The following is a 144,179-nucleotide window of genomic DNA, read 5'->3' as shown; positions in this document are numbered from 1 at the left end:
TGGAGCCGGTAAATAAAGAAACCAGCACAGCCAGTTAGCAGGCTTCTCAGAGTGGTTTCACAGATCACTTTGAGAAACACTGCATTAAAGCCCTGCAGGGGACTATGATCCCTCGGGCCCTGTTACCATACCAGCACGCACTTACTTATTTACCATACTTACTTCTGCACTGCTGCTTGTGACCATGCTGCCCTCTCAGCTAGGTATCATGCCAGCAGCTGCCTTGAGAGATGGGTAGCTGTAGAGCAGCTGCTGCTAACCGGGGAGTTCATGTTGTTTGCAGCTCAGGAGCATAATATTTTTAATCCCACTTCTGTCCCACCCCACAATACCTGCTCCTAACCACTCCTGCATTGTTTGTTGAATTTTATCCCACTCCTGTGAATAATGGGAAATGGCCCTCCATGAAACTACAGGTTGCAGACATGGGCCCCATATGTTTACTCAATCCCTGCTGAAATCTGTGGGTATTTGCCTGCAGGCAGTATCAGTAAAAACTGACTGAGGACCTCAGAGTTTGGTCTAGGGGCTGGTCCAAACATATCTATGGTCACCTATTCAAATAGAATTCCTATTATGTAATTAGTTCTCCCAAATACAACTGACACCACTCATCCCAGGAGGCATACCTGGGTGGTTGACAAACGCCTTTGATGTCGACACCCGCGCGCTGTTTGTCGGCTCAGCGCGGCAGCCATGTAAATTTAAATTTAAATCGCCGCTTCATTTTCCTATGTCTGGTAGCCTAATCTACATGCCTCTGGCGACAGAGGCATGTAGTCTAGACGTGCCCTTAGGATAAAGCTGTACTGCACAGGACAAATCCTCAGATGTTATAAATGTTCTAACATTTTTTACTTGTCTATGAGAGAAACATGTTATTACTGTGTTTAGGAACCAGACTTGAACAGTGGGATTTGAACTTGTTATAACATGTTTTTGTATTTCTGGTCTTACAAGGTTAAAAAAACATTATAACATGGTCATAAACAGCAAAGAGCTACAGAAAGGCAGACATCTGCCTAAGTCTGGTTGAGGGCTCTCCACTCCAAGCTGGGAGCTTCTGCCACCAAATGTTCTGTGACCTCACAGCATGAGTCCTGCTGGCCCCAAAAAGGAGTCACACTGTGAGGTACACAGGTATTTTTTAAATACAGGAGTTCAACATAAAGTGCTGAATGTAATCTTACAATAGAAGTTATAGTGCTCCCACTGTGTTTTTAACTAAATAGTAATTTATGAGCCTCTTACTTTCATACCACAGGCTCAGAGCATGGAGCATGATCACCATTGTATTTCTGATTTACTTTTCAAGCTTAAGGTTATATAGATATAAATTTTCCCTCTATTTACACACGGGCTTCCTAGTTTTAGTCATGAATTATATAGTGCAACTATCAAATTGTCAGTTAATATAAATATATATCACAAGTGTGATGTTTGATTCTCTGTGCCCACCTCCTCTGTCATCAGACATGGCTTTCATAGTGCTTCCACTACAGCCATGTGGCTTTTAATACTCCTGAGAGAGCACTGGAGCGCTGGTGGCTTGGATCTGCACAAAGTCTTTCTGTAGCTAATGCTACAGGTTTTCACTTTCACAGATACCAACTTTTTAAGTTTTCACAGGGGTACATCTACACTGCACCCGTACCTTGAAATAAGCTGTTGCATAGCTTATTTTTAGTCAATTTTGAAATAACCCGCTATTCCAAAATGTCCCTTACTCCTTGTAGAATGAGGTTTAAAGGGACATTGGAATAATGAGCCTGTGATATTTAAAAATAATGTGCTTGCTGTTAAGATGTGGGATAGCTAGTTTGAGATACCTCCGAAATAGCACTGCAGTGTAGACATAGCCAGAGAGGCCTTAAGTTTTCAAGTCCTTACAGAGTGTACAATTGGGTTGTCAGGGGGCTGGCTGAGAGGGCCGACAGAGCCACCTAATGATGATACTCCCAGATATAATGCCTAACAGTGAGAGTCCAAAGGCTGCTCTGCCTGGAAGCTACAGTTCAGGGGTAGAGTCACCTAGTGGTGAGAGTCCCAAGGCTGCTCCTCCTAGTGGCTACACTTTGGGGTTACATCGGCTGCTGGTGAGAGTGAGAAGGATAGTTGGACCTGGGCCCATGCTACTTCACTGGGTTCTGACCGAGGGTCCTTCAAAACAATGGACCATGACACAGGATTCAGGTCCCAATACCTCTAAAAACATTCCCAGTGTCTCTTCCTACTCTTGTTCCAGTCCCTCTTGCATTATCTCTGAGATTGGATGTGGGGTCCCTCTTGTGTTCCTGCTGCTTTATCTCTTGGGGCTCCACTACTAGCAACAGCAAATTGACCCTTTCAGAGCTAATAGTCAGCTGGCTGCCCACTGTGCAGCTAGGAGACTCAACCTCCGACACTTCCACCAGAGGCTTCCTATCAGGAAGCTGCTCACACAACTGCTCTCCTCCTCAGTCCACTCAGACTGAGCTGAGCTGCTCCCTTTCAAATGTTCCCCCCAATGGGAGCATGCTCAACATGTGCATGGGGGCGTGGCCTTATGTGCCCTATTGGGTTCTGGGGAAGGACCTTTCCTCAGGCTTTGGGGAGGATCCACTGAGTCCAAAAACTCAAATGATTATAGGGAATGGCTGAGAATATAACAAGGGTTGTTGTGCAGATTAATAGATTAAAACAAGGGAACCTGAAGAGGACAGATCCCATTGTTCCTCAAAGGTGTCAAGGGAGCTGCCAGTTCACAGGGCCATGAATGAACAGGACTATGGATTCGCGTCCACACAGTCGATTAGGGATAGTTTGTTTTATTAGTCTCACTATGTCACTGCTACTACAGAGTTAATCTTACTGAATTGTTGTTATAGAGCTATTACAGAGGGCACATCAGCAAGCGCTACAGAGCAATGCATATAACAGTAAAAGGAATTTGGAATGCGTATGTCCCTTCTATTGCAGGGAGTCCTGTCCCTGATCCTCACTTCAAGGGCCGTGGTCAACATGGCTCCAGCTGGGGGAATACAGGGCACTTTCTGAGGTCTAGGTCCCTGGTGAAACTCACCATGCACAGGACTCCCCACACTAGTTATATCACAGTTGTTTACCGTGTGTGCATGTACCAGCCCCATGCCATTTTTTAGCATTTTCATGAAGTTGAAATCAAGGTCATCGTGATTTATTCCTCACTACATTCCCAGCTCAACTGTACGGGCTGTAGCTGATAAGGGTCATCTCATGTTTGCATTTGCAGGGTTCAATGCTGTACTAGGCTGTGTACTTCAAGGATGGAAACTTCCATCCCGACCCTCTGGGCTGCAGGCCCTGTATATGGCTTCTTCTATGACAGGAACCCAGCAGACACTATCTAGAGGCACTCTGCCCAGTTATGTGAATGAAGGGAAGATTGGAAACAGTTGCAGGAGACCCTCTTCAGCCAACATCCTCTCCTGGGTGTTATAGATGGCCACTTTGGCCATCACTAGGAGGAGGTTCACAAGGAGGACCTGAAACTTTGTGGGGCTATGGAGAGTATGTACTTACGAAAAGGTAGGGGTGCAGCTAAAAATGTAAAAGGAGATCCAAGAGGAGTTTGAACAGGGGCAGCAACCTGGCACATTCAAGGTAGACATGTGCAGGAGTTTCCCTCAAGTTGCAAAAGGGACAGGATATGGGGATGCAGGGTGAACCACACCAAGCAATGCCCATGCATGCTCATGGCTCTGTGAAGAAGCTGCCAACCAATGTCTGCAGCAGTCCATTGTAGCACATTGGAATAGAGGAGGGGTTATCAGAGTTCCTTGACCTGAACAGGTGACAAAAGGTCCGACCACTTAGCATTGGGGTGGGACATGAGGGTGAGGAAATGTAGAGTATGGAGCACTAGCATGTACAGATGTGTCCTGGGTGGGTTCGAAAATGAAGTGGCTGCAGGTTTTGCAGCTGGCTCAGGATGTGTGGTAGGGTGAACAAGGGGAGAGGCCTCATAGTGCAGGGGCTCTATGGAAAGATCCAGATGGCCTGAATATGGAGTATGCAGGGGGTACCCTCCTGCAGGACTTGCTTGAGATAAGCCCAAGAAGTGGGAGATGAGGCTGCCCTCACTGCCTGAAGTACACACCAGGGAGTACAAAAAGTTGAAATTTACATGCACAGAGCGAGCTTCAGAGGATCCATCCAGTTTCCCCAGTCATAGGCCAGGAGACAGAGCTGTCCCGTCATAGGACAGCCCCATCCTAGATCCCATGCTTTGGGGGGCCTTGCAGCGGCCATCCCAACCATCCTATGGATGGAATGGTCTCCCAAATTGAGGTTAGCCCATGGGACCAGGGTGGCCTTGGGGATTACCTGAGGGACTTGGTCCACCAGCAGCAGGGGTCAGGCCCCATCAGACTCACCATGGTGGTGGGAACTGTGGGAAGCAGAGCCTGCTCCATTCCTCTGCCATCCCTCAGCTGGGTCACTCCACGTCACCATGGTGGCAGAAAGCAGAGTTCCCAGCCCCCTCCCCAACCCCTTCCAAAAGTGTGTGTGGGGCATGGGGGGCAACCCCCACTGCCACTCTGTGTCAGGCCCCCTGGTAATCCTTTGGGTCACATTTGTCAGAAGAGGGGACTTCAGGGAAGGGGGTGCAATGGGACAGGAGGGGGCAGAAGAGGGGCGGGAAGAGGCAGGTTGGGGGCAGGGCTGGGGGAGAGGGGAGGTTACCCTGAGCCCTGCACTGCTCAAGGGACAGCCCTGCCAGGAGGTCTCTGATTCTTGTGACTTCTGTCTGGTGCACCAAAGGGGACTCCGCCACCTGCACACGAAATTGGGGATTATGTAGCAGGGCTTCCACAAGGAGAGCTGCCCCCTCAGTGGCCACCGCATATCTGTTTGCTGAAATCAACTTCCAAGTCTGGCAGAGGTCCTGGTAGAGGACTGGCAGCCTGGGGAGGTCTCGCCCCAGATGGAGCTATAAGAGCTGCCAGTCATATTGGAGCCCGCAGAAGCAGTGGAAGAAGGCATGTGCCTAGGGGACCCAACAACCTCCACTGGCCCTGGGCAAGGTATGGAAGAGCTAGGTTCTGCACTCCCAGAAGGGATGTGGTTTAAGGCAGAAGGGTTGGGACTGGGGGCAACCAGCTCAGAGCACGGGGTGCTCCCCCAGTTCTCAGTGCCACCCAGAGCACACTGTGCTCTAACAATTGAAAGGGACTAGGGTTCCATCCACTTTTGCTGCCACAATAGCAGCAGCGGTGGCTGGGAGTGTTGGGCCCCTTTGAATCACTGGGCCCTGAGGTAACTGGCTCCTCTGCCCCCGTCAGTGGGCTTGCGTGCACCAATGTGCTCTGCGCCAGATTACCTGCACCATAAATGAGTGTCTGCAGGGCTTGGAGGCAGAAGACATGGACCTGGACCTATAGCAATTCATTAATCTCATCTTGCCAATGTGGGGTTGGTACACCCAATCACAAAGACACTCAGGACTGTTGTAGTACAGAAGACTTGCACTTGGCGGCTATGCATGAGTGTTAGAAAGTTTAACCAGTGGGGACCTTATCCAAAGCCCACTGGAATTAGCAGAAAGCCTGCTACTGACATCACTTCACTTCAGTCGTCATCTACACTGAGCAATAATAAATCTCAGTTGTTCTACATGCTGTGTCCATACACAAAATGCCCCTGCCTGCACTGTGGAAACTCTAAAGGCACTAGTCAGATTTACCTTCTTCTGCATTCAGCTACCTTTTGGGTGTGTCAAAAGTGCACATGCACATTTTATAAATAGAGCGGAGCCAGTCAATTTTGAAAATGTAGCCCTTTAGGTTTTCTCTTTCCTTATGTTGCCATTAGCACTGGGCTGCACGTTTTGATGTATAGATCCATTAGTTAATACTGTACCATGTTGTGGAGATGGAAAGAAGTATGCAAGTGCTAAGTATTATTAAACCTTAAATAATATTGATGGTTTAATTTAGCCAGTTAGAAATGTAGAACATCAAGAGCAGTGAAAAAACTCAGTGACCAAGCATATAATCCTAACTCAGGATTGACAGCCTCAGTATAACAAGATTGGTCTTAGTTTATAAAAAACCTAGAGATGAATTGTAGTTAGCTTTTAATCAATATAGATGTTTTATGAAACACATCAATTTCAATTTTGTAGCATGATGAGATAAAAACATGATATGTGATGGCTCTGTAAATAAATGAATCTAACGTTGCTACATAGAAACAATCTTAGAATTGTAAATACACTCGAGCCTCTGTGATCTGGATTTCTATGATCCGGGAACAACTGTAGTTCAGACCCTGGCAAGGGAGGAGGAAGTAGAGCTGTGTGTTGCCGCTCTCCCTCCCCCACAGCCGGGGCCAGCCTGAGCCACTTTGGTGCCCGGGGCGCACGACACATGCGCTGCCCGGCCCGGCCATGCCACTGGCACGCAGCGAGGGGGAGGTCACGCCTGGCCGTGCAGGGCACCGCGGTCATGGGGAGAAGGGTGCTGCAAGCCGGCGCCACGGGGATTGGTGGGGGGTCTGGTGCTGTGGGAGCCGGGCACGTGACGCCTGATGGCAGCTATAAGGGACACTGCGCGCTCCTTTCAGCTGTCATCAGGCACCCCCCATAGGTTGGTGCACTGGGCAGCTGCCCAGCTCGCCCACCCCTTAGTCCGACCCTGCCCACAGCTGGGGGGAAGGTCAGTGCAGTGAAGTGCTGTCTGGAAGGCCTCCTAGTCATTGTCCCTTTTGTATCCCTATATCTGATTTGTCTCTTTCTTAGGAAAAAACACAGTCATGGTTGTATATTAACTAGTACCTTATGGACACCGCTACAATATATATAAAATATGTACGTGAAGCCCTACTTTAATTGTGGGATGATTGTCAAATAATTGTGGCTGTTGTGGACAAGCCATAGAAAATCATGGAAAAGTGATAATGGAACTTTATTAATTGCAGTAATCTGGACAAGCCAGAGAAGACCAATTTGTTTAAGGAAAATTTGCTGGAACAATATAAATGCTGAAGTATTACATTATGTATGCTGATTTTTTTTGATAACCAGGCATTTTATTGCATCTATATTATAGGATTTAATGCACAAGGCTGACAGTCCCAGCTGCAGACGCTGTCAGTGCTGATGAATATGGTTCTGCTGTACTGATGGAGAACAAAGGGTGTGTTGCAAACCTAAAAATGCATGCAAAATTTTGGACTATGCAAAACAGGCTAATTGAAAAAAAAATGCAGTCAAAACCTAATATTGTGGGAAGCGCAGTTTCAGCAATATTGCAAATTAAGTAGGAACTTAAATAATAATAATAATTAATAATAATGATAACATGGGCAGGACCTATTCTTTTGTGACTTGTATGCATCATATTCAAAACTACCAATATATAAAACCTTCTCATATGGATGGGAGAGTAGGGATTGTTATTTTTTTTTCCAAACAACACTTCTGTCATTGTGACACTTTTTTATTTTTAAAACTACCTACCTTATGAACCTAGTCATAGTTCTGGCAGTGACTGCAGTGATTTGATTCAAGTCTCATTAGCAACAATGTTTTGCCACTAATCCTCACTTGCCTTTTTCTCTCCCTATCTTCCACCAAAGGAATGAGCTGTGGGATATTTTCAAAATGTCAGTGCAGTGGGTTGTTGATTTTGAGAACAACAGTAAAATTCATCTTTCTTCAATACAGATAGGGTCCTGTGATGGGGGGAACAGGGAAGGGTTAACCCTACATGGTGGGCTGAGGAAGGCATGCCCCTTTTCCCTACTGGGAATGCTCCAGGTGTACCAGTATAAAAGAGATCAACTCAGCTCAGTTGGGGCAGACTGCTGTGGAGAAAGGATGTGGACAGCCTGCTTCAGCCAAGGCTCATCAGATGGGGCAGTAAGAGATGCTGCAGCCCAAGCAAATGCCAAGGCAAGCATGGAGGCTTCACAGGGTTTGGAGGTGCCAGTGAAAGGACAGACTGGGGAAACTACATGTAATGGGGACACCAAGACCATAGAAGCAGGGGTGAAGGCAGGAAGCAGTTCAGGGGATGAGACAGCAAACCAGTGAGTGAGCTGAAGCTTTGAGTCAGCTTTTTTTGGATGGTGCCTTTCCCTACTGGCTCAGTGGCCTGAGTAATGGACACTCACAAAGCCATGGGCTGTGTTCTGGTGGAGAGGAAGGGCTTCCTGCCTCCCTGCCACTGAGGGTAAAACCCACCACCCTTTTTTGTACTTGATTCTGGTCATTGGGCCTTACTGCCCTGCGAGAAGGGACTTGTTTCCTGGCACTAGGCCTTACCACTCTGCAGCTAAGGGTGAACTTCCGATTCTGGTCTCTGGGCCAGAGTAGGGACTTGGACTGGGGGGGAATGTAGATAGAAGGCACATATGCCCCACTCCTATTCCCCAATGGAGACAGATGCACTGACTCCCACACAGAACTCTCCAATCCTGTCACAGATTCCCATTACTGATGTATCTGGGTGCCTAACAGTTCTTACTGCATTCATCTGCACCCCACCCCGTAAGGTAAGGAAATGCTATTTTCCACATTTTACAAATAGGGAATTGAGGCACATGGAGTCAAAGGCACAGTTTTTTAATGTCTTTAGGTGTTGCTCCGCTCAGCATTGCAATGTCTAACTGACTTAGGTTTAGAAGCTTCAGGGGTAGCCAAGTTACTCTGTACAGGATAAACTTAAAAAACAATAAATAGTCTGGTAGCACTTTATAGACTAACAAAACATGTAGATGGTATTGTGAGCACAACCCACTTCTTCAGATGACCAGAGCGTTGGATGTCCAGGACCAAAATAAATAGGGGAGAAGGCAGAGCTGGGGGGGAGGGGGGGAAGAGGAGGAGGAAAAATGGGAAGGGGAGGAGGCAAGAAGAGGCAGTGGATAAAAAATATAAAGGAGAAAGCTGAGCTGGAATTTAATAGGAAAAACAAATAGTCTATAAGTACCTAAGATTGGATAGTCAAAAGAGGCAGATAAAGACCATTAATCTTATTAATGGCTCAGGAGCCTGGGCCCTTTTGAATCAGCAGGTTTTCCTTTTGCAGCATATGCCCAGTTTCCTCCTCCACACCGCCCATCAGTGGGCCTGCATATGGTTGTCAATCAGTGCTTACAGCAAGAGAGTGTAAGTAGGGCAGAATACAATGTCACCAATATAATGCCACCAATTCATTCAGATTTCTCCTATGGACTATAGTATAAAATATTCTTTTATGGTCATCTCCCTGAAAATTTTTTGTCAAAATTATGTCATAACCGAGTCTCCATTCTAATCTACATAGCTGTACATTAACTGTTGTTTAGAAAAGCTTAGGCAAACTTATTATAATACTTTGCAAGCAGGCTTTCTACATCAGTCACATAACTGACCATAATAGGAAGATAGTTTTCAGCACCTCTGTGATAAGGTCAATTGATTTGGTGCCATGGTATTCTTGTAGTATCTAGATGCTCTTTGAGGAATGCTTGCAAGACCTGCCATCTTAGATAAATGCTCACTGACTATGTACTAGGTGTAAATTGAATGTCTGCTTTCAACACATGCCCTCTGGGCTCAGCAGAAATTCTAGAGTAGAAACTTTGCTGTGCAGAGATAATCTAAACTCTGCATAAGATATACTTGACCATGCACAAGCAAACACACAGATCCCTCTTCTGCAAACACTTAACTACATTGGATTCATGTGAACATTCCTATAGGCTTCCATCAGATTTGGAACAAGGCATTACCTTCTGGCCTTTCATTTTCTAAGTGATTTTTTTTAACAGCCCCAGCCATTACTCTCAACAGTAGTGGAATCCAAAAAAGTTGTCTTTATAGTAGTTGGAATTAAACACTGCAAAGACATTTAATTAACATCTGTCTGCTTCAATTTAAGAAGAGGAAATTGATTCATCAGAGGAAGTGCTGGCAACAGACATATAGAAGAGCTGAATTTGTCAGATTCAGAATCACAAAAAAATCACTGTTTTGCTCAAAGGAAAAAATTGTATCATTAGTAATGCCAAATGCAGCAGTCAGTGACAGAAATGGATACAAGAGAGCATTATCTTAGCCCAGTGTCTAGTTAGTCATGCCATAGGTTTGCAAACTTTCCCATCTCTAGCCTGATCCTGCAAAGGCTAGAAGACAGAGCTGTGTTCCAAATTCAATGGAAGCGTCTCTGGTTGCAGTGTACATTTGAGAACCTGGGCTATGTCTAGACTGCAGGCTTCTTTCGAAAGAGGCTCTTTCGAAAGCATCTTTCGAAAGAGCCTCTTTCGAAAGAGAGCGTCTAGACTGCACGGAGAAATTTCGAAAAAGCGGCTTGCTTTTTCGAAAGAAAGCATCCAGTGAGTCTGGATGCTCTCTTTCGAAGAAGCCCTATTTACATTGAAGAACGCCTTCTTTCGAAAGAGGAACTTTCGAAAGAAGGCGTTCTTCCTCGTAAATTGAGGTTTACCGCCATCGAAAGAAAAGCCGCGTTCTTTCGAATTAATTTCGAAAGAACGCGGCTTGAGTCTGGACGCAGGGGAAGTTTTTTCGAAAAAAGGCTACTTTTTTCAAAAAACCTCTGAGTCTGGACACAGCCCTGTTGTCTGAACTCTCTAGATTCTGAAACAGGAAATGTGAAGGTAGGTGTGCTAACAGGGAGCGAATGCCTGAACAATATCCTTAGCATAGGCAGTCAGAAATACAGGACTGTGTCAAACAGCTGGCTGAAATGTCAGCTCAAAGATACAAGATTGTGCTTAAAATATGTTTGTGGGTGATAGATAGCCAGTTTCATTCTAGAACTGTAAGAGCTGTAGGAGTTCTAATAGTGAAAGACCTCTGGACATACTGATTTTTAAGGAAACTTAGTATCTACAGGCTTCAAGCGCAATGATAAAGGTTATCCAATTACATCTGTCTTTATAATTGGTAAAGTACCAGGTGGTCTTTCCAAATCTTGATGGGAGGATTTGACGGTAGGAGACTTGGGCTGCTATTATCATTAGGGATCTACCAACTTCATGATTAATTTTGGTGAATTTCATGGTCATAGGATTTTAAAAATAATAAATTTCATAATCTCAGCTCTTTAAATCTGAAATTTAATGGTGTTGTATTTGTAGGCATCCTGACACAAAAAAGAAGTTGGGGGAGGGAGGAGGTTTGCAGGCTTATTGTTTGGGCATGTCATGGTATTGCTACCCATACTTCTACACTGCTGCTGGTGACGGCACTGCCTTCAGAGCTGGGCAGATGGAGAGTGATGATTGCAGGCCAGGAGTCCAGCTCTGATGGCAGTGCTATGACTAGCAGCAGAGCAGAAATCAGGAAGGCACGGTATGGTATTGTTACCTTAACTTCTGTGCTCTGCCTGCAGATTTCAGGCTTCAGTCAGCAGCCACCACTCTCCAGCTGCCCAGTTCTGAAAGCAGCAGCACAGGAGTAAGGGTGGCATGGTATGGTATTACCACCCATGCTTCTCTGTTGCTGGCAGCTGCTGTTCTTTGGCTACCCAGCTCTGAAGGCAGTGCAGAAGTAAGGGTGGCAATACCATAACTAGGGTTTCCAGGTGTCCAGTATTCACCCGGATAGTCCAGTATTTTCGGCTCCTGTCCGGTAAAAAAAAAATTCAGAGAATACCGGCCACCTAAAATGTCCTGTATTTTCTGAATTTTTCCCCGGCCAGAAGGCAAAAATGCCGGGCACCTGGCAACCCTACAAACACTCAGCGCCCAGCCTCTCCCCATTCCCGCCCACCAAGTTCCTCTCTGGCCCCCAACACCCCAGCCCCCTGACCTCAGCCTCCATGCTTACTTGGTTTCCCAAGGCTGCTGGCATAAAATGGCTGCTGGCCAAAAGACCTAGGTGAAGCAACCATTCCCCTGTTCCTAACCCTGCACTTAAAGGGGACAGAAGGTTTTAATGCAGTTTTAGTAAAAAAAAAAAAAATTTTTTTTGGCTTAAGTCCTTGAATTCCTTTTTTTTTTTTTTTTTGGCTCAACTTCTGGTCTCCCCCCCCCCCCTTTTTTTCCCCCTCTTCAACAATTTTTTTTCCTGGTAGTTTTTTTTTGGGGGTGGGGTGAGGGGGGAGGTGGCGTTCAGTATTTGTTTCAGAACATCTGGCAACCTTAACATAACTCACCTAAAATAACCTTGCAACTCCCCACCCCTGCAGTCCTCTTTTGAACAGGACCCCGAATTTGAGAAACACAGGTCTACCCTGTAAAATCTAACTAGTACAGGGTAAAAGCGCCCACAGAAGTCCAGATTTCATGGGAGAGACCAGATTTCACAGTCCATGAGGTGTTTTTCATGGCCATGAATTTGTTAGGGCCCTAATTATCATTAAAACCCCCTCAGATCAAAGTGTAAGAATTTATCTTGTTTAGCTTATGTTGCAAAGGTTCATTATGTATTTGCTTTAGTAAGTATGTAATCCCTGTATCCCATCTTACAGTGACTTAGCAAACAGTATTATACTCCATTGCTCGTATATTTAACGGAGTCTATTATGAGACAAAGCACAAATAAAAACTGTGGGTCTAAAATGCTTGCAGATGCATTTTTGGTTGTGATAATCTATGGATTGAGGAGTTTGGGGCTGGCTACATTTTATGTTAAAAGATAGAGTAGCTTCTGTTAATGAAGTTGGAAGAAGGACAGCTATCTATCAATGTACACCTTTACCACTGTGTACAAAGTCAGAGCAATCCTGGAGCCATGCTGGAAGACTTTTCTGGTGCATGTGTTTGTGCTAGCTATCTGCTGAGGAAAGAATTTCATCCTGTGTTTAGTGTGTGTTAAACATGTGAAAATACAGCTCAATATAATTTTAAGTAGACACAGAGGTGAACCTCTAACTGATACATTTCATTTGTTGTGAAATGTTCTCATACAAAATAGCTTTCACTCCCAACCAGTGTTGAGTGACATGATATCACAGTGTAGTGCGGTATAGAGTACTCTTCATAAAACGCAGTCACTTCCCTGTGTTTGCTGTAAAATTGTTACAATATAAAAACAGCTAGTAAAAACAGCTAGAAGTGGGCCTCATCCTCACTGACTGAATTGACCTCATTATCTCTAACCTTACTTTTGATTGGAACTCTTTTCTTATGCCTGTATATTTATACCTGGCTCTGGAATTTCCACTCCATGCATGTGACGAAGTGGGTCTTTGCCCACAAAAGCTTATGCTCAATAAATCTGTTAGTCTATAAAGGTGCCACAGGACTACTCGTTGTTCTTGCAGATTCAGACTAATATGGCTACGCCTCTGATATTTATAAAAACTTTAACATCAAAGTAGTTAGATCATCTTAAGAGCACCTCTCCACTAGCAACTATACATATGTCCATGCATGGGGGTTGTGCCATAATTTCCCTGTTGGCCAGACTTCAACCCTAGAAGTGCGTATCTGAAGCAAGCAGGGAGCAAATAACCTGTCATGGCCTAAGGGGGTATAGGTAAGCATAGGGATGTGATATTGTACACATTCAAATAGTTAACCGATGAGCTGGGCTCATTGGTTAGCCCCCACGGTTACATACAAGCCACCGCCTGCACCCCCTGATACAGAGGCAGCAGCATGGAGGGGAAGGGGAAATGGGAGCAGGTGCTGGTGTTCATGGGGAGTTGGCCTTTAAGCAGGGTCTTGAGTTTCAATGAACCCTTTTCTTACTGAACCTGACCCATTCTACTAGGGTCTGTCCCCCAGGTTTCACTGGTAGTGGTGTTACATGCTTATCAGTTTTCCACTGAATTCTTTCCAACAGTGAAAGTGACTTAATTTCATACAGGTATTGTCTTATTGCATCGCAGGTCACTGCCAGCTCTTTACATAGCTCCTGTTAGCTCTCGCTGGAGCTGTGCACTAGGGTGCACCCACTTACTTTTACCTCTGACTTTTTCCAGATCAATGGAAGTGAACATGGAACCTGCTCCCAAAGCAGTTGCCTGGGCTGCCAACCACAACCAGCTGCTGTTCAGGGTGTGGTCATGGTACACCATCCTCTAGACTTCTCCTGGAGCAGCAGAAACACACACTGGTACTGAGAGGCTGGCATAGGCAGACCTTCAGGGGGCTCTGGGTCAGAACCAGGAACACAAACACACTTGAGGCGCCTGTACAGGAGGGCAAAAGATTTGTAATAGTTGTTCTGTGAGGGCTCATTGTACATGCACCTTCTATGAAAAACTTGACCAGGTGTTGTGAATGGCTTCCAGTACAGAGCCTGAAGTGGCTTGTGACCCCCTCCTAACACAGCCAACCTCTTTGTCCCAGGGGATGCTGAGGAGCAGCAGGGGTAGAGGGGGATGCCCTTGAAGGCCCAGAGGAGGAGCAGCATGCTAATCTGCACCTCTGGCCAAAGGAGCCCATTGAGGAAGCCCCTGATGAACATGAGCCCTGGCAGGACCCAGAGTTACAATGGATGCACACTCCTCCCCTGCCCCCACCCCCAATAAACCCTCTTGTTCTGGTGCTACTGTTCTGATTTTAAGTTCAAGAAACATTTGAAACACTGAGCACAAACCTCTTCCTCTGTGGATAACAGGCCATGCATTGTTGTGTCTCTGATTCAAATTGCTGGTGCTGAAGCCATGGGCCTGTCACACTCCATTCTGTCACTGAACTCATCCAACTTCCCCCACTCCACTCCACCCCTATGGTTCCTAAGCAAGCCACTGTTGTAAATCACTGATCTGATTGTTTGCCGATGAACTCCTCTCACTCATTTGGTCTTAAAAACAGATTTTTAACAAATCAATCTGTGCCCCAGCATCTGTGCACATCTCAATCTCCGGTCAGGAGGCAGTACAAACCAGGGGAAAGAAAAGGGGCATCAGAAAGGGCCTGTTGGGGATGTGACAGTTAACTTTTGACAACAGCTGCCGTCTACCCCTTAGGCGACTGTACAGTTTCAGTGCTTCTCCCACCTCTGACCTTACAAATGAAAGGTATGTATGATGGGGAGGAGTATGTCCAGCATGTGAAGGAAACAGAACACAATTGTAGAACACTTTGTCACATGAGTGGAGTGTGAGCAGTTGTGCCCAACGGTCATAGCGGAGTCAGTAGTTAGAACAGGAGTTGGAGATCAAGGGCAGAGAACAAGATGCCAGAGCCAAGAATCATAGCCAAAGTCAGGAAACTAAGAACCTGGTTTCCTGGAGTGAGGCAAGGTGGGAGCAAGGCTGGGAATAAGCAGCCAGCCATAGGCAAATACTTTGAACAGACACTAAACTCCTCCTGGGTTTATAAACCAATCTGGTGTCTCGCCAAGCCAATCTTGTAGTGGAGACACTTAGGCAGCCTACCACAAGCCAGTCAGGTTGCCTGGAGATTGGGTCTGCTGCCGGCCCTGCTTTCTGACAGACTTTAGGGGCCTAAGGCGCAGTCACTGCAGTTCTCTCCCCCTTGGAAGATTACAACGTTTTCACCATCCCTGTCTGTAGCCAGACAGGAACCCCCCTTGTAACATCCATTTTTGCTTGCCTGGAGCATACAGGGCACACAGAGCAGAAGGCCCAGGCTGCTGTGACCATGAATGGCTGTAAACAGAGATACGCCAATTGCTGACCAAGAGGCTGCCAAGGAATGTCCTTGACTCAAACACATATTGATACGAACACACAGCCGTCCGTGGGGGGGGGGGGGGGGGAGGGGGGTGATCTCTCGCACAGTAAAAAAATGTCTAGTACTCACAATTTAGTTCTCTCTCTTGTAAGTGTAAATTAACTTGAAACTTGCTTGTAAGAACTGGTGCCACAAAACGGACCAGTACAATTCGGCATCTTAGATAAGAAAGAGGATACGGGCCACGAGGGCCATAAAGATGGGTCCAGCAGCACATTTTCTCTGAGTGTCAATCTACCATCTGCCTGCTGGTCGGGTTAGGTGTTTGATCTCCCGAGGTTCCAGAGGGGATGCCCACCTCGTATTCGTCTTTCCTAGGAATTGAGAGACCGGCCCTGGCCTGACACGCTGGAGTCGAGAGGCACAGAAAGGGGTAAAAATTGTACCTGAATGTGGTCCTTTGTTTAAGTATATATATACATAGTGTTAGAGCTCTTTAAAGTTTAAGCTGTCACTTGGTACCATTATTTCTATTTTCTATCTTTATTTTCCTGTAACCATTTTTAAGATCTATATATATTTGCTAACATTTAAGAAATAGAGCAATAGCCATTGTAACCATATGCTTTTATAAGTCTTTTAATAAACCTGTAACTGTTTAAGTTTTAACCTGACTCCTTCAGTTGCTGTAACAGAACCAAGCACAATTTAAAAGAACTTCAGCCGGTCATAAAGGGACAGGCATAGAAAGAGCTTGGGCATTTGGATCTGTGTCACTCCCAGGTGACAAGATACGTTGGGGCACCTTTTCAGCCTTTCCTAGGCTGCCCGCTGCGAAGGAACCCCTGTGTTCTAGCAGCTAAAATCTAAGGTGTAATAAGCTCTTCCTATATAATGGGGCGTCTGTTGGCCTGCTGGCCACCCTCTGCGATGGGACCCTGGTCCTAGCAGTAAAGACACGGACGTTAAACCTTTTTTCAGAAGCATACACACACACACTGCCCTGACCGTTCGGCTGACACTGTCCCTGGTCTCTCCCTGCCTGAGCTGTGCTGCAGGAGCCAGGTGTTGAGGGGTGGGAGAAGGATCAGGTCTGTCAGTTGGCCAAATGCTGAGGGGTGTCCCTTTGCTGCACAGAGGTGAGGGGCTTGTAGTGCTGAGCTGAAACTGCAGAGGACCAGTCAAGTTGTGGCATCTCCTTTCCCCAACAATATGATTGTTGTTTGGGGGGGGGCACAGAGGAGGATTTTCTGGTGATGCCATGGAGGAGAGGGGGTTGCGTTGATGGTTCACATCTCCCTTTGCATGGAAACCCCATATGCTACCTGGGAATATGATGATGATGATGATGATGATGTGTGATTACTCATTGTTGAGTATAGTCATCTTCAATAGGAGTTATGGACCCTCAAATGGCTGATGAGGCTGATCCTTAAACTGCAAGGTCTATTACAGTGAGGACAGATGTTTCCACATACAGCAGGAGGCTGTTGACCATGACTAGAAGCCAGTCTCCTCTTCCTCCTGTGCCTCTTCTCCTCCTCAGCATGTCGGCGAGCAAATCCAAAATGCAGGGAGCCATTGCGTAGGACTTCTCTCCATTTTGAGTGATCCTGGGTGAGTGTCTCCCAAGAGTTTTATCAATGTTGTACTTCAAGTTAAGCTTTTAGCAAGTCCTTATAACACTTTCGTTGTCATCCAACATTACGGTATCCTTTCAGCTGAGAAAACAGGACTTATTTTGGGAGGTAATGGTCTGGCATCTGAACAATGTGACCAGGCCACTGAAGTTGCTGACAGATGATTATTGTCTCAATACTGGTAGTCTTCCAGAACACTGATGTTAGTGCACCTGTCTTACCATTTGATCCTTAAGATCTTGCAGAGGCAGCATTGGTGATACCTCTCAAGGCCTTTCAAGTGATGTCTATAGGTTGTCCAGGTTTCAGACCCATAAAATAGTGTTGGGAGAATGATGGCTTGACAAACAAGAAGTTTGGTGTCTGTCTGAATATCGTGAACTTCAAAAACCACTGTGCTATAAACAAGCAAAGGCTGCCCTGGCACAGCTCAGACGATGCTGGATTTCTACATCAATATCTGCCTTGGATGAAAGACAACTTCCAAGTTTGAGAAAATGATCGACATTAACCAGTGCACCTCCATTGATTTTAATATATTCGGTGTATGGTCCCTCATATGGAGAGGGCTAATGGAGCACTTTGGTTTTCTTGATATTAAGGGTGAAACCAAGACATGCATAAATATCAGCAGACACATTCAAGATAGCCTGAATGGGCAAAAACTGCATTGTCACCAGCATACTGAATTCCACAATAGACATGGTGGAAATCTTACTTTTAGCATCCAGCCTGCTAAGCCTAAGCAGCTTTTCATCCATTCTGTAGATCATTTCAATACCAGCTGGAAGCTTCCCAGCAATTAGGTTGAAAATGACTGCAATAAAGACTGCAAACATGGTTGGGGCGATGATACAGCCCTGTTTGACTCCTGCTTGTACTTTGAAAGATTCACTCTGGAAGCCAGTGATGCTCAGAACAGTCTCTTTCATGTAATGAAGCAACTTTAGGACACTGATGTATTTATCAGGACATCTAGTCTTCAATAGTACAGTCCAAAGTGCATGGCGGTTCACCGATTCAAAGGCTTTAGTTAGATCAATACAAGCCATGTACAGTGGTCGCAACACATCTCTTGCGGCTACTCTGCAGTGAAGATCACATCCACAGTTTCATGACATGGTCAGAAGCCGCTTGGTGACTGGTAAAATTTCTTCTGACAGGGGCAGCAGGGATCCCTTTGGTTGTTCAGGAGCTCCAGCTGCTTGGCGGTCCTGCCCCAAAGGGCATACTTTGGTGGCCAAATCTGGCTGCACATATTTGGAAGGTCTCATCACTTGATGGAATGGCTTTAAGGACTGAGCTTCTACAAAAATGCACTTACTTGGAGTGAGCAATTTGCCTGCAGTTCATCCCCAATGGAAAATAAGGACCAGTGTATGTGTGTATAAGAGTTTTCATACACACACACACACACACACACACACACACAAAATCAGGCATGTTACATAAATGAACAATATTAAAAAAAAATCACCAGTTGTAATTCCATGAATCTAATTTTTAAAAGGATGAAGGGGTTTGTTTTAAAATGGCTAAAGAAAATAGCATACCAAATCAAATGACTCAGACAGCAAAAATAAAAAATTCATTAGTCTTAAAAATGAATAACTGTTATTGTATGGACCTCATACAAGTTGGGTCTCTTGTAGCTGAGTATCTTCATTGTTTCTTTCTTTAAGTTGGCTTTTTGCTGCTTTCAGCCAGTCTGGAGACTTTTTGACCTATTCATAATAATCAGTGCAAGACATTCTGTAGTTTAGCTGCACTTCTAACTCTGCTTGCTCAACACTTTCATTTAATCGGTTCCTTTCTTTACTCCAAAGCTGACTCATTAAGCTGAAAATCCTTTCACAGTACATGTTTGAGGCTGGAATTGAAAGTGTGAAAGATACAAGTTTAAAAATGTGGCTGTTTTTGCTTTGTTTGAAAACTTCCCCCCCCATTTGTCCTCCTTTTTGCTGTCAATTTGCTGCTATTATTATACAGATCATCAAAAATCAATCTCAAATCAAAGATCTTTAGCCAACTTCTCAATATCTAATCATACTACTTTCTTTTCCAGTATGAGAATGACTTTTGCCTGTAAACTGGTGCCTTGAAATCACAACAATGTCTCAAGGAATGCAATTTTAACAATGCATAGGCTGCTTCCTCTATCTGCTTCCTCCTCACATTTTCTACTAATACACAGAGAAAAGTTATGCAAAATAGCCTGAAATGACTGTCCTTTGTCTTTAGTTTAGAATGAAAACTCTCCATTACACAGTATAGTTCTGTGCCGTTGGCATCATTCTAATTTAGGTTTTTGAGTGCCTAATAAAATATTACCATGAGTTTATGGAAGAGACTCTGCGTCATCTTTACAGAACGTTTCCTATAGAACCTTGGCACATTCTTTCCCCCTTCTAGTCAAAATATGCCTTTCATGAGGGCTAAGGCTGCAAGACTCATTCCATTGCAGCAGATGGCACAGCCACTGTGGTACATGACATAGATGTTCTTTATTCTCACTTTCTACAAAGTCAAAGAAATGAACATAGAGATTCTTGCTCTTTAGTGGAGGAAGAGAACTGTCTATACACTCTCAAGACTCAAAGCTTTCATTCCTTTTTTAAGGGATGTAAATTACATGGCACTTTTATATTGAATCTGAATCATTCTTCTCATTCAATTGTTGCTGCTTCAGATAAATAATTTTGAAAAACACTAGGCAGTTTAAGGCATTATCCGCTACATAAGACAACACACAATTTATACTAAAGTTGCTTGCTTCTATAATGTTTGACATATGTGCAGCAATGGCATTCTCACTGTTACCATGGTAAAAATCAAGCCATTTTTAATTCCTTCAGTCTTTGAAAAATAATGAACTGTTACTGGAAAAACCTTATTTCCCATCTTTGAGGCATCTGTTCCCATTAAGAAAAAAAACACACACCCTAAGTCAAGATCTTTAGCTAGGAGCACTCATGGCTTCAGCACCAGAGCATTCTCAGCAATGCTAGTTGCTTTTGCACTTTTGCAAGACATTTTTGTTTGCAATTTGTAACTCCAGTAGACTCTTCATGACAGGTTAACTTGGTGCTGCTGCAATCGATGCAGTGGCATCAACTTAGCAAGCCTGGGAAAGACACAATAAGCCAATGGAAGCGTGCTCTCCTGTCAACTTCAGTACAAGAGGCAGAAACTATGTCAATGGAAGAACATCTCCTGTGAGCATAGCACAATGTAAACCCTGAGCTACATCGATGTAAATTACATTGACTTACATTACATACTATGGCAAAGCTAAGGCTGTGCCCATGGGTCCTGCACTTCTGGTGAATAGTGTTCAGCCTCAGAGGCTCGCTGCATCCCACCACACAGCCTCTTTCTTTTAATAGAAGCAGGTTCACAGCATACTGAGCCATACTCATCACAGGCTAGTCCATAATATGGGAGTGAAACCCCTCTGTAGTCCCGGTCTCCCTGTCCAGGGACAGACTCTGTAGTGATATGGGGAGGATTGGAGAAAACCCAGGCCTGCCCACTACTCCAGATCCAGCCCAGTGACCCTAAGACAGCAGCAACAGATGGGGTTTGTTCTACTCCCTCTCTGGCAACTGCTTCCCTAGGCCACTTCCCCAAACGACCCCTCCCAGTACCTTTCCTCTGGTACCTGATCCTACAATACTCTCTTCCTGCCTTGCAGCTCCCAGCTCTCACCAAACTCCTCTCAGGACAGACGTGCGGGTTCCTCATGTGCCACCTAACTAACAGAGGAGGAGTCCTTTTAAATCAGTTTAAAAAGGTAAAAATAGTATGGGACCAAATTCAATCCTGCCAAGAAATGGATTCAAGTTCCTGGAAAACTCCATGGTGATGAGTGACCTTAGAAAAATCTAGCTAGATATATGTAAGTGGTGCTTCCAAACCTGAATTCTACCCACTGTTTGTATCTTTTAGGTTCAGATTCATTTAAAATAACAGTAACCTGTCCATTCAAGAACAAGTTACACACATATTGAGTGCTGCAACAGCTGGACCACATATGAATTTTACTATAACTTGCCCAGAGAGTATTTATACTATATTTATTGCTCCTCAAATATATTTTTGTTTCTTCCCCAGTACAAAAGAGTAAGATTTGATTAACTGTCTGTCTTTCGTTGTGTTCTGTATCAACACACAGGCCAGCTTTTTCTCTCTTTGAAATGGAAAGCTGGATATTGAAATCCATAATTTGTCACCTAAAGTGGCCTATTTTTCAGAGGTGAAGTCAGGGGGAAGCTGTGGGTGCTCATTATTTTCAAAAGTAAAGGCTAAATGATCTTTTTCACCGAGTCACCTACTCAGCTCTCCCTCCCCGTTGGACCAATTATCAGGAGACCCTACCTGGTCAGAATGGCACCAATGGAACCGGGCTACTGTAGAACCAGAAGGGATCCTATAATGGAACAATCATAATATAAAGATACAGGGTTATGCAATCTTTATCTGAGGGTTATCCCCCAGATCTGGATTTGATGTGACCCCAGCAATCTTTTCCATGGTGAAGACAAACTCTCTTGTTGCAGAAGGAGGATGTGGAGAATCTCTGCAAGGACATGTCTTTGGGCCTTTGCTTCCTCGGAACCCCCTAGTTCCCATAGGCTTTCCCACAGAAGAGAATGATCTAGCTCTAAGAAGCAGATTAGGATAAGATGCACTGAGCATTGTATGGAGAATGGGATGACTTAGAGGTAATACTACTATGAATGCAGGTTTTGTGGGCATTGCAGCAGTGAGTCTCAAAAAGACAGGTAAAGAAGAGAGTGGTGGCAGAGCAAACTGGGACTGGTTAGGTATTCTGTGCAATTTGGCTTTCAGTTTATTTTTTGGGAAGTCAGAGGTAGTTGGGAGAGGTCGTGCTTTGGGCAGGGGGTCAGGACATGGGGGATTGCCCCACTTCAGTCTCAGAAAGGGATCTGGAGCTTTCCCTACTTCCCCTACCCACCCAGGGTGTGGGGGCTTTCCCCACTCTGCCCAGTGCTCCAGCTGGGCCTGGAGAGATGGGTAAGGGCCTACAAGCCCTGGCACCCCACTCCTGCTCCCCACCAAGAGCACTAGGTGGGTGTCACGGGGCAGGACCCTGACCCCATTCTCTGGCTGGAGCATCAAGTGACCGGGGGGGGGGGGGGCAGGGTAAGCCCCCAATCCCGATCTATGGCTGAAGCACTGGGGCAGGGCAACATGCCTTGCTCCAACCCTGCTTCCGGGTGGAAGCCCCAGGTGGGCAGAGTAGGGCAAGAGTGCGAATGGCAGCCTATGTCGACTTTCCTTTACTAGCTCTATTCTAGCATGTTTGCTAAAAATGGAAGTCAGGACGCTTCAGTGCAGGCTTCAGCATTAGCTCCACAAGCAAGAATGTGCACATGGGGGTCAGGCAGGATTGTGCAGCCTGTATTGAAGCTCACACCTCAGCATCTTCACTTTTATTTTTAGCAAGTAGCTGGAGTCCACAGATACAGCTACATGAACTGTTATCCGCACCCCCTCCTAAAGGGTAGGTGTATCCAAAATGCATTAAAACTGACCCTGATTGTCTTAAAATCTGCTGCGCCTTATGGGGTGCTGGGTAGTGATGGTGGTCCTTAGCCTTTCTATCTCTCCTCCCTAATCAGTATTTTATAAAACCAACAGTCTCTTGCAACTATTTTGGGCGTGGCTTTGGGACTCAGACCATGTCTCCAATCATCTCCTAACTGAGCTTGGTCAGCCATCATTTACCTCCACTAGTGTCTGGCACCCACTGCCCCTTTGGTGAAGCAATCGTGAAATGTTATTAAGGTAAGAAGCTTCAGAGGGGTAGCCAAGTTAGTCTGTTACTGGAGGGATTGTTGGGGAAGTGGCCCAGGGAAGTAGTTGCCAGACAGGGAGTAGAGCAAACCCCATTTGTTGCCACTGTCCCTTAGGGTCCCAAGAGGGTTGTGCCCACGAAAGCTCATGATACCACCTACATGTTTTGTTAGTCTCTAAGGGTATGTCTACACTACCCCGCTAGTTCGAACTAGCGGGGTAATGTATGCATACCGAACTTGCTAATGAAGCCCGGGATTTGAATTTCCCAGGCTTCATTAGCATAAAGCCGGCTCCGCCATTTTTAAAAGCCGGCTAGTGCAAACCCCGTGCCGCGCGGCTACACGCAGCACGGGCTAGATAGTTCGAACTACGTAGTTATTCTGAACTATCTGTATGCCTTGTGGAACGAGGTGTACAGATAGATCGGAATGGCTATGTAGTTCGAACTATCTAGCCCGTGCCGCGTGTAGCCGCGTGGCACGGGGTTCACACTAGCCGGCTTTTAAAAATGGTGGAGCCGGCTTTATGCTAATGAAGCCCAGGAAATTCAAATCCCGGGCTTCATTAGCAAGTTCGGTATGCATACATTACCCCGCTAGTTCGAACTAGCGGGGTAGTGTAGACATACCTTAAGGGGCTGCAAGACTATTTGTTGTTATTAAAGGAAGAGTTTGCCGGTCTAGACAGGTATGTGCCAAAGCTCTCAGGCCAGAAAGATTGAGATGTGCATGTGAAGCAAGACTAAGCAAGAGGGTTTCCAGGTAGGCCACTTTCAGGGTGGCTGAAAGGGGACATTGAACGTGAGCTACATACATACACTGTAAATTCAAAACCTGTGCTTGGCAGGATGTTGAGAATGTGTATGCATTTTGGAATTAGCTGCTTTAAATAATTACTATGCAAGGTGTGAACTACCTCGGTAGGTGTCAGTAGGGTGTTACTCCAAAAGCCTAACAACTATTTAAATGCTAATGCTTTCATCTGTTTCACTGTAGGTGAAGGTGGGAGGAAGTATGAAAAAGGAGGTCTTTAATATGCAAATAGTCACATCTCCTGAGTGGCATATAATTGTACTGCCTTCTCTGGGTGGAGTATGAGTTATAGACAAAGCCTTTTAAGAGTAACACCACTTTTTCCAGTCTATCCCCTCCCCCAGCTAGTATAGGAGTGATAGAATCAAAATCTGCATTGAAGAAAGAATCAAATTCTTCCTGTGGCAACACAGAAGAAACACCGTATTTTCAAAAATCAGTTACAGGACATTAGTTCTAATCATGTGAATCATGAAGTTCCAGTGTGTCCAGCACATCTGTCAAATGCTGAGTGATACAGGAATAATTATGTAGACTTTGTCTATAACAGAGTGTTAGCTGGCGGCCGGGGTAATGAGTGGTCTGTGAGCCCTATCACACCTGATTCTTTAACTGCTAGGACAAAGTCCCTTTGCAGTGGGCAGCCAGGGAGGCTGACAGGCGCCCCAAAGATACACCCAAGTCTTTAACTGCTAGGACAAAGTCCCTTTGCAGCGGGCAGCCAGGGAGGCTGACAGGCGCCCCAAGAGTATGCCCCGTGGAGGCGGCACGACTCAACACTCAGCTCTTACTGCATTTACCCTTGACCGTGGCAAGATAGCCAAACCAGCTATGGTTCTTTTTGATTGTGTTTGGTTCTGTTACAGCAACAGGAGGAGTCAGGTTAAAGCAGTGGTCCCCAACCTATAGAGGCTCCTGGGCACCTGGGGGCGGGGCCACGCACGTGCCAGGCGCCCAGGGGGTGGGGCCACTCATGCGCCGGGCGCCCGGGGGCGGGGCCGCACGTCCTGGGGCATGCCAGGGGTGGGGATGCCCTTGCACCTGGCGCTGGCATGTGCCCCAGGGCTGGGGCTGCCCGAGCGCCTTGTCCGTGGGCCCGGGGCCGGTGCCGCCGCCCAAGCCGCACTCCTGGGGCTGGCACCGGTGCCACGCACCCGCATGTGCCCCGGGCTGGGGCCGCCCGAGCGCCGCACACCAGGCGCCGGTGCGTGTCATGTGCCTGGAGCCGGCGCCTCCTGTACGCCACGTGCCGGGGGCGGGGCTGGCCCAGGTTGTCGGCGGGTGCACACAAATGCCCCGGCGGGCGCCATGGTGCCCGCGGGCACCACGTTGGGGACCACTGGGTTAATGCTTAAACAGTTACTATTTTATTGTTACAAGGCATACTTAGCTGTTAAATGTTACTGCTGTGTTACAGATAACACAGTCACTACAAAGACAATACAATAACTGTCACTTAAAGGTACCATGGAACCCTTTTGGTTCCCTGAGCTCTTATTGGATGTGCACAAACAGACACCTAGCAGGTATATTCTCACCCCTGCGATCCTTACTCCGGCGAAGCCAGCGTTTCTCTCAATCCCAATGGGAAGCAGTCGATACAAGACGAAGGGATCCCTAAAGTCTCGGGGTTCCAAGACCGCCTGAACAGCAGGTATATGAGTGGCTCTCCAATTAGAGTGGGGCACAGGGCCCTACTTTATACCCCTGTGATCACGAAAATGCTTCTCTTGTCATTAAAATGCCAATTAAGTTGGAACGTCTTTGTGATGCACATTCCCACAGGGGGTCCAAAGCTTAATTTGCACCTGTGAGGTGGAGGTAACTAAATCATTAGGGCTGGACATTCTTTCTGATGGGACAGCAGATTCCTCTTCCGGGACGGTGTATGTAGGCGTATCAATTACTGGTACCAGCCAAAGGCAGCCCGAGGCCCCGATCGTCTGCTGGCCCAACTGCCGCTGTTATCTGGTTCCTGTCTAGCTTCCAGGGCCTTTGTTATTCCAGCACCTGTGGAGGCCCTGGAGCCTTTGAAGACAGAGTTTCGTTCTCAAGGATTCTCTCTTCCAACGATGTCGGCGGGGGTGGGGGGGAGCGGTTCTGTCTGGCTACACAGAGGGTGTAATGTCCATCTCAAGGAGCCGTACCTAAGCTATCTCTGACTGAGCAAAGATGCAAAAATAGAAGTGTAGCTGTGGCAACATGAATGGTGACAGTGACTCACATCACTGTAGCTATGCTTCCATTTTTAGTGTGTTACCCAAACTAGCTCGAGTTACGTCTCTCTAAGCTGGAAATTACACCCTCCACCTCAAAGTATTTGGGGTATATTTACCCCAAATAGCTTCTAAAGGGATAATGGCTGAATGAAACAGAAAGGAGGGAGTTAGCTGGAAATGGGCTGGGAGGAGGTGGCTTGCAGGGAGCAGAGAAGGAGAGTGACGTCATTTTCCTTTCATAAGCTTCAAGTTGTTGTAACCAACATGAAATAAAAAACTATCAAGATTTTTGGGCAATAGGCCATGTCTATGATTTTTCTCTCTGATCAGTCATAACTTTACCCTCCAAATAGTTCAGTGCACAACCATGATCATCATTGTTCTTTTAAAAAATATGCAGAAAGGAGGAGGAGCACTTAAGAATCACATAGCATCCTTTACCTTTAGCTAATGCTTTAGTGACAAACCTATGTGATAACTATAACTTTCTGAGTGAATACTAATTCCGACAAAAAGTGTTTCTCAATTTAAAACAAAAACACCTAAGAAATTTACTGACAAAAAACTTTGTTTCTTGTATCCTTACAGAATGTTGAGTTCATAAAAATTCAGACCTCCAAATATCATGAAATAATATTAATATTCAAATTTTTAAAGCATAAGAACATAAGAATGGTTGTACTGGGTCAGACCAAAGGTCCATCTAGCCCAGGAGCCTGTCTGCCGACAGCGGCCAACACGAGGTACCCCGGAGAGGATGGACCGAAGACAATGACCAAGCGATTTGTCTCGTGCCATCCATCTCCAGCCTTCCACAAACAGAGGCCAGGGACACCATTCCTATCCCCTGGCTAATAGCCTTTTATGGACCTAACCTCTATGAATTTATCTAGCTTCTCTTTAAACTCTGTTATAGTTCTAGCCTTCACAGCCTCCTCTGGCAAGGAGTTCCACAGGTTGACTATGTGCTGTGTGATATTTAGCAGCAGGAAATATAGAGCTGAAGTACAGGCCAAAACAACCTTAACTCTGCCTTGTTTGAGAAGAATGCCAAGACGTTCATGACACAGATAACTCACATTCAGCATTGGCAGATAGTCCACCTCTCTAAGGAAATAGGGCACATGATAGTTGTAAGTCATACTTTAATGCCCTCTGCTAAGACAAAACTTGCCTTTTGTTGCATTGGACAGGAGCGCCTACATCTGCTGCGCACTAAAACTCTGATACTATTCCACAAAACACCACACTTTCATTTATCAACAGCTCCACACCACTCTCATATCCCATCCACAGGGCAAGAAGGCTCCTAACTACCACCATTGACACATGCCACATAGCTCAACATTGAAATAAGGCAAGCTGCATCCCCAGGGTACACAAGTGCCTGTTTCTTTTCATCATACACACATGCTGAGGGCCAGGCAGAGGTACTCTGATCCTAGTACACCAAGGAACAGAATTCACCCAAGATTACTTCATATCATAGCCACAGCTCCACCAGACTTCCACAACTAATTCCTCCACTACTCCACACAGCCAGGTACACCTAACTCAGTTAAAAGCAGCTGGATTGCATTCTGTGCCTATTGCCAGCACTGGGAGACAGAATTAAGGTTGTATTGGTGTTTACCTTAACACTGTATTTCCTTGATTTGAGCTTTGATGAACTCAGCATTCTCAAAAGATATGAAATGCTATTGGACAGCCTTAACTATGTATTAAGAAAGTTTTTTTGTCGATGAACTTTATAGTTTGGAGGATCTTTGCTGGGCAAGCTTAATTAACAAGGTCAAAGCCTGTTTTGCCAAGTTATGGCATTCTAATTTGCATAAGCAACGTGCCTGCCCAGTACATTCTCTGTGAATTTTGAGAGTATTGTGTAAGAGGTAATTAAAGCAGTCTGTTTCTACAGCACGTTCTGTCTGTTTCTTCTTTTCATTATTAGATGTGATGACACATTTGCCTGTGTGGCTTCCCACAGATGGCACTGAAGTTTTGCTATCAAATGGTAAGAGTAAACCAACTGTCATCTCTGATCACAGCTTTTCATGTTGCTCCCCTGGTGTAAGAATCTTGTTTTAATAAAGGACTCTTTCTTTTTAAAGTGACACAGTACACAGGCAAGAATTGAATCTGAGAATAAAGTTTATAAATTTTAATGGCAGATTTAAAAACACTATTTTCTGACCAAAGGACAGATTTTATTTTTTAAAGGGCTTTACAAGAAGCAATTTCAACTGGAAATATTAACATGATTTCATGTTTTCTTTGAAGACAACAGGGCTTTCAAAATATACTTTCCCCTGAAATCCTAAAAAACTTATGATAGAGAGAGCTTATTGAAACTCTTTTGATACATACACAAGCTTTTGATTAAATAGAAATTTTTGTAAAAATTCTCATTTTTGTCAAAGTGCTTTCAAACAAACAACATAAAATTATGTGAAAAATGCTGACACAACCAAAAAGGTATCATTCTCACTTAATTGTTTTGTGGAAAATATTTTGAATCATCTCTGCTGAAGAATATTTTGCTAGAACATTTTTATCAGAAAGTAGGAATGCCCAAAAAGTGCACTGAATTTCACAAGTCTAATGTTCGTGGCCAACCTAAATAAAATGCAAAATAAATAATGTCAATAGCAAAAATGCTTTTAAAATTATTTCCTTTATAATGATCAAAAGTGGTGGCATTAGTAACCCAGATAAGGAAATTTAAAAATGAAATGTATGGCCTGATTCTGATCTCTGGTTTAAATCAGAAAACAGATATTAAAGTGAGATCAGATTTAGGCCAAATTCCATCCTGAAGTGAGTGGGCTCAATTTCACTGACTATATCAAACTAATATTGAAGTTTTGATCTAGTATCTATTGAACAATCTAAAATTCCTCAGTGCTAATTCAGGCAAAGAGCAGCACTGAGCAATCTACCCAGAGCAAACCATTTTTTTTTTTTTTGCAGATTAGTCATTTTTTTCTATTTTGAATTTGACATAGTTGTCTGATATTCAAAATTGTTCAGACACATTTGTGCCTATGTTTTCTTTGCAAATTGTCTAGTTACAATTGGTCACCTTAAGCATATTGGTTTTACTCCATGATCAGAAAGGAGCACATCTCACAAGAAAGGGGAAATCCAAGAAATATCAGAAGTCCTCTGGTGCCAACTTTTTTGACCATACACCTGTATGAATATCCACGAGACATTTGTTTTCTGATATGAATCTGATTTTTATTTCAGAAAATATTTGTCAATATTCCACCCACCACAGGATTCTCCAAGCTCTAGGATTGAGAACGCAAACTTATTTCACTAGAGCAACTGTCAAAAAACAACCAATGGAGGCTGTCTAAGGCTTGTAACCCAGTTTTAAAATGGAGAGTAGAAAGCCTTCAATACAATAATTCTGGTATATAATTCCATGCTGACACTCACTGCAGTGACCTGATACTCTTCTTTCTATCTAGAGGTCTCAAGAGACTGATTAAAAGGGGAGATCAATCCAGAGCTTCATAGTAATTTCACACTTAAATAGGATTCCTTCCACCCCTTCTCATAATTAGAATAACAGTGGCATTTTTTCATGTTAATAAGCTACTTTTATATCGTGGTGCAGGTTTCTTGGGGCATAACGAACTCCAGCATGAACTGGGTTGTTAATGTATGTTGCTCTTTCTGGTTGTATAGATGTAGATGGTCTCTGGATCACATTTGAAAGGCCAGCCTGACTAAGTATTTGGCATCGAGTTTCTCAAGTGCAAATGAAATATTTTAAAGGTCATAGGAATTTTAAATGTAAAGTCTGATGAACTTAGCAATTCAATACAGTATAAGTTTGGAATGTATGTATTAGCTCAAAGAAATCTAGTTACAAAATTGTTCTCTGGGATGGTGGTCTTAAAAACTTACCACTTTTATATTAGATGAAACTGATAGGACTAACTTCAAGTGTTTTTAAAGGCCACCGCCACAGCAGTCAGAAACTGTGGATATCAGTTACCCTACTGCTACAGCAGGAAGTGCAAGATTTTACTGACAGGACCATATGGTGCCCGGCAAAGCTGGTTCATAGTGTTAGGTACTGATTGCCTCTTACATGTAAGATCACTGAAGGAAAGGAGGGACCTACAAACATGCTCCCTAACCCAGACACCATTTTGGGCCAACAAGAATAGTGTTCTCTTGAATATCATGAAGGAATTCTGCTCTGCTCCTTGCCCAGAGAAGAGGTTATTTATACGTAGCATAATCCAACACAGCCAGGTAGAGGGCCCATCCAGTGCTTAAAAAATAAGCCTGTCTCAAAAACATGACACAATAATCTTGTTTCTACAACGCAGAAATAAACAGCTTGTTTAAAAAAATCAAATACACTTCCTCAGGGCCTTGTTAAATTGCTAGATGTAAATTGCAGTTGGAACTGACTGTTAAAGATCTTAGTCGGGTAGGTTAAACATCTGCTCGATATATTACAGTTTTATTTGTACTTCAGCTGTAACTGCTACAATTAAGCCAATCAGAGTAAGCGAATCAACTCTAATTTACAATCTAATGGACTAAAAAGGAATAAATAAACATAGCAGTACTGGATTAAAATGATTAAACATGTCTCTGAAGAGACTTTTTTTTTATTGCAGCCTAGAAAAATCATGGTGCTTATTCTATAATTAACCACTTAAGGGTGATGTGAACCAGTTTGAACATTCATTCATTTTTCACACGTTTTCTTAAAAATGCTAAGAAGAGTGTGTGAATTTAATAAATTAGATTTGCTCAGGACTGGAAAAGTTTGCTTATAAAAGTATTTATTTTATATCCAAATTTGTGATCAGATTAGTATGACAATAAGAAATATTAATAGAGATTCCATTTAAAACTAGAAGAAAGTTAATTATGTGAAATTTTCATTCCCCTGCTTTTTAACCAGATAAGTGAAGGTCGGCATTCTGTGATGATGTAAGTAGTTGTTTCAGATACACACATCACATTCAAGTTGATTAGAAAATGAGTTTAAGTGTGTGTAGAAGAGCAAGCAACATAACCAACAATAATTTGGCTTTCAATAAAAGTATACAACATGAAATTACATTGTATTATCACAAAGATAAAATTAGGGATCTCTCTACACTTTATTACCACCATGAGTCAAATCCTGTTCTCAGTTAGATTCATATAAAGCTCAAAAAACTCCTTTTTTGCACAGATCATGAAGAAATCCTTAGTGTGTAGGCTATTTACTCAAATATTGGAATGGAAGAGGATTTGGCCTAATTTAAAAACAAGCCCAAATCCCCTTTAAATCATTAATTAACTTAATACCCAGCATGACACAGTAATGCTATGCAGAAGCACCACATTTCCCACAGAATCACCGTTGTTGTGCCAGTATTATTATTCATCCTTTTTACTATTGGGACACTCTTTTGTGTGGAGTTTTTCCCAAAATGCCCTTTTGGAGGTGGGAACAGACAATTATGAGGAAGAGGAAACCAGCTATAGCCCCATTATTTTGTAATGGGCTACTCCTTGTTGCATCTCACTCTCTCTCTTTGGTCTCGTAGGTATTCATACTCAAGCTAGGTTTTACCTTTCTGGTTCTGAGGAAAATTATATGCTCTCTTATATAAGTAGACTTAAAATGACAGAGCATTCCAGGTGTATGTTTTTATCACCCATCAAGACCAGACCACAGCTTTCTGGGTTTCTTCTGCCAGAGCTGCCTTTTTCACAAATATCTCAAGCACAAATATTGTAAGAGCTGCTGGTCTAGGTGCTGATTTAGGGGCTTGGCAGGGTACTAAATCCCACAGAAGAGAAAAGAACCAATTTTTGGCCCAATCTGGGAAAATAGGAAGCGGTTTCTAAAAATCAGTTTAAAATTAAATTTCTTTATAATCTTTGCAGCTACCTGGCAAATGAGTTAGGGTTTTTAAAACTTTACTTGTATTTTTAAATGCAGTCTGCTTCACCTTGGAGCAATGCTCATATTATTTGGCTTGTGTTTACTTAGATTATAAACTCATGGAGCAAAGGGTGGTCTTTTGGCTCTGTGTTAGTACAGCACCTTCTGCAAATGGCTCCTGGTCCCTTCCGCAAAAGGCTCCTACCACAATACAAATAATACATGAGGATTGTGTTGCCTACAATACCAACACTAATTGCCTAGAGTAGAGAGTAAGTCATGTTTTTGTTGGTCTTTTGCATTCACAAAGTATTTTGTACCTGGAAGAGGGAATTATGCCTAAGACCCCTGTGGATTTTCTTTGAATTGATACCTTTAGTATCAGAGCACAGTAATGGGATTTTTCCATACTACATTAATATTAGCTTTATGTCTGAACTGCTTCTTGTAATCTACAGTCTGTTTTCTCCTGTTCCTAGTATATGTTGGTTCAAAAACCCCCTACTGAGATGTAAAAGTTTACATTGAACAGATGATAATAGTTAGGGAGGAGGAGAAAGAAGCATCAGAGGGTGTGGGCAGAGCAAAATGGAGCAGGGATTCAATCCCAAAACTTCTCTTAGCAATTATGGTTCAACATACTTGGTTTATTTCCCACAGAGTGTGGGAGGTCCTTTGTGTTTGCTTAGGACATTGTTGTGTTTGAAAGTCTGATGCGAACAGATTTCTAATAGAGTATTCTTACTCTATGCACACTGGCTATATCTACACTGTGCATTGTTGCACAATAAGATATGCAAATGAGGTGTGGCAATAAATATCGCGGAGCCTCATTTGCATACCTAATGAGCCGCCATTTTTGTGGAAGGGGCTTTTGCGCAAGAAGAAGCTGTCCACACTGCTCCTTCTTGAGCAAAAAACCCTTCTTGTGCAGGAGCCATTCTTCCTGAAAATAAGTGGCAGAACGGCTCCTGCGCAAGTGTAGACAGCTCCTTCTTGCGCAAAAGCCCCTTCCGCAAAATGGCGGCTCATTATGTATGCATATCTTCTTGCGCAACAATGCACAGTGTAGACGTAGCCCCCGTGTTTAAGAGGTGTGACTGATGACAAAAGCCTGTCTTTCCCAGGTAGGGGAGTTTTACTTCTGTCATAGCATTGCTTTATTTAAGCAATAATGTCAATTAACCGATTCCTGACATTCTCATTTAGTGAAAATACCTGTTATCTTCAGTGAGAGGCTTTCATGAACAAGGGTTTGTGAAGTCAATCCAAAGGGATTATACACTGACTTTGCTGCTGAAGGATAAATGGCAATGAGACATTAAGAGACTGGTTTGAAACTGACTCACACACACACACAAAATGAATTCTGCAGATAAGTATTTAAGCTTTAAATGCTGGAGCAGACCTTTAACAGCAACATTTGCCTACAGATTTTTGTTTCTTTGGTTTTATGAGACTTACAGCTGGGTGTTAAGCAATGCGCTTCAAGAAAACACATGTCAAGGCAAACCCAAAATGTTTATTTTCTAAGAAGCAGACCGATCTGAAGTCACGATGAATAATTCACTTAACACAATTACTAATTTATTTATCTTTTAAAAATGAGTGCAATTAACTCTGTGTTTTACCTAAAAGCATGGGTTTTTACAGACCAACTTTAAAATACCTTTGATAATCAGGCAGGATAGTAGCCATGTAACAACTGCTGGGATTGCAATGGACAGCAGCCGCCTGAGGCTCTGGCTTCCAGCTGTCAAGAAGTTATTTTTAATTTGTGACAAATGAATGGGGAATGAAGTTCTAAGGTATGTGTCACTGTGGTGTCTAAGTACTGCACAGCAAAACTGCAGTCAAGGCTCCATCTCAAGCCCCATTTTTAGTTTCCTCATAAGTTTGGTAAGGAAAAATGAGTCTGAATGGAAACAGGCAGGTTTCTTCAGAATAAAAATGACCATGGGAAGGTGCAAGACAAGATATTTTGTATATTGAGTTCTGTAAAGAGGAGAATGAAAGGGAAGGTAGGGTGGGTCTAAGAAATACACCGATGAGGTTGTGATATTTTTTGGTTTGTAGTGGTGTGAGCTGTTATGAAATGATGATCTTTGTGAAGAACATAAGGGTTTGTAGAATCAATCAAAATCTCTGCCAGGGCAAGGTTGGACAGATGTTACAATGCTGATTCGGTATAACGCACATCACTCATCTTCATAAAAGCTGTGAATTTCTCAGGTAGAAGCTAAGGTCTATTTACTAACCAGTAGGTATTTATCTGCTGTTTTGGCAAAATACAATGCCTGAATGTTTCACGCCATTTCTGGATAGTACAATCAATAGGAGAAGCAGTCATCACAGAGGTGAAGGATGAGCAAACATTGAGCAATCACAAGATATAAAGAGATAATAACTGAGTTGTATCATTAACACAGTTAGGTGTCCATATTGGGATAAAGAGGTCCCTTTTCCCTTTAGAGCAATGAAAGCTGGTGACCTGCTGTTATAGAATCAAAGAGATCTTTACCAAAGGCACATGGATATTGTTCTCTATGTTCCACTCGGTTACTTTGAAATATCCACAAATCCTGATAGTACTATCCTTTTCTAAACACTACAGCAATTAGTTGCCCATTCACAGTATACAACAGATGAAAGCATTTCTGCCATGGCTGCTTCCAAATCCACTTCACGCTTTGGCATATGGTAGTAATGTTGCCTTGAAAATTTGGGCTGACTGCCCAACTTCATGGCTATTTGTACAGTGATGTCTTTCATGCTATTCAACTTCCCCTTGAAAACAGAAGCGTGTTGCTGTAACTCTGCTGTTTAGACACGTGTCAGCTTTCACTAGCGTGAATTTCTGGCCAGTTCCCATAGAACTTTTCATGTCACACTCAGAGCAGCAGGGATTCTGTAGTCACTTCACTACAGACAGTGGCAATCTAGTTTCTTTTCCATGGAGCATCAATCTGTAAATCCACCGGCAGCAGCATGATCTCTGGGTCTCCTGTGAATAACTGCAGCACAATTTTGGTAGCAGCCAAGAAGAGGTGACTGTTTGCAGAGTTTCAAGTGGTACTGCAGCGACTTCATCCAAAGTGACTATCCTTCCCAGAATGGAATTATTCATAATCCAAGAGAATGTATGTAGTGAGGATTTACAAGTTTTTGTCCTGAGTACTCATCTCTGTGCCCTCTGTGGTCCTGCTGCAGGGAATTCAATTTATTTTTCTTGCCACACTCTGTTGGCCTCTTTTACCTCCCCATTTTTTTCACCCTTGTTCTTTTGTATGCATGTGTGTTTCATGTGCCATCTTTTATCATGGTACTGCCATAATAAGACATTACATCTATATACAAATGTCACATTGGTAACATTCTAGAGTACCTGACACTTTGCTTGAGAATTCAACTCTTATTCTCTTCTGTTCTGAAGATTCAGCTAAGACTTTTAACTACTTTCTATAGACAAAAGCAAAGGACTATTCAGTGGAATTAAAAGATAGCAATGAGGCAGTAAAAAGTCTGGGCACTCATTATGAATATTCTAGTGCCCCCAAAAGTAAACACTCTATACATGGATTAAACGTCTGAGGGACTATTCAAAGGGACCTTGAGGGAGGCTGCAATAGATAATGAGGAGGAAGACACATCTTCAGTGATTTAAGAGCTCAGGATAAGCTTCCTAATGTTTTCTTGACCGAGACAGCAAATCATTTCAGACAGCCCATCACTTATGATGGCACACTCCCATTTAACCTCTAGCTTTTCTATGCCTTTTTGATCTGGTTGCCACTTAGTATAGCTCAGAAAGGACTGAATGTACACACCTTAGTGAGTAATTTTAGAGACTGAATATTAATGGTTTAAAATATCCATTTTGATGATACAGAGGGGATAAATTTGGACTGCATATGGCTCCTTATGTAAAAGAGACATTCTTCTTCTTTTAGTAACACATTGTCTGCTGCATTTGCCTAGCACTCCCTACCATATGCTCCTTAAAACAAGCTGTTGCATTTTAAGAATTGTCCCTAGTAATTAGTATGAAAAGATTTTTTTCCAACTAAGCTAAATGACTTGGCATCCATATAGACTTATTTACTTCTGGAGAATTATTTCCATTACTCCTGTTCTCTTCTCCTCTCCTTCAGCTAGCCCCTTCCCTTTCAGCACAAAGTTATCTCCTATCATTTAAAAAACAACCTTCCTTCTCAGCCACTTTCTCGTCTCTCTTTTCTCATAATCTCTAAGCACCTTGAACATGTCATTTTCAAGCAATGCCTCAATTGATTCCCTCTGGGATCCCCTTCAGTTTGGATTTTTCTCTCTTGCTTCTCACATACACTTGCACTCTACAAAGTCTCCTGTTATTACAAAGTCTCTAACTATTTGTAGTTAAGTTTCAGAGCTTCTTTTCCATCCTCCTTGATCCTTTCCTGTGTCTGATACATGTAGCTTCTGATTGAGAGTGGACAACAGAGGATGGATCATTGGATGATTGCCTGTTCTACTGGTTCCCTCTGTAGCATCTGGCATTAGCCACTGTTGAAAGACAGGATACTGGGCCAACTGGACCATTGATCTGACCTGGTCTGGCCTTTGAATGTTCCTAAATTACTCTTTCCCTCCAAATTGTCATCTTCCCTTAGCTTCCACATGTGATGTTCACAGAAGTTAGATTAAAATATGTAAAAACTTCTGCTGGGAGTATGCTACCTATTTCTTAGAATTTAGAACAGTAACACAAAAACCTAAATATAGAAAGAGGAACATGGAACGAGGTGTACCGTTAGTTCGAATTAGAGACCCTAATTCGAACTACTACTCCGTGCCGTGTGTAGCCGCGGACACGGAGTTCGGACTAAGGAACATTTTTAAATGGTGGCGCCCGGGAAGATGCAAATGAAGCCCGGGATATTTAAATCCCAGGCTTCATTTGAAACTTTGAATGCCCACATTAGCCTCCTTAGTTCGATCTAGGGGGCTAGTGTAGACATACCCTGAGTGTCTTACATGTAAAACCAATAGCAACAGTGAAGGCCCCTAGCAGATGGCATGGAGTTTCTGGCATCTTCTGCCTTTTCAGAGTCAAAATTATATTTGGGGCAGGTTTTGTTTGAGGAGGGGGCATTCAGAGAGCCTTAAGAATAAAAGGGGCATTTAAATAATGAGTGTTTCTCATGGTGGAAAGATTTTCTTAAAAAGGAAGGTCTTGCAATATTTCTTAAAGATGCTCAGATTCTGAATTCCCCTCAACAGAGACTGTTGTGTCCTCAGCTCCCATATGGTTTATCTTGGGCTTTAAGAGCTACATTGTCCCTGAGGATCACAGATGGAGGGGCAGTTTATAGATTGAAATTTATCTTTGTAGCTGGAGGCTTGATGTATTCATTTCTTTGAAAACTGGGACCAAGACCTTAAACTGGCCTTGGAAGCTGGCTGGGAGCCAGTGGAATTCATAGAGAGGCCTGATGTGCTTGTGGTAATCTAAGCCATGGAGAAGATGAGCAATCACCTTGTGTACCAGCTAGAGCATATGGTTCATTTTCACAATCAGTGTTAGATATAGTAATCCAACCTGCAGCGCTAAATGACTGGCTCACTAAGGCCGGGTCCTCCTCAAGGAAGAAGGATGAAATTTGCTAGAAGCTGGAAGTGAAAGAAGGCATTTTTGGAAACTGATCCTACCTGGTCACCCACGTTTTGTGTAAAGCCAAACAGGACCCTGGAGCTTCACACCATTGTGACGAATGGAGGCTGCACGACTAGTGGAAAGAGGCTGTTAACATCCTGGCCAGATGTTTATAGAATTTCCCCTATCTTTTTAGCCTGAGTTATGGAGAAAAGTCCTAACCAGAGGGCAAATAAAAAGAATCCATAATGTAGCATTGGCATAAAAGTCACAAGATTTCAAATTAAATATGATTATGAATCTAAAAGCAACTCTAATATTTCAAAGCAATTTCAAAATCAGCTGGAGAATGAAGCTGTGGAACTTGGTTTTATTTACAAGTTTAATACCTGGAATCAAGGTTTGAACAAACACCTGACCTGGATAGGCTGTGACATTCCACACCCTAATGACTTAAAAAGCTAAGTGTCGGGTACTTATAGCCCACTCTATTAGCCTCTTTTAGCACAGACACTCTAATTGACAATTCTTTTCCTATTTTTTCCTTCTCTTTCCCTCCCCATTCTCTCTCTTTCTCTGCTATTTATTTGTACACTGGACCCCTTAGTCCATTCATCTGAAGAAGTGGGTTGTGCCCACAAAAGCTCATGATACAATCTACATCTTTTTGTTAGTCTCTAAGGTGCTGCAGGACCATTAGCTATTTTTAAGTTGTGTCATTTCATGATCATTTATACCCCTGGGGCCTTCAACTTTCAAATTCTCAACCAGTTCCTTCCTGTTTGTTAAAATAAAATCTAGAACAGCCTCCCTTCAGTAGCTCTTTCCATCTTCTGGAATAAAAAAATGTTTCCAATACATTCCAAGAGCTTGTTGATTAAACTATGTCCTGCTGTGTTATTTTCCTAGCAGATATCTGGATAGTAGAAATCCTCCATTACCACCAAGTCCTGTGCTTTGGATGAATTTGTTAGATATTCCAAAATAGCCTCATCCACCTCTTCTACCTTGTTAGGTGGTCTGTAGAAGATGCCTACAATGACATGACCCTTGTTTTTTTACTCCTTTTATCCTTATATTGTACCTCTCTCCCCATCTCTACTACAGTCCTTTGGATTTGTCCTAGGGCCAACTATGTCTCTTACAGTGTTTTTAGAACATGTAACATAATGGGATTTGGGATAGGGCACTGCTGCACTACAAATAATAAATAAAAGAGGAACAACCACTGATTTGCACAAAACCATAGAGTTTAATTGCTTCAGTTTAGACAATGGTTCATACACAGTAAGAAGGCACAAGCATTAAAATTGCACTGGAAGGCTGGCAACTGTTTGCTATTAATACTAATAGATTAATTAGATGATAAATTTGAGACATTGCTGCCTGGAAAATTTTGCTTCCTGAACCTACGCACTGAAACTCAACAGGATGAACGAAAGCCTGGTTGTCAATGGTTACACTGTAGATTTTTCAAGAAAGAAGTTACGGGGGGAAAAGATATTTAGATAGAAATATGTTAAATAGTAGTTAAATTCACATTGCAAGTGTTAATGGATTGAAGAGTTAACTGAATGCCTCTAATGTTTTAAAGCAGACCAGATGGATAAAGCTATTTTTGTATTGTAGCAATAAGTTATGGCATGAAGATCTGCTGGATTAAAATGTCCTTTTGGGCCTTTCTTGAGCTATACTACTTAAAATTAAGGATCTGGGGACTATTTAAGCCCTATGGATTTTTTTTCTTCTGAGATACCCATTTTGGCTAGAATAGTCAAATTCTGTGAACATATGAAAAGTTTGAACAACAATACTGATCTACAGAGAACTCACTATTGGAAAACGGACACAAGGCAGGCAAAGGAAACATCTAAACGCTTGGTAAAGGACTTTAAAGCTTCATAATATTGACTCAGTTCATGTGGGAACTTTAGATGCTGCTTAGGCTAATTGGCAACAGAGAATGATGGAGTGGAGTAGTTTGAAAATACTGTCAGTATGACTGCAAAACAAAGCACCAGCAATATCTACAAAGAGCAGTCATATTTCACTTATCAGAAGCAGTGGATCGTCTGTCCAATCAACGGCAGAGTGCGTCTGTTGCAAATTGGGCTTGATTGCCAGGAATGGATTCATAAACTGTAAATGTAAGATTTTCATTTCCGAGGGCCAATCCTGCTGCCACTGAATTCTCCAATGGGACTGAAATTCAAAAGGCACAGGACCCACTAACCCTCACATGGTTCTTTGCAAAATTAGGGCCTTGAATTGTAAGCTTATTGAAGCATGGACCATGCCTTCTTACCGGTCTGTAAAGCCCCTAGCATACTAGTACTTCTTGATACCACATTTTACCCAGTAAAAACAGTTATGGAGTTGGTTTAAACTAGAGTGAGCTTGTATTGAAAATACTAATGAAAAATCTTTATTCTTGAATAGTAAAGCATCCAAAAACTTCCCCTTTAGAACTGGGATGCCTGATGATCAGCTGCTTTCTCCAAATATTAAGCTGCTGCTTGGCTAATAAAATATTTGCCTGCCTATATCCTTTATTCAGCATTGCATTAAAAAAGAAACCAGATGAAGATGGAGAAATACCTATGCAAATATTTGAAGTATTGGTGAAAAGTTCAGAGTTTTGGCTCTGATTGCTAAATCATTAGTTTTTAATAACTCAAGGATAGCAGTAGAACAGATGAACAGGTAGGAAGAAATAAAATGTTTGAAGCTGCTTGTGTTTTTAAAAAAAACAAATATATTCTCTTTATGACTGCAGAAGTTACTTGCATATGTCTTAGCAAATTGTGCTAAAGCTGGAGGCAAGCCATTTAAATCTGATGTTTGGATGTTGTGCATAGGGAGGATTCTCATGGTTAAGGAGGGTCTCATGAGTAGGGCCCTTCCAAATTCACAGTCCATTTGAATCAGTTTCACGGTCATAGGATTTTAAAATATTTAAATAGGCATTTTCCCCAGTGTTGTAACTGGAGGGGTCCTGACCCAAAAAGAAGTGGTGGGTTGGGGGTCACAAGGTTTTTGTAGGGATGGTTGCAGTACTACTATCTTTACTTGTGTGCTGCTGCTGGTGATGATACTGCCTTCAGAGATGGGCAGATGGAGAGCAACGGCTGCTGGCCAGGAGCCCAGCTGTGAAGGCAGATCTGCTGCTAGCAGCAGTGCAGAAGTAAGGATGGCACGGTATGATATTGCCATCCTTATTTCTGCCTGCAGAGTTTGGCCCTCAGTCAGCAGTCACTGCTTTCTTGCCTCACAGCTCTGAAGGAAACAGTGCAGATATAAGGATGGCACGGTTTGGCATTGCCAGCTTTCTCTGTTGCTGCTGGCAGGGCACTGACTTTAGAGCTGGGCACCTAACCTACAGCTGCCACTTTCTGGCTGCCCAGCTCTGAATGCAGGCGCTTCTGTAAACAGGCTACATTAAAGGGCTGAGAAGAATTATGCTTGTTATTCCTCCATCCTGTCATGAAATGCCTTCTCACTGGTCCTTTCCAATTTAATTACATTTTACAAAAAACAAATGAAAAAGTGTGTGTGTGTGTGAATGAGTGTGAGAGAGACAGAGAGATCAGTTTTCCAAAATCTCTGTTCCCATTCCCAAACGTTACCTGTAAAGAACAGAGATCATAACACCAAAGTCCTTCATAATAGGTCCAAATGAGTTAAGTAAGAAGGAGGGAATCAGTGTCTAACATTAGGTTGGCAATATAATTGGGTACCCAGGCCAAAATTCCAAATCAGTTTGATGGGAGTAGGCTCAGGCTGTTAATGATGCTGCTTTTCAGGTTTGCATATAATATCTGTACTTTCAATTAGGAGCGCAAATGATTCTTTGTGGTGCAGTTACACTTGTGCTACTGTAATTGTATGACCAATTGTGGGGGAAGAGTGGGACTTTTCAGATATCTGACACTGGTGCAGTTTTTCTGCAGGTGGAGACTACTGATTTATCAACAGTAATCCTTTGCCCTCTGGATCTCCAAGTTCAGATTCTACTTAGCTCACACGTGGAAATCAATTTAATGTTCTTATCTTAATCCCTCTTGGACAATAGTCTACATTTTAAAACTCATGTTCAGTTTGATACTTTGTTTCTTGCCGATTCAACATTGGGAAAGCAGGTGAGATATAGATTACGGCTGAAGTTGGGGAGGGATATCTTCATACACTTGTCCTTTCCATGACTGACTCTAGTCCTTTGCTTTTATGATCACCAAATTCATACGCTTTAAAAAAAGAAGTTAACATAAGGTCCCTGTCAACCAATTGTAATGAGCGTTAGTATTTTGATACATGAAGCAGCTGGTATCTCTTACTAATATTTCGTTAATATGAATACCAATTATAAATATTATCTCTGTGCACTTTGTGAATTCACAACTGGAAGAGCAGATCTAAGAAAGCATTTTAAATGCTAGCATTTCCTGATATCTCATACTGTGCCTTTTGCTATGACAGTTAAGTGGGAAGCTCTATACATACTATGTGTATCTATTACAGGCTAGGCAGAGTGCACCATCTATCACAGAGCTTGCTAGATACTTCCCATTATAAGTCACTATTTTCAGTGGCTTATAATTTTATCAGACGTTAATGGTTTTGGCTGAAACTTTCCATATTGAGTGTTTGTCTCAAGCTAAATTTTTCTGGAAAATTTAAGTCAAAAGGGCACAACTATTTCCAAGATTGAGGCTAGGGAAAAATAAATTGTTTTAGTAATTCAGCTCCTCCTCATATCTGTCTCTCACACCTTTCCCTCCGGTCTCCCATGCTCACTGGTTTCCAGTCCCAATATTCTTCTTTGGGCTTCTCAGACTATCTCTGTTCCCTCCCTTCACAGCTCCTCGTCTCCGTTTTTCCCTCAGTCAGTACTAGTTCTTCCCTGTTAAAGTGTAGTGAACTTTTCTTTGGCCAAGTCATAAGCCTTTGAGTAATTGTAGTTTACACATGCTCAGTAGGGATGTCTTGGATTTTTAACACCTAAATTCCCCTCAAGAATTCCAGCCATACTGTACGTTCCAGCTTGGGGCTGAGCAGGACCTTACTTGCAATTGCAGCTCTGGGGTACTGCAGGCTGGGCCATGTATGGACTCCTGAGCTGAAATCAGGAAACTAGTCTCCCCTGTTCGCTCAGTGCTCCCTGCTGCTGTTGACCCAACAGCACCCTGGGCTTGTCTCTCCTATTCTCTCAGTGACCCCTCCTGGGCTCCAGAAGCATGGAGGATGAAACTGTCTGATTCAGATGCAGAGGGGACAAGAGTTTTTTATGGGGAGGAGTAGTGGGGCTAGAAATAATAGATTGAAATAAGGACCCCATGGGTGGTTAAGGATGGTTAAGGGCTGACACTGGAGGCAGGAAAGAGGGGGAGAGAATGGGAACTTGGTGGGGAGGGGAGATTGGGACTAGTTGGGCAAGGAGATTGCAAGCTGAGGAAGGAAATGGGAGGAGTCAGGGAGCAGCCAATAGATGTGTGTGGCGGGTGGGAGACAATTGGGCCGGGCAAGGAGACTGGGACTGAAGATGGGATTGGGGCACAGATTTGAAAAGGAGCCAGAGAACAGGGAAGAACTGGGGCTGACTGGGCAAAGAGATGGAGACAAGGAGCTGTGAGGGGAGGGAACTGAGAGAGTTTGAGAAGCCCAGAGAAGATTGTGTCTGGAAGCCAGAGAGGATGGAAAATATGGTGGAATGGGTGAGAGCAAGGACATTGATATGGGGATGAGAATCCTGAAGAGCTGGTCAGGTGAGGAGAATGGGACTGGGATGAGGAGCGAGGGATGGACAAGAGACAGGACTAGGATATGGACACTTTGTGGCAGAAAGGATCATGCTTGGGCACAGTGGATAGAAGAACATGTGTCACTAGAGCACATGCTCCTCCATAGCTTGACATGGAAACCTAGATTCCTGTGTCTGTCCATTCTTCTGCTATTGACATAGATGTATCAACTCCACTGACACAATGAATTTCATCCTTTCCTAGTGCCGGTCTACACTGAAGATGACAACCTTTCAGCTATTAGTTAATCTGTTAGCTCCAATGGCAGAGGTCTGTAGGGGGGAGTTGAAGATTCCAATACAGCAGAGGACCCTGGGTTTGAACCTACACAATGTTGTTGTTCCCCCTCTCCAGTTTGCTTTAAAAAACTAGTGTATACATACCATGGCCAGACACACACACACATCCACACACCCACACTCACTATATATATATATACATAAATCAACATTAAAAGGTCGTTATAAAGATTGCAAAGTCAAACATCTACAAGTTAGTAAGTGCCAGAAATAAGTTTGTCCTTGAAACCTTAATTTGCATCCCTTGTTCCTAATCATAATCATATTTTCCCCCACGTGATTCCTTCCTTATTCAGTGCAACCTTGATAATGTTTATTTAATGTGTTTTTGTGGGTAAAATTTGTATACAATGATAAAACATTGCTGTTACCCTTTGGTAGACCATGAAATTAGTGTTCTAATAGCACCTATGTTTCTCCTTTAAATTTTATTAACACAATTGTGCAGGCCTGCCGACGGGAGTGGGGATGAGGAGGGCAAATGGGGCAACTGCGCCGGGACTTGGCCATTCAAAAGGGCCTGTTACTTCCATCTGCTGCCACTGCTATTGCAGTGACACTCAGAGCCCTGGGCCCTTTAAATGACCGCTGGAGCACCATGCAACATGCTCTGGGTAGCTTTGAGGGAGGGGAAGGTGTGCGTTACAGTCTGGGTAGCACTGAGAGCAGGCTGTCCCTCCCTGTCCTGCGTCTTCCAGGAGCATGGAGCCAGGCCCCCTCTTCCACCTTGCCCAGGGGTCTGGTGAGGCTGTCAGCTCCCTTGCAGTTGTGTAAATATTTCATTTTCTTCTAAGAGAAGAACCAAACAGAAAAGATCCCTTTCTCCTTATTGTTGTTCTCAGCAGTGGGCCTCTGTTTAAAAGATCCGCATGTTCCCCTCTTCAATTTGCAATTTACTTACTGTAAAGGTGTATGCTTTTGTTTGTTGCCACTTGAAAAACAAATACAGAGGTGTTAGAAATATTGTCACTGTTGTCTAAAGAAGGCTATCTCAGCATTTCCAGAAGGAGATGGGAACAGCAGGAGTTCTTCAAATATAACTTTAATTACAATAGCCAAGTAACTCAGCATAAATAGAGCATAAGTTACTACTCCCTGTGTCTGATGCACCTGCCAAGAGGAATTTCAAACTTTTTTGGATATGTGTCTAATAACTGGTGTCATTCCCTAAAGGCCCAAGCCTTCTGCTCCATAGCTTCTTCCTCTTATTTACTCCTGGTTGGACTACTAACCAACATAACAAATGCTCTACAATTAAAAATGTATATAATGAAATAAGATTAATGAAACACTTTATAAAACCGCTTTCTCAGTGACAAGGCTAAGTGCTGCAGTTCACAAGTTTTGAACTTGGAAAGTCACAAAATAAATCATTTCTGTTTACTCATGCTGGGTGTATGTAGCTCACATAGTAACAATGATTTTCAACAGATAGGCAGATTCAGTGCAACTGGAACAAAGGAACTAGCAGATGGCATTGCCTGCGATTCTTTGTCAGTGTTAAATTTTTTTTTTATTTTGATTTGTATACGTTTTCAAGACTATTCATGACTATATCAAAAATGTGAAATTTATAAAAATATTTTACTGGAAATGCCTAGTTGCTTTGAACTCATGAGTAGCATACTTTGTAATTTTCAAGGCCAGTTTTAGCACAGCTATAAGCTTGAATGGAGTCTCACAATATGGAGTTTTCTCCCTCCTTCCCAGTCCATTTTCACTGATTGTTGAGGCTATTCCAGGAACATCTCCCAGGCACGGTATTGTAGAATTTCCTGTGGGCGTGTGATAGTCTTCCACTGCTCCTGTTATTTCTGTAGGAGTGTTGGGCAGCAGTTTCAGATCATTATGGTGGATAGTATGCCAGTCTGAAAATCAACTTCTAATCCCAGACACATGTTATCAATGGCACTGCTCTCCTGAGTAAGGATGGCAGAATTAGGTCCTAGCTATTGGGCATTGAATGTATGGTCTGAAGGTGTTAACATAACCCCGTCGCTATCCAACATTAAACAAAGGTAGAGATTTGATATACAGAGACTTCAGCCTGGTTAGTGCCATGGCAAACACACCAGGGAAAAAAAGCTTGTATTATAGATCAGAAAAGAAGGAAAAACAGTGAAAACAGTTGAAAAAGTATTAAATAAGGCGTTCATTTTAAACAGCTTCTCTTATTCATGGTCACTTTAGCTGGAGAGAGTTTTTAGAAGAAAAATGTCCAGTTCTTTGACAGTCTCTTACATGGTAACTGTCCTTCTGGGCAAAAGAAAAGTTAGTTCAGATGACTGGAATTGCTTCTGTTGTTGAAGTCCAATCATGTTACATCTCAAGAGCCGGCAGGGTGCTGAAGGTCTCCGGATCCCTCTTTCTGGCCTAATCTGCTCAAGTTATCTCTGGGATTGGAACAAAGATGATGTGGGAACCAATGAGATGGTGGCGGAGGTAGCCATCTTACTCTGTTCCTTCTATCTCTCCCTACTCTCTGGCAAAGTCACTCTTTGTTTAAGAACCCCAAAAGAGAGTATGAGTGGACTAACCAATCCCCTATTTTGTTCACTATTTGGGCCTAATATCTAACACACTAGTTATGGTTCATTAATTTATGGTACTACATCTTCTGTTGTTACCACACAGCCTGATTCCAAAGCAGTCCTTGAATCAAAGGAGTGTGGACTTTTTTGAGGAGACTAATTTAGTCCTCTGTCTCCTTTTCCCACCAATATTTGTTGTTATAGGTTATTATGACAACTGATGAACTCACAAATTCATAATTAAGGTGAATTTGTAGGTCAAATTATCACAACAGTGTTCATTGCCATATTTCTGGAGAAGCTTACAGTAGATACTATTAAAAAGTTGGCATTTACTAACTATTCCCCCTAGCCAGTTCGCAGCCACTGGAAACTCGTAGAAACTGCAAGGTAAGTGTTCTCAAAGGAACAACACACATACCAGCTTCTTTGGTTCAGCTGAGGATCAGCTCCAATATAACACCACAGCACTGAGGTACAGATATAGTGAAAACAATTACAAATGTACTATTAAAGGCTAAGGTCAGGGCCACACTATAGCCAAAGGTCAGCTTAAGGTTTACAATTCCAGCTATTTAAAAAAAACATAGCTAGAGTTGACATAGGCGCCATCCTCACAGTGGGAGGTCGATGGGAGAAATACTCCTTTCAACTTCCCTTACTCCTTGTGAGAAGTAGGAGTTCTGGCACTGATGTGGGCAGCCCCAGCATTCGATATAATGGATCTTTACTAGACCCACTAAATCAAACTCTGGAAGATCAACTGTTACAGCACGGATCTTCTGGGAAGCGAAGACGTGGCCGAAGATCCAGCAGAGAGTGAATAAGGACAATGAAGGAAACGGAAATGTTGTCTTCACATCCTCATGTTTTCATCATATGCACCCAGGCTTCCACTGTGTGGGCTTAGATATGAACCAAGGCAGAGAGCTTGCTGAATATACATCCTTTTGTCAAAATCTGCTTGTCAGTCCTGCTCTGATTGAGACTTTAAAAAGTATTTTCCAGTGTATTTGTGCATACTTCCTTGACTAGCACCTATACATACATCTTGCTGTGATTATGTGGACCAGTATGACCTAAGCTTTTACTAGATACTTCATATGACACTTTTTGGATACATTCTATTAAAGCAATGTGGTGGGCAAGGTGAGTTTGTCAGGCCTGTGTGGAGTTAGTGTTGCAGAACAGTGAGCTCTTTACTGGTGGCACTGAAGAGGTATTAGGCTCACAGCCTCTTGTTAGTAGTAATGAAAAACATGCATGGCGCTATGTCTTCTGTCTGAACTGTTTTGTCAGTCATCCTTGCTTCTTCATTCACTGCCTACCCACACCATATGCTCCCTTCTCCACATTTTTCAGGATTCAGGGAGAATAGGTTCATCAATGGCTATTAGTCACAATGAGAGAGGATGGTATCCTTAGCGTCTGTTTGCCAGAAGCTGGGAATGGGTGACAAGAGGGATCACTTGATGATTGCCTCTTCTGGACATTCTCTCTGAGGCACCTGGCACTGGCCACTGTTGGTAGACAGGATACTGGGCTGGATGGACCTTTGGTCTGACCATGGCCATTCTTATGTTTTGCAGGAAAACTGTAGCCCTTTTGCACAAGCCAGCTATTAGAAAGTCATGGGCATAAGGGCACATTGTTCTCCTCCTGAATTAAACTGTCAACGTTAGCCTGCTAGCAATAGTCACTTTGCAAAAGAAACCAGTGGTTTCATTTGGGGTAGGGTGGGGATCCAAATTTAAGTCTGGAAAACACCTTGCAACCTGACTTCATATTCAAATCCTGAACTTTAAACTGCAATCTTTAAAAGTTATCAACAATCTGTTCTAGAATGTCTATAACAGCGGCACCATCTGGTGGATCACAAGAGCTGTAAGGCTTATTCCTAGGGGGACCATATTTCTCTATGTTCAATATGGGACACCCTGGAGTGGGGGAAGAGAGGAGCCACTGGCTCTCGGGGTCCAGGGGCTGACCCTCCAATCCTCGGCAGCTCCTCGCCCACCCTGTACCACTGCAGGGATGACGTTCAGCCCCACAGCATGCAAAGAGGGAGGGAGAGGGGATCAACTGGTGCTCAGGGCTCCAGGCCCACAGTGAAAGGGGGGGAGAAATGGGACAGGGCGGGTGCTGAGTCCCATTGTGAGGACCTCCCGGAAATGGGGCATCAGCCCTGTGGGGGCAAAAAGGCTTCAGCCCCGCAGCAAGGGCCACGTGAGAATGGGGCTGTGGCCAGTGGTGGGGGAGCTAGAGAAAGGGGTTTCAGCCCTGGGGTGGGAACGCCGACAGTCGAGGCTTCAGCCCCATGTTCTGAAAAGGCTGGCAGACTTCCCCCCTTCTTTAGGGTGCACAGGAAGGGAAGATACTCCTACCTGGTTTCTTTCTATGTTTCTCCCTCTGCACCCTGCCAGACTCCAGACACCACGTGCAGGCCCTGCTTTACTGCCAGTCACAAACAGGAGGCTGCTGTGGCGGTGCTGAGTGGGAAACTCATGGACTAGCAGGGGACATGCAAATATGAGACATTTTGCCCCTTTTTAAAAAAAAAAAGTCAGGAAGCCTAGAAGACATCTTAAATACGGGGCAGTCCCAGTACAAACAGGTTGGATGGTCACCCTACTTATTCCTGCCCTAGCATGTGGGATGCTGACAAGGCAGAGGGAGTGTAAACCAGGGGTGGCAATAATTTCTGACCAGGGGTCACTTCAGAAATTTTTGAAGTGGGCTCAGGCCAGAAGGGGCAGGGCCTCAGGTGAAAGGGGCAGGGCCAAGACACTTCCATACTTCCCTGCCCATAGACCCTGATTGGTCTGTGGGTGGGGCAATGAGTGAAGTCTTTATCTTGCCCCACCCTCAGAGATAACCCCTGGGGCCCTTCTAGGTGTCTGTACCCCTTGTGGTAGAAGGAGACTTTGTGTGCTACCCCCCCAGGTCCATTAGGTCCTGGAGGTGAGGGGAGCACATGAAGTCTGGCTCTGCCTTCCAAGGGATCACCATGTTTAGAGTCGTCTGCCAGCTGAGCAGTGGAGAATTTGGAGAAGGTCCAAAGAAGAGCAACAAAAATAATTAAAGTTCTAGAAAACATGATCTGTGAGGGAAGGCGGAAGGAATTGGGCTTGTTTAGTTTAGAAATGGGAAGACTGGGAGGGGACATGATAGCAGCTTTCGAGTACCTAAAAGAGGTACAAGAAGGAAGGAGAAAATTTTTTCTCCTTGGCTTCTGAGGATAGGACAAGAAGCAATGGGCTCAAACTGCAGCAAGGGAGGTTTGGTTGGACATTAAGAAAAACTTCCTTTCAGGGTGGTAAAACACTGGAATAAGTTGTCTAGGGAGGTTGTGGAATCTCCATCACTGGAGATATTTAAGAGCAGGTTAGACAGACATCTATCAGGGATGGTCTAGACCGTGCTTGGTCCTGCCTTGCGGGCAGGGGACTAGACTTGATGATCTCTTGAGGTCCCTTCCAGTTCTAGTATTCTATGATTCTATGATTGGTGGGCCCTTTCACTCACCTCTGGTGTAAACGAGTCTCTTCATCCCCTTGAAAGGTCTTGACTTAGCAGAGGCTGTTTGGGGAGCACTGCTTGTATTGCCAGGCCAGGCCCTGCATTGACACTTTGAGATCAGTGTTCCTCTTTCCATGTTCTGCCAGAGAACAGAGCAAGGTATTAGGATTAGATGCTGTGTGTAGGGATGTCAGACCAGCTGAAAGATCACACAAACACAGTGACCAGTGTCAATTTGGGGTTCACAGCAGGAGATGCCATCTAACTTACAGCTTTCCTGGTTTTGTGTTGTTTACAGTAAGGAATCAGAGTAGGATGAGGAGGCTGAAGGGAGAAGCAGTGAGGAGATCAAGGAAGAGCAAGAATTAGTGAGAGACAAAGTGCGAGAAGAAAAGAAATAGGCAAGTGTGAGGAAGGGAGTCGAGGGACAAAAGCAAGGTCAGAAGGAAGTGGAGAATGGATGGGAGAGAGACTGAGAGGTAGGAGGGGGAGAAAGGCAAAGAGTTTAAGTCATGTGTGAGGAGACAGAACAATAATCAGGGAAGGGAGTAAGAAAGGAACAGTCTAAAATAATGGCTATTCCTCTAGAATGGGAACAACGATGATAGAGCCTCGTTGAGGGATTCTTGTAAGTGAGGGAAGATGAGTATAGAACGGTGGTTTTCAGCCTGTGGTCTGATGGCCCCTGGGGGTTCTCTGACAATGTCTAAGGTTTCCAAAGGGGTCTGCAACTCCATTTGAAATGTTTTAGCAGTCTACAAATGAAAAACAGATTGAAAACCACTGGGTTAGAATGAACTGTCGGGGGCTGGCTCCTGAGAGACGACAGTGCTGTGCTATGGAAGTTAGCACAGCCATGCGAGTGCTATCTACAAGGAAGAGCAGACAATGCTGAGAACTAGTCGGTTGCCTACCCATGGGCTTGATATAGCCTTTTGGAAAGTGGTACAGAAAAGACATGGCTTTAAAGCCTCCATTTTATAGATAAAACATGTTACCTGTTAATAAAGCTGGGTGTGAAACTGGAGCCCTTTTGTAAAAATCAACCGCTCCCACTCTGAGAAAGCAAAGTTACACTGGTTTTACTTTAAATTGGTTTAAATATAGATGTAGTTAACCAAGAGCAAAGGAGAGTACAAACACTTAATCCAATTTATACCAGCTTAAATTGATTTATATGAATATAAGAATGGTCATACTGAGTCAGACTAAAGATCCATCTAGCCCAGTATCCTGCCTGCCAACAGTGGCCAATACCAGATGCCCCAGAGGGAGGGAACACAAACAGGTAATCCTCACGTGATCCCTCCCCTGCCACCCACTTCCACAGAAACAGAGGCTAATAGCCATTGATGTACCTAACCTCCATCAATGGTTCTAGTTCTAATCTAGTTCTTTCTTGAACCCTGTTAAAGTTCTAGCCTTCACTGCATCCTCTGGCAAGGAGTTCCACGGGTTGACTGTGCACTGAGGGTGTGTCTAGACTACATGCCTCCATCGACGGAGGCATGTAGATTAGACAGATCGGCAGAGGGAAATGAAGCCGCGATTAAAATATTCGCAGCTTCATTTAAATTTAAATGGCTGCCCCGCTCTGCCGATCAGCTGTTTGTTGGCAGATCGGGGCAGTCTGGACGCGCCGCATTGACAAAGAAGCCTTTCTTGATCGGTGCAGGTATGCCTCGTGAAACCAGGTTTACCTGCGCTGATCAAGAAAAGCTTCTTTGTCGACGCGGCGCGTCCAGACTGCCCCGATCTGCCGACAAACAGCTGATCAGCAGAGCGGGGCAGCCATTTAAATTTAAATGAAGCCGCGATTATTTTAATCGCGGCTTCATTTCCCTCTGCCGATCTGTCTAATCTACATGCCTCCGTCGACGGAGGCATGTAGTTTAGACGTACCCTGAGTGAAGAAAAACTTCCTTTTGTTTGTTTTAAACCTGCTGCCTATTAATTTCATTTGGTGACCCCTAGTTCTTATATTGTGGAAGTAAGTAAATAACTTTTCCTTATTCACTTTTTCCATACCAGTCATGATTTTATAGACCTCGATCATATCCCCCCTTAGTCTCCTCTTTTCTAAGATGAAAAGTCCAAGTCTTTTTAATCTCTCTTCATATGGGACCCATTCCAAACCTCTAATAATTTTTGTTGCCTTTTCTGAACCTTTTCTAATGCCATAAAACTTTGCATAACCCATGGGTTATCTACGCTAAAACACAGTAGTTCTGCAATTTCCCATTTGAGTTTTCTCAGAACTCTTGGGTGAATGCCATCTGGTCCTGGTGTCTTGTTACTGTTAAGTTTATCAATTCGTTCCAAAACTTCTTCTAATGATACCTCAATCTGGGACAATTATTCAGATTTGTCACCTAAAAAGAATGGCTCAGGTTTGGGAATCTCCCCAATATCCTCAGCCGTGAAGACTGAAGCAAATAATTCATTTAGCTTCTCCGTTGTGACTTTATCATCTTTGAGGGCTCCTTAGGTATCTCAATTGTCCAAGGGTCCCACTGGTTGTTTAGCCGACTTCTTGCTTCCAATGTACTTAAAAACATTTTACTATTACTGTGACAGACCAGGCCAGGTCTGGGCACCATTGAGGGTGTCAGCTCAGGGCAAATTGCTCAAAACCAGGGCTGCTTACAGCCCTTGACTGGAGATCTTTCCCAAAATAGACCACAACCCAGTCGCACAGAGTGCTTCAGCTGCCAATCTGGCCAGCAGAAAGCCTCATGAGCACCCGCAGACACTCCAGCTCTCCCTGTGACACAATCTGCCCCAGGCCTTACACACAGGTGAGAGGTTGTAAAACCCAATCTCACCAACTCCGAACAAATCCTCCCGGTCCCAAAGAACCAGCCACAGTCCCCAGTCAATTTATACTTTAGATCTTACCCACAAGAGCATGCTGAACCAGTCCTTTAGAATCTAAAATCTAAAGGTTTATTAATAAAAGAAAGAAAAGGCTGAGAGTAAGATTGTTAAAGAGAATATGTTACATACATATATTATCACTTTAATAATTTGTCACTATTTATCTGTCTGCCATTTCCTGATGTGTTAGACTCTTTTTCATTTGATTGTGTCTCATTTGATCTGACCCATGCTTCCATCCTCTCCTCCTGAATAGAATATAGAGCATCTCTATTAATAGAACCTCCCCTAATAGATGTCCCTATCCGATCCATATGCTCCTCCGCACCTGTCAGCTTTCACCCAGTCCTTAGTTTAAAAACTATTCTACAACCTTTTTGATGTTAAGTGTCGGCAGTCTGGTTCAATTTGGTTTAGGTGGAGCCCATCCTTCCTGTATACTTACTTACTTACTGCCCGTTACGCCAATGGCGCATAGGGCAGCAACAAAGTCCTTCCACTTCTGTCGGTCACAGGCCAAAGCGCCTATTGTTCCCCAAGTGTGATGATGGTCTTTTAATTCTTGTATAGGCTCCCCCTATCCCAAATGTTTCCCCGGTTCCTAATAAATCTAAACCCCTCCTCTCTATACCATCATTTCATCCACACATTAGGACTCCAAAGCTCTACCTGCCTACCTAGCCCTGCGCATGGAACTGGAAGCATTTCAGAGAACGCTACCATAGAGGTCCTGGATTTCAATCTCTTTCCTAGCCGCCTAAATTTGGCCTCCAGAACCTCTCTCTTATCCTTCCCTATGTCACTGGTACCTACATGTACCATGACCACCGGCTCCTCCCCAGCACTTCACATTAGACTATCTAGATGTCTCGAGAGATCCACAACCTTTGCACCAGGCAGGCAAGTCACCATACAGTTCTGCCGATCATCACAAACCCAACTATCTATGTTTCTAATGATCGGTTCCCCCATTACTAATACCTGCCTTTTCCTAATGACTGGAGTTCCCTTCCCCAGAGATGTATTCTCAGTGTGAGAGGATACCATAACATCCTCTGGCAGGAGGATCCCAACTGTGGGATCATTTCCCTCTGCTCCAGTTGAATGTTCTCCTTCCTTTAGCCTTTCATCCTCTTTAACAGCAAAGGGGCTGTCTGACTGGAGGTGAGACAGTTCTACAGCATCCCAGAAAGCCTCATTTATGTACTTCTCCGCCTCCCTTAGCTCCTCCAATTCAGCCACCCTGGCCTCCAAAGCTCGTACGTGGTCTCTGAGGGCCAGGATCTCCTTGCACCGAATGCACACATACGCCACCTGTCCATAGGGCAGGTAATCATACATGCTACATTGAGTGAAATAAACAGGATAGCCCCCACTCTGCTGCTGGGCTTCTGCCTGCATTCTCCTCTTCAGATACTTAGGTTATTGATTTGAATTCAATTTCTTACCAAATTAAGCTAAATTGATATAACCATGGTTTCATCTTATTAAGTATCCACAGCTGTGTTTTTCACTGGTTTAACTGCATGTGTTTAAGAATCACACCTTTGATTAAACTGGTGCACCTCTGTACATAGATGAGGCCTGAATGCCTGAATGACAATGGAACAAGGGCTCCACTTTCCAATGAAACCAATGGCAGCAATGGTACTTGGGACTAACACTGCCCAAAACTTGGGAATCCCAGTTTGAAATTCCAGTATTTCAAAGCTTGGTTTTACTCTCAATTGGAACAAACATTTTTTCAAAAATCCTTGCAGACCAGAAATCCTGGGGGGAAAAAATCCCTTTTGGAAACATTGATAGGTGGTGATTCCAAGAATAAATTTGCTCCACAGAACCACCAGCAGCTGGGTGAAACTTTCCCTTAGCAGCTCCCAGGGACTGAAGTTTAGGGGAAGCCTCACTCTGCACCTAAGAACCTCAGGCTTTCCAGATTCCCAGTAAAAATGACTCCCCTGGTTGCTGGACTCTCAAGTGGGTGTCTGGAGGCCCCAGGGTCTCCAATCTTGGAGCAATCCACATAGTGGAGCTGTCCTGAAGATTTCAGTTTATGGAAGTCCATCCCAGAATCTCCAGGCTTCCTGCTGTGGTGCTGGGAACCCAGACACAGAGTCCCAGATAGAGAGAAGGCCCCCAGCCCCCAGATTCTCAGCACCAGGCAGGGAGCCTGAGGTCTTTCAGAGTTCTCAGGTCTTTCAAGCAAGGGCGGCATTTCGAGAAAGTGGGGGGAGGGATAGCAGCCATGCATACTGGGATGAAGCTTGTTTTTTTCTTGTTCCCCTGACAATAAAAGAGCAAAGGGAAAGTTCTTGGATTCTGTGATTTATTCCTCTGCCCTCTCCCTTCACCAGCCAGAAGTCAGAGGCATGCACAGAATCCAGGTACTTTCCTCTCGCTCCCTTGTCCTCAGGGGAATGGGAAGAAAAGCAATCCATGTCCCTGTGTGCATGGCTGCTGTCCCCTGCTGTCTCAAAACTCCATCCTTGCTTCCAAGCTCGCTGCTGTGGAACCAGGTAGGGTTGCCAACTTTCTAACTGCAAAAACCCAAACACTCTTACTCTGCCCCTCCTCCCCCACTGCTCGCTGCATTCCCCTCCCCCCCACACACACATTTTCACTGGACTGGGGCAGTGGGCTGGCATGCAGGAAGGGGTGAGGACTCCATCTGTAGTAGTGGACTCTGGGGTGGGGCTGGGGATGTGGAGTTTATGGTGCTCTGGCACTAAGGGGTCTGGAGTGTGGGAGCAGGTTTGGGTTGTAGGTAGAGATTCTGACCTGGGGCAGGGGTTGGGATGCAGGTGGGTATGCAGGATCTGGGAGGGGGTTCTGAGCTAGGGCAGGAAGTTTGGAGTGAAGGCTCTGGCTGGGCAGCACTTACCACAGGCATCTCTCAGTCAGCAGTTCAGCAGGGTTAAGGCAGGCTTTCTGCCTGCCCTGGCTCTATTCTGCTCCTGGAAGCAGCTGCCATGTCTGGCCCCTAGATGGAGGTGAAGCCAGGCTGCTCTGCATGGTACATGCTGCCTGCACTTTCAGGCACAACCCCCACAGCTCCCATTGACCATGGTTCCCAGCCAATGGAAGCTGTGGAGCCAGAGCCAGTGATGGGGGAAGTGTGCAGAGCTTCTCTGATCGCCCCTGGGCCTGGCAGCTACAGGAACATGGTGGCTGCTTCTGGAAGCTGTATGGAGCCAGGGCAAGGTTAGCCCCGCTGCACTGAAAACCAGACCTTTAATGGCCTGGCCAGATGTGCTGACCAGAGTCACCAAAGCCTCTTTTCAACCAGGCAACCCTAGAGCCAGGATCTAAGTCCCACTTCGTGTCATAGTTTTCAGACTCCCTGTAGGGTTGCCAGATGGTTTCTGAAAAAATACTGAACAACAACAAAAAAAAGGACCCTGAGAGTTAAGCAAATAAAGAAAGAATTAATAAAAAAAACCCAGAGTGGCCCCTTTAAGAAATGCTTTTGAGACTTTTTGAACCAAACAGGCTGTCAGCAGCTGCCCTCCATCTTGCCTCCCTGTGCCAGGCCGGACAGCTTCCCTGCAGAACCCAGTAAGCACCTGGGATTTTTGCCTCCTGGCCTGGAAAAAAATCAGAAAATACTGGACATTTTACGTGTCCGGTATTTTCTTAATTTTTTTTACGAGACAGGAGGTGAAGATACTGGCCTGTCCAGTTCAATACCGGACACTTGGTAACCCTAGTTCCCTGCCCTGAAGGTGGGAGCCTTGAAGTCCTGAGTCCCATCTTGATTCAGGTCTCCTAGCAATGAAGGGCTCCTGACTTCATAGCTTGGAAGCCCAGAAATCTGCACTGCCCTGAGCTGTGTGCTCTGGAAGCCTGGGTTTCCTCACCCTCAGGGCAGCCCCCATGACAGGGCTCCCCAGCAGCTCGCAGGTCAGCTGGCAGGGAATCGGAGAAGAGGAGGCCACACCAGAAACCCACCTATGACTTGGCAACACCTGACTCACTTTCCTGAGAAATGCCAAGTTCCACAAACCAGCATTTTCCAAGGGATTTTTCCCTGGAAAGTTTCCAGCCAGCTCCTTTGAAGTCTGTGAGGAACTATCACTAGGAAAGCTGTCATTGTAGCAAAGCCGAAGAGGGGAAATTCACTTGTGCTGCTGTAGGCCAATATAAGGCTCATGGAGGGGCTAAAAGTGGTTGTGCACTCTGGTGCCCTTTGGAAAGGTCTATGCACCAGTCCAATGGAAGTCATTGTGGCAGGCCTGGGAAGGAGCCATGAGTTCCATGGTTCCAGAAGTTATTGGAGCTAGTGCAGAAGGACTGCATCAACTAAGCCCATAAATTAGAATAGCAACTGAACAGCAGCTTTCTCCCTTCAGCTTGGAACCAAGGGGAAGATTTCAAATCCACAGCTGCTCCACACTCTCCCACCCGAAGGCAGAATACCTAGATACTTTGTAGGTGAATGAATTTCACCTTCACAAAATAATCTAGTACCAGCAATGGGCACTGTTTTACATCTCAAAGGGTGCGTCTAGACTGGCAAGATTTTGCACAAAAGTGGCTGCTTTTGCGCAAAAACTTGCCAGCTGTCTACACTGGCTGCTTGAATTTGCACAAGAGCACTGACGTTCTAATGTAAGAATTCGGTGCTTCTTCCGCAAATACTTTGACGCTCCTGCTCAGGGATAAGCCCTCTTGTGCAAGAATACTTGCGCAAGAGGGCCAGTGTAGACAGGCACACCTTAATTTTTTGTGCAAGAAAGCCCAATTGCTAAAATGGCTATCGGAGCTTTTTTTCCACAAAAGAGCTTTTATACTGGGCACGGATGCTTTTGCGCAAAAGCATCCGTGCCAATCTAGAAAACATTTCTGTTGAAAGTATTTCCGCAAAATCATGCCAGTCTAGACGCAGCCAAAATGTTCACTACCAAAATGCAAATGTACCCAAATGGAACCAATTTCTCCTTAGGCTGACAGTCATGTGTGTTCATTTGGGCTGGTCCACTGCTTCCTTCTACATGCAGATGTATTTCAATAGTAGCTGTTTCTAAATATAGACATGTTTGCCATAGTAAAATAGCAATAATGGAGACACATAGAAAATTGTCTGCTTGCTTTTCCTTTGAATTTTTTTCACACACACATTTTCAGTGACTATTTGTAAATGTCTGAGAAGAGCCAAACCCTGCTTATTAAAATGTGTATTTCTGGAGGGGCACACATTCCCGTATAACCTTCCTTGGGATGCTTCTAATTAACCAATATGCATCACAATAAAGAATCTAGCTGTCGCCAAAATCAACACTTTTCAGTTATTAATAGATTAAAGAAAGAATGTTAATTTTTTCAAGCTCCATTTGGTTTGGTCTCATTACTTCACAAGGCAGATGGTTACAGGGCTAGACCTGTCAACAGTTACTGTGAGGAAGACTACATTCAAGAAATGCCAAGTTGAAGCATGAACAACATCTGAGAAATGAATTTGGAGTTAGCTGTTTACAATCCCAGGGAAGCATACAGACTTATTCTGCAGAGAATAGGAGAAATTATGAATTGGTCTAATTTTAATTGATTTTCTCACCTCCTTCTCCTGCAGCTCCAGACCTTTTCCCCCAAATAACAGCAGCATATGCCTCCAGCTGTGAGAGGACTAACTCTCTGATCTTTCTAGATGGCCAGTTAATTACCTTTTTCCTCATGCACCTAGCCCTTGTTCTCTCTAGCATTTGCTGAGCTCATGCCAACTTGGAAGATGTGGTACACTGACGTGCGATTTTCTGGAGACTTCCTTGTTGCAGTTTTGTCAAATTCTGAATAAACTGCTTTATCTAGGTTTTGTCTCACATTTTGTCTAAGCGTGACATAATGCAAGCTTACTTCTTGGTAGGACTGGCTTTTAGGTCAAAATACAAAGCTATGGTGGTCTATAGACACTTTTCCCCCTTCTTTGGCTGTTGGAAATACACGCAGAAACAAGGGAAGATTGCAGAATTATAAGTATTTTCCATTAATATTTTCGAATGAAGTGGAAAATGTATATTTTTTCAAAAGTTTCCCAGAAATGTTTAACTTTGTGGTAAAACAAAATGAAAATTTTCAATGTGATTCAAAACTAAAATTTTTAGGTGGGGGGAAGACTAGAAATTTCTATTTAAAAATTAAATTGAATGTTTTTTATTTAAAAAATGTAAAACAAATGGAAAATTTTCACTCAGTAATCATATAGTGCAAAATTCAGTTTTGGTGTAAAACCCTTCTTAAATTTTTTTTTATAAAAAACTACTGTCTCGGTGGATTCCTCAGCCATATAAACTGACTGTTGTGTGTTTGGCAGACTTTGTTCTCACTGTTCTCTGGATAGTAGTAAGAACAGGAGACAAAGAGACACCAGACTATAAGAAACTCTTGAAATACACACAGTGGCTACATCTACACTGCAGGCTTCTTGCACAAGAACTGTTTTGCGCAAGAGTTCTTGTGCAAAAGGTCTTCCACAAGAGCTGCCATGTGCTTTTGTGCAAGACGTGCTTTTGCACAAGAGTGTCCATGGCAGTGTGGACGCTCTCTTGTGCAAGAAAGCTCTGATGGCCATTTTAGCCATAGGGGTTTCTTGCGCAAGAAAATCATGTTGCTTGTCTACACTGCCTTCTTGTGGAAGAGCTCTTGCACAAGAGGGCTTATTCCTCATGGGGAGAAGAGTAACTCTTCTGGAAGAAGCCCTGTTTTCCAATGCTGTACAGTAAATTTACTTGCACAAGAAATGAATTTGGAGAAGGCGTGTGCAGTGTAGACACCGGCAAGTTTTTGATTGCGCAAACAGCCTGGAGTGTAGATGTAGCCACAGGGTCTGCAAAATGAGAGGAGAGAAAAAATCCATTTTCTTGTTTTTCCTTTTACCCTCCATCATGTCAAAGTGCCATGAAAAACATTTCTAATAATAAGCTGAGAGTGGATTACAGAACTGGGAGGGGCAGTGTCAGAGAATTTTTTAAAAAAAGCCTTTAAAAATAAATATATCTCATTATATCTGCTGCCTGTTGTGACACTTGAATGTACAGAGTTCCTTCTCCTCCATCTTATCCTCTCCTCACTGTCCAGTGTACATCTGGATATTTACAGCACGATTGTCGATGCTGTTAGATAATCAGTGGTTGGAGTGTCATGTAAACATAATCACTAAACAGAAGTTGTATAAGGAGGCTTGTTGCAATGGATGACCGTATAGGTCACTCTCAAAACTGGTGAAAATAAGGACAAGGCCACATGAATAGTTACATATAGGAAAAACCAGGCAAAAGCCAATGCCAATGACGTAAGTCACTTAGATAACAATACAAGGGGAAGGATACACAACCAAGGCATGCTAAGAAAATGTCATCCAATCAGGAAAAGCATTGCATGTGATTTTAAAAAGGTAGCATGTATCTAGCATGAAATATACCAGGTGTGGCTAAGAGTGATGAATAATTGGTTGGATAACATACAGGAGAACAAGAGTGGTATATACAGGATGTAAGGCTTTGTCTATACTACAAGCTTTGCTGGAAGAGGCAATGCAAATGAAGTGTGGATTAGCATTTTCTCATGCTTCATTTGCATATCCTCTTCCGATCCGTTTTTGCGCAAAAACAAACATTGTGGACGTTTCCTTTTTGCGCAAACCCCCCTTTTTGCACAAGATCCTTATGTCTGTCCCTGGGAGGCATAAGGATCTTGCACAAAAAGGGGGTTTTGTGCAAAAAGGAAACATCCACACTTCTTGTTTTTGTGCAAAAACCCCTTGCACAAAAAAGGATCGGAAGAGAATATGCAAATGAAGCACGAGAAAGTGCTAATCCACAATTCATTTGCATTGCCTCTTATGGCAAAGCTTGTAGTTTAGCCATAGCCTAAGTGTAGAAGGGTATACAAAGAATGCTAATGACTGGCCACAATGAAGAAAAGGAGATATAGGCTCCCAAACAAGTATAGTCAGTCTTCATTGCGACAGAAACAGCCTACCTGTGCCTCAGGACTTCAGTAAATGCTGATGACCCTGCTCTCTCTGTTTTATTTGTGCTTGATGCTTGACTAAAGTGGTGATACGCTGTCTTTCAAATATCAGAGGGATAGCGGTGTTAGTCTGAATCTGCAAAAGTGACGAGGAGTCCTGTATATATTGTCACCAAATCTGAAATAGTTGTGTGTGAGGATAAAGTCACAGAGCTCAGCCACCAGTTGTGCTGTGGCATCATCAAGGATACTGCTCCTGACAGCTTGTATTCCATCTATCTGTGGGATGTTGGTGTAGAGAGCGTCTACATCCACGGTGGCTAGGATGGTGTTTTCTGGAAGATCACCAATGCATTGTAGTTTTCTCAGGAAATCAGTGGTGTCTAGAAAATAGCTGGGAGTGCTGGTGGCATAGGGTCATGAAGAACCACCATGACAGACTGTTAAAAAAAATGTATTTACTGCTAAAAATGTATGCTATGTATCCAGTCTGAGTTTGTCCCACTTTAAGTTTCAGCCATAATATCATATTATCCCTTTTTCTCCTAGATTGAAGAGCCCATTATTAAATATTCGTTCTCCACAGATATTCACAGACTATAACCAAGCCACCCCTTAACCTTCTCTTTGTTAAACTAAATAGATTGAGTTCCTTGAGTCTATCACTATAAGGCACGTTCTCCAATCCTTTAATCATTCTCATGGCTCTTTTTTGAACCCTCTCCAATTTATCAACCTCCTTCTTGAATTGTGGACGCCAGAACTGGACACCATATTCCAGCAGCAGTTGCACCCATGCCAAAAAATAATGGTACAATAACCTTTCTGGTCTGCCTCAAGATTCCTCTTGTTATGCATCACAGGGTCACATTAGCTCTCTTGGCCACAGCCTTACACTGGGAACTCACATTCAGCTGATTACCAACTCCCTCCCATCTTTTTCAGAGTCACTACTTCCTAAGTTAGAGTCTCTCCCCGTTTTGTAATTATGGTCTATTTTCATTGTTCTTGGATGTATACATTTACATTTAGTTGCATTAAAATGCATACTGTTTCTTTGTGCCCAGTTTACAAGTGATCCATATTGCTCTGCTTCAGAGACCTGTCCTTTTCATTATTTCCCACTCTCCCAGGTTTTTTGTTTGTTTGTTTCTTTGTTTGTTTCTTTGTTTGTTTTCTTCCAGATTGTGAATAAAAATACTAAATAGGGCCAGGCAAAACCCAATCCTGCAGTATCCCATTAGAAACATATCCACTCAATGAATTTTCCCTATTTACAATTACATTTTGAGAGTAATCCATTAGCCAGTGTTTAATCAATTTAATTTATGCCATGATAATTTTATATCCTAGTTTTTAATCAAATGTCATATGGCACCTTATAGAAATCTAAGTATTAACACTGATACCTTTAGCAACCAAACTTGTAATCTTATTAAAAAAAAGATGCCGTTAGTCAAGTTGGTTTGACAGGATTTATTTTCCATAAACTCATGTTGATTGGCATTAATTACATTATACTCCTTGAATTCTTTATTAATTGAGTCCCAGTGATTCCAGTATCTTACCTGGGATCAATGTCAGCTGGCAGGCCTATAATTACCCAAGTCATCCTGTTTGCCTTTTTCAAAATTAACACATCAGCTTTCTTCCCGTCTTCTGGAATTTCCTTAAAGCTTGAAGACTTATTGAAAATCAATATTAACAGTCCCACAGTGTCCACAGACAATTCCTTTAAAACTCTTGGGTGCAAGTTATCTGGACCTGCACATTTAAAAATGTCTGACGTTAGTAACCACAGTGTAGCGTTCTCCAGAGATACTAGTGAAATGGAGTTTGCAAATACAGAACAGAAATATTTATTGAACACTTCTGCTTTTTCTCCTTTGATATTGATGATTCTCCCATTTCCTAGCAATGAACCAATATCATTGTCAGGACTTATTTGTTCCTAACAATTATGGATAGAAGTGATAAAATGGTAGACTCAGCTAGTAACACTCACAAGGAGAAATTCCATTACAATGCCAGTCAAAAAAGAATTCCTCTGACACATTTAAGGCTTGAATCTATAAGTTTCTTTCCATAAGGTACATTTTCTCTGGATGTTCAGGAAAATAGAAGGTGTAGGGTTCAAGACCCAAATTGCTATCAGATAACGCAGAATGTCTAACATTTGTTAAAATTAACTTACTCTATTCAGTGTACATGGGACACTTGGTAGCAAGTGAACTGTTAGAGGAGTAAAGGCACCATACTGACTGTTAGACTGAACTGTTCTTGTCCTCAGTATTTGCCATGTGTGCTGCCAATTCTAACTTTTCCTATCGCCAGCCTCTGCTTGGTGGTGCTGTATTTCTGTATTTCCTAAATGTGTGACACATGGTAATTGGATGGATGGTTCAGATAAGGTACTAGGCACGGCCTCAGAAGATCTGGATTTTATTTTAAGCTCTACCACAGACTAACTTCCTCTCTTGAGGCAAGTCACTTGATATCTCTCTGACTCAATTCCCCACCTTTATAACAGGCATTCTTCTATGTACCCTCTCCATACAACCTGTAGCGAGGAAAAATCGATCACCACGTGTAGACTGCTCAGATACCATAATGATGAATGCTGTAGAAAAGGCAATGAATAATAGCTTTTTTGATTTGTCACCTACGTAAATGTCCAATTGCATTTATCTACTGGACTCTCTCTGCTTGTGTGCTGAGGGACAGAGAACTTCAACAGCAAACACTAGCAAAGGACAAACCGACAACCTTGTGGTGCAGTGGGGCAAGCACCCTCATTTTCCTGCTCTGTTGGGGTGCATCTACACTGCACCCATAGCTCAAAATAAGCTGCACAATTTGAACTACACAAATTGTGTAGCTTATTTTGAGTCAATTTCAAAATGCCTTATTTAAAAATTTGGCATGGTCTACACAGCACTTATTTTGAAATAAATCGCTAATCCCAAAACGTCCCTTATTCCTGTGGAATGAGGTTTACAGGGATGTCGGAATAGCGAGCCTGTTATATTTCAAAATAACGGGCATGCTCAAAAGACATGGAATAGCTATTTCGGGATACCTCTAGTATCCTTATATAGCTCCACAGTGTAGACGTAGCCTTAAGGGGTTTGCTGCCAGTTAGCCTTCCCCCAAAATAACAGGTGCCAAGAGAGGAGTGACATGTCCAGGCAGCCTGTAGAGTGTGCAGATGCATTATTCCTGTACAGCTCTGGTCACAGTTTCAGCAGGGAAGAAGACATATAAACAATATAGGCCCTAAATAATAATGGCTCAGTTAGGACTTTCTCTGACAAATACCAGGGACCTTTAAAAATAGACTTGAATTGATGAGTTCTGTTGCAGAAAAAGAAATGCTTTAAATCTGAGACTACTTCTTGTAACAGCCAAGTCATGGATGACAACAATAGATAACCCTGTTGCTAGAGGTTTCTTAATATAGTGAGTGGCTTTGGAATACACATCCCTCATCACTTAATTTAGTGCATTTTGTGTTCAGCCCCTGTGTGGAACATTGGTTTGTAATGTATAGCTAACAGGTGTTCTGTCCTTAAGATATCTGGTAGGTCTTACTGATGCAGAGTGGAAGAAAGGACTCATGGTAGGGGCGCCAGCCTGGGACTTGGCAGATCTGGATTCTGTTCTCTGCTCCTCCACACCTGGGGCAAGTCAGCTAGTCTCTTTGTGTCTCACTTCCCCATGTGTATAATGGGGTGAAGAAGGAATTGGAAAGATAAATAGAGCAATGACTTGGTGGTACCACATAAGCAGTTAAGACAAAAAATAATTTGGAGTGGAAGCATAAGAATCATACAACCCCATCTTACATGAGTTTTCTTGACTGTTTGCATAGTTTACCACTGGTTTACCATTAGGCAGAAAAATTCTTTGGCATTGAATCTCAGCTAATACAGGAACAAAAAAAACCTGGATAAAGTCCTGATCCAATCAAAATTAATGGAAGCTTCACCACAAGCTTCAGTGAGGTTGAAGGATTTCACTGGGAATTTACCAAAATGTACTTTTCAAAATTCAGATTATCCACGAAGAATCCCTAAACCTGCAACTGCTCTGATTCTGCCCAGACCTGGCCAAAATCCTCCATTAGCTCCATGCAATGTAAAAGCACTTGGGCCATGTCCATACAGACATCACTGCAGTGGCTCAGCTGTACCCACGCATTGGCAACACGTCTGGTGGGGATGCTGCGAGTGTCAAAAGCTATATTTGGTTGGAGAAGCTCTCCCACCGACCCGACATCACACTGTTCACACCAGTGCTGATGGCAGGTGTAATTTATATCACGTGGGAGGAGTGTGTTTGTCACATCTTTGAGCTACATAAATTATGCTGACATGGGCTGTAATGTAGAGACAGCCTTGATTTGAAGCTCCCTCAGAAAGAGACACTCCTCACAATACTTATCTGTTGGTTTAAAATAGAGGTTGGATGGGCTCTTGACCGTGGAAACGAAAGGTGCCACTGGTACTGCACTTTTGGCTTTATATGGTTAATAGCAGCACTATGTGCAGCTGACATGGGCTGCCACCCAGTGGACCTAGAGCTTTATAAGAGATGTGCAGTGCCTATCGGCAGAGCATCACAGAGAGTAAGCTTAGACAGCACGGCACAGATCCCTAGAGGGTCTGGTCACCTTCCTAAACAAATAGTCTCTTTCATTCCAGCTTCTGATTCTAACCGCATTCCCTCAGAGTCTCCCCGAATGCTAACTAGTGACTGACAAACATTAGTTCATTGAACTTGCAGCCCCTTCATCATCCTGCAGCAGCACAAACTCTTTCTGTAAATCTCCAACTGCGCTGAGCTGTTCCGTTCCTTCCTAATGGAGCCTGACCACGAATCTTAATAACTTGCCCCTGAGGAAAAGGACTCTCATCAGAAGAATCCAGGTACTTCTCTCCCCTACTAATGTCACAATGAGATTAATGCCATGTATGCTTTCAGTTGGGATGAATTTAAAATATGAACCAGACCAAACCAGCCCTATCTCCAAAAAGCACTTCCCCACCCAAATAAACACAAACCATTTTAAAGCTTTGGATAGATTTAGATATGGAGACACTTCCTTCCACCCCTCAACTGCCCCATCACACTCTAGGGCTGTGTCCAGACTCAGGGGTTTTTTTCGGGAAAAGTAGCCTTTTTCCGAAAAAACTTCACCTGCGTCTAGACTGCAGCCGCGTTCTTTCAAAATTAAATCGAAAGAACGCAGCTTTTCTTTCGACGGCGGTAAACCTCATTTCACGAGGAAGAACACCTTCTTTCAAAAGTGCTTCTTTCAAAAGAAGGCGTTCTTGAATGTAAATAGGGCTTCTTCGAAAGAGAGCATCCAGACTCACTGGGTGCTTTCTTTTGAAAAAGCGGCTTGCTCTTTCGAAAGTTCCGCGTGCAGTCTAGACGCTCTCTTTCGAAAGAGGCTCTTTTGAAAGTATCTTTCGAAAGAGCCTCTTTCGAAAGAGGCTTGCAGTCTAGACATAGCCTAGGCTACTTAAACCCCACACCCAACCTTTGGTGGGATTAGCACAGCCACTTTTTGCAGAGTTTTCAAAATGCAGGTACCTTTAAAAAATAAAGACTCTCATTGAGGAAAAGCTGAATGTAAGTCTGGTTGCAGGAGTTAATTTTGTCTCTTTTCTCACCTCCCTCTTCACCAATCCACAAAAATAAAAAGGAATTGTGTTTTTAATTTAGTTTGTGGCTGTGCCCAAAATATACACAGCCCTTTTCATATAGAGGAAGATATTACTCTCGCTATGAATAGGTTAAGAGTAGGAAGAAAGGGGTAACAACATGCAAGTAGAGGGATCAAGCAAACAATGGCACAAGGCATATTAATAACTGACAAGTTTGAAAAGTGTTGTCTTAAAGTTAATCACATTCAGCAACCACTAGACCTCTCCCTTCTTCCTGCATCTTCCTTCCCTACAGCAATTTTCTGCTTCAGTTCTGGGGTGTTTACACCTCTCCTTCTACATAAATGAGCAGTTATCTAATAATAAATTAGCAGAGGATGTAATGCATTTCTTTTATTGTGGGCATAAGTGAGTGTAGAGGGAAAAAGTTAGAGAGGAAATGCTGAATAGAACATGCAGGACAACTGCTTTGTTTACTGAAATGACAGATGCAAGAGCACCTCTGTCTTGTGTGACCCAGGGAGCCTGGAAGAGGGCAGCCCATAGCATAACTCACTGTTTCTGACATACTCGTTGCTCTTACTCACTGTTATCACACTCTGTGTCTAAAAGGTGTAATAGGTAAATGCATTACATGCTGGTTGTTATTGCATAACAGATGCATGGGTGGTGTCTAAGCCCAGCTAGTCCCAGACAAAGGAAAGCTTGCTGCAGGCTTGACTATGTCTCCAATATAAATTAAGCAAGATATGACCAAAGACAACGAGAAGCACATTTACATGAGTAACACTTTTACCAGGTGGTGCTAGCAACAGCCAGGGCCAGATTCAAAATCTAGAGAGGTTCCTCTCCATCCAGCCAACATAGAGCTGGCTTGAGACCCCACCCAGTAACCTGGGAAATTCACACACCACCTCGGCACACCGCTGGGAGGCAATGCTTCCCCACTACAAGCACAGAGTCTGTGTGTAGAAAAGAAACTTTTAATAAAAGGGGAGGGAAGTAGAGGAGCATTAATTTGGGGAAACACCACAAACAGAGTTCATAAGCAAAACCATGAGTAACAGTTCCACCCCAAGTAGGTTGGGCCATGTCCTTTTCCTCTCAGGTTCTTAAGTCCAGCAATCTGAATGTCCCTTTCACATGCCCAACACTTCTCTGCACCCCACTCACAGTTGCTGCCCTTGGTCAGGGCAGACTCCAGAGTTCAGAGATGCATCTGCGCAGTTCACCTCCCATCCCGAAAAGGGGGAAGGGGTAAAGAAGCATCGTACTCATTCTACTGGTCACTCACCATCCTCCTGCTCTTGACCATTGCCATGGTGAGCATTCATCTCACCTCTCTGCCACCACCCGGCTGGCTCTCAGTCTCGATCTGCAGCCATCTACTTCTTGAATGTGATATCAGCCCATCAGTCTGAAATGATTTCAGCTCCCACTGATTTCAACTCTCAGCAAGCAGGATAGAAGAGACACCTAATGATGCCTATTTAGCCCTTGTTCTTTAAACCAGACCAAGCAGGGGAAGCCATATTTAGTCTTTTGCCCAACATAACTTTTTCTCATCCTTACCTTTTCTTAGCTCTCTGAAAGCCAAGCCTCTGGATTTGCAAGATATTTTTCTGCTGTGAGCCCTTTCATTTGGAACAATGTAGCACAGTCCTACTTTTCTGTATTCCTGCAAAATTACAAACATTGATAGACATCTTTCAGCTATCCCTGCATTTAATATAAACATAGCTGGTGGTGGTCACAAATTAAGTTGATTACAATGAGCAAAATACCACTCCATCTGCTGAATATCTAACACACCAAAGCAAACCAGGAGCAAACTGCCTTTACATAGACAAACTCAGGATTTCTTTCCCATTCCAGCTAGCTGTAATAGAAGCATTCCTTCACATCCTGCTTATGTATGCATGATAAAAAAGGCATCAGGAGAGCAAGTGCAGGAAGATGACCACTTAACAGTCTTGACAGGGAATGAACACTGCACCCAAGGAAACCTTCCTGCCTTTTGACACAGGGACATTGAACTTGGGGAATATATAAGTGGAGGCAAAAGCCATTGCTGATAGTTTCAAGTAAAGAAGGCAACTGCTTAGGCAAAGATTGTAGCTTGCTAGAATTGTTTTAGTCACTAGAAAGAATGTTTTTGGACCCTTTCCTATCCCTTTTGCTCTTACTTAAAATCACTTAAATCTTTGCTCTTTAGTGTTAAACTTACTCTTGTTTTATCACAAAACCATCTGAGTGCTGTGTATTAAAACGAAGTGTGAGTCCTCAGCCAAGTGAGCAGTCTGATGCGTCCTGTCCTTTGGAAGCAGCAAGCTTCTGTGAGAGTCCTGTGCAAGGGATTTGATGCTTCAGGAAAAACAGTTGTGAGGTGATTCTAGACTGGAATGGCAGGTGGTGTCACCCTGCAAGAAGAAAGCAGGGGACCATTGTGCTATGAACAGGCTGCCGTGTCAGGGCTTTGAGCCAAAGCAGCTCAGCACAGAAGCACCCAAGGTTACAGGGCAGGTAGTGACACAGGGTTTCTCTCCACAGAGATTAAAATTAGCCTGTGCCAGCTGGAGCAGGCTCACAAAGCTGTAAAATGGGAGACTAAGCTAAGGGTATCTGTCTAGTTGGATTGTATTATTAGTTTCTTTGTTTCCCTTTTATACACTGTATCTAAATTACCAGTGCCAGTGAATAACACTGGACATAGCTGTTCTATTTCCAGATGTGCAAAATCCTGAATCGTCTGAATTATATCAGTTAGATATAGTGCTAATATTTCTAATCTAAAAGAGCAATTCCTTACCCCTTAACTACTATAAATCTTCATCTTCTAAATTATCTTTAACTTCACAAATACCCTAACAGGAAGATTCTACTTTTGAACATGTTATAACATGTTCCTCTGAAATTACCTTAGCTTGTGCACCTGTCTTTTGTATATGAAATAAATGCTTCATAAATAGAAAGTCTAACTGTTCAATCCTTGTAGCTCATAATGACTGGCTCAAAATACCAGAAACAAATTTTCTTCATCTGTAATATCAGCTCTGTATTTCTTATATTGTATCTTTTCTAAGTCTATTTGAACTATGAAACGAAGGCATATTTCTAAGTTTTCTAGATTTCTCTGTTTACAAACTTCATGAAATTATTCAGTTTCTTGCAGATATGACAAGTTTGTCCTTATGTTGGACATTATTTAGGGCAGTACTTCCTACCACAAGTTGAACATTCTTATGCCGATATGTTTGACTTCAGTACTTTCATTGTTTCCCTGTTTGTCTTTTTACTCTTTCTTAAGTCTATAGTCACATCAGTTTGTTTTCTTTCTAAAATGTACAGTCAGTTTGAATAAATTCATCAGTTTAACAAATTCTCACTCCTTTTTCTTGATTTATATCTGACTCTTCCAACAGTCTTTGGGAAGATATCTTCTATACCCATCTCTATTTGATTTCTTATCATTGACTCAGATCTTTCAAATGTTTGCTTTCTTTCTGTTAAACAATATTCCTCAATTTATTTAAAGGCAACCCCATTCAGCTCATTCTCTATCATAAAGTTGAAATAAATTCCATCATAGTTTCAGTACTTGCAATATTCAAAAAGATGTCAAAAAGATGTCCATCTTTGTTATCTTCCTTATGGGTAGATCATTATGCTTTTGAAAATTAATCAAATTCTTTTTAAAACCTTTTCCAGTTTTCTGCAGCGTTTCTCAACATTTTTAGAAATGTGGGAAATCTTAATTGAGCCATCTTCTTTCATTCAAATGTGGTTTTAGTTCTGAACAAACTTTACATCAGAGGCGTGGGTGTTTAACTTCTTTTTATCACTTCCTTCACTCTTGATACTATGTGTTATTTTACATTCAAGTAATACACTAGTAATAATTCGTTACTAGTAACTTAACAACTGGAAAAAATAACCAGGGGCATCTCCCCTTTATTATTAAGATGCCAGATTAATTTATTTATTGGGTAATTTAAGGGAACACACAGCATAACTTGTCTCATGAATGATAGCTCACAGCCAACCCGGCTGCAAATCACGTAAGGACTGGAAAAACTTAAAAAACATCAAATAGTTTAGCAGCACCTTAAAGACTAACAAAACATGTAGATGGTATCATAAGCTTTCATGGGTACAACCCACTTCTTCAGATGACTGGGTTGTACCCACAAAAGCTTATGATACCATTTACATGTTTTGCTAGACTATTCGTTGTTTTTTAAGTCTTTCCAGTTACGCACTAACTCGGCTACCCCTCTGAAGCACATAAAGATTGAGAGTGAACATTGATCTACAAGTCATAAAAGTATCTAGTTAAATAAATCTAGTTTTTAGAATATGTTAGGATTTTCCTTTATATACAACCATTTGTTTTCATTACTACTTCTTGCTATTACTAAAATCTTTATCTTTTGTTAAATAAGCTACCGTTGATTTCACTACAAACTTATCTAAGTGCTGTGTGTTAAGCTGTGTGGTGATTTAAAACAGTGGCTCTCAACTTTTCCAGACAACTGTACCCCTTTCAGAAGTCTGACTTCTCTTGAATACTCCAAATTAGACTTCACTTAAAATTGTTTGCTTGCAAAATCAGATGTAAAAATACAAAAGTATCACAGCACTCTGTTACTGGAAAATTGCTTATATTTTCACCACATACTCCAACGAATCAACTGGAATATAAATATTGCACTTACATTTCAGCATGTAATATATAGAACAATATAAACAAGTTATTGTCTAGATGAAATTTTAGTTTGCGCTGACTTTGCCAGGACTCTTTGAGTATTTCTAGACTACATGGCTCTGTCGCTAGAGCCATGTAGATTAGTTTACTAGACGTACCCAAATGAAGCAGTGATTTAAATAATCACCGCTTTATTTAAATTAAAATGGCTGCCGCGCTGAGCCCATCAGCTATTTGTTGGCTCAGCGCGCTAGTCTGGATGCTCCATGGTCAACAACAAAGGCATTTGTTGACCGCCCCAGTAAACCTTATCCCACGAGGCATAATGGGGCAGTCAACAAATGCCTTTGATGTTGACCGCAGAGCGTCCAGACTAGTGCGCTGAACTGACAAACAGCTGATCAGCTCAGCACGGCAGCCATTTTAATTTAAATGAAGCAGCGATTATTTAAATTGCCGCTTCATTTGGGTATGTCTAGTAAACTAATCTACATGGCTCTGGTGACAGAGCCATGTAGTCTAGACATAAGAACATAAGAACATAATAGACATACATAGACATACCCTTTATGTAGACTGCTGTAAAACTTAGCATATATCTAGATGAGCTGATGTATCCATTGGAAGACTTCTGCACACTTCCTGGGGTACACGTACCTCTGGTTGAGAACCACTGATCTAAAGTGTAACTGGTAAGTTGGGGTGTACTGTTCCTTTGGAAATAACAGATCGCTGAAATAGGGGGGCTGGACACTCCAGGGAGATGCTCACAGGGCGGGAGGGGGGGGGCAGAGTTGGAGTGTGTCTGCCACTAATCTGTAAAGGGGGACTAGGGCTTGTGGAGACCTGGAGGAGAGTACTTGTGTTCCCTGCAGCCAATGGAGTTGCAGAGCTGACCCCTAGCAGGCACAGAAAAGGCTTCTCATGCTGAGGGTAGATGATGCCTCCCAGTCTTGGGTACACTTGGTAGGCAATACAGATATTTGAATTTGAGAGGATGCTGGCATTGCCATCACTTCTAAAAGTGCCATGTTCAGCCTAGTCTCGCACCCCCCTCTCAGATAGGAACAGCCTGGTACCGCCACAAACTCCTACTTGATGCAGGCCCCTATTCTGTGGGATAGACTGACAGAGCCCATTATGCCCCTGGCCACCCTCATATGTTATTTTGTGTTTCTAAGCCTTGGAAACAAAGCATTTTTATGAGACACCAAACTAAAGCTGCTTGACTTCACAGACTATATCCCCTGTGAAATAACTCTACAGAAATCCTTTGTCTTTTCTCCTCACACCAGCCTGCTTCCTTTCTTCCTTAGCCACAGCTTCTGCCAAAATCTGTTCAGGAAATATAAGCTTTGGCACCTTGTGACCCCCTTTAGTTAACCACAAACTGAATCATGCTGTACAGTTCAGCTGAGTAATAAAATATAATCTGATTGGCGGAAGGTATTAGAGTGGGCCACATCATTACAGATCCTCTTTTAACCCAGTTTAACAAGTTGCTCCCGAGAAGTTATTTATTCTAGCTGTCAACGTACTGTTGTTGAGATGACAGCGATCAAATCTCTTTGAGATCCCAATCCTTTTCTTCTCAATCCTGCCTCATGTATTTGCGCCTTGGATAAGCAATCTGACTTTTTGTCAGCAAAGCAATTTGTCTGAGATTAATCACTTACTGAAAGACACAACAATGCAGTTTTTGTAATACCAACATCAGCCATTAACATGAAATAAATATAGAATCAATAGCAGGCACATGTGAATCATGGGGAGATGAAACACATGAATTGCTGCTGTGTTGGGCACCTTGCGACTCTTCATTTAAAACAAAACCATATTTCACAATTGTGAAAATCCACTGGCACATTTTGCCACAGCTGCAAATTAGAACACCAACACTCCTGATCTCATAGGGTACATCTACACTGCAACGCTATTTTAAGATACCGAAGTATCCCGAAATAGCTATCCCACATCTTCACAGCAAGCCCATTATTTTGGGCTTGTAAACTTCATTTTTACAGATGTCCCTGTAAACTTCATTCTACGAGGAGTAAGGGACATTTCAGAATAGCACTTTATTTCAAATTTGGTTCTGTGTAGAATAGCACCAAATGATGAAATAAGCTATTTTGAAATAGCACTGAAATAAGATATGAAATAAGATAAGTTCAAATTGCATATCTTATTTCAAGTTATGCCGGTTGCTGTTATTAAGTACAAAGAGTCCTTTTGTGGCGTCCTGTTGGTGTAGAGAGTAGTGAGGTTTAATAAGCACACAGAAAACTATGTGCTTTGGCCATTATCTTTGAAAACTCGTGGAGATCAGGAGAGATCCCGGATGATTGGAAAAAGGTAAATGTAGTGTCCATCTTTAAAAAAGGGAAGGACAATCCAGAGAACTACAGATCGGTCAGCCTTACCTCAGTCCCCAGAAAAATCATGGAGGGGATCCTCAAGGAATCCATTTTGAAGCACTTGGAAGAGGGGAAAGTGATTAAGAATAGTCAACATCGATTTACCAAGGGAAAGTCGTGTCTGACCAATCTGATTAGCTTCTATGATGAGGTAACTGGCTCTGTGGATATGGGAAAGTCAGTGGATGTGATATACCTTGACTTTAACAAAGCTTTGGATACCGTCTCCCACAATATTCTTGCCAGCAAGTTAAGGGAGTATGGATTGGATAAATGGTCTGTAAGATGGATATAAAGCTGGCTAGACTGTCAGGCCCAATGGGTAGTGATCAACGGCTCGATGTCAGGTTGGTGGTCAGTTTCTAGCAGAGTGCCCCAAGGATCATTTCTTGGACCAGTTTTGTTCAACATCTTTATTAATGACCTGGATGAGGGTTAGATTTCACCCTCAGCAAATTTGCAGATGACACTAAGCTGAGGGGAGAGTAGATACATTGGAAGGCAGGGATAGGGTCCAGAGTGACCTGGACAGATTAAAGGATTGGGCCAAAAGAAATCTGATGAGGTTCAACAAGGACAAGTGCAGAGTCCTGGCACTTGGGACAGAAGAATCCCAAGCATTGTTACAGGCTGGGGACTGAATGGCTAAGTAGCAGTTCTGAAGAAAAGGACCTGGGGATTACAGTGGATGAGAAGCTGGATATGAGTCAACAGTGTGTCCTTGTAGCCAAGAAGGCTAATGGCATTTTAGGGTGCATTAGGAGGAGCGTTGCCAGCAGATCCAGAGAAGTTATTATTCCCCTTTATTCAGCTCTGGGGAGGCCACATCTGGCATATTGTGTCCAGTCTGGGCCCCTCACTATAGAAAGGATGTGAACACATTGGAGAGGGTCCAGCGGAGGGTCGATCAAAATGATTAGGGGGCTGGAGCGCATAACCTATGAGGAGAGACTGAGGGATTTGGGTTTGTTTAGTCAGCTAACAGGAGAGTTTGGAGAGGGAGTTCTCCAGGTAAAAGAGGAGTAAAAATGGGACCCTTGTGGTAAGTGGCTGTCTGGAGTGTGTGTTTGTGTGTGAGGGAGTTATTTGCAGTGTGCTGAGCTTTTGTTTGTCTGTTTGGTTTGTTTGTTTGGTTGGTTTGTTTGTTTGAAGGAGCTTCTAAAAGGTTTGAAATCTAGAATCCTCTGTTAATTGGCTGAGCCTCAGTCAGGGGAAGGGGCTACCAGAGCTATATAAGCCTGTGACTCAGCGACCAGGGAGAGCGTGAACAGGAACAGCTAACAGGAGAGTTTGGAGAGGAAGTTTAGAGGGGGAGGTTAGAGGGCACTAGTGACTTCTGACCTTCTTTAAAACATAACTGTTAGAATAATCTATATTACAGAGGTTTAAAAAAATCCCAGTTTATACTTAAATTTATTCATTAGAAAAATGGAGACAGAAGCCCAGCAGCAGAGTGGGGGCTATCCTATTTATTGTGTCGAGTGTAACATGTATGATTACCTGCCCTGTGGGCGCGTGGCATATGTGTGCACCCGTTGCAAGGTACTCCTGACCCTCAGAGACCGAGTTCGGGATTTGGAGGCCAGGGTGGCTGAACTGGAGGAGCTAAGGGAGGTAGAGAGCTATGTTGATGAGACTTTCCGGGACACTGTAGTACTGTCCCACCTCCAGTTTGAGAGCCCCAGTGCTCTTAAGGAGGATGAAAGTCTCAAGGGAACAGAGCATTCAGTGGGAGCAGAGGGAAACCATCCCGTAGTTGGGACCCTCCTCCCAGAGGATGTTGCAGTATCCTCTTGCACTGAGGATACCTCTGAGGGGGAGGGAATGCCAGTTAGGAAGAGGCAGATGTTAGTAGTGGGTGATTCGATCATTAGAAACATAGATAGTTGGGTTTGTGATAACCAGGAGAACCGTATGGTGTGAAGGTTGCGGATCTCTCGAGGCATCTAGACAGACTTCTGTATAGTGCTGGGGAGGAGCCGGTGGTCATGGTACATGTAGGTACCAATGACATAGGGAAGGGTAGGAGAGATGTCCTGGAGGCCAAATTTAGGCTGCTAGGAAAGAGACTGAAATCCAGTACCTCTATGGTGGCATTCTCGGAAGTGCTTCCAGTTCCACGTGCAGGGCCAGGTAGGCAGGCAGAGCTTCAGAGTCTCAATGCATGGATGAGATGATGGTGTAGGGAAGAGGGGTTTAGATTTATTAGGAACTGGGGACACTTTTGGGAGAGGGGGCGCCTATACAGGAAGGATGGGCTCCACCTAAACCAGGGTGGAACCAGACTGCTGGCACTAAACATTAAAAAGGCCGTAGAACAGTTTTTAAACAAAGAGATGGGGAAAAGCTGATTGGTGCGGAGATGCACGTAAATCGGAGGGAGACTTCTCTTAGAGGAGAATCCATTGATAGAGATTCTCTAAGCTGTAGTCAGAAAGAGAGGAGGGGAGAGGGCAAACCATGGGCCAGAGCAGACAAACAACCGCATACAAAGGAATCCAGTTCTATGATTCTAACTAACGGGGGTGGAGGGGAAAACTCCACAAATCATCAATAAGTCCTCGGCTCGGTATTTAAGAATCACCATTGATGGGGAAACCCAGTTATTGCACGAAATGGCATTAATAATGTGGCTGGCAGGAGACTTTCTCCTGAGACAATACTGAGCCAATGCCCCAACAAGACAGTAGCGGGAGCCAGGCTGCTGGGGTGCACTTGTATTCATTAAAAATCTGATGGTCAATATTTCCATTAAGCCTTATCTTATGCCCAGTCAAATTTTAACCAAGGTAATTGTATTCTACCTACATGCATTCCACTGCACTTCCAATGAGATGTGTTCATTCTCATTCCCAGTTCTAAATACATGTGCAATGCTGCTATTTGCAACAAAACTGTGGCCATGTTCTAGATTAGCATTCACTGCATTTTAGTAGAGGGTGAAGTGATCAGTTTAGGTCATAAGGCAACTTTTACAAGTGAGTTCAGAGGCATGATTAATTCATGTTTGAAAAGAACGTGGAGATCTTTAGGTGATAGACACTATAAAAATTCAAAGTATCAGAAGGGATGTTAGTCACCCATTTGAAACTGGTGGATGTTTAATATTGAGGACTCAGAAAAGGTAAGATTAAATTAATATGGATGATAATGTACCGCACACAAAATGCAGAGTTATTTGGTTAAAAATGTTTGCACTTAATCAGCCAGTTGTGAGTGCAATTATGTGCCACGCACAATTCCTGCAACTGTGAATGCAAAGTGGGCACGAAGATGCGTGTTCAATTTTAAATGTGGGCTGCCAAAATTTCTCAACCTTATTCTGACCTTATGTCAACCAGGAACATCCTCCTCCTAATAAGAATTTGAATTCAGTTCAAGTTACTACTGTGTAAGGTGGATCAGAATCAGGCCCTCAGTCTTTTCAAGGCTTTCACAAGAAAAATGTGAAAATGCTGCTTCTGATGTAGAGAGAAACCTCACAGTGAATTAGGCATGTAATTCCCCATTTAACAATTAGTCAGTCTGTGCATAGAATCAGAGTAATTGCATATACCCTTCTTCGCATGAGGTTTTATACTTCAGGTGGAAGATGACACCCCAAGGGCTCAATTCTGATCCCCTGAAGCCCATTGGAGTAGAATCAGCACCAGTATATTTGCTGAAAGAAACAGCTTCCTTTCTTCTGTTTGCAATGGCACCATTTCTCATGACAAACAAGACCCTATGTACCATAAGTTGTATATTAAAAAGCTGCTTCATCATTTTCTGTGACACTGCCTCAAAGCTATCCAGAGCAATGCACTGAGAGGGCAAACCCTTCCTCTTTAGCCCTGCTTGCCATGTATGTGTTCCCAGCTTGTTTGCCAGTCTTCATCTTCATCAACTGCTTCATTGCAATTTTCAGTTGAATGGAACATGATGCTGAAAACAAAGAGTGAAAAATAAATTGCGTGTTTAAAAGAAACCTGGCAACTTACACAAATGAGTGTCATTTTCAAAAGTTTCCTAAACAACAATGAGCATGACAGGCACATCTCTGGCAAGAAACCCAATTTGTCAGTGTAGCACTTCTACACAATTCTAATGCTTATATTGTCGAGGGGAGACTCGGCCTTCCCTCTTCGTTTCTTGTTATGCTGATTCATTGCTCTTATTTTGGAATCTCATAATTTAGAGACTGACACTTGTGTGCAAAAGTAAAATATGTTCCTTTCCGATTTCCTTTGCTGGGCCTGGCTTTCTGCAGTGTTGTGAATAAAGTGTGTATATATATATATATATATATATACATATTAAAAAAAATCTATACTATCCTTCTTATCTGTTCATTACAGAAGGAAAGTTCCATACTTTGGATATTAATTTCTTTCCAGACTATAGTGAATCAATGCTGTCCTATTTCTTATTATGGTTATTTATGACTGTGTGGAATGGACCCTTGAAACTTAAAGCTATGGAATCCTCCCTCCACTTAAAACATTGATTTCTGCATTGTTTAGAGTTCCTGCCTTGGTGGACATTTTTATTGTAGCCTTTATTTCATTAATAGCTTTCACATGGATGTTATAAAAGAATTGAGTTTTCCAGCGAATGAGAAGGAAGCATGGCTTTTCTTCCCTCAGGAAGTGTTTTTGAAACAGTATATATAGATGTAGCCAATTATTTGAACTACTGACTTAAATAATCTGGTGTGTATAGTGAGGTGGTAGCTATTTTTGATATTTGGTCACTCTGAATTGCCTTTCTGGGTAAAACTGGTGTGCTCGCCTCCATGGAAATTATGTTAAAATTGAAACACTGTTGTGTGATTTCACAAAAAAAATTAAAAATCGTTGCATATTAACTTTCCCCTCTGCGGGGTTGCCTAGTTTTTGGTAGGGTGACCAGATGTCCTGTTTTTAAGGGGACAGCCCTGTTTTTAAGATATCCTACAGGTGTCCTGACATTTTGTTAAAAACAGGCAAATTATCCCATATTTTCTTTCTCCCCCTTATATCAATAGAGGCTGGTCCTGTTGCTGGCAAAGATGCAGCATGTGGGGCTGGCCACTCCCCCTGCTGGTCCATCACCACAGCCCCCACTACGTGCCAGCTGTCTGCCAACAGGGCCCTGCTCCCCATCCCATTTCTGGCTCTGTGCTGCACACCGCTGTAGCTGGTGAGTGTGGGCAGGTACCAGAGAGCAGTCACTTATGTGTTGCCTCTGTTGCCCACCCATCAGCCCTTGACATGCTTCCCCTCTCATTGTGCTCTCTCTGCTTTGCTCCTTTGCCCCTCCCCCACCCCCGCCTTGTTGCTTCTCCATATCCCTACCAGCAGGGCTCATCCCCCTCCCAGTCTGTGCAGAAAACCAGCCCCAGGTCAGAGAGCTCAGCTCACCCACAGCCTGGTCAGCAGGCTCCTTCCTCCCCCCTCTGTGCAGGTACCCTGGGAAATCCCAAGTGCCTCTGGGCTCTGGATGGTGAGACCTGCATGTGTCAAAGCCCCACACAACACTGGCCTGGAGAAGCCTTTCCACTCCCCAGCCAAGCTCTGGAGTGGCAGCAACCGAGGGGGAGCAATTTCCTGCCTGTTTATACCCCAGTCCTGCAGGCTTCAAAACAGTCTCTGGGGCAGGACCTTAGCACCCTCTTTACCCCCATATCCCATCCTTGGGTCCTGCCCACCCCAGGAAATGAGGGGCTGCTGTGCCCCTGTGCTCCCTCTTAGGCTGAGCCACCTCTCTGGGCAGTTCTCTGAAACCCCGACAGTCAGGTTCCCTGGGGCACAATGCAGCCTTAGGGATTAACCGCTTCCTGCCCATGCGGTAGCCGGGGGGACAAGAGGCAGCTGGGTTATGTTGGTGGCCAGCAGCAGCCCAGAGGTATGGGAAGAAGAGGAGAAGAGATGAGCTCCGCATGCCATTCTGAGGGCTGTCCCTTTATATCTAACAGCAGCAGTCAGCTTCAGTTACAAAGTGACGAATAGCTTTTCCAGGTGGTAAGTATTCTGAGTTAAGTTAACGTGGTCCTCTCCAGATGAAGCAGAGTCACAGAAAAAGGAGAGGAATATGTGCCATGTTCTCACTACCATTTTGATTAACTTTTTACTCTGACATGTGCACAGACCCAGCTTTTTTCACTCTGCTTCACTGGGTGGCAGGAAGCAGAGTGCTCCTGCCTAGTCTGCTCCCCTGAGCCCACATCACTGCCATGGTGAGTGTGGGGTGCCTGACTGGGAGAGGGTAGAGCAGGCTGCTGCCTCGCTCTGCTTCCCTGGCTTCCATCACTGCATTGAGTGTAGGGTCTGACCCCAGCTGCTGCCCACCTCAGGGGATCTCTCAGGCCCTGCAGGCTACTATCAACATGGGGAGCATTCCCATCCATAGGATGGTTGTGGAGTGCCATAGCCCGGATCAGGACCATCTATGTCCCCATGGTGCAATCCGTTAAATGGTTTAACAGCTTTACATGCTTGCTCAGGCTATGGGAGTTTTGACTGAATAAGGCCTGAGCAGGGACTCCAGGGGTGTGTCTAGACTACATGCCTCCGTCGACGGAGGCATGTAGATTAGACAGATCGGCAGAGGGAAATGAAGCCGTGATTAAAATAATCGCGGCTTCATTTAAATTTAAATGGCTGCCCCGCTCTGCCGATCAGCTGTTTGTCGGCAGATCGGGGCAGTCTGGACGCGCCGCATCGACAAAGAAGCCTTTCTTGATCGGCACAGGTAAACCTGGTTTCACGAGGCATACCTGTGCCAATCAAGAAAGGCTTCTTTGTCGATGCGGCGCGTCCAGACTGCCCCGATCTGCCGACAAACAGCTGATCGGCAGAGCGGGGCAGCCATTTAAATTTAAATGAAGCCGCGATTATTTTAATCGCGGCTTCATTTCCCTCTGCCGATCTGTCTAATCTACATGCCTCCGTCGACGAAGGCATGTAGTTTAGACGTACCCCAGGATCTGACCCTGTAGGCCCCAACCTTCATCATGATTTGTGCAGCTGTCCTCCATGCAGGCCACAATGCAGAATCAGGGCTATAGTTTCTAAAATGCTGTGGGGCCTGTAGGATAAGAGGCTGTGATTTGTAACTGTGAGGTATTATTTAATCCAGGCTCCTTTCCATTTCCGCCATCGTGTGGCTCATAGAGTGGAGTCTGTACTCTTGACAGTTGTCTGGGTGAGATTCAAGTCGCAAACAACATGTTGCAGAAAGTGATTTTCCTTTTGGCCTCCAGCTCCACTTCATTAAGAGACAGTTTATTGTTTCCAATAATAAGAAGAAAAACGTTTCATGGGTGAAAGCTGTATTTTTGCACATAGTGAAATCTGGAACCACTGAAAATATTAATTACAAATTAAATTAAAATTAAATGAAATTTGCTAGAAAAATTCAAGAAATGATCAAAACAGTAGAATGAGTCACTTTTACTTTTCTTTTTAACTTCGCGTTAAATGGAAGATGAGTTAGCGACATGCCTGGTACTAGGAAGTTACAATATGTTCATTAAAGTCTCCTTTGAACCTCACCAAAATAATTGGGTAAGATTCCATTGGAATGGGTAATGCATGAGTAACACTAACAATGCTCCCTTAAAGTGCTTATGCAAAACAAACGAGGTTTACTTTAAGTACAGATAATTATTCCCCCTATTAGTTTTGATCAATTGCTTCATGGTAACATTCATTAGACAATCTAATGTGGGCCACAATTAGATTTTATACTTTTAAAAGATAAAGCAGAATCCCAGGCCATTAATTAAAGGGTTTGACTCAAGTTGGTTACAAGATGGATGTTACAGCCTCTCTGCTGGTGACCCAACTCAGCAAAACATAGCACTTTAGTTCTGAATAGCAAATACTCTGGCACTAATTGAATGCAAACTTCTGCTCTGCTTCAGAGCAGTTGGAAAAAAAGAAAAACATTTCATGTGTGCTTTCTTAAATGAGACATGAAATCCTAATGAGAGCCATGTGAATAGAACTAGATTTACATAGGGCAAATTGTAAACATGATCAAAATGCTAGAGATAGAAAAGCCCAATTAATATACCTGCTTCTATTTGTAGACAATGCCATTTCTCAGGGATTGTGTGCTTAAGCCCATAGGTACCAACTTCATGTGGATACCGGCAGCCGGCTTGTCCCCTTCCCTCCTGCGCCTTCAAACCATTGGCAGTCCTGCTGATCAGCTCCCGCACCCTCCTAGCACCTTCTGCCTGCTGCGAACAGCTGTTTCATGGCATGCAGGAGGTGCTGGAAGGAAGGCGAGAAGCAGAAACAGGACATGCTTGGAGATTAGGGCAGAGCAGGGATGGGAAGACGTGAGGCAGGGGTGGAGATTGAGGAAATGTGTGGGATGGAATTTGATTCTGGGGCACGGCAGAAGTGGCAAGAGGTAGGACGGGGTGGGGGAAGGGTGTGGATCGGGGCAGAGTGTGGAGGAGGTGGGTTAGAGGGAAATCCAGGGCCCAGAGGAAGCCAGCACATGTGCTTTAACTCAAGGTAAACCCTAGCCCCTTTTGTGTCTACACTGCAATCGCACTAACCCAGGGCTCACACCCAAGGTCCTGGGACCCTGCAGGGATGCAGGGTGCAAGCTTGAATTAAGGTGGGACCCAAATATGAGGACTATTACTTGTTAGTGTAGATGCAGGCCCACTTGACTCTGATCCTGGAAATCATCCAGAAATATCCCAAAATTCTATAGACCATCTTCCTTAACCCTCTATGCCAACAATCTGCAACCTACTCTATTGAAAATGAAATTCGGCCCCATTTTGTGAGCAGCAGCAGCTTAGCTCAGCATTAACCCATTGTCTCCCGATCACCAATCTGCAAGCACACTGAGAGCCTTCTGGGCTTGCAATGGAAAGTGAGTTTGTCAAGACTTTTGCAAAGGTGAGCTGCTTCCTGGGAACGTGTAAGGCAGGAAGTAAAGTTTTCCCACAGCTACTCCCGAGAGAATTATGCACCAAAAATTTTAAAATGTTATGCACAATATTTTCAAGCTCTGCAAAATTCTGCATATTTAACACGTCAAAATAATGCAATAAAATCATGCTGGTTTCAATTATGTAGGTAATTTCTTTACATTACAGTACAATGGATGAAGAATGGGAGTGGGGAGAAGTGGAGGAAATCACCAACCCCCCTCTAATAGTAATGTAACCAGATCTGACCCTTTATTTCTAGCTTTATTAGCCAACAAATACATGCAACCATTATAGGCCATTGATGGCTGGGGAACCAGACTCTCAATTTATATTGACCATCTCCAGAAATATCAACAGCAAACAACCATGGAACACATTTTGCTAGGAAACTTTTTCAGTTTCACTTCACTAAAGCACCTCAAGCATTTAAAAGACTCTACTTTCCTTTTCAACAGTCTGGCAAGGTAAAGGAACCTTAAAACACTTACACCTGTTTTATACTCCTTGGGAAATTCACAAAAACAATGGGAACAATTCAGTAAGTAGGCAGGCTGCTGTATTCTGCTCTTCTTGAAGAGACAGAGCCTGCCCCCAAGCTGAAGCTCTGACCCTCCATGCCAAGCATGCCACAATAGTGAGCAAGAGGGATGGAGTGTTTCTTTCTCTCATCTACAATTGCCGCCTCCTGTGATTTATGTCTCTGTTGGCTCCTCGGGGCACTAGGACTGACCCGCTTATGCTGCTGGGCAGGGTAACTGACTGCAATTTCCCTTTGCTTTGGGAAATTCGGTGGGAGGGGTAGGAGGGAATAAACAAATCTGCAGGGGACATGATGATCTCTGCACATATGCAGTGATGCAGAATTCTCCCAGAAGTACACAGTGCACCATGCAGTGTTCCCTCTAAGCTGTGGTGATTCATCAGCCGCACCCATTCAGTGGCTCAGGGCTCCCTGCAGGGAGCTGACTAACTGGGTGGGAGGGAACAGCAGAGGGAAAACTGGCACCATGGTCCTAAGGCTAGAGTAGTATTATCATGTGGGTGGAGGATACTATTTGGTATCCAGGAGGTAAGCTCTAGATACTTCAGAGCAGATGCCAGAGCCTTAGGTTTGAGTGTGGGTTAGAAACAGGGTGACCTGACCAGATGGCAATTATGGAAAAATTGGGGCATTTTTGAGGTGGGAGGGGAAATTAGATGAATTCAGACTAGAAATCAGGGATATTTTTTAAACGAGGAGGTAATTAACCGTTGGAACAATTTACCAAATGCTGTGGTGGATTTTCTATCATTGACCATTTTAAAATCAAGATTAGATGTTTTTCCTAAAGATCTGCTCTAGGAATTATTTTGGGGAAGTTTTATGGCCTGTATTATATTACATCAGATCAAAATGGTTCCTTCTGACCTTGGAATCTATGAATCTTTAGGATTTAATGAACATCTCTGAAATAACTAATTGTTCGCGTGAAAGGTGTGGTTTATACATAGTCATATATCTTGCATGTTAGCCTCATTCAGTACAAGCAGAGCTATGTGGACCATTTGAAGTTTATCATACAAGGATTTAATAAATATTTTTATAAAATGTGTTCAGGGGCCCAATGAAGTTTTGAAGAATTAGCTGTTTTGAATGAACTTTATTTTCCCAATAGTTGAATCCCAACCCAAAGGCCCTCTAAACGTTGGTTATGATTATTATAGGAACCAGATTAGCAATGGGACATTTCTAATTGAAGTTTTGAATGAAGAATCACACTTTTAATGCATAGCCAGAACTTTGATCTCATGCTTTGGAAATGTGTGCCATGTCTGTGTATTCACTAACTTCACCAGCCTGCTTTCTTGGGGTGTTTTGAGGATACTGGCCTATTCGGGCTAATTTTTCATTTTAGTGCCTACATGGGTCTTTCAAAGGCACCAAAGTGAGTTAGGAACACAAGTCCCATTGAAACTTGAGGAGTACATTCCACGAGGAGTACAGCTAGTTAGGATTAGAAGCCTAATCCGAACTAGCTACTCCGTGCTGCGTGTAGCCGCGCGGCACGGGGTTCGAACTAGCCGGCATTTAAAAATGGCGCCGGCCGGCTTCATGCAAATGAAGCCCGGGAAATTCAAATCCCGGGCTTCATTTGCAATTGCGGATGACTACATTACCCTAATGTGTAGACATACCCTAAAGGAGTTAAATGTCTAAGTACTTCCTGAAACCAGATTTTAACATACACCCCAATCTTCTCCCTTTAGCAGTACAAATTACATAACCAAATACAGAAGCCCTGTGGTAGAGACCACTAGACTATGGTGTTTAAGGCTAATCTGATGAATAGGCCATCATCATAGGAGCTGGGAAACTTAAGTTCAAGTCTCTGCTCTTCAACAGATTTTATGACCCCGGCCAAATCACTTAGCCCTTTTGTGTCTCTTTTCCCCATCTGGAAAATGGAGACAATAATACTTTCCTGTGTCACAGGGATATTGTGAAGATAAATTCATTATGACTTTGAGGGGCTCAGATATTATGGTAATGGGGGCCATAGATATGTAACAAGTTCTGCTGTAATAAATGGGGATTTGGAAAATGGTGAGGGGTAGGCTACAAAATGGATGGTTTTAATTGGCAAATCCTTATGTCCAAGATTTTTTTTTTCATACAGGACTGCTGCTTTCCTCTGGTGTCTTTTGGGGCCTGTATTCCATCAATTTGAAATAATGAGTCTGCTATCAAGCAACTTAAATACAAGAAAAGGCTGCTTATTGCTAGTGGGGAGAAAATACATTGCAGTGCTTGGAAATAAGGTCCTGCACTTATACCAATCTTCTCAGTATGTAGCCACGGATGCTTACTCAGCTGCAAGAGAGCCAAAGTGCACAAAGAGAACATTTTAATTAGTTTATGGTTCATTATTAATAGGAAGCCCACAGTAAATAATGTGTAATTTATAAATATACACAATAGCCTATTTTCATTCATTAAGATAGATGATGCAATAGAGGACAAAGAATAGCACCTGGAGTATGAACAAACGTAGGAGGTAACTCACATCTGTCAAAGGTTTCACTCAAAAGTTTACCTAGTGATTCCTCTTGTAAGGTCCTGAGTACCTTAAAGTCCTGCTGATATACATCGGAGTTGAGGCTGGTTGATGCTTTTCAGGATTGTGCGTTTGTTTTGCATGTATGGAGTTGGTTATAAATCCTAAGGAAAACTCTAATAGCTACATGTCCTTTAGGACAAATAGTAAATTTAGAGAGTAGCAATGCAGCAGAACCTGAGTTATTCTATGACCAAGGAGCATTTCATTGCAGCCAGTCACCAAAAAGAGACTTTAGATCAGGCTCAGATCAGCTTGCTCAGATATTCAGCAAAATGACCTGCTGAAAGCACTAGACCATTTTGTCCTCTTAGCTATGGTGATATGATACTGTTACCTTAGCCGGATTTTGTCAGTGGAACTAAGAAAAAAACTTCAGCCCAAATCTAGGTGCAGAAGATGGTTTAAGATAAGAATTTGTGTTTCAAGGATATTTGTCCAAAAGAAGTAGAAAAAGGAGAACAAACTAGAAGCCTAGTTTTAGGATCTGTGGAGTCCCAACAATTACAGAATCATAGAAGTTTAGGGGCTAGAAGGACCCTCAGGAGGTGAGGAGCTTGCGAACAGGTGAGTGCTAACAGGGAGTTTTGAGAGGGAGTTCTCCAGGTGAAGGAGAAGCAGATACAGGACTCTTGAGGGAAGTGTGTTTTGTTATTGGGGCTTTCTTACTGTGTGCTGAGCTTGTGTTTGTTTGGTGTGTGGTGGTGTTGGTTTTTTTCTCCCCCCCCCCCCCCCTGTTTGAGTGAGGCTTTAGAGAGGGAGTTCTCCAGGTAGAGGAGAAGCAGATACAGGAGTCTTGGGGGAAGTGGGTGTTGTGTTTGGGGCTTTCTTGCTGTGTGCTGAGCTTGTGTTTGTGATTGAGGTTTGGTGTGTGTTCTTTTTTGTTTTTTGTTTATTTATTTATTTATTTTCCTCTGTGTTTGAGAGTGAGGCTTTTTTTTCCACCTCCCCTCTGCCCTCCCCCTCCCCTTGATGGAGTTTGTGCTGTGATTGGCAGTGATTGGCAGGTGGAAACTGTTGGCTTCTAATTAAAGTGTGAATTCTAGAAGCCTCTGCTAATTGGCTGAGCCTTGGTAGGGGGAGGGGCTTTATAAAGCAGTGGGCAAGCAACCAAGGAGCTTGTGAACAGGTGAGTGCTAACAGGGAGTTCTGAGAGGGAGTTTGGAAGGGGAGAGGAAAGGGCGGGAGGTTCTCTTACCTTTCTTTTTAAATCCCTTTTCCAGGACAGCAGCGATGGTTGGTGATGGGTCTGCTGTTGTTACCTGCACAGCGTGTGCCATGTTTGTCTTCCTCCCGGAAGAAAGAATGGATTTCATCTGCACCAAGTGCAAGCTGGTCGACATTTTTGAAGAAAAAATTAGAGGACTGGAGGCCCAAGTGTCGACCCTACGCTTGATCAGAGAGGATGAAGATTTCCTCGATAGAAGGCAGCATTTAATCCTTCAAGCACAGCAGGCAGAAGAGCCAGAGAGGGCAGTACATGACCAAGAAGAGAACTGGAAGCATGTAACTTCTAGAAGGGGAAAAAGGCCAGCACGGGAATCCCCCGATGCTATAGAGGTAAGCAATCACTTTCAAGCTCTCTCCACAGGCTCTGCAGTGCTGAAAGCTCTGGAAGGGACCTCAGAAGGAAGAAACCAAAAGGGAACACCATCTACTGGAAGACATGGGATGCGTTGTCCTATGGATGGGGGTTCCACGGCCACCACCCCTAAAAGGAAACGATGGGTGGTGGTGGTCGGGGACTCCCTCCTAAGAGGGACTGAGCCATCCCTCTGCTGTCTGGACCTGGAATCTCGAGAGGTGTGCTGCTTACCGGGAGCTCGCATTCAGGATGTCACTGAGAGGCTTAACAAGCTGATCAAACCTTCGGATCGCTACCCCTTCCTGCTTCTCCACGTGGGAACTAATGATACGGCCAAGAATGATCTTGAGCGTGTTACTGCGGATTATGTAGCGCTAGGAAGAAGGATCCAAGAATTTGGAGCGCAAGTGGTATTCTCCTCCATCCTCCCTGTTGAAGGGAAAGGACTGGGCAGGGATTGTCGAATTGAGGACATAAATGCGTGGTTGCGCAGATGGTGTCGAAGAGAGGGCTTTGGTTTCTTCGACCATGGGACTCTGTTCCAGGCACAAGGATTGTTAGGAAAAGATGGGATCCACCTAACGAAGAGAGGAAGGAGCATCTTCGCAGGCAGAAATTCAGAGAGGAAGGGGCAAGAAAGGAGGACCCCTGATTCGAATGGAGAAGATAGGACGATCAACTGGTTACCTGAAGCTGGCAGTATTTTAAAGAAGCCTTATTGAAGGCACAGAAAGAAACCATCCCGACGCGTAGCAAGAGAGGCAAACATGGTAGGAGACTGGACTGGCTTACAGGGGAAATCCTTGGTGAACTTAAGCACAAAAAGGAAGCTTACAAAGAGTGGAAACTTGGACAAATGACAAGGGAGAAGTTTAAAGGTATAGCTCGAGAATGCTGGGGGGTTATCAGGAAGGTGAAAGCACAAATGGAATTGTGACTGGCTAAGGATGTGAAGGATAACAAAGGTTTCTACAGGCATGTTAACAAGAAGAAGGTGTTCAGAGAGGGTGTGTGGCCCCTAATGGATGAAGGAGGTAAACTAGTGACAGATGCTGTGGGGAAAGCTGAAGTACTCAATGCTTTCTTTGCCTCTATATTCACAGACAAGGTCGGCTCCTGGACATCTGCACCAGGTGACGCAAGATGGGATGAAGATGGATAGCCCGTGGTGGGTAAAGAACAGGTTAGGAACTATTTAGAAAAGCTAAACATACATAAATCCATGGGTCCGGACTTAGTGCATCCGAGGGTACTGAGGGAGTTGGCAAATGTCATTGTGGAGACTTTGGCTATTATCTTTGAAAAGTTGTGGAGATCGGGAGAAATCCCGGATGACTGGAAAAAGGCAAATGTAGTGCCCATCTTCAAAAAAGGGAAGAAGGATGATCCAGGGAACTATAGGCCGGTCAGTCTTACCTCGGTTCCTGGAAAAATCATGGAAGGGATACTTAAGGAATCCATATTGAGGCACTTGGATGAGAGGAAAGTGATTAGGAATAGTCAGCATGGATTCACAAAGGGCAAATCGTGCCTGACCAATCTGATTAGATTCTATGATGAGGTAACTGGCTCGGTGGACATGGGGAAGTCAGTGGATGTGTTATACCTTGATTTTAGCAAGGCTTTTGATACGGTCTCCCACAATATTCTTGCCAGCAAGTTAAGGGATTGTGGATTGGATAAATGGACGGTAAGATGGATAGAAAGATGGCTAGAAGGCCGGGCCCAGCGGGTAGTGATCAATGGCTCGATGTCAGGATGGCGGTCGGTTTCTAGCGGAGTGCCCTAAGGTTCGGTTCTAGGACCGGTTTTGTTCAATATCTTTATTAATGATCTGGATGAGGGGATGGATTGCACCCTCAGCAAGTTTGCAGATGACACTAAACTGGGGGGAGAGGTAGATACGCTTAAGGGCAGAGATAGGGTTCAGAATGACTTAGACAAATTGGAGGATTGGGCCACAAGAAATCTGATGAGGTTCAACAAGGACAAGTGTAGAGTCCTGCACTTGGGACGGAAGAATCCCAAGCGTAGTTACAAGCTGGGGACCAACCGGTTAAGTAGTAGTTCTGCAGAAAAGGACCTGGGAGTTACAGTGGATGAGAAGCTGGATATGAGTGAACAGTGTGCCCTTGTAGCCAAGAAGGCTAATGGCATATTAGGTTGCATTAAGAGGAGCATTGCCAGCAGATCCAGAGATGTCGTCATTCCCCTTTATTTGGCTTTGGTGAGGCCGCATCTGGAATATTGTGTCCAGTTCTGGGCCCCCCACTACAAACAGGATGTGGACTCATTGGAGAGGGTCCAGCGGAGGGCAACCAAAATGATTAGGGGGCTGGAGCGCATAACCTATGAGGAGAGGCTGAGGGACTTGGGTCTGTTTAGTCTGCAGAAGCGAAGAGTGAGGGGGGTTTTGAGAGGAGCCTTCAATTTCCTGAAGGGAGGTTCCAAAGAGGATGGAAAGAGGCTGTTCTCAGTAGTGACAGATGGCAGAACAAGGAGCAATGGTCTCAAGTTGTGGTGGGAGAGGTCCAGGTTGGATATTAGGAAACTATTTCACTAGGAGGATGGTGAAGCACTGGAATGGGTTAGCTAGGGAAGTAGTGGAGTCTCCATCCCTAGAGGTGTTTAAGTCTCGGCTTCACAAAGCCCTGGCTGGGTTGATTTAGTTGGAATTGGTCCTGCCTAGAGCAGGGGGCTGGACTTGATGACCTTCTGAGGTCTCTTCCAGTTCTATGATTCTATGGAGGTGTCAAGTCCAGGCCCCTGCACTGATGGGACCAAATGAACCTTAACCAAGCCTGACAGATATTTTTCCAATCTGTTCTTAAAAGCCTCCAATGATGGGGATTCCACAACCTCCCTTAGAAACCAATTCTAGTATTTACCTCCCTGTATAATTGGAAACTTTTACCTAATCTAAATCTCCCTTGTTGCTGATTAAGCCCATTATTTCTTGTCCTATCTTCAGACAACATGAAGAACAATTGATCTCTGTCTCCCTTGAGGCTATGTCTAGACAACAGAGTTTTTCCCGAGGTATCCCAGAAAAACTCCACTACATCCAGGGAACACGACTGCTTTTCCGCTTTTTTTTTTTTTTTTTTTGTGGAAGAGCAGACGCGCTCTTTCAGTAGCCCTGACTTCCTCCTTCTGCAAGGAAGAAGGACTCTTCCAAAAGAGAAGGATTTTCCAAAATTTGGCCCAGTGTAGCCTCTTCCAAAAAAACTATTGAAAAAGATACGCAAATTGCGGACATAGATCATTGTAATTTAGACATAGCCTGAGAGTGGTTACCAGAGCCCCGTTCAGTCAAAATATTTCAAAATTTTGATTTTATCCCAAATTGAAATAAATACCTCCCTCCCTTCATCCCAACAGAAAAATGTTCACAGAATAGGAGAACCATTTTCCATCCACTTCTGAGATGTAGATTCTTTCAACAGTAGGCTTCAAACAATCTCTTACTTTATCTGTAATGGCAAATTCACAGAATTTTGTTTGCATTGCTTTTTTGTTTGCATTGCTTTTTAAAGCAAAAAAATGTATCTTTAAAATAGGAGGAATTAAAGGGCTGATTCAAAACCCATCAAAATCAATGACAGTTTTTTTCCATTAGCTTCAGTTAATGTGGCCAGCATTTCAGATATATAAACATGCATAACTAGTCATTTACTGTTGTAACTGTGCACACAATTATACCAATTGCGTATACGGATTATGCCCCATATCCTCCAAATATTTACATATGAGTAATTTTACTTATGTGAGCAGTCCTATTGTGTTCAGTGACACTACTTGTGAAATTTTGCTTGCATACGTATTTGGAGGATCTGGGTCTAAGTATGTGCATATCTGAAAATGGAAGTCTATTACACAAGACCTTTATATAAAAGGTATTTATATATTTTGGACTGCAATTTCAGACCAATTATTTTTTCTGCCCTAGCACAGGAAACCAGAAAAAAGATGGTAGCAGTTTAAATCCGTGTGGGATTTTTGATGCATTGCTACCTACCTGCTGATTACACAATCTGCCTCTTTCTAATTTATCACTCTAATATTAGAGTTAGTACGAAGAACTAACGTGTAAAAGGTAAAAAATAATTGTAAATTATACTGACCAGCTCACATTAGTGTGAGTGCAAGCAACAGTAAGGTGTTTCTATTTATCACCATTTGCTTTGATAGGATACCATTCATTACATTTATCATCTGATTCCTTTCAATTACTTCTTCTTGAGAAGATGTACAATCAGCATTATTTAGTTAGAACTGTGTTTGTCCAAAACATTTTTAAAGCCCGTTAAAAAGGAGCACTTGTTGGATATGTGGACTAGATCTAGAATTTCTCATTTTTTTAAATGTATTTTGCTTGTTACCAAGAGGTAAAGCAGAATTTTATACTGTATGCTTAAAAGCAATAAAGTAAAAGCATTTGAATATCGTCTTGTATCTCTGGGTACTGAAGTTTTGACTAGAGTAACTGCCAGGGTCCTGTGCTTCTGGTGGATAATGTTCAGCCCCAGAGGCTCACTGTGTTTCACCACACAGCCTCTTTCTCTTTACTAGAGGCAGGGTTCACAGCCTACTGAGCCATACTTTTCCCAGGCTAGTCCATAAAATTGGACTACAGTCCTGGTCTCCCTATCCAGGGACAGACTCTGTAGTGGTGTGGGAGGTTTGCGGGGAAACCAGGTCCACCCACTACTCCAGTTTCCAGCCCAGTGAGCCTAAGACAGCAGCAACAGATGGGGTTTGTTATATTCCCTGTCTGGAAACTACATCCCTGGGCTACTTCCCCAAACAATCCCTCTCAGTACCTTTCCTCTGGTACCTACTTATCCTGCTCCTTCACCCACTCTGCCTGACTTGCTGCTCACAGCTCTCACCCAGACTCCTTTCACTCTCAGAACTTTGGCTTCTTCCTCATGCACCCCCGACAGAAGAGGAGCCCTTTTAAATCAATCAGTCTCAGCTAGCTCTTGATTGGTCACTGGTGGCCTGATTAGCCTGACTCCATTGGCTCTGAAAGGCTCGTAATTAGCTCAAGATGTTCATTGACCTGATTGTCCAGACTGCTTCTGGAAAGTTCCTGCTGGTTCTAGGCCAGCCCCTGCCAGTTTACCCAGGGATAAAAGTCCTACTTAATCTGTCACCAGAGGCATGTAAATTAGACTACCTGACATAGTCAATGAAGCCAGGATTTAAATATCCCAGGCTTCATTAAAATAAAAATGGCCACCGCACTGTGCCAGCTCACCTGATCATCGGCACAGCGCGGCAGTCAAGACGCAGATCCTGTGCTTCCTTAGTTCACCGGGAGTTTGCGGGGCACTCTGATACTATACTAATACAGGCCTAAGAGAGCTAGAACTACCAGCAACTGGGTCCTTACTGGATACCAAGGTAAAGGTTTTGAGGACAGGTTTTCAAAGATATTTAGGTACCTAAAGATGTGGATAGAAGTCTAGCAGAATTTCCAAAAGTTTCTAAGTAAGTTAGTTACATTATTCCTATCATGGTCAATAGAAATGAGTCATCTAACTCGTATAGGAGCTTCTTTCAATCTCATTAGGTACCTATCTGCACCTTTAGTCATCTAAATACCTTTGGAAATCTGACTGTTGGTCTTTACCTATAAGTCTTACAAGCATTTTCAGTAGCTGGTCTATAACTTTGGAAATCACCTCCAAGGCGACTACAATTCTATTCTACTTACGTACTTGTACAGTGTCTATCTCCATGGTGTCTAGAATTACCATGAAACCCACTGCCTGAAGACTGACATGTCAAATGTTATCTTTGACCTAACCATTCCACAACAAAACAAAACACAATCTACAGTTTACTGAGCAATCAAAACCTCACTGACTGGTAGGGTAAGATCAAGATAATATGACCCTTTTGTCTTTACTCAGAGAATATGTCAGATGCTGGGATGTTATGGTGATGCAAGTCATGTTTAGACAGATTGACAGAACCCATACTTTGAAACCTAGGGGTATGTCTAGACTACGTTATTTTTTCGAAAAAACTTCACCTGCATCCACACTGCAAACGCATTCTTTCAAAATTAAATCGAAAGAATGCAGGTTTTTTTGACATTAGTAAACCTCAAATTACAAGGAAGAATACCTTTTTCGAAAGAGCTCTTTCAAAAAAAGGCTTATGTGGACATAGAACAAGGACATTTTTCGAAAGGAGGCAATTGAAAAAAGCACAGGTGCCCTGGTGGCCATTCAGGGCTTTCTTTCGAGAGAGCATCCATGAAGTCTGGACACTCTTTCAAAAAAGCTGATCACTTTTTCAATCTGGTTTTGAGGTGTGGATGCTCTCTTTCGAAAGAAGTTTGCAGTCTAGATGTACTCTAGGTTTATGAAAGGGTACAATCTGCTAGACATTTCCCTGCACTAGTAGTGCACATCAGTTCTGCTAAAGTTTTCATCTTAGAACTTTTTTCCTCCAAAAGGTAGCATCTGACCTTTACAGTATTATCATAAATGCTTTCTTTTGGGGTACAAGATGTGCAGCACAGGAACTGTTCAAACAGTAAACCTGGAAAGTTAATAGACATCAAGAAAAATATCAAAGGAAAGAACATATTAATAAAACATTTACTCCATAAAAACTAGAATATCATCGCTACTCTTCAAATTAATTAAAAAGTAATTATCCCCAAGATGTTGCAAAAGTATGACATAAAGAATAGGTGAATGCATTAGATCTAAGATGCTTGTAAAAAAAAGGGAGGGAGAATTAGAATTACCAAACAAATGCAATATGTGGGCATATACATGTGAGCCTCTGAATACACAGTGAAGGTGACCTCAAAAAGCCCTATTTGATAGAAAAGAAGATTAAAATTCCAATCTCAGATATTGTCATGACTTACTTTTAATAAACAATACAAGCCTAGTGGAAAAGTCCAAGTGATTGTTTATGTGCCTAGTTGCTTTACTAGCTGAAATCGTGCTGGGATTTTCACTGGGATGATTTAGACAGAGTGCTTATTAACAAATTTTAGGGGCAGGGGAATACTTTGTGAACAAGATGAAAAATGTTCTCATGAGAATCTTTTTTTTTTAAGACAGTCATTTGATGATCTCCTTAATAGATTTGTACTTTAGAATTTTGGTCCATCAACCTGTCCACATCCTATCTGCAATCAATAATTAAGAGCACCTCTGCCTCTAAGTGGCTGAAAAGCAGCACAGTGTGGGGGGAGCTTAAGTTTCAGGATCAGACTTAGTCCTATCTTTATGCTCCTGAGGTTGGCTAGGCTGGGAGCCACTAGAGACAGCACACACATCATCTGGAAAAGGAACGACACAGGTTGCTCTTTGAAATCTTCCTGGCATATTGAAGATGCAACATTGTGGGTTTAGCAAGGAGGCATATTCCTCTGCGTGCACAGGAGGGTCTCTTGTTAGCCTGTTGGGGACAATATAAAGTGAGAATCATGGAAGACCCTTCCAATCCTCTCATCTGCCAAAAAGATGAATATTCTGCTGTACATTGTGCTGAAACATGACATTTAGACTTAAGCAGTTTAAGTAGTCCCCTGAGCTATGTTAAGGGTACTGAACAGCTGTATGGATAATTAAGTAAAGCTAATTTAAATAAAGTAAATTAATTGGAAAATCAGTCCACCTGTTTATTCCTGAAAGTTTTTTGTTGTTTAGGAGTTGGAAGAGTGAATGTTTGAGATCCTGAGCTGCTGGAAACTAGCAAGGCTCAGACCTGTGAACTTAGTCCAACTGGTATTTTGAAAAATGATGGGCTCATACCTCTGACCATGGGATACTATTCTGAGGTTGTAAAATCTGTACGAACCTTTATCCTACTTCAGATTAAAGGCATACAGCCTGATTTCCTTCGCTCATGCTCCAGTGAAAATCCAAGGTAATGCTGCAATGTCAACAGTGTCACATTAATGTATTGTTAGACACCAGTGTAAAAGAGGTGGCTCTGACACACCATTTCCAAAGATTTCTCCCATACGCTGTACAGATAAACCCCTCAAATGTCAGTGTGGCAAGAAACAAAGGGCCTGATTCTGATATCACTTATGAAACATTGAAATCCATCTAAGTCAAATGACTTCCCTGAAGCTCCTTTTGACTTACACCAGTGTGATTTAGATCAGAATCAAATAAAAAAAGAGCAAATATAATTCATTGCATTTATCAGTGTAGCAGCTGCACAGTGTATTAACTAAGGGACAAATTGTAGCCCAGCTAGCACAGCAGTACAAAGGTGTAACGGGGGGGCTACAGAATGTCTTTTTTGCCTCTGTCCTAGATATCTGCATCATGGATAGAAGAATGGGAAGGAAAGCAGATGCTTCTCAGCTGCTATTTCTCCCCCTGGTGCAGGTGGGTGGGAGAGGGCAACATAAGTCAGAGCCAGTGTACTTGTACCGTATGCGGGGGGATTCATGCTGCCCTGCATATAGACCTGGCACCATTTTATACCCTCTATGGAGCTGAGGGGGAACTCTCTGAGTTACAATTTGTCCTTTAGGGCTGCTCCTGGGGCAGGGCAGCCATGGGCTTATGGGAAGCCACAAATGAACCTAAAAGCATCAAAACTACAATTGGAAGCTATATTTGAGTCACCTACATTACAAGGTTTTGGTTTTGGTTTGCTAAAAGGGAGGCCAACACAGTAAAGAAAATCCTTTTTTAGAATAAAAATGAGCAGGTAATTATCCTTAAAAGGTTTTACTTTATGGTTGGTATATCACAGTCCTCATAGACGAGGAAATTATTTTCATCAGGCGGTTGTAAGGAATATTTCTGGGTATCAAGGTGAATTAAGGTTTGACCTTCTTTTTAATATTGTCTTTCTTGACACTTTCTCTTATATATACTTGTTTTCAGCTTTCAGAAATGCACTGCATTGATCCTGTTTTTGGAGATCAGTCATTGTGGTAAACAGCAAGGCCCAATGATTTATGACTAGGCCGGCTGATAGTACCTTAGAGACGTTTAACCACCTGCAGATTGAGAACCAGCTTCAGGAGCTTGGGAATCAGACATTTTAGGTAATGCTCTCCCAGCCACTCTCATTTGTGAGATGAAAGGAATCATAATGAGAAAGTGATTACAGTCAGATAAATAAATAAGAAAACTGATAACTGCCCAGGCTATGGTAAACAGATTTTTCTGGTCTTAGACTCATTCTTTTCAGTGTGTTCATTAACTCCTTGGATAAGAGGCACAAGTACAAGATTTCTAATACCACAGACAATGATATGGAGCCACAGTTCGCGCAGCTCTGAATTTCTCAAAATCAACCACAACTAATAGAAAGGCTTGCAGTAAGATTTTTCTAAGCAAACAAATGTGCCACTGCACCATTGACTCAATATGATTTCACACCAGCCATTCCAGGAGATGAGATAATTGCTTATGCCTTTGTTAGTCATGCTAAGGGGATACATAATAAAGCAAAAACTGTAACTCTGTACAGTAAGTCTGATTAATATATTTATTTTCCAACATATTTTACTAGCATAAAGGTACATTTCCCCTCCCAGGCATACACTGCTTTATGTATGGCAACAAAAGAGCATGCAAAGTCCTCCTTGCCTATGAGAAAACCTGTCACACACAGGTGCTGACTTCATGGTTGCTCCAGGACTCAAGCACCCATGGAAAAAATGGGGGTGCTGGGCGTCCAATCACAACTGTTAGGCGGGGCCATCAATCAACTGTTGTGTGAGGTTGCCAATCAGCTGTCTGGCAGCATGTGTTAAGGAAAGGGCAGAGAGCAGCAAGCAGTAGGAAGGGGAAAGAGTGGGTGGGAAGGAGTAGGACCTCAGAGCAGAGCAGAGCAGAGATGAAGCACCCATCAAGAAAAATAAAATCACAAGGGTGAAAGCCCCCTCCCTCTTCACCCTTAAACTCTGAGCTTAAACATTGTAGATTTCACTACAAAATGCCCTCATGCAGGAGGAGGGTTGTTTTGTGGCCATGTGGAGAAAACAAGGGCTACTGCTATGAAACGTCACAGAACCAAGTGCTTCCCTGGCAGAGTTGTGCAATATTCTAGCCTATGTTTGCTACTGCTTTCTCTCTCCTACAAGCAACTATAATATAACTCTCCTATTCTTTAAAATCTGGCCAGGTTACTGGAACAAAATTGCATCAAAATGCTCAGGTGGTTGGTGGCCCATTGTCCAGAATCAGGATGAAAATTCCAAAATGTGACTTTTTTTTTGTGGGAAAGAATTTCTAGAAAAAAAAATTGGGGGGTGGGGAAACCATAATGGATTTTTTTCAGCTTGCTGGCTGATTGCATTGAGGGTTCTTGTCAATTTTACTTTTTGCCAGAAGGAGATATCAGTCAGGGTGCTTTCATGTTAGGGTATATCTATACAGCAGGGCTGTGTCTAGACTGTAGCGAGTAGATTACAAGCCAGCACAGCCGGCGCTGTGTGATTTGTGCATGTGCAGCTCGCAGAACCGCGCGGCTGGCGAGCAGGGCTTGCCGCCGCTTGGCAAGCCCTGACAGTGAGGATAGTAATACTCATTACTTTCATGGTGAACACCTGCCCTGACATTTTTTTCCCCCTTTTTTCCTATTTGATATCTTATCTCTTGTTCTTTTTCTTTATCACCCCTTATTTTAATCTACAACTGCCCAGTCTCCACCTGCGGCCCACATACCCTATCAATCCCCACCCAGGTCTTCACATTCCTCTATGCTCAATGCAGTCTCCTTCACCACATTCCAATTCATGTCTCCCTTCCACCTAAGATCCCTTGTCCCTCTCTGATTATACTTTCTGCCCCCCAACCTCCTATGCCTTATCACCTTCTGTCACGTTATTGGGTTTTAATGTGAGTGCGCAGATCATTGTTGCACCCACTAGTGTATGTTTGCCCCAAATTGCAAAGTGAGACATGTGTGAGGTGTCAAACAAAAGCTCATGCTTTGCTGGTTCTGTCTAGGCTACTCATGTACTTGTGCAATCTGTATGTGTAAAGTTATGAATATGGGCATTGTATTTATGTTTTAAATGTTTTCTACTGGGAGGGGTGATTGCTCAATACTCCATGAACAATGGCTCATGAGGGTTGCCAACTGACACCTGAGGAGCACACACTGGCACCTTGCCTGAGAAGGACACATGTGAAGACTCCATGGCTCTTTGCCTAAAAAACTGGTTTGTGGGTCATGTATTCAGCCCATTTTGGGAGGCACCAACACCCAGAAGAAGAATGGGTTTCTCCTCCTCATGGGAACAATTATAAAAGTCTGAGGAGGGTGCCCCCATGTTCGCTTCACTCCTGTCTCTGCTCCAGAAGCACCACTAGTTAGGACAGAGGGCCCAAAAGGGTTGTTGAGCCATCCTACTATAGGATGGACTCCAGAGACTTGTAAGCTGGCAGCTTGTAATATCTCTGCCAAGAGCCTGCATCAAGAATTTGATGACTGATGTATGTAATGTATTCTCTTTAACAATCTCGCTCTCAACCTTTTCTTTCTTTTATTAATAAACCTTTAGGTTTGAGTTTCTAAAGGACTGGCAAAGTGTGCTTGAGTATGATCTATGGGTTAAATTGAACTGGGACTGTGGCTGGTCCTTGGGATCAGGAGAACCTATTCAGAGTTGGTGAGATTGGTTTTATAACCTCTCACTTGTGTAAGGGGTGATGCTGGTTGTGGCACAGGGAACACTGGGGTGTCTAAGGGGATTTGCTTGTGCAACTTCTTGCTGGCCAGGGTGACAGCTAGAGTGTTCTGTGTGACTGGTTTGGTGCCTTATAGAGGAAGGACCCCAATCTTGGGCTGTAAGTAGCCCATGTTCTGAGCAATTTGCGCTGATTTGACACTCACAGTGGTGCCCCAGATTCACCTGGTATATGTCACCTTCCTTCTGTCTTTACTTAGTCCCTAGTTTCCTCAGAGCCAAGCCTTCAATGAAAGAGGAGCATCATGGCTGCAATCTCATTTCAAGCCATGGGAGTTGACCATCTTTCAAAGAGGCAGCCTCACTTCCGTGTACAAAGACTGAAGGGAAATGGTGGCCATTTTGACTGAAAAGCAGCTTGTGTTCAGCCCTCTATAAAGCAATGGATGATGACAGACTTTTTGAATAATTATAGTAAAAAAGTGACAGCATGAGAGTTGGAATTTCTGGTAGAAGTGAGCAATCCTGCAAAGCCTGATTTCCTTATACCATATTCCCAGGCAGACTTATCTTCCCCACATAACTTCACAGGGGCAATGATACTCTTGTTTGGTCAGTCTCTGTGTCCAGCAGGTGGGTAGCTTGAATTAATTTTAAAATCATTTTTAGCTGCTCTCAAGTAGGTAGAGGTCTACAAAGATATTGTTGCTGGCTCATGGAAATGGTCCATATTAGCTTAAGTTCCAGAGGCCTTTTTTGGCACTCAGGAATTGCATTCCAAGTGGCAGATGTGAGTAGATTAGATAGTAGCTGCATGTACATCATGATCACAAAGTGGCTAATTCCACAGTGAATGCAACAACAACCCCTTGCACTACTCAAGGATCAAAGTGAAAAACAGATCCTATATTTACTAAGGTTTGTTCTTATTGATAACTGATAGATAGCTTTGGATACTGTGACAGTGTGGGATATGTCTGTAACAAATTGTGAACTCCATTGTGTTCTGGAACTTGCATTTTTGTACCACGGCTTCCGTTCTGTGTGCTAACTGCCATTTTGGGTTCAGTGTTGAAAAAACAGCTTGCCCAAGAGAAGATCAAGCTGTTTTAGACATTGCCTGGGGAAGGGTATGGGACATTTTCAGAGGACTGTCAGTATGCGAGTCATCAAGATCAGCAGCTTTGACTGGGACTCTGTGATTGGCCCACTGCAAGGGACAATGGTTTATCCTCATGGGACTTGTATGGGAGGAGTTGGAGGTAAGTGTATTGGTCATTTTGTCTTTGCAATTTTCCCCTTTTCAGTCTGTTTGAATCTGTCTTGTGTCACTGATCTTTGGTTTAGTGCACTTATAATCAAAAGTTTTTCTCTTCTATTCTTTCTATTCTGGCTCACATACATGAGGCAAAATGAATTTTTGAAGGAGAGAAAAAACTTCCAGTCTCTGGAATGTTAAAAAAAAAAGCACTTAGAACTATTAGAAGTTGTTTTAAGTTTTGTCTCCCTTTTCTTTTCTGAGGTGGAAATGCTGCTGGCATCGTCTGTGGCAAAGAAGCACACCCACCAGTGGAACACAGGAGAAGGGTTGGTTCTCTGCATCTTCCTTAGTGGGCCAACATGCTAGTGAAGAAAAATACAAAAATCATTTGGCTTCTTGTCCATCTCACTGGACTGTGTAGACAGTGCCAAATGACGAAATAAGCTATTTCGAAACAGCATTGAAATAAGATATGCAATTTGTATAGCTCAAATTGCATATTATATTTTGAATTACAGTGCAGTGTAGACGCACCCCTAGAGAGAAGATAGGAAGAATCAATCTTGCTACATCCAGATGCTCCTTCCTGATAGTTAAGATACATGGCTTTCCAGAGGGCCCAATGGCCTGTACATACTCATGAGTGCTCTTCACAGTTGCTGTGGACAAGAAGGGTCTCTAGGGATGGAGAGGTTATCAGACAGCTAAAGACCAGGACCTTCACATTGCTGCTGTACAACCTGGCTTTCATTTTTAGGCTAAGAATAAAAATCACATCTCCAACATAACCAGAATAGTATAAATCTTATATTGTAGCATGACCTTTAATACACTGATGGGTGACTTTTAAAAATGCCTTCTGATTATATAATTCCTAATACATGCTTTAGAAAAAGAAATATGCATCTGTGGTCTTTAAATATAACTATAAAGCAAATGACAATTTCACCATTAAGAACTGGTTTAGACAGTCAACAAAACATCAAAATAAAATAAAAATCTGAGCCAGGTTATTCAGGAAGAGATCTGGCATTCATAGCCTGTCACCAGACTTAAGAGGTCAGGTTGTACTAACCTCATTGCCTCCAGATGATATTTTGCAATGTGTTTCACTGGGGCACATTCACTGGCTCTTTGTTAACTACCAGCACAAATAGAGATTTAACCCCACAGTCTGTGTCCCTGAACATGTGGTGGTGTGAATTCAAGGATTTTTTCTCTTGGTTATGATCGATGAGTCATATCTCAAGCCCCAGAAGAGAAATCCATGCAACTGTATGGCTGTGGTATGAAAACCCCTGCTCTAGATAAAACACTAGCCATAGAACAACATGGTCTGATGTGCCTCAGGGTATGTCTACACTACAGTATTATTTTGAAATATCTTAAAATAAATAAATGGAGATTGCCTATCTCCTAGAACTGGAAGGGACCTTGCAAGGTCATCAAGTCCAGTCCCCTGCCTTCACAGCAGGACCAAATACCATCCCTGACAAATTTTTGCCCCAAATCCCTCCCTCAAGGATTGAGCTCACTACACTGCATTTAGCAGGCCAGTGCTCAAACCACTGAGCTATCCCTTTCCAGGAGAAATAGTTATTTCAAAATACGAAATATCCGACCTAAACGGGACCGCTACTGGTGGAGGGCTGGCTGTCAGTGGCTTGCTGGCTCATGTTTTGGGGCCACTGGGTCAGGGGCAGTGACTGCTGGCTCTGGGCTGTCAGGCTTGGAGCTGGCTCAGGGACTGTGGCCAGAGTCTACCCCTTTAATGGCTCCAGGGAGGTGGGGAGGGAGAGAAGTGTTCCTGGTTGAGGCTGGGGTGGCCACCAGGGCACCCTGGGAAGGCTGGAGACCCCCCTATTTCGATATAAGTTTCTACACAGCACTTATTTTGAAATAGCTATTTCGAATTTGGAGTTATTCCTCATAGAATGAAGTTTACCAAATTTGAAATAAGTGCGGAAATACAAAATTTTGTGTTAATTTTGAAATAGCGGTTTGGCTGTGTAGATGCTAGGAAAGTTATTTCAAAATAAGGGCTGTTATTTTGAAATAACTTTTCTGTGTAGACATACGCTCAGAGAAAAGTCCCTGACCCTAACAGGAACATCAGTAGGTATAGCCCAGTTACTACTGAAATTTCATCACACACCTAGTTTGGCTGGTAATTATATTGCCATTGAAAATAGTAAGGTTTTGGATGTAACTATGCCCTGGATATATATATATATATATTATTATGACATTTACTATCAATGGGATAGCTGTGTGCAAATCTTAAGATCAAGAAGAGTATAAATGTGCCTTTTAAAATGAGGTTATGCAAACACTCGGTGTAACTGATAACATTGACATTACTAGTGCAAAGGTTGTAATTGTATTTATACAAAACTGACATTGATTTAAAATGTTCAAAGGTTAATTTTTTTTAACAGTACTGACAACATGCCTTTTCTCAATGGCAATATAAAAACAGCCCCAGAAATTTATTTCAGTTATAACTACTCACTATATTATGAATCAAACAAAATTGTCAAGTTCAACAAAGCACATTGATTTGACCAAAAGGCTGTCAAGTCATGTGAATTGACAGCAAGATGCACCAATCTACACCTTCATTTACACTTTGAAACCCTGCCCTCTCTGCCATCTTGGTGAATCAATTTCTTACCTTCAAAATCTTAAAAGATGACAAAGAAATATAAAAAAAGACGCATTTTTTAGATTTATGACTCTCAAATTAAAGAAGGAACAGAAGTAATCTCTCTGTCAGCCTGATTCCTACATGAAATGGACACTGCAGCTAGTGCAAGCAAATCCTACTACAGGTGTAAAGCAAACATTTTTTTCAAAAGTATTTCAACTTTAATTTAAAAATTCCTTATGAATAAACAATATATGAAATGGTGCATAGTGGAAGCCTAATTTCATCTCAGTGAGGAAGGGGCCTTAAATCATAATTCTCTTGAAGATCTGCCTCTTACCAACCATGGTTCATTTGTCACCTTCCAGGGAGCTGAAAACTACCATATTCTATGTCATACTCAGCTATAGATATACTTGTTTCTGAAATATATACTAGACTCAAATCTTTTCTCGCTTACTCCAATCTTCCACCAATGTTACTCCACTGACTGCAGTGATTTTGATTTACTGGGTCAGATGAAAAGATAATCAGGCACCTGTCTGGTTTCCAAAGAGCAGAGCTAGAAAAAGAGATCTAACAGGATACACTGACATTAAGACAAATTGCTCTATGTTCCTTAAACTTTTGGGGGGCTGAGGACACAGATGCAGCTTTGTCTATATATAATGTTTAGACAGCTATGCTGCGTCATTATCTACCGCTTTTCCTCAGTATTAAAGATACATTGACTGAGCCAAAGCTGCTTTCAAGTATATCCATACAACCCATCAAAGTCAGAATTTGGCCAATTATCTTTAACACAGAGCAAGAGATGCAAATGAAAATACACATATTGACTTGAAAATACACTCGATTTACGGTTGTACAGTAAAGATATACACGTTATATATTCCATACACGGTACAAACAGACACAGGTTCAGTGGAAATCAAAAAGTGTGTATAGCATTGCTAGATCTGGGTCTGCAGACACCTGTACTCATTCACATTGAATGCATACACCATTGATTTACCTCCATTGTCATGGCTCATTATCCATTTTAGGATTCCAGGCTGTACTTCCATCTTCAGTCTTCTACTCTCTATCTGCTTCTGCTGCTTAGCCCAAAAAAAGTTTTACAGAAACAATGAACATTCATGACTAACAGTAGAAATGGATGAACAATAAAATGCTCAGAGGGTTAGTCTGAATAAGCTACTACAGCACAGGGAGCAGACTTATGACTAGTCATAAGCAAGTGGAACTACATTGATTTCTTTGGAGTAGCACCTGTGTATCCAGGTCTGAATTTGGTTCAAGATGCTTATAAAACCTATATATCAAACCAATGCAGTCTCCAAAGAGGGTCTGAAAATCTCCTAAAAATAGTCTTTCTTGTGGCACCTCAGCTACTTCATGCTTTTAGACTGTTTTTGTGTAACTGCAGGACATTCCCATGGTGTTTGTGCTCTTCAGAATCTTGTCCCAGCAAAAACTAACATGCCAATGCCTATAAAATTTCAAAACATTAGGGAAAAACTTACTGTAACTGTACTTTCTCAGATCTCAAAACAGTTTTTCATAGCAGAGTTCATTTAAGGGAATTCAGCAAGGCTTGTGTTTGTATATAATTTTTTTCCAATCCGTCCATCTCTAATAAAAAAAATCAGTAATGTTCATCATTCCCTTAATACTGGAAGCCTATGTGCAATATAATATACATCTAAAAAACCATAGCTGTATGTAAATGACCAAGAAGACCTCACTTCTCTTAGTAGTTCTGCTATTTTAACTAAAGCTGAATACAGAAATGATGAAAAAGAGAAGTGTGAAAGTGCAGCTCTGCTCTAAAGGAGCAGGCAAGCAGCTGTTTTGAAAAGTGCACTGTGGGCTTCTAAATTTGTAGTATCCACAACTTTCATATAAAATGTGCTCAGGAAAGGGATTCTGTGAGGCCTACAATCTCAATCTGATCTGAAAGTTAAGCTGTTTTCTTGTCTTCTGCATCATCATGAGTCGTAAAGAATCTGAAGGCCAAATGCTCCTCTCAGGCCTCTACACTATAAACTTAAGTTAATGGAAGCCCCCTTACATTGGCCTCATAATGTATGTGTCTCCGCTAACAGGTCTCTTCCCTTGACCTAACTTACTTGGAGCACAGCAGCCATGTACACAGGAAATAGTTCTTCCCCTCATGACACCCTGGGAACTTTTGACTTCCAGTTTCCTGTTTGATCAATGTGGTGAGCTTGACAGTTCAGCTGATCATGGCAAGTCAATGCCCCAAATGCTCTAACCTGGAGTACATAGGATGGAGTAGACTTTATTGGCCTGGGGAGAATAGAATCTGTGCAGGCAGCCATGGAAACATAAACATCTATGCAAAGATGGTGTGGAGCACGGGGGAGAAGGGCTACACCAGGGACATGCCATGTAAAAACCAAAGAGCTTCGACAGGCATACTAAAAGACAAGGGAGGCAAGCAGCCATTCTGATTCTGCACATAGACATCCCACTTCTACAGTGAGCTGCATGAGCAGGGGGGCTGACAGCCTCCATGGGGCTCTGGGGAAGGAGGTGGGATTGCTCTGTGCCCTCTGAAGGGATGAGATCTCAGGTGGAAGAGGCCCTACACCCACAGCCCTAACCGCTGACCAGCTGCACCATGATATAGATCTTTAATTACATGTTCACATATTATTTTTACCACAGGTCTCCTACTTGTTCACATTTAAGTTACACATAATACAAATGGTTGGTTTTTTCTAAAAAAATCAATTACTATATTTTAACCCTATTATTCTGATTTTTCCCTCCCAAGCAGAATCAAATTTCCCAGAAAAAAATCATTAATTGAGTTCAACACCAAGTCCAGAGAATACTAATCAGAAACCTTCTGTGGTCCCTCAATCCTAGTGAAATTGTCCTTTATTCCTATAATTTTGCTGGCAATCTAGTAATGGGCTCTGTTCAGCAATGTTTTGCTTATAACAGGTAAATAGCTTGTAAGTAAGAGATACTTCTAAAGATATTTGCTAAAAGATCCACTTGTACAACTCACAGATATTTTTGGTAGGTCAGGTCCAAAAGCACTGCACTTTCTATGGGCATCTGTGTATAAATTTACAATGGACTTCCACAGTAACAACATGGCATTACTGAAGATTTGCCTTGAAAGATTTATCATACGCTGTGAAAACAAGCCATTAGATTTATCTCTTTCAGTATCATAGGTCTTCATTGAGTCAAATAAACCATATTTTGTTTACCACCCTGGAAAGATATAAATGCTAAATACTGTTTAACTTTATTTTATGGGAGTGAATATTATATTCTTCTTCCCAGTGACCTTTTATTGCCTTGTGAATAAAAAAATAATTTACCAGACAGAAATAACAGCCAGAGGAAGGTGGGATTTATGAGCATGCCATCTCCACTAAAACCAAAGGATAAAAATAATAGTCTCAGAGTAAAAATAGTGAATTATCTAGTGCTCTATTCTCAAAACTTTGAAAAAAAACTTTATCAGAAAATTAGAGCTTTACTCATTTTATCTTCCCAGCAGGAAAAAAAAAGTAGATTCAGTTTTTCCTCTTTTCAATTTCTTATGTGCTGGTTTATGGAATTAAGTTATATTAAAAAGGACTGTATCATAGCTCCTGGATTCCAAAGCCAGAAGGGTCCACTGTGATAATCTAGTCTGACCTCCTGTATAACATGGCCATTGAACTTCCCCCAAATAATTCTGACAGAGGATCTTTTAGCAAAACAGCCAATTTTGATTAACAAAGTTGTTAGAGACAGCGAATCAGCCACAACCTTTGGAAATTCTTACAAAAGTTAATTACCTTCACTGTCAAAAATTTACATCTAATTTCCAGTGTGAATCTGTCTAGCTTTAACATCCAGTCACTGAATCATATTATGCCTTTTTCTGCTAGACTGAAGAGCCAGTTATTAAATATTTATAAATTGTAATCAAATCACCCCTTAATTTTCTCTTTGTTAAACTAATGAACTCTTTGAATCTACTACAGGTTGGACCTCCCTGGTCCGGCTGCCTTGGGACCTGACTGGTCCTAGATGAGGGAATTCTCCAGACCAGAGAAGGTTGGGGGAAGGAGGCGGGAAGGCATCACCCTCCCACTGGGCTCCTCTTCCCAGCTGTCTGCCACTGTTGCCCTGGCTCCAGCAGCTCTGTGGGCTCCATAGCCTCGAGAGCTCCAGTGGTCCTGCCAGCCCCAGGAGCTCTGGCAACCCTGCCAGTGCTCACAGCCCCATCAGCTGTGAGTTCTGCAGCTCCCCCCCCCCCCCCCCGCCCCAATGGCTGCGAGCTATGCTGCTCCACCCTACCCCACAGGCTCTGTTGTCCCCACCAACTTCCTAGCCCAGCTGGCTGTGGGTTCTGATGCCCCATGGGGTCCACCTCCCCACAGGCCCTGCTGGCTGACTTGGCTCATAGCCACAAGCAACCTCTGTGCTAGGGCTCTCTAGTCCTGCAACATCCATGGAAAATATTAGGCAAACCTGCTGTTAGGACTTGTCTCCACTATATGGTATATCAAAGCTGCAGTGATCGATCCATCCACAGTCGATTTACCGAGTCTAGTAAAGACCCACTAAATTGACTGCCAATCACTCTACTCTCAACTCCATAGTTCAGCAGAATGAGATGAGTAAGGGAAGTTGACAGGAGAGTTTTTTCTGTCAAGCCCCACCTATCCCATGCAGTGTGGACCCTGTGGTAAGTAGGTGTAAACTATGTCAATTTGAGTTATGCTACTAATATAACTCAAATTGCATATCTCAGCTTCACCTGGCTTTGTAGTGTTGACCTGCCCTAAGTGTTGCCATTGCATGTAATAATGACCAATTACAAACTCAGGACCCTTAAATTAGGCACTTGTGGCCTGATTTTGTTGATGCTCAGCACCAGTATCTCCCACTGAACTGAGTGGGAACTGCCAGTGCTAATCATTTTAGTTGGAATTGGTCCTGCCTAGAGCAGGGGGCTGGACTTGATGACCTTCTGAGGTCTCTTCCAGTTTTATGATTCTATGATTCTATGATTTTTTATACTCTAGCTGTTTTTCGTTAGGTGTCTAACTTTGGAATTTGAATATCTGCTAGTAAACAATACTTACTCCTTGAATCAGATAATGTTAGTATACCACTTTGAATGAGAATTTTGGGTATTGACAAAATGAGGCTACTTCCATGACTAAAAGTATCAGCTCATTAGCAAAATCTAAAAGGAAGCTTTAACAATTACAAATGCATCTGTTTATAAATGCAAAATCAGTTCATCCTTTACTTAGCTGACAGATCTTGAATTCAGGGATCCATGCTTCTTCTGCCACAACAGGACATCTGGGTCAGAACCATGCAATTAAAATTGAAAGCCCAATGCAAGCAAAATTCCCACCAATTTAACTATGCAAAAGCCCCAAACATGCTAAGAATTTAATCTTTTGCCAACAGTTTTTCAACAATAGAACCCCTGAAGTGATATTGAAAACTACTTAACTGCTAGTGTAGGGTTTTCAGTGCAACATCTCAGGGTGATTGAGATTAGTTGGACCTTTTTCCTCTATGCTGTCATAGTCTCTACGATCAAATATGGTCAATATTTGTCCCTCTACTTACCCAGCTCCTGCCTTGGTCTTCTCAAGTGCCACCTTGTATCTTCAGAGTAACCACAAATCAGGTAATCTTATTCATTCAGTTCTAGAAGCGCCACAATCTCATTTTTTCCCCAGTAAGATTTATGGGATCATGATTTTTCATGGCACCCCAAGACAGTGGACATTTATATCTTTCATCCCACCTTAGGGTATGTCTACACTACAGCGTTATTTTGAAATATCTTATTTTGAAATAGTTAATTCAAAATAAGTTATTTCAAAATAAAGCGACTACACACAAAATGCATTTTGAAATAGCATTTTGCTATTTCGAAATAGCGCATCCACACTGAGTAGATGCTGAACTGCATTTAAGGCTGGATGGAACCAGGTCAGGAGTTACTTTGTGTGGTTGCTGCCTGAGGCTATCTGAGGCCTGTGCTTTAAAAGGACACCCCCCCTACCCCGGACAGCCAGTTCTCAGCTTGCCTACCTCGATGAGCGGCAGCAAAGCATTTTGTCTCTGCATGCTCTAGTTGCCCTCACTCGAGACATCACAGCACTCTGCAGTATGGAGCCGGAGCTACCCTTGGGCATTCTGGTGCTTCTCGTGCATACATTGCTGTGAGCCTGGCTGCACTTTCTGCAGGCTGCCATCTCGGAGGTCCATTGGGGGGCTGTCAGTATCCAGGAGGCCCTGCAGGAGAGCTTCCACCTTGAGGAGCACTAAGAGCCTCCCTGGTCTGCCCCACTGGGGGCTTGTGCCTCATTCATCCCTCATGTCCTTTCACTTACCCCTCCCTAACCCCCCTTCCTGATGTAAAATAAAATATGTCTTTTCATGAACACAAACTCTCTTTATTTAACAAAACTGGGGGGGGGGATGAAACTCTGGTAAGACTGGGAAAGGAGGCAGGAGAGGGGAGAAGAGAGGGTGGGAGAGTGGAGGGGGAAACCTGGGAGGAGGATACTGGAAGGGAGAAGCAAGGGGAAGAAGGGTGAGGGGAAGCTCAAGGCTCAGGGTTTGGGGTCTTGCCAGACCAACTTGATTTTCATGCAAACCTATTCCTGGGTTCACATGTGGCCTTTGGTGGCCAGGCTGGCAGCTTTCGTGCCATAGACGGCCGCATTCCTCCATCTAGTACAGAGGGCATGGACGTTGGGGGCATCCCCCCCAAACCTGAATATGGTCCATGATCTCCACGGTGGACCAGGAAGGCTCCCGCCTTCTCCAGGCCCTGGCAGGCTCCTGGGAGCTGGCAGACTGCTCCTGGGGAGCAGTGGAGGGCTGGCTGCCAGTGGCTTGCTGGCTCATGTTTTGGGGCCACTGGGTCAGGGGCAGTGACTGCTGGCTCTGGGTTGTCAGGCTTGGAGCTGGCACAGGCACTGTGGCCAGAGTCAACCCCTTTAAGGGCTCCGGAGCGCGGGGAGGGAGAGTAGTGTTCTTGGTTGAGGCTGAAGTGGCCACGAGGGCACCCTGGGAAGGCTGGAACCCCCCTATTTTGATATAAGTGTCTACACAGCACTTATTTTGAAATAGCTATTTCGAATTTGGTGTTATTTCTCATGGAATGAGGTTTACCAAATTTGAAATAAGCACTCTGCTATTTTGAATTAATTTCGAAATAGCGGTTTGGCTGTGTGAACGCTAGTAAAGTTATTTCAAAATAACTTTGCTGTGTAGACATACCCTTACTGACTAACACTTCAAACCAATGATCATATATTTGTATTTATGTTCCAAAGCTATTCCATAACCAGTTCCCCATGCCTTTCTATGCACATGGTCTGAGAGTGCATCTACTTTGTCAACATGTTTCACTGCATGGTTCCTTTTGAAGAAAGACTTTTCTTGACTGATACCTTGGATTTTTTCTGTTTTGCATTGTACTGATTCTATGAAGGATTTGACCATTATAATAATAATCGTCCATTATATGATTGGAAAGGTTGGAATGTCTTGAAGTAATAGCGCTCTCTCTACTGGTACTTCTAAGGGTATGTCTAGACTGCACTCTAAAATTGAAATAGGCTATTTTGAAATTTGGCACATCTACACTGCGCTGAATTTTGAAATAAAGCACTATTTCGAGACATACCTTATTCCTTGTGGAATGAGGTTTACAGTGATACCAAAATTGTGCATCCATTATTTCAAAAATTATTTCAAAATAACGGATATTTTCCTTGGACGTAGGGTAGCTATTTCGGGATACCTCTTGTATCCCAAAATAGCTTTGCAGTCTAGACATGCCCTATATGGTTGGCAAGTTATAGGCTGGGAAACACGGCTATATGATATGTCTCCTGATTTGTTAACTGAGAACTATCAATTTCATGAAATTCATTAGTGTTTTTTTCAAACAGGAAACTACAAGGCTGTCCCCTCTACATACTAGAATATCTGGCATTGTCCAAACTGTTGTTTGGGGAAATGACCATCATCTTCTTTGTCTATATTCTGTAGATATTTGATAAATAATACTGTAATAATAAAAATATAACAATTCTTAGATTCACTCTTGTTCACTTCCCTTATTCCCACAATGTTTTTGAATAAGACATACTTATTGATACTTCAGTTTTGGAGCGTTTCTGCGTAGCACCATCTCCACTTCCAACAAAGGCGAGTGCGGCTCACAAGCGGCAATTGAGGGGTGGGGGAAGAGAAAGAGGACATTCAAATTTTCAGTTGTAGAAATAGTAAAATTTTGGCCCCTGTTTCTATTGTTACAGCTATCAGACACTGGCAATGAACACTGACATTGTTTTCCACAGGCACTGGTGATTTTTGGTTGATCTCACTCCTGAGGGTAACAAAAGCACAAAGAACCCAGCTGCTGCTGGCCTTCTGAAATCAATGGTTCCCATAGGCCACTAGCCCTGCCAAACTTTTTGTGGAGTGACATGGGTACACATCCTAAAATGGAGATAGAAAGAAAGCAGCCATTGCTAGAAAGCTTCAGGAGAGGATTGCTGAGAACCTCCATGCAAGTTTCATCAAGATCTCTCCAGAGGATACCAGAAATAAACAAACTGTTCTGCATGTCCCTCCTTCTCTCCACCTAACCCTACAGGGGAATGGAAAGCAAATAATAACTCTTTGTCTGCTTGCTACCCCTTCTCATATGAGCAAAACCAGGGATGATGTATACCTTTTGTTAATTTGAGGATGGGCTCATCACAATCTTTACATTTAAATGCAGTAGGGAAAATGCATGCATACAGTTACCTGAGGTTCCTTCTATTCATTTGGACTCCTCTGTGCTTGAATATGGGGGATAGGCTAGACTGTGGAGGAGTCTCAAATGGATCCTGGTTTGGGGCATAGCTGGTGTCCACCATGTGTTGCCCTTCATCTCTTCTCCTTTCTCCTCACTTTTCATGGCAGAAGTCTCTGTCATGGGGTCCTCCAATGTACCTATGATGTACTAGGCTGCTGGTGGGGTCTCCACCAAGTATGGCATGCAGCTTTTTGTAAGAGCTCTGCCACCAACTTGGCTGTTGGCCTCCCCGAACTTGTAGTATGTCTGGTGCAGCTCCTTTATTATTATACAATGTTGGTGCCAATCCCGGCAGTGCCCCTTCAGCTGCAGCTCCTGTGCAATCTTTTAATTGATGTTCACAATTCTACAACTGGGCCATAGCTGCTCCTGCACCTCTGCTTCTTCTCCCTACAGGCCCAGGAGATTCAACCACCTTTCTTTTTCAGGCACAAGTGTATCTGGTGTGCTGAGTTGACATGGTCAGTTGGGCAGTTACACACAATAAGGATGAACTTTCTAAGGTGGAACAGGTACAGTCAGGAACAGGTATTTCATAAAGACACCAGGGCTATGTCTAGACTGGCATGATTTTCCAGAAATGCTTTTAACTGAAAAGTTTTCCGTTAAAAGCATTTGCGGAAAAGCGCCTCTAGATTGGCACGGACGCTTTTCCGCAAAAGCACTTTCTGTGGAAAAGCGTCCGTGCCAATCTAGACTCACTTTTGCGCAAAAAAGCCCCAATCGCCATTTTAGCCATCGGGGCTTTTTTGCGCAAAACAGTACTGTGCTGTCTACACTGGCCCTCTTGTGCAAATGATTTGCGCAAGAGAGCTTTTGCCCGAACGGGAGCAGCACAGTATTTCGCAAGAAGCACTGATTTCTTACATGAGATCATCAGTGTTCTTGCGGAAATTCAAGGGGCCAGTGTAGACAGCTGGCAAGTTTTTCCGCAAAAGCAGCTGATTTTGCGGAAAAACTTGCCAGTCTAGACACAGCCCAGGTGTTTCACATGGGGATGGGGGTAGATTCTGTTCTCAGTGGCCCTTGGGCAGTGGAATTCACAATTGTGACCAAAAAGGTTATTGTCAGGCATTGTTGGACAGCTGCTGGAGGACTGTTGGAGCAACATAGGTCACACAGTGTCTACACTTGCACTGACTCGATCTCTGTAGCTCAATCATGCAGTTGAGAGAAGTGGTTTTATTGCATCATGTGAACTGGGTGCTTACATCAGCCAGAGACAAATCTGAGTGTAGTCACACGCACAAATAAGTCAACCCAAGGTGACTTACATTGACCTAACTTTGTAGCATAGGCCAGACTTTAATAAAACCAGGTGTCACAATCATAATTATACTATTCAGAATATTATTAATGTTTGGACTAGATTGTTTTATGTTTTACCATGTCAACATATTTGGGCTTCTGAACTTTAACATATTTTATAGTTTAAGCTCTTTCTAATTGTGAGCCTATCCTAATTCTATATCTGTCTCTGCAATTACATGTTACAGCAGATGTGATCACTGAAATGTTTATTGATTATAAACATTTGTATGTTCAAAGAGCTCAACCGGAGTGTAGTACAATCCTTGGATCACAGATCTTAATAGGTAATAGCAAAGAAGAGAAAGGATTCCACATCCTAGCTAATCTAGCTGTGTTTATCCAGCAGAATTCAGTCAACCTCTTCTGAGGATAGCGCTTGTCAGAGGTGCTGACTTTGAATGACAAAGACTTCACATAACCTTCAAACGAAGCCTCAGTTCAGGCCAATCACAGACATTCAAGTGAGTCCCAGAGCAGCAATAAATGTCTAATATTCATCTTTCACTATATTACAGTTGGGAAGAAAGGCCTAGACACAAATCACACACACAGAACTATATTATATTTTAATGCTTATGATTTCCCTCCATTCTGCATCCTATCCATTTAAAATAATTGTTCCTTATATCAAAGTTCGTCAAAGTCATGTGGTTTTGGTAGAAAATTGCCATAAATAATTATACCTACCTGTTCACTTAATATTTAGATCAAAGACATTCTCAGTATAATGCAAATCAAGACAATTACTTCTCATGTCATCAAATTTCATTGTTAATTTTTCATGGCAAATGTTATAATAATTAAATTACACCTCAGAATTCACAAACTGTGTTTTTGTTCTTGTGTAATTTGGAGGAAATTAGAGAGCAGGCATTTTTAACAATGATTGATTTATTTTTTCTCAAAATCAGGAATACAGTTGTGTGTGTATATGTGTGTTTGTATGCTCAAAAACATGAGACAAAGTACATACAAAATTGAATTTCAGTTCAGCGCTGCAAGCAAATAGGATCTGGAATTATACATTAGATTTTGTGTGTAGGCAACATATTATCAAGAGAGCAGTTCTGCTAACATCTGCATTATAAATAGTGGCAGTATTCAATATGTGGAGGGTGACTTTCTTGAAAGATTAAACTTAGTTAAAATTTGATAAAGGCAATACTATGAGAAATTGTATATTAGGATATTCTTAATTATTATAAGGTATCTTTATCAGTACGCTAGAGAATAGGAGTAGAAAACAGGCGTTTTGTGAGGGAGTTTAGAAGGGATGTGGGGGGAGGGGTTAGACTCACTTAATACTTAATATTCTTGAGACATCAGCAAAGGATCGAGTGACAATACAGGCAGAAATCCAGCAACAGAGTAGGACTGCACTCAATGCAGCGTGTACGTGGTTGGCAGGTGGCATATGTGTACTCTAAGTGGAAGGAGTCCTAGCACTCAGGGACCATGTACAAGCTTTGGGAACCAGAGTGACTGATTGAAGGAGCTAAGGGAGACAGAGAGGTACGTAGATGAGACTTTCTGGCACACGGTAGAATGCTTCTACCAAACAATCTGTGTTGTTATGAAGGAGAACATCTAAACTGGAGCAGAAGGAAACAATGTTGTATTTGAGACCCTCCTTCCAGATGATGTTGTGGTATGATCTTACATTGAGGATACCACTCCAGAGGAAGGGACTCCAGTTATTAGGAAGAAACAAGATGATTCGATCATTAGAAACTTAGCTGGGTTTGCAATTACCAGGAAATCCCCGTGGTGACTTGCCTGTCTGGTGACTTACAGATCTTTTGAGTCATCTAGTTAAACTTATGTGTAGTGCAGGGGAGGAGCTGGTGGTCTTGTTATATGTAGGTGCCAATGACATAGAGAAGGATAAGATAGAGGTCCTGGAGACCAAATATAGGCTGCTAGGTAAGAAACTGAACTCCAGGACTTCCCTGGTTGCATGCTTTGAAATGCTAATTCCATCCATAGGGTCAGGTAGAAAGGCAGAACTGCAGGGTCTCAACATGTGGATGAAATGATGATGCAGGGACAAGGGATTTAGATTTATTAGGAAGTGGGGAAACTATTGGAAAAGGGGGAGCTTATACAGGAAGGTTGGTCTCCACCTAAACAAAAAGGGCACTTAAAATTAAAAGGACAAATATCAGTTTTTAAACTAAAGGCTGAGGGAAATAAAGCCAGTGTGGAGGAGCACAAGGTTCAGAAAGAGACATCCCTTATGGGAGGATCCATTAATGGAGAGTCTCTATGTCCTAGTAAGGAAGAGAAGATGGAAGATAAGATATGGGTAGGATCTGATGAGAAACAATCAAATGAAAAAAGATTTTTCATTCCATTACATCATGTAATAGCAAACAGCTAAAAGTTACATGTTTTAAGTCTTTATATACAAAAGCTAGAAGTCTAAATAATAAGGAAGGTAAACTGAAGTGTCTCACATTAAATGAGAATATTGATATAAGAGACATTATGGAAACTTTGTGGAATGAAAGTATCAATGGGACAATAAATACCATGGTACAAAATATACTGGAAAGACAGAACAGGTCAAGCTGATTGGCGAGGGGCACTATCTGAGAAAGAAAGGATAGAATCAAATGGAGAAAAATCTTAATTGAATCAAACTGTCCCACAGAATCTCTATGGATAGAAATTCCATGCTCAAATAATAAGAGTATAGCAGTAGGGGGATATTACCAACCACATGACCAGAATAGTGACTGTGAAATTCTAAGGGAGATTGGAGAGGCTATACAAATTAAAAAATAATAATAATGGGGGATTTCAACTAACCCCACACTGAATTGGCACATGTCACTTCAAGATGGGATGCAGAAATAGTTTCTTGGCACCTTAAATGACTGCTTCTTGGAGCAGCTAGTCCTGGAATCTCCAAGAGGAGAGGCAATTCTTGATTTAATACTAAACGGATGACAGGATCTGGTCCAGGAGGTGAATACAGCTGGACCACTTGGAAATAGTGACCATAATATAATTACATGTAACATTCCTGTGGTGGGGAAAACACTGCAGCAGCCCAATATGATAGCATTTAATTTCAGGTAGGGGACCACATCAAAATGAGGAAGTTAAATAGAAATTTAAAGGTAAATTGCCAAAAGTGAAATCCCTGCAATATATATTCATATATGATTTGGAAAAGGAAATATACAATGAAGTGACAACATTTGCAGATGATACAAATCTTGTAAATAGTTAAGTCCCCATCACACTGCGAAGAGCTACAAAAGGATTTTGCCTAACTGGGTGAATGGGCAATGAACTGGCAGCTGGAATTTAATGTTGATAAATATAAAGTAATGTAAATCAGAAAACATAATCCCAATATACATATAAAAAGATGGGTCTATATTAGCACTCTGGAAGGAGAGCTCTAGGTGCAGCATCACTCAGAAAAGCTAACAGAAAGTTGAATGTTGAGAATCATTAAGAAAGGAATAGATAAGACGACAGAGGCAATATGATATTTTCTATCTAAATCTATAGTATGCTCACATATTAAATACTGCAAGCAGATGTATTCACCCCACCAAAAAAAATAACTATTGGAAATGGGAAAGGTTCAGAAAAGGGCTACAAAATGTTTAGGGGTATGAAACAGCTTTTGTGGGAGGAAAGATTAATAAGTCTGGGATTTTTCAGCTTTGAAAAGAGATGACTAAGGGGAGCTATGAAAGAGGTGTATAAACTTAGGACTGGTGTTGAGAAAATAAATTATTTAGTCCTCATAACATACTAAGTAGGGGCACCAAATGAAATTAATAGATAGCAGGTTTAAAACAAACAAAAGGAAATATTTCTTTGTACAATGGACAGCCTGTGGAATTCATTGCTAGAGGATGTTCTGAAGGCCAAGACTATAACAGGATTAAAAAAAGAACTAGATAAATTCATGAAGAATAGGTTCATCAATGGCTATTAGGTAGGATGTGCAAGGATGGTGTCTCTAGTCTCTGTTTGCTGGAAGCTAGGGATGGGCGACAGGGAATGGATCGCTTGATGATTACTTGTACTGTTCATTCTCTCTGAGGTAACTGGCATTGGACACTATCAGAAGACAGAATACTGGTCATGACGGACCTTTGGTCTGACCCAATATGGCTGCTCCTATGTTCTTCCTATCTTTGTTCATAGGCCATATTTGGCCTCAGTTATACCCATGAAAAAAATGGATTAGAACAAATATAATTATGAACAGAACAATGATTCTTAACATCTTATTTAAAAATAGGTTTGTAGGCATAAGGCAGTAAAGGTCTATAACTATCTGATGGTCATAGAACAAATGTTTGTATTATAGGAAGGAATTTAAGTGATAAGCAATGCCTGCCATTTTTTCCCAATTGAAGTTAGCCCAGTTTTAAAGTGGATTATCTGTCCGCAGGGCAGTATTACATCAGTCCTCGGCATCTTGAAGCAAAGGATTACAGATGGTACTATTTACCCCTATCAATAGTCCAATGTCTGGCAGGGTTGCAGGATTGTTACCAGTTCCCTCTGCCCTATTGGAGAAAGCAACCTTGATGTGCTGCAGCTTCATACCTGGTACCTCCAGGGTCAAATGTCTTGATGTTAAAAGCATATTGCAAGTCTTACCCAGAGGAGCCGACAGCCTCCCCAGACCCTGGGCAAGGTGTGTGTGGGGGAGGGAGGCAGATGTGCACTCCTGGAAAGGGTGGGGCATTGGGGGCAAGGGCAGGGCTTGGGGCAACCAGCCCTCAGCATCACCCAGAATCCACTCTGCCGGCTCCCAGGCAGCCTTTAGCATCACCCGGAGCGCAGCACCTGACCACAGGCCCAGCTCTTAAGGCTGCCCAGAGTGTGCAATGCAGCACTTCAGTGGTGATTTAAAGGGCCCAGGGTACATTGGTGGGCCTGGTCTCATCTAATCCTCCCCTCACCCCACATACACAGGCTTTTTCCAAGTCTGGGCAATTGGGGGCAGCATTTTAAATTGGCATGTCAGATAGGATTTGGGTGCTGGTTCTGCCTTGATCTGAATTAGCACGTGTTTAAATAATTTACAAAAATGATTAGAGTCTCTTAGTAGGAACATTTTTAAAAATTAAAATAAATAAAATAAACAGAACCTGGACTTAAGGCAGATTTGGAATTCTGTGCAAACATTCTCCTCAGCCATAGGCTCTCAGAATGCCCTAGCATGTAATTTTAAAAAATAGTTTATAACTTGACAGTAATATCTCTGTGGTCCAGCACGCAAGGCATGGTCCCTGTAATGATTTCAACTTATATATCCATTTCAGTGCTGTGCAAAGTGAAAAACAGTTACCTAACCAGAATTCCACTCTGTAAAGAACAATATAATTCTCTAGCAATTTGACTGGACATGCTAAATTCTTCCCTTATGTAACCTTACTGATTTCAGTGGGGTCATACAGGTGTAACTGAGAGTATAATGTGGCCTTATTAGTGTGGGCTTGCAACACTGCAGAGTTCTCATTCTATCAGTCTGACTCCAGCATTCAATTGAGTAAATTCTAGCTGTATAGAAGGTGTGAGTTTTCAAAAGGGAATATGTTGAGAGACTTGTCTTAGCTCTTATTAGAATTCCATGTGGGCCCGATTCTGCTCTCACTTCCACTGCTGTAAATCCAGTATAGCTCCATGGAAGTGGATGGATTTATTTTAGATCCACAGTTGTGTTACTGAGCAGAACCTGGCAGTACTGTAGCCTTCTCCTGTCAAATGATTTTAAATTTGGAGTGTCCCTACATGGGAATTCCTCCATTACAAGTTTGTTCTCTTCTTCCTTTCTGCCATATTTCCCCTCAAACAGTACTATTTTCTCAACTTCATTGACTGCTACCCTAGCTGTTCATTGCTACCTTTGACACCCTTTCCCAACACTGAGACAGGTAAACTGAAATATATTTCAAGAACTTAGGAACTTTACACAACATGTGGTCTCTCTCTCTCTCTCCCCCCCCCAAGTCAGTTCTGGTAGTTATAAGAGCATGGAGGAGGGCAACTATATCAGCTCTAGAATGATGATGCTTGGGCTTTTTATGAGCTGAAAATGGGATCCCTCAGGTTAACTGAAGACACCTGAGGCCAGTTAAGGGCTGTCAGTGACCTTTATAAACACCTCTTCTGGTGAAAGAGGAAAGGGTTAAGATAGGCTGTAGCACAAGGAAATTAGTGAGGGGGGTTCCCCTTGCCGGGGGCGGGAGGGGAAGAGAGAGAAAAAGGTGTTCCACTTTCTTATAGAGAACAAAGCTAAAATAACAGCTGCTTGAGGAAACACTGGAAACTAGGAGCAAGTGTATTAAACTAACACCCTGGAAAGAGGAAGCAGGGATAAATATTGGTTTGCATTGTGAATTTGAGGGTTTCTTTCATTTTGCTTAAGAGAGCTGAATTGACCTATTGAGAGGGAAATAAGGGAAAAATAAAATCTGAGTGAACAGAGGAAATCTCCTGGAGTCAGATAGGGGGCCTGGAGTAAACCAAACACTCATAGGAGAAATGCAGAGGCAAAGGAGTTGCCCTGCCACAACACTCAGAGATGCACTTAGGATGTTTGTTCACCCACAGCAGAAAATGTTTTTGTTGCCTCTGTGCCAAAAAAGACACAAGCACTCCTCCTCTCCCCACCCAAACCTCTCAATCAAAAAGTTAAAAACAAAGTAACCCCTCTACCCATGGCACTTGGCTCTCCAAAATCCAATGATTTGATGCTCCTAAATGTTGGTACCTTGGGGTATGTCTACATTTGCACCCTCTTTTGAGAGAAGGATGCAAATGCAGCTGAGAGAAATTGCAAATGAAGCATAGATTTGAATTTCCTGTGCTTCATTTGCATATTTGTGTTATGGTGCTATTTTGAAATAACAAATGCTGTGTAGACACGGTTATTTCGAAAGAAAACCCTTTTTCTGAAATAACTGGTAAACCTCGTAGGAGGAATAAGGGTTATTTCTGAAGAAGGGTTTTCTTTCGAAATAACAGAGTCTACACAGCATTTATTTCAAAATAGCACCATAATGCAAATGAAGCACGGGAAATTCAAATCTGTGCTTAATTTGCAATTTCACTCAGCTGCATTTGCATCCCTCTCTCGAAAGAGGGTGCAAGTGTAGACATACCCTTGGTGACCAGGCTGATTTCCCACCCTTGACTATCAGTACATATCTCTAACTATAGGGCTTACAATGCACAGCAAATGGAGGCTGGGAGAACACTCATGCCAATTGTGAGCCTTGTCTAAATGTGCTGGTGGAGAGAGGTTGAACTGCTATGATCTAGTGGCTGGAGTGAGGTCTGTGATTCTGTTACCAGCTCTGCCACTCACCACTGTTTGACCTATGGGTAGATTCTGGATTGTGTCAGATCTCTGCTCAGGTATAGGCATGGAGGAGCCAGTTCTGTTTCCTTGATCCAGAGACTCCCTGCCTTGGTAACAGAAAAGTGGCAAAGTAGCAGCATTAACTAACTGTGCTGGTGTAAGTACCTGAGGAACTTTAAGCCATTAGAGGATTGGGTGTAGCAGAGCCCTTCTATGTCTGCCCCTGACACCGTTAGTGTCCTATAAAAGGGATTTAGGCATATGTGGCAGTGAAACCACCCCTATCAGGTCTCTGCCAGCTGAGTTCCCTTGTAAAGGGGGAATTTTCTGCTTGCCGGCCCCTGCCATTTTAAGTCCACTTTGCAATACTTACACAAAGCAGAGTACCAGAGACCCTTACCCTTTCAGTGCCAAACTTGATCCATGAGCAAAATGGTAATATAATACTGCATTTTCTCATTTTTGTAAAGTGCTTTGAGACCCCTGGATAAAATGTACGAATAATATAGAACACTATGAGAACAATATACATATTTTTTACAACCTCATATCTGCCTAGATGAGGAATTTTTGTCCATGGCCTGCACTGTACAATTGGCTTGCTGCATTGTCCCCCCCCCCCCCCCCCCCACCGCCCTTTGCCTCACTTCTGACATTGAGTACTGGTTACTCTCAGGGACCCAATCCTGGACTATATGTCTTATGTTTAGGGAATTTCAAAATCAATAGGGAATTATTTCACTAAAGAGCTGAGGTGGCTGGTGGCATTTGGGGGGTACATAACAATACTCTGAAATGATAAAAAATAGCATTTTGTCATTTTCAAATCATAAAGGTTTTGCTTTCATCAAACCTCTTTTTGTGCACACACTCCCCCACTCCTCGTGCATACGCACAGGCATGCACACTTGCAGAATATGGAAATAGGGCAAGTAGATTCATAGTCTTTCAGTTACAGAAAAAGAAAGCTTCATGGTCTCTAAGCAAGATAAAACACCCAGGGACCCATATAACAGCTTGTAGTGCAGAAAAAAAATCAGTAGCTTTTGCAACCTTTTACCAGGATTTCTCTTGAGAAGCAATCGATCTAGAGGAAAGAGGTAACTATACCAGCTTTCAGAAAATATTACCTTGCCCAATTTAGACCCTGACAAAGCAACAAAATTAAAGTACCCTGTAAACCAAAAGAACTGGAAAATGGCTTTGGATTCCTTAACAGTAGTTTGAACTGGACGAGTGCAGTGTGAGTTTTAAAAATCTGCGGTAGCACAGTCTTGTGCTCTGTAAGGAATTTAAGCCAGTCAGACTCCCCCACCCCCTTCCTCAGATCACAGAATTTGGCAACAGTGTGTAATCCCCTAAAAGAGAGAGCTTTCACACTGTAGCTAAAATAGTCCAATATTTTCATTCCTGAATATCAGTTTTGAAATACTAAGCAGGATTACATGGTAATGGGACTGAATGGATAGTAAAAGACAATAGGACCCTGGCTGTAAAGAGAACTATACAAGACATGTATGCAACATGTTTTTATTTAACCTTATGGGTAACCCCTATAGAATTGAATGTAGATTTAATTTAAGATTATATAGAAATTGAGTAAGATTATATAGTAATGACTGTAAAGACTTATAAAATGTAATAGAGAATTTCTTGTTTTTCTGAATCTTCTTGTCTATAACAGGAATAAAGTTTTGTGTTGCGTTTGATAGGCTGGTTCCGAAATAAAGAGAGATTATTATATAACATAATTTCTATGGCTCTGTCACATAAGGGTAAATGTAATGATAAACTCTCAAAAGAAAACAATAGCTTTTTGTTTGTAACAGCAATATCCTGCCATCTGTTTTTAAGCAGAACTCTTCCCGGTTGTATTAGATGGATAAATAACGTGATAATAGACCCATAGTACTTCTCAAAAAAAGCACAGTATGGGCCCAATACTGAAGGTGAGCACTCCAGTGGAGGCCCTGTGCTCATGTGGAACTCAGCATTCAGGAACCCCACTGGCAGGATGCAGTTCTCAGGCCCCATATTGAAGTGGTGGGTGTGATGATGTCCCACCCAGGGATCTCAGAGTCTTTTTGACACTAGTGCTTTGGAGACCACTCCCCAACATTTCTTCTGCATTTGGTACTAATAAACCAACCCACCTGCATGGATTGCGACTTGTGCTACACATTATATCACTGTTTGAGTAAATAACACATTTTTAGCCTGTTTGAATTAGAGCAGCTTCTCTGAGCTGTGGCTAAAGCAGACTAATAGCGTCTTTGCCATCTATTTATAGGCCAACCTGAACTAATCAGTGCACAGACAATAAGCTATTCTGTGACGTATGTGCGTGGATACAGGAGGCAGGCATGCCTCAACAGACAAGCAATGGATTTTTATGAGATACCCTGTAATTTCCCCGCCCTGTATCTGAGTTCAGAATTGAGCCCATAGTGTGTCTAGAGCCTTGAATGATAGTTTTCAGGAAGAGTTATAGAATGGCTGCTATGAAATGTACTAACCACTTTGAAAGTCTCCTAAAATGTTGAGAAAATTCCATCAATCAGAGTCTTAAACCTGTTTGTTTTTCATCATCTTGGAAATCTTTTTTTTCCATAATTTTGTGTCTCTAGTTTGTATGTTGTACTTGAAGAAGTCCTCTTGCTCTTACTCTTTACGTTGAGGATACAGCTATATTTTAATCCCCTATAAAATTTTATAATGTAATCAGCAGTGGGTCAGGAAAGTTGAATCTAGTGATGCAACAGTTTGAAAGACAGAGAACTTGTTTTAAAAATAATGTGCCATCACCTTTATGATATTTTTGAAATACATCATGTGACTGGGAAAGTCTTGTGGCAAACAATATTTACTTTTCTTTTGAGCAAGTTGCTTTTTTCCCCCCTGTGGGCCCAGATCAAAGTGTTTTCAGGTTTAATAATTCCTATAAAATGTCACTTTCTCTACTACAAGCTACTCTTCTCTATCATTTTCTTAAGGTTTGAGATTTACATTTTACACTCCTGCAGTAGTACTGTGTAAATCATTTCAGTTCTTCAGTTTGCCTCAAGAATGTATTTTTCCTTTCCTAAATCAGTTGTTTTTGAAACTATATAGTCACAAAAGTAACTCTAATGTAAATCTTAGTTGTATTTGTTTTAATAACTTTTACTATAACAGGAAAATAAACAATGCAAATCTAAGCATGGATTGGCAGGCTCAGCAATTTTATAAAAGATAAATTAGCTATAGGCAAAACAAGGACAATACTTTGATCTTTGAACACTTTGTGCGGAATAGATTTAAATCATATTCTAACTACAATTTTTCAAGGAGTAAACTGCAATCTCTTAATAAATTGTGGTCCAACATCTTCTACTTCGGCCATACAGGCAGTCCCCGGGTTATGTACAAGATAGGGACTGTAGGTTTGTTCTTAAGCTGAATTTGTATGTAAGTTGGAACTGGTACATATTGTAGGGGAAACTCTAGCCAAACATTTCTCCAGAGCTCAGTTTTTTTTCTCCCACACCTCACTTCCCTCAGTCCTTTATTCTCAAGCTGAGGTGTCTGCTGAGAAAAGCCGCTCCGCGTCTCCCTGGTCTGCTTGGCAGGGGGGAGGGAGGGGGCGCTAGCTTCACATCTCCCTGGTCTGCTGGGGGGAAGCAGTTAATGCGGGGTTGCCTCACCCCGTTTGTAAGTAGGGATCCGATGTAAGTCGGATCCATGTAACCCGGGGACTGCCTGTCTTGGAAAACCCTGCATGGGAGCTAAAATATTCACCATGACTCATGCAGCTCTCCCTTTTACCTGTTCTGCACTGCTTTGGGGTCCTGGAGAAACTAATACTGATTTAACCAATGTGACTCCCAGGAGACTTGGGTCCAATGAATGTCTTCTCGTAGAGGCCAAGTAAAGTCACTTTACAAATTTCTATTGACCTAGGTAGCAGTTGGACTGAACCCAAAGGTCACTTTAAATCAGTGGTGTCCAACGCAGTGCCCGCGGGCGCCATGGCGCCCACTGGGCCATTTCTGTGCGCCCGCCGAGTGAACGGGGCTGGCCCCACCCCCAGGGCGCACGGCACATGGACGGTGCCAGCCCCCAGGTCACATGGCGTATGGGCAGTGTCGGCCCTGGGTGCGCAGCACATGGACAGCCCCACCTCCAGGTGTGCAGCACAGGGGCGGCCCAGGTTGTGAGCATGCAGCACAGGAGCAGCGTCAGCCCCAGGCGCGCAGCACATGGGCAGTGCCGGCCTAGGGCGCGTGGTGTTTGGGCAGCCCAGCCCCCAGGTACACGGCGCAAGGGCTGTGCCGGCCCTGGGCACACAGCATATGGGCTGTGCCGGCCCTGGGTGCACAGCATATGGGCGGCGCTGGCCTCTGGGTGCACAGCACAGGAGCAGCGCTGGCCCCGGGCATGCATCACATGGGCGGTTGTGGCCCTGCCCCCAAGCGTGCAGCACATGGGCTGTTCCAGCCCCGGCGCACAGCATGTGGGCAGTCCCACCCCTGGGCGCGCAGCACAGGAGTGTCGCCGGCACTGGCCCCAAGAGTGCAGCGCATGGGTGGCGCCACCACCAGGCGCACGCCATATGGGTGGCCCCACCCCCAGGCACGTGCATGGCCCCGCCTCTGGGTGCATGTGTGACCCCACTCCCGGGTGCCTGGCGCATGAGTAGCCCCACCCATGGGCACCCGGCAGCCCCAAAAGGTTGGGGACCACTGCTTTAGATCATTCAACTGGGACTTGGCTTTAATTGTGGTTTGACTGCTATCTGTGCTCTTAAGAGGAGCTGTGAATTTCCTGACTTTCTAAAAGTTTGGGTTTGTTTTAATAACTATGTTTTTGTAAAACTTTCCCCCACAAGTTAGTGAGTACTTCCAGCTTTCACTCTATCTTAATGGCAATTTCATTTTCATCAGCTCTTACTTCCATCAGCGGGCAGTCTTATAAACAATATACATCTGGAATGAGTGTTAGCCCCATTTCTTCTTCCCTGCTGATGTGCCCATGCAGCTTCTGGTCAGGGCCAGTTCTAGGGTCCTAATACTGGGGGGACTTTTGGGTATTTGTGGGCCCTTAGCGATCCTTATTTAAATAACAAACTTAAAGGCATGCAGAGGATAGTCAGGACCCTGGGAAAGCTTGGATTTAGGACTTACAGGGTTCAAAAAGAGCAAGATAAATTAATGGAGATTAGGTCCATCAATGGCTATTAGCCAGGATGGGTAGGAATGGTGTCCCTAGCCTCTGTTTGAAATGGATGATAGAAGAGGGATCACCTGATGATTACCTATTGTGTTCCTTCTGGGGCATCTGGCATTGGCCACTGTTGGCAAACACTGGGCTAGATAGATCTTTGGTCTCCTCCAGTATGGCCATTCATATGTTAAGTAAAGTAGAATTTCTCTACAGTGTTTTGTCATGGCCTCTTCCACTGCTTATAGAATCATAGAATCCTAGGGCTGGAAGAGACCTCAGGAAGTCATCAAGTCCAGTCCCCTGCCCTCATGGCAGGACCAACCCCAACTAAATCATCCCAGCCAGGGCTTTGTCAAGCTGGGACTTAAAAACCTCTAGGGCTGGAGATACCACTGCTCCCTAGGTAACCCATCCCAGTGCTTCACTACCCTGCTAGTGAAATAGTTTTTCCTAATATCCAACCTAGTCCTCCCCCACTGCAACTTAAGACCATTGCTTCTTGTTCTGTCATCTGTTGCAATGTTCTGCTTCGCATTGGATAACTTTCTATTTGGCCTTATTTTGGCCTTTCTGACAATAACGTGAGGCCCTTTGAGGATTGTTTGGGGGGACAAACTCCTGTTAGTATTAGGCCTGCCCCAGATTCTGTGAAGTGTAGGAGTTGATTTTGCTGACTTTCTAGACTAGAACCACAGGCAACTCTTGCACAGAATAGGTGAGGAGCCCAGCTTGCACGTGATCTCTGCTCCATTTGCACTGCCTGAGTGGTGCAATGGGAATGAAACAATGTAGAGAATCTGTCCCCAAACAGTGATCATGGCCCCTGGATGGTTTTGAAAATGATTAAGCCTCAGGCTGAAATGGTTGCATACCAGCAATATAGAGCATATGCGCTCCAGCATGTCTCCCTTCCTATCACCAACAAGTCTTCTCTTGCCTGACTCTCAGACCTTCAAATTCACAGAATTGCTGCAAAGGTACTTCAGATTGCATCTGGGAAGGAACTCCCTTTTGCTCTCTCCATCTCCCTTTTTGTCCCCTTCCACACCTCACAGTGGAGGGAAATAAATGCCCCATAATATTGAGTTTGTGGTACTGTATTTCCATGGCAACAGGCTTTTGTTATATCACAAACACAGCTATATGATTTCAGTGAGGGGACAAGGCTGAAGGAAAAGCTGGCCTGAAAGAAAAGCAGCTCTTCTTAAACACAGAGGAAAAGGAATATGGCCAAATACATAGCTGCTTCTACAAATGCTCTTTTTCTTTCAAGTGTGATTCAGTGTGAAAGTCTTTAAAAGAGTTTATACAGAAATCCACTTTTTCTATCTCATTCCTTCTGGCACCTCTGAACTGCAAGGCTGGATAACACAAAATAGAAATTCTTATGAGAGTGTTCTGCAGTAACAGATGGGTATAATAATGGGCAGAAACTCAGTAATACAGTTATTCTATTATACTGGGGTTCTCCTGGCTTTAAAGAGCTTAAGTTGCATTGTGAGTATCGTATGCACCCTATAATGCAGTTTCCTAGCAATTATTTAAGATCCATCCAGAACTCTCAATTTAAAAGAAAAATATAATTTAAAAAAGTTGCCGTGTTAAACCACTTCAGGGCACGTTAATCAGGAGACTGACTTTTGGTTCTCTGTTTAGAAGTTTAGTGGCAACTAAAAGGAATTTTCCAGCTTATCTGCACTAAATGAGAGGACAAAGGAAGGATTGTCCAGCGTACAAACGATGACCCATGAGATTAAAAAGAAGTCTCTTTGTTGCAATTTTATCATCACTTGTAAGTGACAAAGTGCCAAAAGACAGGGTTGTGGCAGCAGCAATATATTTTCTTCAGGGCAGTAAAATCATCAGTGAGGTGCCTGTATGTGTGTAGCACTGCTTGAATATGAAAGCAATTTTCTGAAGCCCTGTGGCTTAATTCTGTTGTTTTCATCAGGAACGAATATTCTGGATCTCAATTTGCAATGACTGATAATAATGGTCATGACTTGACAAATGGATGAGCAAGCTCCCCAAATGATTGCTGGTCAAGGCTCCAGTACCATCCACAGCAATATTTGCATTTATCTAAAAAGAGATTAAATGCTAACAGAGCTTCAGTACATTTGTCTGCCTGGCATCTGTACATGGCTTTCCCATTTAATTAAAGGTGGAGGTGGGGAAGCTGAGGTAGGGCAGTATGGGAAGAGAATAAAAAGATGATGAAAAAAAGGAAGGACTATGCAACTTTAACCCATTTTTCTTAAGTCATGCATTACAGGGTAATGTCAAATGAAGGTGCAGAAGTGCAAGTTGCAATATATTTGCACTATTGAATAATTCTTGAATAGTACAAATCTGTGTGCTCTGCTACTAATCAGCACATAGCTTCCAAAAAAATCAGATTTTGTACCCACCTAGTAGCTATTCTTAATATCTCCTAAAAAACTCTTCCCATATGTGGTGGTAGATTTTCATGCCCCAAGATCAAACCTTTTAGCATTTGAGAGCTTCATAAATTGTAGGCAGCTTTAATTAGGCAATTCCATCCATTATGGGCTAGATCCTTCATAACCTTCATATTCAGAAATTGAACTTATTTTTAAAGAAGACTTGTATTCACAGGATTGGACCCCACACAGAAGCTTGGAAGGATTCCATTTTCATTGGCAAATGCAGCTAATTATTCATATCTGCCTCCACTCAAAATCAGCAGAAGAAAATTGCCATTGCAGTTCCAGAGATAGGAAACTAATTAAAAATATGTACATATGCATCACTTAAGAAATTATAACAAAAGTGTATGGGTTTGATCCTGCTCCCACTGAAGTCAATAGCAAAAATCCCATTAATTTAAATAAGAACATGACGGGACCTTATTTGAGTGTCTGGCTTGATTCTAGAATTCAGCATTTTGGTCTTGATTTGCGGAATATAAATTAAATTTAAGCATATTTGTAATCTCAGTTATAACATGGCAGTTTCTTTGGTTTTCAGTAGAGGCAGACATCAAAGCAATGAGACACAACATGGGGCAAATTTTATGGTGAAGTCAATTGGACTATTCATGTGCTGTAAATTAGGCCCTTAGGATAATTATTTAAAATGAAATTGCACAGAATTAATATGATGCAGTATGGTTAGCAAATACTAGCATTCTGTGTCTGATTCGGTTGTAAATCTTGATTTCAGCAGTCATTTTGTTTTTGGATAAAAAGCAATTAGCTCCATGTATGTGGCTTTTTAAAAACTGTCCTGCTACTACTGAAAAAAAAATTAAACTGCTGAAAACAAATCAGGGAAATGTTCTTGGAAGTAAATGTCAATATTATTCAACAACAATTTAAAAAAAAAACATGACTCCTTCCAAGTCTAATAATATGTGACTGGTTGTTAGTTGTGGTGTGTCACAGGAACACTGCTCTGCTGGAGATGAAGACTGTACACTTTGGACCAAATTCTACCCATGGTTATGCACTTGCTACTCTCGTTCATAGAATTCAATGGAAGAGTCCAATACTTACGCAAAGGCAGCAGGATTTGCCTATAGTTGTCTGTTACTGCTTTCCTTGAATAACAACCTGTCACCACCATTAGTTATCACTGGGAATGATGTATAGGATCTTCTGCAACAACTAGGCAAGCTGTCATTTTTTGAACTGAAGGAGAACTCAGTTGGCTATGAGAAGACAGCAGGCTGGATAGTTATTGGAATAAGACACAAGAAGGGGACATGATGTAGGCCACCCAGTGTATGAGACATGTTGGCTAATATAAAAAATACTGTTGTCTGATCTCCACAAGTGAGGAGGAACTACAGCGTTATAATTCTGTCCTCAATGCCCACACTAGAAATGTATAAATAATGCATAGCTGAAAACAACTATCACAAAGTTGTTATTCAGCCCAAATATAACAGAGGGAATGAACTAAGACCCCTATCCTGCACATTGCCCCATGTGGGAGGATGCCCCTATTTAAAATCAAAACAGAATACAGGCAAAAGGGACTTTTTTATGATCAACATGCAGAATCAGTTCCTAACTGAACAACTGCCTATATGAGGTAAATAGTGAAATTCTCTAGTCACAAAGTAAACAAGTGGAGGGAAATGACACATTTTCCCCTCTAATTCCTTTCAGGTACAGTAATCTCTAAGGGTATGTCTACACTACCCCCCTAGTTCGAACTAGGGGGGTAATGTATGCATACCGAACTTGCTAATGAAGCCCGGGATTTGAATTTCCCGGGCTTCATTAGCATAAAGCCGGCTCCGCCATTTTTAAAAGCCGGCTTGTTCGAACCCCGTGCCGCGCGGCTACACGCGGCACGGGCTAGATAGATCGGAATAACTACATAGTTCGAACTATCTGTACGCCTCGTGGAATGAGGTGTACAGATAGATCGGAATGGCTACATAGTTCGAACTATCTAGCCCGTGCCGCGTGTAGCCGCGCGGCACGGGGTTCGAACAAGCCGGCTTTTAAAAATGGCGGAGCCGGCTTTATGCTAATGAAGCCCGGGAAATTCAAATCCCGGGCTTCATTAGCAAGTTCGGTATGCATACATTACCCCCCTAGTTCGAACTAGGGGGGTAGTGTAGACATACCCTCATATTGCTTAATATAAGTCTTATTAGTCAAGCTGTGGAACCCCTTTTCAAAGGATTTTGTGAGACTAGGACTTTAACAGGCTTCAAAAGAAAGAGCTAGATAAATTCATGGAGGTTAGGTCCATCAATTGCTATTAGCCAGGATGGATAAGAATGGTGTCCTTAGCATCTGTTTGTCTGGAAATGCATGACAGGAGAAGGGATCATGTGATGATTACTTGTATTCACTCCCTGTGGGACAACTGGCATTGATCACTGTTATCAGACAGGATACTGGGCTAGATGGACCTATGGTCTGACCCAGTATTGCCATTCATATGTTCTTCTTATTATGTTCTAAAAAATTACAGAATTTATTTTCATGTTGCCATTGTACCTGAAAGTATGTCAGCCCAGGATTTTTCCTGCTTATTTTTATTCTGAATTCAATTTACAGTAGAACCTAAGAATTAGGAACATCAGAGTTACGAACTAACCACACACCTCATTTGGAAGCAGGAGTACACAACTGGGAAGCAGCAGAGACAAATACAGTACAGCACTGTGTTAAATGTAAACTACTATAACTGTCAGGGAAAGTTTTTAAAAAAAGGTTGGACAAGCTATGGAAACTGTTTCTGTGCTTGTTTCATTTCAATTAAGACAGTTAAAAGCAGCATTTTTCTTCTGCATTATAAATTTTAAGAGCTATATTAAGTCACTGTTCAGTTGTAAACTTTTGAAAGAACAACTATTATGTTTTTCTTAGAGTTATGAACATTTCAGAGTTACAAACAATCTCCGTTCCTGAGGTGTTTGTAACTCAGGTGCAACTGTATTTTATGGTGGCTGTGAAGGGACATACCCTCACTCTGGCAAATAAGAGACTTAACAGGCACCTCTGGGTCTATTAGGGTATGTCTACACTACAAAGTTAATTTGAACTAACAGCCGTTAGAACTTTAATAGCGTTTATACATACAAACCGAACCCCTTATCTACCAGGCTTTGGTATAAAACTTCCCCCAAAATCTTAAAAACCTAGATTTTGGGAATAAAACTTCCACTGCCACCACACAAATATTAATAACGAGATTAGGGAAAAGATCATTTGGGAAATCTCACCCCTATTATAAAAATCAGGACACACAATTAACCAATGCCAGGTTAATACAAAGAAAAGAGAAAACTTTGATTATTACAACAATATTCCTGTTGCAAGCATAAGGATCAGATGGAAAGGTAACAAAATATACTCATGGAGGAATTACACCATGGGCTAAAACTTAGTTAAAAAGAAAGGTCAAACATCTCTTAAGCAGTGCCAGATATCAGATCCCATACCCAACCCTTAAAACAATAAAGCCTAACGAAACTACCTAAACTTTACCTTACTTACAGAAAATGAAGAATGGTGTCTTGGAGAGAGAGAGACATGCTTGTTCCTCTCTGTAGCTGCAGAGAACACACCCAGAGAGACAAAAGGGAGAAAGGAAAAAACCCCAAAATCCTTTGTCCCAGTTTGAAAGTCCCACCTACGTTCCTACTGGTCACTCCACCTGGCTAGGTGTAGTTAACCCCTTAATCCCCAGGCTGCTGGCTAACCCTCAGCAACCCTCATAATCATGACATGGTGTACCATAGTTTTATACTTTCCCTCCTACTTCTTCTCCTGGCTTCCCCCTTCCAGCTCCCTCCTCCCAGGTTTCCCCCTCCCCTCTCCCACCCTCTCTCTTCCCCTTCCTGCCTCTTTTTCCCAGTCTCCCCAGAGGTTAATCCCCCCCCCCCCCAGTTTTGTTAAATAAAGAGAGTTTCTATTTTTGAACACACGTTTCCTTTATTTTTTACATCAAGAAGAGGGGCTAGGGAAGGGTAAGTGGAAGGAGGTGAGGGAGGAATGGGGCACGAGCCTCCGATGGGGAGGACTGGGGTGGCTCTGTGGGCTCCTCGGGGGTGGAAGCTCTCCTGCAGGGCCTCCTGGATCCTGACAGTCCCCCGATTGACCCCCCCCCCCCCAGATGGCAGCTGATGGCCCAGTGCTGTGATGTGCCGAGTGTGGGCACTCAGGGCACTCCAAGACAGGACTGCTTTGCTGTCCCTCATCGAGGTAGACAAGCAAGCGGGGAACCATGAGAACTGTCTGTCCGGGGTGGGAGGCAGCAGCTCCACACTCTAAGGCCTAACCTGATGCCCTGCCGGCACTGGTTCCGGCCAGCCTTAACTTCGGTTCAGGGTCCACTCAATGTGGACATGCTATTTCGAATTATCAAAACGCTAATTCGAATTAGTTTTTAGGTCTAGATGCACTAATTCGAATTAACTAATTCAAATTAAGTTAATTTGAATTAGTGCTGTAGTGTAGACATACCCTTAGATACCAACCAGATACACCTGCAAGGCTTGTTCTGCCCAGAGAGAGGAAACTGCCACAGGAAAGGGCAGGGCTGGGGGGAGGTTGAACATGAAGAAAGCTGCCTCAGACATCTAAGACAGGCCCACAGAGAGGAAGATAGCAACAAGTTGCACTGCTTCTGAAGCTGCAAGACCCAACCTCAGATCAGAAGGCCCCACAAGGACGGGCTAGAAGTAGAACCCAATTTAGACTTGCCCAAAGAGCTGACCCAGCAAGATTGCCTCATATCCTAATCCAGTTCACCCTGCCTTTCTTGATTTTCATATGGACTCCCCTCTCTCATTAAGGAAGTAAGGGTATGTCTACACTACCCCGCTAGTTCGAACTAGCAGGGTAATGTAGGCATACCGCACTTGCAAATGAAGCCCGGGATTTGAATTTCCCGGGCTTCATTTGCATAAGCGGGGAGCCGCCATTTTTAAAACCCCGCTGGTTCGAACCCCGTGCAGCACGGCTACACGGGACTCGAACTAGGTAGTTCAGACTAGGCTTGAACGGGGCTCGTGGAACGAGGTGTACCGGTAGTTCGGAATAGGAAGCCTAGTCCGAACTACCTAGTTCGAGCCCCGTGTAGCCGCGCTGCACGGGGTTCGAACCAGCGGGGTTTTAAAAATGGCGGCTCCCCGCTTATGCAAATGAAGCCCGGGAAATTCAAATCCCAGGCTTCATTTGCAAGTGTGGTATGCCTACATTACCCTCTTAGTTCGAACTAAGAGGGTAGTGTAGACATACCCTTAGAGAGAGAGAGGGCTTTTGTTTTTTTGTTTATTTGTTTGTTTGCTCTAAGAACTTCATGGGCATCTGCTGAGAGGGAGACAAAGGCATTATAAAGGAAATGAAATGAGGTCTGGAGGGCACTTGTGATGACCTCTGTTCCCCCACTGACCTTTTAATTTTTTATGATATCTCAACTGTGTGCCACAGATTATTATAAATATAATGCATAGCTGTATTTAGACTTTGGCAGGGAAGCCGGCAGTTCAGAGATGGGGGTTGGCACCAATTAAAATGTGGGAGCAACTTAGGACTGACATATATACCCTATAAAGATGGATATTTCTGCTATAAGCAGTACGACAGTTAACAGTTGCTGACATTTAAATTGACACCACTAGTCTTCAGGATTAACTTGTTGAGATGTACAGAAGCACTTTTAGTAGCTAGAGCTGGTCCAAAATGGGAATTTTTTCATGGACAAATTGGAAAAAAATCTAATTTTTATAGGGAAAAAGTTGATTTTTTTCTTTACAACTATAAGGACTAGAACAATTTTTTGTTTTTAAACAAAAACTCAAGGTTCTGTAGAACAACAGTGCAACAAAGGATGAGTTTTCCAGCAAATTCTACTGCCATCCAATCACAGAGTGTATTGGCCTCTGTGTATACTCATGGCTTTATCTAGCTACTTACATTTCTTAAATTTCCTCACAAGTGACTTCCTCCATGAGGAAATCTAGCTAGTCAGAACCCAAACCTATTACTGGAACATCCAGATAAGTCCCAATAGGACTAGAGATTCTAAGCAGGAGTTCCAAAAAGATCAGACCGCAAGCAAGAAAAATAAGCCCATTATTCACCAAGATATTGGCAGTCTGTCTCTTCCTTCAACTACTTGAACACTGCACATGAAAACTACAGTACTGAAAATATACTGTATTGGGGATGGCACCTAAGATCTATGTACAATTTGTCCCTTCTGTCATTGCCAGAAGAAATCTGACTGCAGAGCGTAAGAACAACAAAAGCCTTGCTAAAATATCCTTTCAAGCAAGAGCTGTTTATCTCACAATCCTCAATATTATGGGCAAAACTTTTAAAATTAGGTAAATTCAAAATAGTTATACATGAGCTGTGTGTGAAAATATATTGTGCACATACAAATCTGGCATTAGTGCATGCACCTGGCCAGTTTGTCACTTTAGCAGCCAGACACTATGGCATTATGTTATATAACAAATATTACTTTTAAAATTATCATATTTATTGGGTAGTGTCTAAGATCAAACAAAAATGAGGCCCCATTAGGCACTGTATGTATGAAGTTATACATAATTGCTGTTCCCAAAAGCTTACAGTGTAAACAAACAAGAGAGAAGATATGGCAAAGGCTTAACATAAAAGATAAGTGAACAATGTGATGGTAACAAACATCATATTAGTTCCATGATTTTTTTAATGGGGTGAATAGATTTCCTTAGGAGAGGGTAAGCCAGTTAAAGCCACATTTTGGATAAAGCTATAGATTGAACTGCTATAGATATCTGGCTCAATCTAAAAACGATAATATAAGGACTAGAGGACACCAAATGAAATTAATGGGTAGCAGGTTAAAACTAATAAGTGAAAGTTCTTCTTCACACAGCACATAGTCAACCTGTGGAACTCCTTGCCAGAGGAGCTGTGAAGGCTAGAACTATAACAGAGTTTAAAGAGAAGCTAGATAAATTCATGGAGGTTAGGTCCATAAAAGGCTATTAGCCTGGGGGTAAGAATGGTGTCCCTGGCCTCTGTTTATCAGAGGCTGGAGACAGATGGCACGAGACAAATCGCTTGATCATTGTTTTCGGTCCACCCCCTCCAGGGCACCTGGCGCTGGTCACTGTCAGCAGACAGGCTACTGGGCTAGATGGACCTTTGGTCTGACCCAGTACGGCCATTCTTACGTTCTTATAAATCATTCAGAAACATGGAAATCATTTAATTGCTTATAGATGAAAAGCCAGGCAATTTAAAATGTCATGTCATAGCATACAGTACAAACAGGATTTGTACAATGTCTGGATAACATAGATGTTCTTTTAGGCTATGTCTACATTGTAGGCTTTTTGCGCAAGAATGTCTGTTCTTGCACAAAAACTTGCGGAGCATCTACACTGCACGCGTGTTCTTGTGCAAGTAAATTTACAGTAAAGCATCAGAAAAGAGGGCTTCTTGTACAAGAGTTATTCCTCTCCCTAAGAGGAATAAGCCCTCTTGTACAAGAAGGCAGTGTGGACAGGAACAGGGGTTTCTTGCGCAAGAAACCTCTGGGGCTAAAATGACCATCAGAGCTCTCTTGCGCAAGAGAGTGTCCACACCACGATGGATACTCTTGCACAAAAGCACATCTCTTGAGCAAAAGCACATGGCAGAGTGGACGCACTTTTGCGCAAGACCTTTTTTGCACAAGAACTCTTGCGCAAAACAATTATTGCGCAAGAAGCCTGCAGTGTAGACGTAGCCTTAGTGTTTCTTAAATGGGAAGCTCTTTGACAGAGGAGCTACATTGTCATGTGTGTGTGCAATACCTGACACATTGTGGTCTGGTATTTCTGGTATCCAAATTTAATGTTGATGAAGTAACTGGAAAGACAAAAACATGTTTTTTGAGCAATGAAGAAAGGGCGTAATTCAAAGTCCACTGACATAAAGAGACTCCCAGGCTGTGTCCACATTGGCACCCCTTTCCGGAAAAGGGATGCTAATGTAGCACGTTGGAATAGGCAAATCCGTGGGGGATTTAAATATCCCCCGCGGTATTTGCATTAACATGGCTGCCGCTTTTTTCCGTCTTGGAGATAAGCCGGAGAAAAGCGCCAGTCTAGACGTGATTCTCTGGAAAATAAAGCCTTTTCCGGAGGATTTCTTATTCCTATTTTCAAGTAGGAATAAGAAATCCTCCAGAAAAGGCTTTATTTTCCAGAGAACCACATCTAAACTGGCGCTTTTCTCTGTCTTATCTCCAAGCTGGAAAAAAGCGGCAGCCATGTTAATGCAAATACCGCGGGGGATATTTAAATCCCCCGCGGATTTGCCTATTCCAAAGTCTACATTAGCATTCCTTTTCCGGAAGGGATGCCAGTGTAAACACAGCCACCTTGTCTTCAGTAGCCACTGGATCTAACTCCCAAAACATAGAGTTGGAATCTGGCTTGAGGCCCTGGCTACTGAAGAATCTAGAAGCAACCCTGTGAATTCTGTTCTTTGAACTGGGGAGAATACTGCTGACTTCTCCTCCTCTGGTCCAGAACACTGAAGTGAGATCAAATCCTAGATATACTGACCTTTATTTAGAGCTTGCATTGACTTTATGCTAACCAGTTGTTCAGGTGTGAAATACTTGTACACCTGCTTTCCTTGAACACTGTGCATTTGGTAGATAATCTCAGGAGAGCAGACAGGCTGAGGGGCAGGACTGTTAACAGATAATGGGTTCTGGTGACCAGATATCTTACAAATTTCCTTTGGCTTTGCTAGATACCTGTGTGGAAATATGCTTCTTTCAAGTTGAGGGTAGTGTAGCAGTCACCAGGACTCAGGGAGGGGATGATGGAGGCCTGTGTGACCATATGAAAAGTTATTTTCTTTATGTATTTGTTCAAAATTTTCAAGTCAAAGATGAACCTCCTTTTGCCTTTGGAATCAGGAAGTAACATGAATAGAGGCCCTTGCTTCGGTGAAGAGGGTTCTTCTGTAGCTCCCAAATGGAAGAGAGGTTGCACTGCTTTGAGGAGGACATTCTTATCACAATGTTCCCTAAAGGGAAATGGAAATAAACTGTATCCCTGTTCCCTCGATCTATAATAAGCACATAAGATCAAGCACATAAGACGTGGCAGATAATTTCCCTGTGCCACTAATTCCAAATGTCAAAGTACTCACAGCCAAATATATTGAATTCCTAATGCCTGTTCTCTTTCTATTGAACATTAGGACCAGAAAAGGAAGTCAGAGCACTTGCCCATGGACAAGCAGGAGTTCCCACCCTCTTCTTTGCAGAGCAGACATCACAAGGGAGGCCCCCTCTTGCAGAGATGTGCGCACATATTTAACTTTATGCACTACTAGAAAATTTACCCGGTGTTGTTCAGGTCCTTAACTCAAATAATTTTTGTTTTTCGGAAAATAAAATGACAATGTACATGCTTCATTTCAATCACTGCTCTGGGGTGGGGCTGAAGAAGAGGTATTCGGTATGCAGGCTGTCTTGGGGAAAGAGAACTACGTCAGCCCTCTTTCTCCGCAGCAGCTTGGGGTCAAGTGACAAACCTTCTCTGTGGCTACTGCAGTACCAGCAGGCACAGCTGAGGGAGGGATGCATGTCCCCTTTGCTGGGGCAGGTCCACATTCATCTGTCCTCTGCACTCCCCAGGGTGAGCAATGCAGTAAACTGTGGACTTTCCCCTTGCTCCCTGATGAAGGGAAATAGCCAGCAATGTTCCTGTACAAATTGGAGGAGGTGAGAAAAGGGAGCTTTATGAGGAGCCTCCTCTCTCATTCTCCCTAAAGGGTGCCTGGAGGTGGTAGGCCCAGGGCTAGGGCAATCATGGATAGGAGGGGGCATGTGCCCTCAGCCAGACCTTTGCACCTGCTTCATGATTCTCTCTTCTGTATGGTTTTATGAGACGCAATCCCACTCTACACTGTAAAGATAAATCGGAAAAAGAAACACGGTGCCACATTTTGGAAAAAAGTCCTCTTTCGACACATCCCTTCTTCCTCATAAAATGAGGTTTACAGGGATGGCAAAAGAGTGCATCCGCTTTTTCAAAAAATTTTCCAACAAAGCGGACACGTTCCCTGGACACAGCATTGCTTTTCCGGAATACCTCTGGTATCCCAGAAAAGCGCTGCAGTCTAGACATAGTCTTGGTGTAAACTGGCATAGGCCCATTGACCTCAATTGAATTGTACCAGTTTGCACTAGCTGAGAATTGGGTTCCTATAAGTATTTTATTATATTTACTCAGGCTACAGATTTGGCCAGCTGCTCTCCTAGACACTCACAATACTCACAAAATGGTCTGGCTAAGACGGTGAGCACTGTTGGTGGTGGAAACGTAAAGAGAGAGAGACAGAGAAATAGAAACAAGACAAAAAAAATAAGTATTTGGGTGCAGGTTTTAAACGCTTTACTTGCAGTGACTGGGGACTGCTGTCTATTGTAACCTCATGCAAATTTACACCATCTATTTTACATTGTAGTTTTGCCAAATTAGAAAAGATTTTTATTTCAGATTCTATAGCGGATCTATAGTTCCAACGCTGAATCTTAACCTTTCAATCTGCTTATTAATACCCATGTCATGGCTCTTGTTGAGAAAAAGGTTTAGTGTCACTGTCCTCAATCAGTGTCCTTTCATTAAGAACCATGTTTTCCTGACAAAGGATAACAAATGGACACTCTGGGTCCCTAATGTGCTTTTTGACTACAGAACCTATACCATTTCTCTGAAGCAATGGCAATTATTTGTCATTTTAATATGACTTGGCAAGGAGATCCAAAACCATAGGACCATTATTCATCAATATGTATATTTTGTGCTTGCATTAATATTAAAATATCATTATTATTATCCTGACATTGTATGGGCTAGATAAAATTACCTTTTGTAAAAAAATGTATTAAACTATGTTCAGCTATATTCATATAGCAAGGCAAAAGCAATTTAAAGACCTATAACATTTCTGTGTTGAATGCTGCAATTTATTATGATTAGTGGTGGAGCACCTTTACCTTTTGTACTAATGCAATTTATATCAATATTTCTCCACCACTAATTGGAAGTAGTATAACAATACTGTATGTTACAACCACCATCAAAATATACATCATAGTTCCATCCATTCTCTTAGTTCTTAAAACGTTGTGACATCTAATATTTCTATCATTTAACAGATTAAATTAGCGTGTGATAAAAAGGCAATTTTTATTAAAGTGGGAGCATTCCAAAAAGGCATGTGTCTGCAGTTTATCTCCTACACAAAAATTCCTGACCTGGGCTTGTGAGTCGTACTTGGGTTCAGGGGTGCTTTAGTTGCTCATTATTCTTCTCGTTCATGCATTCTGCTTATTTAGCAGGATTTACTTTAGAAATTTATTAAATATAGCCACGGAGGAACAGCTATTGTTCTATGTAGAGAATTGTATGAAAAATGGTTGAGGAAAACTTTCCAATTCTATTTTATATGCTTTCTTTATCACCCTTTCTTATCACACTCTGAAAAACAATATTAGCCTTCCCTGCCCTACAAGGGGCGGCCATGCAGTGTAGGGCTAGAATTCTGAGAATGGGAGTAATGGGGGGTGATAGATTTCCTGGGCTGGGGTAGGGAGAGGGCTAGCTCCATGTACCTTGAAGAGGTGCAGCTTAAGCAGAAGGGGTGGGGCTGGAGCAGCCAGATCTCAGTGCTGCCCAGAGCATGCTGTACTGCCTCTCCCCATCCCATCAGCCCTCAGAACCAGCACCCCATGCCCTTTTGGATTTTTGGGTGCAGAGGCAACTGCTCTTTTGTCCCCTCCACCATCGGCAGGTCTGGTCAGGAATAATGGGTTCTATTTCTGACTCTGCTACCAGGGAAGACTTCTTTACAGAGTTAACTCAGGTTGCTCCTCTTCAACTAGCCGAGCTCAAGTGAGAAATGGCGAAATAAGACTTGAGCTGCCGAGTTCACATTGGTAAGGCAATCATTTGTCTATAGTGCTAAAAGTTCTAGGACACATCCCATTGTTCTTAGCACAGCAGTAAGTGGATCTAGTCTATGAATTATTTCCAGTGAATTGTTGGGGGGGGAGGGGAAGCCCAGTTATCTACCTTTTTTGTAACTGCCAACTCTGCGTCTTCTCAGTTTCTTTTTATCAGTCATAATGGCTGGTTGGAGTGCCTTGTTTTGCATTTCAAGAGCATTAGTGGTTCTTCACAGCCCGTTGTGTGTCTTCTTTGTAGGTACTTTGTTAGCCATTAAGTAAAGTGTTAGATTAATTGGTAGAGTCCTGTCTGGGACTTCACCCAGGAGTGGGGCTTGTCCCATGCTCCCAACTTCAGCCTATTTGTCACTCAGTAGGCTAATATCTATCAGTCACACACACACCATTTTTTTTATGGAAGAACTTTCACCCCATTACCCAAAAGAAGCAGGATACCTACTTGAGAGCCCTCTTCATGGAGACTGTGCTTCATCCAGCGTCGGAGCTCTTGGAGTGCACCACCAGCAATGGGCTCTGCCTGGTACCATTTCCCCTTGCCAATGCCGAAGAAGTGACAGAAAAGAGCCCTCTGGCATTGTAAGGGAAAGGGACTTGGCTAAAGAACCCATGTCAGGACATATGTCCACTTCAAGGCTTCCTGGGGGTACCACTGTGGTCAGACCCCCTAGCCTGACCACAGGTCTGACTCCAACTTCCAGGAGTGGCAAGGGATGTTGACTTCTCCTCAGGCCCACATTGCCCAAAGCAGACCTAGGAGCTAAACAGCAAGCTGGCCTAAGGAGACTGCAGACCCCACACCAGGTGCCAGCCTCAGCTGAGGCCTCAGCTCCTAAGAGGAAGCTGATCATGGGACAACACCATTGGGGCAATGGAGCACCCTTTTCCTCTCTCCGGGTATGTCTACACTACAATGTTAGTTCGAACTAACGTCCGTTAGTTCAAACTAACATTCATAGCCGCTACACTAGCGCTCCGCTAGTTCGAATTTGAATCGAACTAGCGGAGCGCTTAGTTCGAACTAGGAAAACCTCATTTTACGAGGATTAAGCCTAGTTCGAACTTACTAGTTCGAATTAAGGGGTGTGTAGCCCCTTAATTCGAACTAGTGGGAGGCTAGCCCTCCCCAGGTTTCCCTGGTGGCCACTCTGGCCAACACCAGGGAAACTCTATGCCCCCCTCCCGGCCCCGGACTCCTTAAAGGGGCACGGGCTGGCTACGGTGCCCGTGCCAGGTGCAAGCCTGCCAGCACCCAGCCAGCAGACCCTGCACCTGGCACGGCACAGAGCCACCCACCTGATGTCCCCCAGCCCTGGACCGCAAGAGGCGGGCACCTTCCTGGGCTAGTGCGGACATTGTGGACCTCGTCCACGATCTCCGCACTAGGCACAGGAAAGTGGCCGTCTAGGGCAGGAGAGCTGCCAGCCTGGCCACCCAGGAGCAGGTGTGCATGAAAATCAAGGGGGTCCACTGAGACCCCCGACCCTGAGCCCTGAGCTTACAATGGCCGTCCTGGGTCAGACCAAAGGTCCATCTAGCCCAGTAGCCTGTCTGCCGACAGCAGCCAACCCTAGGGACCCTGGAGGGGATGGACCGAAGACAGTGACCAAGCCATTTGTCTCGTGCCATCCCTATCCAGCCTTCCACAAACTTTGGGCAGGGACACCACTCCTACCCCCTGGCTAAGACTACTCCATGGACCCAACCTCCATGACTTGATCTCACTTCCCTTTAAACTCTGTTCCAGTTCTATCCTTCACAGCCTCCTGCAGCAAGGAGTTCCACAGGTTAACTATTTGCTTTGTCAAGAAGAACAACTTTCTCTTACTAGTTTCAAGCCTGCTACCCATTCCTTTCCTTTGGTGTCCTCTAGTCCTTCTTTATGGAAACTCATGAAGAACTTTTCTGAATGCACCCTCTCCACCCAACCCCTGCTTTTAGAGACCTCTATCCTGTCCCCGCTCCATCTCCTCTTTTCTAAGCTGAACAGTCCCAGTCTCTGTAGCCTTTCTTCATCTGGGACCTGTTCCCAACCCCTGATCATGTTAGTTGCCCTCCCCTCTCCCAGCCTTTCTCTTCCCCTCTCCCCCCTCCTTTTCCCAGTCTCCCCCAGTTTTGTTCAATAAAGACAGAGTCAATGTTGGAAGAAACGTTATCTTTATTTTGTACATCTATAAGAAGGGGGGCTAGGGAAGGGTAAGTGGAAGGAGGTGAGGGAGGAATGGGGTACGAGCCCCCGATGGGGAGGACTGGGCTGGCTCTGCGGGCTTCTGGGGGTGGAAGCTCTCCTGCAGCCCCCCGATTACCCCCTCTCCCCAGATCGCAGCCTGCGGCAAGTGCAGTCGGGCTGATGGCCGAGTGGTGTGATGTGCCCAGTGTGGGTACTCCGGGCAATCCAAGCCAGGACTGTTTTGCAAGCGGGGCACCCCTTAGGACTGTCTGTCTGGGGTGGGGGTCGGGACCCTTTAAGCGCAGCCCTCGGCTAGCCTGAGACAGCATCTCCACGCTCTAAGTCCTCCTCTGATGCCCTGCCGGCACTGCTTCCGGCCATCCTTAAGCCCTGTTCAGGGTCCACTCAATGTGGACTTGCTAGTTCGAATTAGCAAAACGCTAATTCGAACTAGTTTTTAGTTCTAGACGCGTTAGTTCGAATTAGCTTAGTTCGAATTAACTAATTCGAACTAAGTTAGTTCGAACTAGCGCTGTAGTGTAGACATACCCTCCTCCCTCATTTAATGTTGGGGAAACCCTGTTCATACTTCTCATATAACATCATTCTGCGCCTCAGCCTCTGATTTGTTTGTTTATTTGCGCCTCTCCCGAGCTCTAGTGACATTACCAAAGTTACAATGAGTAATTTGTATGGGCTACCAGATCAGGCTTACACACAGAGCACATACTCCAGGTCTTACTGTAAATAATCGTTACCCCATCTCTTTCTCAGATTAACCTCTGCTTCCATAAGACCAGTGAAGTTACTCTAAGTTGCATTAAGGATTTGAGGGGAAAAGGGGGAAGGAGGAGGCAGAAATCTACCTTTGTTCCTCCCTTTAGGTGCACCAAGGACCGCTCTAATATATATGAGGATCAGGCCCTGGAAATTTAGCAATCAAAATAATTAAGGCTCTGGAGGAACTAGTTTGAGGAAACATTCAAAAGGACTGAATATATAACACAGCAGTCTGAGTAACAAGCAGAGTGATTTGGAGGGGGCTGAGCATTGGTTGGTGCTCCATATCAGCTTACAGTGTACCTTGGGGGTGCATTTGAGCGCTCGTCACCATTCTTTGGCAGGAAGAAGAATGTAAGATTTACATGTTGTGGGGTCAACAGACTCACTGCCTCCTGAACCCCAGCTGGAGATAAACTTCAAAGTGGGGAGAATGGTATAACAATAGACAGATATCACACACAAGACAAATTATCCCTCTCTCCTCCAATCTTCTCTGCTCATGGCAGCAATAATGCCTAAAGAAACACTGAACTGGGAGTGCGGTCCTGGCCTTGAGGCTTCTAGACAATAAAGACTGTAAAGAGCATGTAATGAGAAACACTTTTGCTGGTTAAACTTTTTTGTTTTTCTTTGTAATCAATTCTGACATGTTTATTTGTAATCCCTTAAGATCTGTTTTTCTCTAGTTAATACACTTCCTTTTTTGTTTTACCCAAACCAGTGTGTTTGGATTGAAATATATGAAGACCTTCATTTGGGATAACAGGATTTGTCCATATCATTTTTCTTTGATGAAATATGGATCTAGTGTGGTCCAGGAGGGTGCTGGCCAGTAAAAGACATGTTTCTGGGAACAAGTCTGACACTGGGAGATTGCTGATGTCACCTTGTATGATAATTCATGAGTGGCCAGAGCATTCATGTAATTCATCTGGGAATGATTTTATATGTTAGAGGCTGTGAGTGAGCAGGATCAGGAGTGGTTTCTCTTAGGGTACGTCTAAACTACATGGCTCCGTCAACGGAGCCATGTAGATTTGTTTGTTCAGCAAAGGGAAATGAAGCCGCGATTTAAATAATCGCGGCTTCATTTAAATTTAAATAGCTGCCGCGCTGAGCCAACAAACAGCTGATCAGCTGTTTGTCGGCTCAACGCAGCAGCCATTTAAATTTAAATGAAGCCGCGATTATTTAAATCGCGGCTTCATTTCCCTTTGCCGATCAGCCTAATCTACATGGCTCCATTGATGGAGCCATGTAGTTTAGACACACCCTTACAGTCCATCGGTGTAAAAGGCACCCGAGGCTGGAGATTTGAAGAAACAGCTGTCCATGTGTCCAGATTGTATCCTGGGTAATGTTACAGTTGGATTACACAATATATCTAGAACTCAGCTGCTAAAGAACTGAATGTGAAATGAAATGGACATGGTGAGATGAACTTTCTGTTTTATGATAAATTCTGCTTATTTTATGGTTAACATA

At 43.0% G+C, this 144,179-nt stretch overlaps 1 long non-coding RNA gene across 1 annotated transcript; it reads right to left on the bottom strand.

The window, feature by feature from the left end:
• Positions 1–44,910: 44,910 nt before the first annotated feature.
• LOC112545192 (uncharacterized) lies at positions 44,911–104,154 on the bottom strand. Its single transcript, XR_012901108.1, has 4 exons — positions 104,057–104,154; positions 103,546–103,627; positions 49,749–49,881; positions 44,911–45,506 (listed from the first exon to the last, which is right to left on the bottom strand). It is a non-coding gene; the product is annotated as an uncharacterized LOC112545192 (long non-coding RNA).
• Between the last annotated feature and the right edge of the window lie 40,025 nt (positions 104,155–144,179).

The sequence above is a fragment of the Pelodiscus sinensis genome, chromosome 2 (genome assembly GCF_049634645.1).
Source record: "Pelodiscus sinensis isolate JC-2024 chromosome 2, ASM4963464v1, whole genome shotgun sequence".
Classification (NCBI taxonomy): Eukaryota; Metazoa; Chordata; order Testudines; family Trionychidae; genus Pelodiscus; species Pelodiscus sinensis.
Note: the sequence above shows the minus strand (reverse complement) of the source record. Positions and strands in the feature narration are given on the sequence as shown.